Here is a 112,074-nt window from a genome sequence, read left to right as displayed (position 1 = left end):
CTAAAACCCAGATTAGGAAAATCAAATAAAAAGAGAGAGAGATTGAGGAACAAATCTTTAAAACTTTAATCAACCGATCCTAGTCGTTTACTTTCCGAGGATGAGAATGTGATGGGAAAGTGGGCTCGAATCATGACCATGAAGAGGAGATGCTGTTGGGAAAAATGTGCTGAAAAGCATCTTTTTGGAAAAATATTAGCAAAAAAGTATGTGGAGGAAACATTTTAGTTAGTTAGACTTTTTTTTTTTTTTTTTTTTTAAATGGAACTCGAGTTTCTGAAACTCGAGTTCCAAGTTTTTTCACACGGAACTCGAGTTTGAGAAACTCGAGTTCTGTACAAATGGAACTCAAGTTTCTTAGACTCAAGTTCTACCTCTTTTTTTTTCTTTTTTTTTTTTGGTCCATGTCAGACTTTATCTAAAAGGAAATGGGTTGGAAATCGAGTTTGTTAAACTAGATTTTCAAAAATAGTCCAACTAACTAAAATGTTTAATTCGCATGCTCTGTAGCAAAAAATTTTCTAAAATTCTATCATTTGGCAAATTTTGCCGATGTTGTTGGGTTGTTTGAAGAGAGAGTTTAAAAAAAAAAAAGACAGACGGGAGCAAATAAAAGTCAGATTAGGGTTGGATTGGCAAGGCTTGAAATCAGTTTGAATTTTGGGAAGAAATTTTCATTTAGGCAGGTCTAAAAAATTCAAGTCTCTCTTTCAAATTTGTCACCAAAAGTAAGAATAGTGCTACAATCACATGAAGTTTCATAATTTTTGCCACAATTCGCCATGTGACAAGTTGTGAGTAGTAGATATGTGTCCTCATTTAGACTTATCATCACACTTTTACCACTCACAACTCATCACATGAGGAATTATGACAAAAATTGTGTAATTTTATGTGATCCTAGCATTACTCCTAAAAGTAAACTATACAAGACATGGCTCGGCTACCAACTTTTAGCATTTTAAATAGATGGCAAAATCTTATTAGATGGGAGGATTATATCACATCATCACCTAATAATTTCTCAAAAGAGTGGATTCTAATTAGCTTAATTGCTAAAGTTTTTGATAGTTGAATAAGAGATTTAGAGTTCAATTCCCGCATATACTAAAAACTAATTGATGTTTTGGTCTGATGATAAAGAGTTATTATTAGGAGTGTGCATAATAGGTTGAAACTCTCAAAAAATAAAAATAAAAATAAATCTAAAAAGTGTGACCTTACATGATGGTCGTGGCGCTTTATCGCCGCTTATTATGATTTCATGGTAGGTAATTAATAATGGCTTCTTAGTTCTTACAAGTAGTTTTATTGACACCTAGTTGTTTTTATTTTTTATGAAAAAGATATAAGCGTCTAATCAAATTAATGACACTTTAGAATTAAATTGGAATTGCATTGAAAGATTTTAGACTAATTAAGGACATGATTGTCACCCTTTAAACTCTAAGTTAGGGTTGGCAATGGGGCAGGGCAGGGTCGAAGTTGAAGGATGGGGTCTTTGTCCTCACTCCACATAGTTTTGTCTTACCCTATTCTCGCCCCATCTCACATGATGAGAAAAACTTTCTCACCCCATTCCCGTCCCTTGGGGCCTCACGAAACTCTGCCCTACCCTGTAAAACTCTATTTTTTGTTAATTTGCCCTACAATTAGTACCATTTTTTTTTTAATGAAACCTATTTCATTAATAAAAATATACTTGAAATTACAACTAAATTTATCCCATCAAATCAAATCAATTTTCAGAAAAAAAAAATTTGAATAATATATCCAAGTGTTTAACAAGACAATCACAAAAAAAATAAAAAAAAATCTCATAGTATAACACATAACAAAATAAAGGCAGAGAACTACATTGGGTAGAACAAAATAAGCTAATAATGATATATTGGTTTAAATAGTAGAGTTTTAGGGTATGAAAAATTTACAATTATAACCCCTTAGCAACACAGGGCGGGGTGGGGACGGGGAGGGACAGGATGAGGTGGGGTGGGTCTAAAAAGTCTAAACTCATCCCCGCCCCCGCCCCTAAAATCTTGCCTCATCTCCGCCCCACCACCTTTGTAGGGCAGGGAAAACCCGCATGGGGCGAAGCGGGGAGGGATAGATTAAGCAGGGCGAGGCAAAATTGTCATCCCTACTCTCTAAGTATCAATTTAAAATATAAAATAAAAGGGTAATTACAATAAACCTACATATGGTTAAGTTTATTTTCACTTTGCCTACTCGTGGTTCAAAACTTGACACTTTATTTATGTGAGGTCATTTTTGTTAGGGGCTCCGTAACCCACCTCTTTAAAAACAAGAGTAAATATATATTTTTACTTTCCTTTTATGTCTCTCTTCTACTAAAATTATAACAAAAGAAAAAACGAAAAAATAAGATCTAAAAGTTAGTATTTTTTAAAAATTAACAACAAACATAATCTCTTCTCCCCACAACCCATTTATCACCATAATGCCCCTTACATACAACCGCATTTGCTTTAAAAAAATTGGAGCTAATGGTGGTTTGCATCCCCCTTCATCTCGATCATTTGAATGCATTCTTCTCTAGAAACATCTATAAAATATTAAAATATGTTACTAAACCACTAGTCGCCTACAAAGATCTCTCGGTCCTATTTGAATATCCATACTATTTAATTGTTGGAAAAATGGTTTATTAACGTCGTGGACACTTTCTTAAAACCATTATGGTTTGAATGAAAAATTGATTTTGTAAGTCGGTCCAAGTGAGGTGGGCTTAGTTTAAACACTAGCCTTGATCAGTTTTGTATCAACTATTCTGCATTCATTTGGTCAGTGAGTTTTACTCTATTTTTCTTGTACATTCTCACACACAAATTTATGCATATATTATTTATTAATCTTGTTCACAAAATCACAAAATAAATTATTTGCGAATAATTTCCAACAATCTTAAGAAATTTTTTTTGTTTTCTTAATTTGTTTTTGTGATTTTCGTTAAATGAATTTTGTGGTTTTATAGTTAGTAGTTACTGTCACAGAACAGTTTTTGTGAACAAACCTAGTAGTGTGAAATCGCATTGATTCTCACTGTTACCGTTTTGCGAATTGCATGTTGTAGAAAGGGAAAATTCACGACCTATCACAAGCTGACACGTCACATTATCAAGTCCACAAAATACAGCCAATTACAGAGCACCATGTATTGCTGCTAGGTTTTCCTCTCACTATTCAGAAGCCAATAGAAATTTGCCAAGTGTCATGCAAGAACCAATCACGCATCAGCGCACGTGTAAGCGATGACTCAAGCAGCCTCGCACGTGTAAGCGATGACTCAAACAGTCCAGCACGTGTAAGCGATGACACAAGCGAACCAATCAGACTGTGACATGTGTCACCAATCAAGTTACGCCACGTGTCGCTCACCCACCCCAAAACTCCTATAAATAAAAGCCTTCCTGAGACATTTAGGAGGACCAAAATTCAGAAGTGAAAAAAAGCTCTGCGAAGATCAAGCCCCAAAGCCTTCGAGAACTTCAAGAACTTCAACCCCAAAATCGAAGAACATTCGAAGCAGAATCATCCAGATCATCTGCCTAGATCCTAAAGTTCACGGGAATCAAGCCAAAAGTGTCCGAAAACATCAACAAATCACAAATCATTGAAGCTCAACGGATTCAAACCTCTAAAGTTTCGAAGAACTTCCACCACAAACCTTCGAAGACGAAGAACGCACGAAGAACACGAAGAACGCGAAGAACAAAGAATTTCTAAACAAGCTCATAGCCAGAGATTCATTGTAATTCCGTTTCGGTAGTCTTCGATTCATCCCTCAACCAAATTGAAGGGTATTTTGTGTTCAAGTCAAAACCACGTTACCACAAATCTAATCAATAAGTTTTGCAAGGATTGTACCACACTCTTTTGTAATTTTAGAGAATTGTACCACACAATCATCAATACAAATTCGCATTTGTGAAACTATTTTACTTGTTTGATTTATTTCAAACTAGAAATTTAGTCGCTTACAAATTCTGGCACGCCCAGTGGGACCTCTCTGCCTCTCATCTCTTCCTCCTTCAAAAGAAAAGAAATTCGACATCATTTTGCTACTAGCTTCAATGGCCTTTAGCAAGAATGTCCGAAAATTAGTGGTTGATGATTCCAGTGCTGATGAGTATGTTGGCCCAATCACTCGCAGTCGGTCCAAAGCTCTTGATCGACTCCAACCTCAACCAACCCAAGAAAGCCAACCTCCTGCTGTCACCTCTCTGGACTTTCTTGCAAATAGGAAAGCTACCACTAAAGATTCATCTGCCTCGAAAGATTTGGAGACCAGTAATGAATCATCCCCAACAAAGACCTTTTCTATCAACTCTACACCCGTGATGAGAAACTTAAGGAGTGAAGTACCATTGACTTATCCTGTTTCATCATTTTCCCCGTCATCTATAGAGGTCATGCCAGTAATGATGACTAACACCTCTACCATGGAAGAAAAGATGGCTGAAATGGAACAAAGGGTCATCCTTCTCACAAAGGCACTTGAAGAAAATGATGTCAAAATTGCAACCCTAATGAACAAGCTGGAGGTACAAGATTCGGGTGAATCAAGTCTTGGCCCTGAGCAGCCACCTGGCTTTACCTTCAAAGGAGAAAACGCCAAGGGTGATAAAGGAAAAGGAGGTGAAGGCACTTCTCAACATGGACATTCCACCTCAATGGCCTCGATATCTGTCCAACAACTGTAGGATATGATTACAAATACCATTTGAGCACAATATAGAGGTTCTTCCACAGGTTCTCTCATATATTCCAAACCCTATACAAAGCGCATTGATAACATGAGAATGCCAAATGGGTATCAACCTTCCAAGTTCTTGCAATTCGATGGCAAAGGAAACCCTAAGCAACACATTGCTCACTTTGTAGAAACTTGCGAGAATGCAGGCCTCAAGGAGGTCTCTTTGTAAAGTAGTTTGTCCGTTCACTAAAGGGGAATGCCTTTGATTGGTATACAGACTTAGAGCCTGAATCAATCGATAGCTGGGAACAACTTGAAAGGGAGTTTCTCAACCGATTTTACAGCACACGACGCACAGTAAGCACGATGGAGCTTACCAATACTAAACAGTGGAAGGATGAGCCCGTCGTTGATTATATCAATCGGTGGCGTTCTTTGAGTCTAGACTGCAAGGATAGACTTACTGAAATATTTGCTATAGAGATGTGCATCCAAGGCATGCATTGGGGACTTCTTTACATCCTTCAAGGAGTAAAGCCTCGAACATTTGAAGAGTTGGCAACTCATGCGCATGACATGGAATTAAGTATTTCCAGCCATGGAAATACGAAACCTCCCGTACCTGAAGAAAGGAAAGAAAGACGAGAAATAAGGAAAAATGACAGGAATGCAAAAAGTAATATCAAAGACTCAATGAATGTCAATCCTGCCCCAATCAAAATTTCAACAAAAAATGTGAAGGCCAATGAAAAGAGGCCTGAAGGAGGTCAACAACGTGAGACGCGTCGCTCATCACTTAAGGAATGGGAACAAAAGGTCTATCCTTTCCTAGACGCCGATATGCCTAAAATGCTAGAACAACTGCTCAAGTTGAAATTAATTGAATTGTCAGAATGCAAACGACCGGAAGAGATGAGAAAAGTTGATGACTCGAACTATTGTAGGTATCATCGCATCATAAGTCATCCAATCCAAAAATGCTTTGTTCTTAAAGAACTCATCATGAAGCTAGCCAAGGAAAGGAAAATCGACTTGGATTTTAATGATGTTGCTCAGTCAAACCTGGTCACATTTTCTTGTGGGTTACCTAGTTCCCTGTCTCCAAATACTAAGCAAGGGGCAAATACCACGCTCATCCATTTTGGTTCTCTAGAACTGGTTCAAGTTCAGCTCTCACAAAAAGCACCTCATTATAATTCAAACGATGATAAAAGGTCAACGACGGATGAGGAAGAAGGTTGGACAATGGTTGTTCGCAAGAGATGGAAAAAGAAACGAGCATTCCCTCTTCATTTGATCACCCAAGAGTCCAAAAGAGCACAAAACCAGATTCAGCCTTGGTAAAAAAGAATGAGTGATAAAAGGCAAAGGAGACTGGGAACAAAAGTATATGAAGATTCAGCACAAACCCGAAAATCTCGAAAGCTCATCACATTGGAAGAATTCTTCCCCAGAAAATTCTTTCAAAATGACTCAGCCGAGGCCGTCCACACAGTCTCTCGTTGTGAAATTCAGGACGAAAAGAAGGATGTTGACCATGGTGATTCAAAAGAGACTTTGTCATCTTTGGAGGAACTCCAATCTCAGGACAATGAAGTTGAACCCTTGCAATCCTCCACATTACCAAAAGAAGTGCTCACCCAAGCTCTTGAAAAGCCAGAGATATACGCCCCTCATACCAATACGCTTCAACAAACACCAGGATGTTACGTATGCTCTCCAGACTTAACCTTCACTGATGAGGATCTATTGTTAGGCTCTAAGCCCCACAATCGCCCACTTTATGTCTCTGGTTATGCTCGTAAACAAAGGATTGAGCGTATCCTTGTTGATGGAGGTTCAGCCGTTAACATACTTCCAAAAATGACCATGAAACGACTGGGTTTTACTATGGAAGAATTATCACACAGTCGTTTGGTCATCCAAGGTTTTAATCAAGGAGGACAACGTGCAATCGGCCTAATCCACCTAGAATTATCCATTGGAGAATTGAAAAGCAACGTCTTGTTCCACGTCATCGACGCTAAGACGACCTACAACATGTTGTTAGGACGTCCTTGGATCCATGAAAATGGAATAGTGCCATCGACCTTGCATCAATGCTTCAAGTTCTTTCAAAATGGAATAAAAAAGGTCGATGCCGATTTAAAGCCTTTTGCAGAAACCGAAGCTCATTTTGCTGATGCAAAATTTTATGCAAAAGAAGACATTTCTAGCGAGGTTCTTCCAGTTGAGATCCCGTCTATGGAAGGTAAACAAGATGAAAAGGAGCATGTTAAATTCATCGCCAAAAAGGACATCTCTTCCCCAAAGAAAGGTCCAGAACCATTCCTCTGGTATATACAATTATCACATCACAAGAATGGACAATCACCATTCGTGGAATGCCTTCAACCTACAAAAGACATGGCGAGACCTGCAAAGCTCACGATGGAGGATGTAGCCATATTGAAAGAAAATCATGTCATGCCTTTAACTTCATCCACAAATCCTTTGCCCTCGAAGCCGTTAAATGGATTCATGAGGTCTTCGCAAAGTCCGATAGAGCATAGTATTCTACCAAGTGAGCGGACGAAAGAATGGTTCGACCCAAAGGCATATAGGCTGTTAGCCAAAGCAGGCTACGATTTCTCAAAACAAGAAGACTTAGGGAAGCTAATTCCAGAAGCCACCGGGGAAAAGATGCATGGCCTTAGCAAAACACAAAGGAAAATGCGGCTTGAAGGGAATGAAATTCATATCCCAAAGACCGGATTAGGTTATACTCCCGAACAACCAGTTCAGATATGGATCAAGAAAAGAAGCGATCCTTCGAATTCCCAATACATAACGGTGGAGGTTGGCGAAAGTTCAAATCAAAGAAAAGACCATTCTTCACCCCATGTCTCAGTGTTTGATCGCATCGAGGTCTCGTCATCACGAATCACAGTGTTCGACAGGTTAAATACAACTTGTTTAACACCAAATCGGGACACTCTTGCTTGTAAATCAGTCTTTGATCAACTGGGGGCAACGAAAAGGCCTATTGATAGTCATTCTCAAAGTTCAATAAACTTTGACGTTCAAGGGGAGAAGAAAGCCAATGATAAGATTCGCAGTAGCATTCCTTCACGCATGAAACGTAACTTTACCTTGGAGATCAACACTGAAGGATCGCTCAAAGTCAAAAGACGAACGATTGTACATACAAGTCAGTCACCTGTCCATGATGAGGAAATTGAAGAGGTATCATCCTCGTTTCATATTACAATAGAAGAGGGTACATTGTCAGATGCTGAAGCAACCAATGAAGAGGTCGATGAAGCTCCTCCAGCCTTGGAAGATGGAGGACAAGCTACAGTTGATGAACTTAAAGAGATCAATTTAGGAACTGTTGAAGAACCCCGACCAACTTTCATCAGTGCGCTTCTTACCCTTGAAGAAGAAGAAGGATACCTCAAGCTCCTAGTAGAGTACAAAGATGTGTTCGCTTGGACTTACAAGGAAATGCCTGGGCTCAATCCGAGTATTGCTCTACACCATTTGGCAGTAAAGAAGGGCGTGCGCCCAGTCAAACAAGCTCAAAGACGCTTTCGGCCAGAGCTTATCCCTCAAATAGAAATCGAGGTCAATAAGCTCATTGAAGTAGGCTTCATTCGTGAAGTACAGTACCCGGAATGGATCGCTAACATCGTCCCTGTCAAAAAGAAGAATGGACAAATCCGAGTGTGCGTTGACTTTCGTGATTTGAACAATGCATGTCCCAAGGATGATTTTCCATTACCCATCACTGAGGTTATGGTTGATGCCACTACTGGTCATGAAGCTTTATCTTTCATGGATGGATCTTCGGGTTACAACCAAATTCGAATGAATCCTAAGGATGAGCAGCTTACAGCTTTCCGTACCCCTAAGGGAATTTACTGTTACAAAGTGATGCCCTTTGGACTAAAGAATGCTAGTGCTACTTATCAACGGGCCATGCAGAAGATCTTTGATAATGTACTTCATAAATACGTGGAGTGTTATGTCGATGATTTGGTGGTGAAAACAAAAAGGAGGGAAGACCATCTGGCAGATCTACGATCTGTGTTCACCCGATTGAGAAAGTATCAGCTTAAAATGAACCCCCGCAAATGCGCTTTTGGCGTAACATCTGAAAAATTTCTTGGTTTCATTGTGAGGCACCGCGGTATTGAAATTGACCAGTCCAAATTGAAACTATCCAGAAAATGCCAGAGCCCAAGAATCTACGAGAACTTAGAGGCTTGCAGGGAAAACTGGCCTACATACGACAATTTATCTCGAATTTGGCCGGTCGATGTCAACCTTTCAATAGATTGATGAAAAAGGATGTGCACTTTGAATGGGATGAGGCTTGCAGCAATGCTTTTGCACGCATCAAAACATACTTACTTAATCCTCCAGTTTTATGTGCTCCTATCCCAGGAAAGCCTTTGGTGCTGTATAATGCGGCCCAAGAAAGGTCTCTAGGTGCTCTTATGGCGCAAGAAAATAAAGAAGGGAAAGAAAGAGCCCTTTATTATCTAAATCGAACTCTCAATGGGGCTGAATTAAATTATTCTCCTATTGAAAAGATATGCCTCGCTCTTTTCTTTGCCATAGACAAACTGGAGCACTACATGCAAACATATATGGTCCGTTTGATAGCAAAGGCAGACCCAATCAAATATGTCCTCTCCAGGCCAGTGATTTCGGGTCGTATAGCTCGATGGGCAGTCTTGCTTCAGCAATATGACCTTGCATATGTTCCACAAAAAGCTGTCAAAGGACAAGTATTGGCAAATTTCTTAGCTGATCACCCAGTTCCGTCTGATTGGGAGTTCTCTGATGATTTCCCGGATGAAGATGTGTTTTACATTGAAGTAATGCCACCATGGGTGATGTTTTTTGATGGGGCTGCACGTCAAGAAGGAGCGGGGGCAGGTGTAGTGTTTGTTTCTCCACAACGGTAAATACTTCTTTACTCGTTCTCATTAAGCGAACTCTGCTCTAACAACGTGGCCGAATATCAAGCATTGATCATTGGTCTACAAAGGGCTATTGAGATGGGCATATCGCAACTTGAGATCTTGGGAGACTCCAAATTAGTTATCAACCAAATCTTGGAGTAATATGACGTCAAGAAAAAAGACCTCATCCCCTATTACAAATATGCGAAGAAGTTGCTAGCAAATTTTGAAGCCATCACATTGGAGCATATACCAAGGAAGGAGAATAGACAGGCCGATGCTTTAGCTAATTTGGCTACTGCCTTAGCATTATCCCAACAAGAAACAACCAAAGTCGCTATTTCCCAAAGGTGGGTGGTACCTCTTGTGGTTGAAGAAGAAGAGGAAGAGCAAGCCAACATCATTTCTGTATGCCTTGTCGAAAAAGAAGATTGGCGACAAGTGATCATTGAATACCTTCAACATGGAAGACTCCCGGATGATAAACGCCACAAGACCGAAATTCGGCGGAGGGCTGCTCGATTCATTTACTATAAAGACACTCTCTTCCGCCGTTCATTTGATGGATTGTTTCTCCGTTACTTAGGAGAGGAGGAGGCTAAACAAGCCTTAGAGGAGGCTCATTCTGGAATATGCGGCGCACATCAGTCAGGTCCTAAGTTACATTATAGGATCAAACGAATGAGTTACTATTGGCCTACAATGGTGCAAGATTCTATGGAATGCGCTAAGAAGTGCGAAACTTGTCAGTATCACGCAAACTTCATCCATCAACCGCCAGAACCTCTACACCTAACTGTAGCTTCTTGGCCTTTTGATGCATGGGGGCTTGATGCAATAGGGCCATTACCAAAGTCATCCGGTGGCCACTTGTACATCTTGGCCACAACTGACTACTTCTCGAAATGGGCGGAAGCTGTACCCTTTAGGGAAGTGAAGAAAGAAACGGTGGTCAATTTCATTCGAACTCACTTGATCTATCGGTATGGTGTCCCTCGGTATATCATAACTGATAATGGCAAACCATTCTACAATAGGCTGATGACAGAGCTATGTGAGAAGTTTGAATTTAAACAATAAAACTCCTCCATGTACAATGCCCCGGCAAATGGACTAGCTGAAGCGTTTAACAAAACATTTGGCAGTTTGTTGAAAAAAGTGGTATCCAAGACAAAGCGAGACTGGCATGAAAGAATCGGAGAAGCATTATAGGCATATCGAACAACATTTCGATCGCCCATTCAAGCAACACCATATTCTCTTGTCTACGGAGTGGAAGCCGTCCTTTCTTTAGAATGCCAAATCCCATCATTACGGATTGTCATTCAAGAAGGATTGACTGGAGAAGAAAATGCCAAGCTCAGGTTACAAGAATTAGAGGCACTTGATGAAAAAAGGCTCGAGGCCCAACAACGCCTTGAATGCTATCAAGCTCGTCTTTCAAGCGCATTCAATAAAAGAGTCAAACCACGATCATTCCAAGTTGGTGACTTAGTCCTCGCCATTCGAAGACCTATCATCACAACTCATCGTACAGGCAATAAGTTCACTTCAAAATGGGATGGACCTTATGTTGTGCAAGAAGTCTACACCAATGGAGCTTATAAGTTGATTGACAATGATGGTGTAAGGATCGGCCCCATCAATGGGAAGTTCCTCAAACGCTTCTATGCTTGAAAATCGAGGATTGCTCCTCGGTAAGAGCTTAAACTACCCACCATAACACTACAAGGATACATGATGTCTTCCCATTACCTTTGAAAGCGTACAAATAAAGAAAAATGAATCCCACTCTATGTCACCATTTGCGAGTGTGGCGTAGTGGTTGGATGCCTATGTCGCCCTTGAGGCCAAGGTCTCGGGTTCGATTAGTGGTGATACCCACTATGCGTAATTGGTACCCATAAAACACTGTGAGGCGTAGGGTGAGGATTACACACGTGAGTCCTCCTTTTTTGCCAAAGAAAACAAGATTGATCTAGACTTCAATGAAGTTGTCGGGTCAAACCATGTGACCGTTGCTTATGATGTACTTCCAACTCTTAAGCAGGGGGCAAACACTAACCAAGTTCACAAGTTGATCAACAATGACGATGCAAGGATCGGCCCCATCAATGGGAAGTTCCTCAAATGCTTCTATGCTTGAAAGTGTACCAATAAGGAGAAATTAATCCCACTACATGTCAATAATTGCGAGTGTGGCGTAGCGATTGGACACCCATTTCTCCCTTGAGGCCGAGGTCTCGGGTTCGATCATTGGTGATACCCACTATTACACACTGCGCCCCCTTTTTGCAAAAAACACATAAGAAAAAAAAAAATCTTTTGAACTACGTGATGACTTGATCCCTCTCAAGGGTACGTAGGCAACTTAGTATTCTTTGCTAAGTTCAATCTCGAAAAAAAAATGAAGGAACAGAAAATAAAGTCTTCTTTATTGATTAACGAAAGGAAAATAGTACAAGAGGAAAGCATGTTGACATATATGAAGGGAATTAAAACAAAAGAAATTACGACTTCCATTTCAAATCTTTCAAGCTAGAACGATTATCTTCCAGAAGGGCTCGTATCTTCTCTAAAGCCTCCATATCCTGGTCTTCAAGAACGGGGGTAGATTTGACTTCTTCAAGTTGTTCTTCTAAGTCTTGCACAACATTGTCTTGTTCAACTTGATGAGTCTTAATTTGAGACAATAATTGCTCTAACTGGATAAGCTCGTTTTCAAGTCAACCATCCTCAATCTAACAGCATCAAATTCAGTCTTCAAAGACGCTTTCTTCTGCGATGCTTCAGAAAAAAGGGATTCAACTTCAGCCTAGCGTTGAGACAAGATGACAGGACTTGGTCGTTGGTTCAGAAATTCCTTCATCTTCAAATAGTTTGCAATACCCTCGCAATATTTGTCAACATTCTCGCGCAAGTGTTGAGGGTCCACTCCAAGACTTTCAACCCCACTATAAATTTCTTGTACTTCAGCTTTTGGGAGGATGGTGTCTACGGAAAGATTCGAAAGCCTGTTTAGAAGAACATCTCCTAGCATAGAAGCCCCTTTCCTATGCACGGAAGAAATATGCGCCTTGGCTTGAAACACAAAGACTTCTGGAGGTTTAGCTGGTTGCAGGGATGGCAGAGGTGCCCTTTCTGTCTCAATCGGAAATTTGGATGACGTACCAACATCAGCAAACTCACACCTCTCGAGATCCGAACTCTTCGCAGATGGCTTTGAAATAGAAGACTTGCTATTTGAAAGAAGCTGCGCATGATTAATAGAAATCTCTACATCAACACCCTCCATTGGACTTTTCGATTGTTTCCAATTATAGCCCAGGTCGTTACCCACCTCCTCCTCAGAAATTTTACTGGCATCCTTAACTGGTACAACAAATAGACCTTTGGTGCCTTGACTGCAGGTGACTTCGATATGTCGAGATGAGTCTTTTGAATGACTATCATCTTCAAGACGACATCGTGCAAACTCTGACAAAGGCTGTGGAATGTATGGGTCTTGTAGTTCCCTCTTTCCCTTCTAAGGCTTGTTGGATGTTAGTGGCTTAACAGGGAAGGAGGCGATGTCAGCTAGGAGGTCTGTTCCTTTGGTAAAATCATTTCCGCAAACCCTTTCCCACCATTGTTTGTAGCTATGTCTGACTCGGCTTCCAAAGTCTGTGGCAAAAGCTAGAATGAATATCTTAGAATCTGTGTTGCAGCAAGTGAAGGATTGATAGAATTGGCAGAGGTCTTTTAAAGAACCGGTATGAATTTCTTCCTTCAAATCACCTGGGATGTCTTGATGAAATCCAAAGCGCCGACTGAATCTGTGAGGACTGTATGCTTCTACAATATGTTGGTCTTCACATCGAAGTGACAAGTACCCCGAGCGAAGGCTTATAAAGTAGTCGAACTTCTGAATGGATAAATGATCATTGTCAATAAAAGTCTGGTCATAGTTTTTCTTGAAAGTAGTTCGGTGCCAAAGAAAGTTGGTGGCGTTTCGTATATGTTTGTGTGTAGAGAATTCGTTGAACGAAGAGACATAGCCCACACCAGAATATTTAGTCATCAAAGCATCAGATAGTTTATCATGGGTGAGGCGATTGCTTCGGAAGAAATGACCTACCCAGGCATGAACATAATGGATGGCAAAGCTAGCTCCGGACTTGCTCGGGGTAGAAGAGGAAGAAATGGTATTAAGCCCACGATAAATGCTAGCCAATACTGGGGAAGCAAGGCCAAATGAACGACCATTAGCTATGGAACTAGCAATTTTGAAAGTGCCAGGACGGATGCTGTTCTGATCCTTGATAGGGAAGACAAATATGCACAGCCAACAGGAAAGAAGCGCCGATAAATAAGTCTCCTCCTTTAAATCACCTTCAACTTGAAGATCCACAAAGACCCCGTATTCTTTATCAAGCCATGGCCCATGCTCCTTTATCTCACCCGAGGGATTTTGACTATACTTGGGAATGGTTGTCCGTCTCGCTGGTTTTCTGGGAGTCAAATACTTGCTATTTCCTCTATACCAAAAAGTAATCCAGTCGCGAACACTTACTTTCCCTTGTTTCTTCAGCCGATTTTGAAGATGATGATACGCTAGGAAGAGGTAGCGACAGCTGTACGGCAGATAGGGTCGTCCTTGGTCATTGATTCCATCTAGCTCTTGTGCATTGGGTACTACTTCATCATAAAATGCACCGGTACAAGGAAGTCCACCGAGAATGGAAAGATCCCATAGTGTGATGGAAATTTCCCCAACGGAGGTATGGAGGGTATTAGTGGACGGACTCCAACACTCACAAAATGCTTTCATGAGGTTCTCATCATAATCATATGTGAACAAGGAAGCAAAGACCGCACTGTAGAGGTGGGTCACATCAAGGAGCTGTTTACACCGGCTGAGCACATCTTCTAGCCAATCCCAATAAAGGAAGAAGTAAGAAGATCCTCCATTCACGTTAAAGGAAAAATCCCAATCCGCACGTTTGGCAATTATCTCTCGTCCCAAAGTATTGTACGGCTTTGATTTAGCAACATTTTTGTGATGCGAGGCAAGAAGGATAGTTGTTTCCAAGTTAGAGCCGCCATTAGAAGGAACAACCTGTGACCATTTTGGCAAATTGAGAGGATAAGAGTTACGACCCCATTTCTCTGAAAATTTTCCAATTGTGGGCGGACGAACAATCAAGGTCGTAGGCTTCGCATCCTTGTCACCTTTCTTCTTATAAATAAACAAGGCTGGTTCTTCACCAATTTTCGAATCCTTAAAAAAGAGCATCATGATAGCTGTGTACTAAAAAAAAAAAAAAATCAAATAATAGAAAATAAATTAATTAATTAAAAAAAAGGGGGGGGGGTGGGCATGGTTTCTCCATACAGAGTATTATGTTACTATAGAGTATTCTGTTATTAGAGATTACGTTTGTACGAGTTAGTGCATGTCCTGAGTGGCTTTATATAGAGATCCATAGAAGCTAGCAGACAAAACGAAAAACACATGTAAAAAAAGTTAAAAGTGCCATATTTTCAAAGGGTGACGTACCCATTTGAAAAATCAAAAATGTAAAAGCCCATAAATGTATCATGCTGTCAGAAAGAAAAAAATTACACTAGACCTCGGAAATTATGACACTAGACTGTGAATGAAGTCCTAGACCGACAAAGGGAAGCTTCTTGTTCTACTGTGTCACCAACTCCTTTGTGAACAGAAGAGACACTCAGTGGTTACTCTAGAACCACTCCCTGCTTGGATTGTCAAACGTTGTCAGAACGGCCACCATCAATGTAGACCAAGGTGCCAACAAGTCCAGCAATGCTTGCAGTCTCCCATCCTAGACCGACGAAGGGAAGCTTCTTGTTCTACTGTGTCACCAACTCCTTGAGGACAACAGAGACACTCAGTGGTTACTCTGGAACCACTCCCTGCCTGGATTGTCAAGCGTTGTCAGAATGGCCCCCGCCAAAGTAGACCAAGGTGGTAACAAATCCAACAATGTGTGCGGACTCCATTTTGGATTTCTAAAGTTTCTGACAAGATTTCACAAAGAAATCAACCCACAGAAATCTTCTAAGGACTTTGGTGTACAAAACCCAGAAAAATCTTCAGCAGCGGAGCCACCACGAACCGCCACAAACTCCCAAACGTTTCGCGAAGTTTTTCGTTCAAATCTGCACAAATCTGAGAAAATCTTCACAAAACAGGTGTCACCACTAGATCCATCGGCCCACGATCTACAGAACCCAAAAATTTCAAGCCCAGAAACGGCCGCATCCGCCTCCATGCGCCGCCACAAACTCACAACGACCCGTGGCCTAATCCTTCAAATCTGTGCAAATCTGCCCATGATTTTGGAAATTTGACTGAACCATGGTCTTTTACGGCTTTAGATCAACAAAGCCCGAAAATTTCAGGCCCAAAAGCCCAAGCACGCGCCGCCAAAAGATTCGGCGGGCGGCCTTCAGTCCCACGCGCTGATGAGGACCTCTAGAGCTCGCACGTGCCACACGTGTCGCATGTGCCACACGCGTCCTAGCACTGTGACGTCATGGATGACGTCATCCACTTCTGACCCGTTTGTCCAGATTCGACCTGGACCGACCCGAAAATTTGACCCGGTCCGAACCGCCTCAAAAAAAAAAAAAAAGTGCTTTGACCAAGTAGACTTTTGACCTTGACCAAAAAATCAAAATTTTCAAAACGGACCTGTCCCACTCGATTTTTCGAGTATATTCCGATTTTGGGACCTGTTTCTTCATTCGAAGCTGCAAACGTCCAATTTCCAAAAAAGGTTGACTTTTGTGCAAATGTTGACCAGAAAGTCAAAATTTGAAATACGGACCTGTCCCACTCAATTTTTCAAGTACATTCCGATTTTGGGACCCGTTTCTTCATTCGAAGCTCAAAAATTGTGCAAACGTTCAATTTCCAAAAAACAAAAGAGTTGACTTTTGTGCAAATGTTGACCAAATGTCAAAATCTTTGAGATGGACCTATCTTGCTCAATTTTTCGAGTACATTCTGATTTTGGAGTCCGTTCCGTCATTTGAGACTTGAAAATTGCAAAACTGACTCAATTCCAAGTGTTCAAAACTTAGGCCTTCAAGATCAAAATTTGAGATTCATCCATTTAATTGGGATCCCCGTAGGGTTATTCTCCAGATTTCATCAAGACTTGCCTTTCAAAGTACAAATGAACTCTCACAAGTGTGTCTTAAAATTACACTAGGTCATTAGTTCAATCTGCTATTCCTGTTCAGTGCCTACCAGTCTCCAATTTACCATTCCTGTTCGGTGCCTACCATTCCCACCTACCATTTCCACCTACCGTTCCCACCTACCATTCTCACCAAAAATTCTCAACTACCATTCTTAACTACCTACCTACCATTCTTCATCTCTCTACTATAAATAGGAGGGCCGGGTTCATCAAAAATTCATCCAAAAAAAAAAAAACACTGAATCATGAAATGAAGATTTGCCTCTTTCAGATTTTCAAATCCTCATTTTCACAACCATTTCTCATTATGACCTCATCATTCTCAACACCTAGCAACCGATTTTGCTTCATAATCGGTTTGAGATCAACCCTCCCATGGGTTGGTCGAAACCCTATTTACAACATCATTGCAGTTTTGAGATCCAAACAAATTTTGTTTCTCCACTTAACAACCACCTTTGTCCATAAAATTACTCGTAACAAGGCCTGCATCGCCCTCCCATGCTTCTGTGGACTTGGTTGGCCAGGAAATCCAAGTCCAGCGGACACACCTGTTCCTAACCTCAGGGCTCCTGTAGTCTCTTTCCAATTGCTTGGTCTTCCAGCAGAAGCAGTGGTTCGGAACAAACAGCAACTTGTCTGGTTTCCAAACCAGGTTCACAAGTTAGCTCCATCTTTCATTTTTTCTGTGCTTTTCCAACAAGTGGCAGTAGATGAAGATGGTAAAAAGTGTTGGGGTATCCTACAAATTGTTTTCCATCCAACACTTAAAACAACCTCCAAGGCGCCAGCTCATCAGAATTCAGCCTTTGGTGCCGGTAAATGGTCATCAAAACTTTATTCCATGTCCCCACTACTACGGGATCCAAAGGTCATCGTTGCTAGTACCTCAAAACTCATTTTCTGAAATTACTCCAACTTAAAATCAGCTTGAAGAATTTCAGAAAGTACTCTTCTGAAATTATTTCAACTTAACGTCCGTCAGCATGGTCCCATTACACAGGCACATTCAATTACTTGCTGTCGGACCTCATTCAGCATACAATCAGTCCCATATCCAAAGTTGTACTTCCCATAAACATCTACACCAGAAGGGTCCCAGCATACAGGGCCAGCACCATGGTGGTGTATGCTTTGCTCATTTGCTTTGCTCCATCTCCATCTTCTTCGTTGCCACTACCAACATACCCAGAATACATAAGCTTCTGAAATTGCTTCAACTTAACTTGAGTGATACAATTACGCAGGCGCATTCAACCACTTTCCCACCTGTCCTCGTTGTAATCCAAAGCGTGATCTTCTGAAATAACTTCACCAGAAGTTCTTAAGAAAACGAGGCTAGCTCCATGACCCTGCATGCTGTATCCAGCCACCATTCTCTCATCTTCCCCATCTTCAACATCTTGTGATCGCCACCAACGATCCAAAATACTCTTTTGAAAGTACTTCAACTTAATCTCTGCTAAGAAGGCTCCATCACACAAGTACGTTCAAATACTTGCAGACCCCTTTTCCGGTCTCATCAAAGCCTTTCATATGGGTGGGTCTACTCTTCGGAAATTATCTCATCCTTCTGAAAGCTCCACCACCTTCAACGGCTCCACTACCTTCAACTACTTCACTTAAAGAGTCAAGTACCAAAAATCCATTTTTTCGAAACTCATTCCCACACCACACTCCAAGACTGTGTGCGTGAACGAGTCTCGAGGGGGCATTTGTAGAAAGGAAAAATTCCCGACCTATCACAAGCTGACACGTCACATTATCAAGTCCACAAAATACAGCCAATTACAGAGCACCATGTATTGCTGCTAGGTTTTGCTCTCACTATTCAGAAGCCAATAGAAATTTGCCAAGTGTCATGCAAGAACCAATCACGCATCAGCGCACGTGTAAGCGATGACTCAAGCAGCCTCGCACGTGTAAGCGATGACTCAAGCAGTCCAGCACGTGTAAGCGATGACACAAGCGAACCAATCAGACTGTGACATGTGTCACCAATCAAGTTCTGCCACGTGTCGCTCACCCACCCCAAAACTCCTATAAATAGAAGCCTTCCTGAGACATTTAGGAGGACCACAATTCAGAAGTGAAAAAAAGCTCTGCGAAGATCAAGCCCCAAAGCCTTCGAGAACTTTAAGAACTTCAACCCCAAAATCGAAGAACATTCGAAGCAGAATCATCCAGATTATCTGCCTAGATCCTAAAGTTCACGGGAATCAAGCCAAAAGTGTCCGAAAACATCAACAAATCACAAATCATTGAAGCTCAACGGATTCAAGCCTCTAAAGCTCCGAAAAACTTCCACCACAAACCTTCGAAGACGAAGAACACACGAAGAACGCGAAGAACAAAGAATTTCTAAACAAGCTCATACCCAGAGATTCATTGTAATTCCGTTTCGGTAGTCTTCGATTCATCCCTCAACCAAATTGAAGGGTATTTTGTGTTCAAGTCAAAACCATGTTACCACAAATCTAATCAATAAGTTTTGCAAGGAGATCGAATCAGAGGATCACTCTTTTGTAATTTCAGAGAATTGTACCACACAATCATTAATACAAATTCGCATTTGTGAAACTATTTTACTTGTTTGATTTATTTCAAACTAGAAATTTAGTCGCTTACACGTGTTGGTTGACTTTCTGTAAGGGTTTTCATTTATCTTTTGCTTCAATTCATTGATATTTATTATCGTGTTTTATATTTTATATATATATATATATATATATATATATTATTACCGTGGAAAGTTTTTGTGTGTGCACTATATTAATTTTGAGAAGTTATTTTGTGATTGAATTGGGATAATTTTTTTAAGTTCTAATACTAGTTGTTCGCGATGCGCATAAGTAAAATTGCGTAAAGGGAAATTTGTTTCAGACGATAATACTTTCAAAAATTAACTGCTTGCATATATCATTTGGAATACATGAAGAAATAGCTATAACTGTTTGCACCGTTTGATATTCTTTTTCAAAGTTCTCTTTTAGTTTTAGATTACTTGTTTTTAGTTGAAAATAGGAAATTAGTTTGGTGTGTTCTATAAACTTCGGTTTCTATGTGTTTAAAATTTGTTGAATTTTGAGGATTTATTTTAACAGATCGAAATGTCTACCGAAGGTGTTAATGTGGTGAATCCCGTTGCAGCGCTAGTCGCTATTCCTGTTTCTGTTCCCATTAAACATGGAGAAAAGTCAGAAAGATTCAATGGAAATGAGTTTAAAAGATGGCAACAAAATATGCAATTTTATCTATCAATAGTGAATTGCCCTAGGGGAAAAAGCATAACTCTTGAAAGATAGATAAATACCCTTTAAACAACATTTGTTAACTTTCACTTTTTAAAATCCTAAAAATAACTCTTGAAAGATAGAGAGTGGTGCTTTCTTACTTTTTAACTAAAAAAAGATTAGTAATTATTAGTGATAAGGAGTATAGCATCTAGGTCAAATCTTCTGGATAATTTTTGTATCCTCATACTTTTTTTCTCTGAAGGAAGTTTCTTTATGAGGCCTTGTGCTGTCAAATGTGGACTAACGTAGACATACTTGCTTACACAGCAGTTCGAAAACCAACAACCAGGGACGGAGCCACTCATTGGCCCCCTAATTCTAAGTCCTTGCTCCGTTTCTGCTTGTAGTTGTCAGTGGGTGGCAGAGGCAGAGCTAGAAATTTTCCTTTGGATGGGCTGGCCAAGACTGAATGATCATGTGTGTGTGTAACCCACTCATCGCTACACAAATGAATTTTCAAACATCAACTTCAACATTTGCTTCTCCAAATGTCAAACACAAAGACAAATTTGTTAATTTTGGCATGTGTATGAGATTTTTCAAATAAGATTAGTGGTATCATGTATTGGACAACGAAGATTTATGCATCTAATCTAGCACTAAATGATCTAGCACTAAATGTGTTTGTCATACCAAATCTTACTTAAATATGGTTGTTTTAGTACGTTAGTATGAAATACTAAATAAAAATAATGAATATAGACTATCGATTGGATTAATAAATAAAAGGAAGAAAAAAAATCGCCATCCATAATATAAATAAATAGAAATGGAGGTAAAATAGAAATGAAAAAGGAAAATAAGAAATGGAGGAGTTGAGAGATTAAGGAACACTTTCACTGTGAGTGATGAGGTAGATGAAAAATACAAATTGAAAAGGTAAAGTAAGTTACAGCCCAATAGTAGAACTTATGAAAGTTGGGCTTGTGTAATAACGTGACGTGTATGGGAGGAGAGATGGAGCGAGAGACTAATAAAAGGTCAACATAGTTGAATAAATTTAACGCTCTGTTTATTTCAGCTTTAACGTTTTCTGGAAAATGGTTCATTTTCCAAAAAGCATTTTCTAGAAAACAGTCTTATTTTCCAGTGTTTGGTAACGACCTTGAAAATACGCTTGAGAATGTTTTCTGGTATTTGGTATGCAATTTTTTTTTAAAAATATTTCTTGTATAATTTAAAATATGTATATTATGTAAACTAACTAATGTAATCATTATAAATAAAAAACCAAGAATGAATTTGGTTTTCATACTAATTAATCTAAAATTTTGACAATAGATACAATCAAAATTAATTAGTTGTCAAATTTCATGATCTCTATCACTCATCTTGCTCATATATATAGAAAGTAACGTACGTACACACACACACACATATCAACCATTTGTCTACTATGGTCAACCACAAGTCTTCAATATTACTCTAAATTATGTATTTACATAATGTACTACATAATATATCATTACTACAGAGTATCTGCCAACAAAAAATGTATTTTCCAACAAATGCAATTCTCTTAAACAATTATCATTCATTATATAACAATATTATTAGTCCACGGTAAAGATTGTCCCATGTAAAAGCAATTTAGAGCAATATAGGTACTATGTTTAAAATTTTCATTTTTTACTTCTTTCATTCTTTCTTCTTCTTCTTCTATTATTATTATTATTTTTTTTTTTTGCACTTTATGTACAAAAAAAAAAGTAACTTCTGCCTGGAATCCATCAAATCGAAAATTTCTTAGAGAAAAAAGAAAATCGAGCTTGAAATTCAAAGCAAAGAATTGGGATTTTGGTAGAGAGGAATAAAATAATTACCGCTGAAAATTTGTTCTCCTTTGCAAGTTGGAGCTATTGATCGATCAGTGAAGTAAAGAAAAATCTAATTAGAGAATTGTGTTACAGAGGGGAAGAGAAACATGGAGAAAAGAGATAAGATAGACAGTTAAAGAGAGAGATCTATGGGAAGAGGAGAGACCAGAGTTAGTGACTGTGAGGGTGTGAGGAAAGAAAAAGTAAAGGGAAGAGAGAAAAAGTGAGAAAACTTACCATGAGTGAGAGAAGGCGCCAAAAAATTATGTTTCCCACGGATATAGACGAAAATAATATTTATAGGAGTTGCAACGCATGAGAGAAAGATTGTTTTCCAAAAAAAAAAATTGGAAAACAGCTTATAAAAAATAAGTCTTATTTTTATTAGAGTTTTTCATTGACCAAAAATAGTTTTCCATTGACCAAATTTTTTTTTGTGCTATCAAACACTAAAAAATATAAAAAACTATCTTTATAGAAGGTTTTCAGCGAAACAAACATAGCGTTAAATGAAACAAGGAGACCAAAATTCATTTATTGCGCATAAAAAAAAAAGTTTCATTTATTGAAGGGGACAACTCTGACTAAAATTCTTTAGGGCCTATTGGCGGATAGTTAAAGACTTGTAGTATTGTACTGTTTCAGCGACTGCTTTTTCAATAATGCAGACTCAGTCTACCAGGAGAGCACAGCTCTCTTCTACTTCTTTATATATTCGGACCACAACCAAGTGTATTTCAATTACTGAACTTGGTTTATGCAAGTGGTAGTACGTAGTAGCTATTGCCTATTTGTTGAAGAAAGAAATTAATGGCAGTAAGTGTGAAGAGGATAAAGCTGGGTTCACAGGGACTGGAGGTTTCAGCACAGGGTCTGGGCTGCATGGGAATGTCCACCTATGGTCCTCCAAAGCCCGATGATTGATGAAGACACGATCACTCTCATCCACCTCGCCGTTGACAATGGAGTCACCTTCCTTGACACCTCCGACATCTACGGCCCCTTCACCAATGAAATACTCCTCGGAAAGGTAGTACTACTCTACTACTCACAAATGGGTCACTCTGTCTTTGGTATTCCTAGTTTTCATTTTCAATTAGTCACAAAAAATTTTACAATTGCCGAAGTAATAAGTTGATATTAGTAAATAAAAAAGAATGTTAATCGTGAGTTTAGATGAGAACTAATAAAAATTAACCAACTCAACCCTTTATTAAAAATGTTGTGAAAATGGTTGTATACATAATAGTATTATGAATTTTGTTAATGTGTACTATGAGGACATACAATAATTAGCATTTTTAATTTCTGAGAAAATATTTTCAAAAATAGATGACAATCATTTTTGGAAAAATAATTTATCGGAAATTGAAAAAGTATTAACAGTTTTTTCAATTTCTAAGAAAATATTTTCAAAAATAGATGACTTAATGTGTGCTCGGGCATACATTAACCGAACCCTAGTAATATTACTCTTTTGTTTTATATGATAGGGTGGTTGCACTTGCAGGCTTTGAAGGGAGGGGTAAGAGAGAGGGTGCAATTGGCTACTAAGTTCGGCATTAGATTTGCGGATGGGAAGTATGAAGTCTGTGGCGATCCAGCATATGTGAGAGCAGCTTGTGAAGACAGCTTGAAGCGCCTTGATATCAATTGTATTGATCTATAGTACCAGCACCGTATTGACAACCGCGTTCCCATTGAAGTCACGGTTAGTATAGCTTAATATATACACAACATGCTTGCAATATAAATTTAACTCCCACAACTATATCTAAGCTTTGTTGTCATATGAATATAATTGCAATTACCTTGAGAGCTAAAAGCTAACCAATTTAGGAGCTCCTCATTTGTTTTTTTTTTTGCTAAAATCCTCATTTGCTTTTTGGTTGTACTTCAATCAGTGCAATAGAGGGAGTCAATGTAATGAGTTTTATTTGTTTTAATGAATTGATCTTGTTAAATCATTGTCTTTATGGACTTAATTTCATGACAAATTTTATGTTTTTTTATTATCTCTTTATTATGTATTCTTTGAGATTAATTATATTTAGGGTAAAATGTACTTAAGCATAGTCAAACCTTGGTCAAAGTTGCATTCTGCAACTTGTTCATGACCTGCACAACTTGCGAGTTACGTGTGGCAGCCAAAGTTGGAAGCTTTGTTAAAATGTTTATCGCAACCAGTTCGTGACCTAGACAAGTCATGAACAACATGTCGATAGAACTTCTTAACATGCTGTCTTGTCTTCCAACTTTATCAAATAAGCTAAGAAACACACCCTACACATGCTAGACGTGGGAATCAGTTGTTGCTAAGTATATGATTATGTGCTAAAATCGTCAGTGAGTTATAAGCTTTAAGTTGCTTCAATGGGTACCTGTGGAATAAAAACAAATGGACCAAACAGAAAGTATCGGTGTGATACCAGCCAAAAACTCTCCGAAAGTCAAATTACCGAATAAGAAATTTCTAAGAACTGTATAGTGAGAGAACTAGAGAGTTTCTGCGTACCTGAGAAAAGAGGAGGTCTGGTGTTTATATAGTGATGAGTGGCGAATCAGGATCCCTTCCTAGTAGGGGAGATTTGATACCTAGTGTTTCCAAGATTTTAGGGTATATTTCCTTATGAGGGAGATACGGATCAGTAGTGGGCTTTTGTGTGTGTTACGCAAGATATTTCCTTATATGAGTAATCGTGAGGATCATGACGCTGGATCCGTCGGCTTTCTCTTCCATTAGTCTAGGGTCGTCTACTACTTCAATAAGGGCTTTGTTAGTTAGTGCAAGGGTCGCACCCATCAGTCCTTGGAGAGAGAGAGAGAGAGACCTGTCACTTAAAGAGTCCGTTCGTTTCTGTAGAGCCAACAACTCTACAGGGTCGTCAGCTTACGTAGGCGTTTGTTTGATTAAAAACATCCCTATCAGTGTGTGTATATATATATATATATATATATATATATATTGAGAGTAATTTTAAAAATCACATCCATTCGTTGCGTTGAGAAGAGAGATAGAGCCTTAGAGTCATCCTTCACTCTTCTTCTCCATTTCTCTCACTATTGTTACAATAACCTTGAGAGAAATTTATAACCTTCACCTCCTTCATCAAATAGAGAGTGTTGTGCGTTGTTTAAGGGAATGTAAACCATTGGAGCTTAGTTCAAATCCAAATCTTCTTGGTGCAGGGCTTTTTGCTGGTGGTTCAACGGTGGCATTTTGAAGAAAGAGCTCAGTCAAGTCGGTTACTAGCAGAAGCTTGGAGGACTTGTGTACTTAGGAGGATATGGGCCTGGAGAGTTCATAGTCTTTTATGTACTAAAACTATTCTTACCAGTGGAGATTACAACTGCAGAGCCGGCGGAGAAGTTTTTCATCGGATGCTTTGGTTTCCTTTTCGAAAACACTTCTTGATACATTCGTGTGGTTTGCCATTTATCATTCTGCTTATTTCGTGTTGCTTATATTTATGCCTTAGCTTGATTATAAGCATGCAATATGAAATTCGGCTATTCATGTAAACTTGGCTTTAATCCTAGATTCCTAGTTTAGGACTAATTAAGTATTTAGTCGTAAAAATAGATTATGGGTTCTAAATAAGTGCTAGGTTGTTAGCATCTAGAGAATTTCAAAACCAAATGAAGGATATGATGGCTAATAGATTTAGCTTCATGCTTGACTCTAAGTGATAACCATTATTCAATTCTTTATAGTAATTAGTTACAGGGTGATTGAATAAAAAACAGGAAACTAGTACCTATCATTTATATTATTATTTAACCATGATCCCAAGATGTCATGCTTGTGAGGCTTTTGAGATAATGATATGCAAGTGTTAAAATTCGGCATATATTGTAATTTAATTAGTCTAATTACATATCAAATATACTGTTATTGCTACTTGATTATTTTGCACCTATCCTTCGTAGCGAGCTTAGTTGCCACGTACATTTGTTGCCACTATTGTTTTGTTGCTTTATGTGACCCAATCTGCATGTTTTATAATCTTGCTACTGAGCATCCTCTAATTGTTTTCTCCTATATATTAAAAAGATTGGAGAACTCAAGAAACTAGTTGAAGAGGGCAAAATCAAGTACATAGGTCTATCCGAGGCCTCTGCTTCGACAATCAGAAGGGCACACGTGGTTCATCCCATAACAGCTGTGCAGCTAGAGTGGTCTTTGTGGGCTAGAGACGTGGAGGAAGAAATAATTCCCACTTGCAGGTGAGGTTTCAATTACAGCTGCTTTAATTTTAAGTAAAGAATAATTGAGAACCAAAAATTTAATTTGTCCAACTAATTGTGCAGGGAACTAGGCATTGGGATTGTAGCATACAGTCCTCTAGGACGAGGGTTCTCTTCATCTGGATCTAAGTTTGTTGAAAATCTGTCGGATAATGACTACTGAAAGGTTTGTAATTGTAGCTCCACAACCCAAATGTTAATTTTCAAAAAGAGATGCACAAATGCATTGAGATTAACAGTTTTATAGCATCATCATTGCATTTATGAATATTGCGAGCTCACTTGGCTCATAGGGTGATTGACCTTGCAAAGGTCAATCTATACTATACGCTTTCCATATTTCTTATAATGAACTAATATAGTAGTCAACATTCTATTCAAAAGTTGACTTGTGCCCAACATTTTCTTTAATAGATGCAGTGTGTATCCGAGTAATCTAATTTATCTGATCAAATGATTTTTGTAGCCAAAATGTTTTGCTGAAATTTTCACAATACTGCAGACTTCAAGTATTCATTGTAAATTTGTTAGTGTAGCCCAGCTACCTCATTTTTCATACAGCCAATCAGAACATTTGGTTCCTTTCAATAATGGTTTTTTTTTTTTTAATCGCTTTGTAGATCAGTTTTTCTGAAATAGAAGAAATTTCTGGCTGCTGATTTTCCCATCAACTCCTTTTCGTTTTACAGGAAACTATTTTTATGTAATGGTTATGGTCTAATTTGTTTGCTGCTATTTTGTTGTTGCTCAAAAGAGTGTAGAATTATGTTAAACTGTATATTCATCATTGCCTTTATGATTTTCACTACCTTAAGATTAATTATAGTGATTTAAGTCTTGGTGCTATAAGTATTTTATAGTGTACGATTATCATCAGCTCTATGAATGAGTGACTCTGTCTCCATGAAATTTTCCTCGGTTTAATGATTTCAATCTTAATGCTGATTTATGTATTCCCACTGCTTGCAGTCCCTACCCAGGTTCCAACCCGAAAATTTGGAGCATAACAAAATCATATTTGAGCGTGTTAATGAAATGGCAACAAGGAAGGGCTGCACCCCATCGCAGCTAGCGCTGGCCTGGGTTCATCACCAAGGGAAGGACGTGTGTCCCATACCTGGAACCACCAAGATTGAAAACTTCAACCAAAACATTGGAGCTCTCTGTCAAACTGACACCAGAAGAAATGGCTGAACTTGAATTGTTTGCTTCGGAGGATATTGTGAAGGGTGAAAGATATAATAATGACATTACAACTTGGAAGGATTCTGAATCTCCGCCACTTTCTTCATAGAAAGCTGCATAAACACAAGTCTTTTGCTTTGTATCAATAAGGACAGTGAGTTTCATGGACTACTGTTAATTGAAGTGTGTTGAGTTTAGTCGAGTTCTTGAATCTTGATTGCTTAAAGAAACAGTGGGTTCTGCTGACAATATAGGACAGAATCTCCAATTTAAATATTGTAATATATTAATTTTGGTATTTAATTTGTAATTTTCATTATTTTAGGTTTAAGGTTATTATTTTCTTGTTTTTAGGTGCTTTTAATAATTTTTTAGATCAAATTTGGTTCTTGTTAGGGTTAAATATCAATTAGGAGTTATTTTAGAATATATTCTCTTGTCTGTCAAGTTTTACAGGACCTTTAATAGGCTCCTAAGTCTGTACACGTTTTTTAACAATTATTCAATCAATAAAATTTAAACTATTGCCTTTCTATTTTTTGGTGGATTCCATAACTTTTCTCCTTTTGGATTCAAGGAACCCTCATGGATTCGAGATTATTTTCAGAAGCAAACGTACTTCGTTTCTTATATTCTAGAGGTAGGCTTTGCTTCTTGACTTTTCCGCATCCTGCATCAGTTGGTATCAGAGCCTTGACTTATCCTGGTTTGGTGTCTGACGTATGAGACGGTAGCAATTCCGGTGACAGACAACTTAGCAAGTATTACGTGACGTATAGCTATCACTCACAAATATCTTTGCTAAGATGCCGTCGTTGGAGCATGGAAACAATAGGCATAACTATTGCGGAGACATAACTCATGAGCAACTTATTGATAAGAAAATTTCATATAGACCTTATAAAAGAATTGCAAGTTTTAATGGTTATTTTTATAAAGAAGATTTTCTTGATTAGTTACTTAGGGTCTATTTGGATATAACTTATTTTTGCTGAAACTGAAAACTGAAACTGAAAACACTGTAGCGAAATAATTTTTAAATATGTAAATAGTACTGTGGGACCCATTTTTAATAAAAAAAGTTGCTGAAAAGTGTAATTTGTGGGACCCGTGAACAGTGCATGGGTACACTGTTCACAGTTGACTTGTCAACAATTGTGGGCTGAACAACAAAAAAAAAAAAAAAAGAGAGAGAGAGAAAAACGCAGATTACAAAACACAAACACCAAATTAATTTGAATCCAAACGGGTACTTAATCTAGAGGACCTATTTGACTTTAAGAGTATTTATTATGAGAGAAAAGTTGGACTTGTTTTGTATAAACTTAGTGAGCATGCTTTATGTTGGTGGGAACGAGTACAATTTGATAGAATCCAACAAGGTAAAGACAAAATCCGTTCATGGACAAGGATGAAAAGATGTTTGCTATCAAATTTTATCCTTTGGATTGCAAAGAAATCTTGTTGTATACAATACAAGATTATTATTGGCCAAGAAGTTCACACTTGAATTATTTTAAAGAGCCATATATTCCACCACTAAGAGAAGAATTACATGTTGAAGAAAATACTTTTCTTGAAGAATATGTAGAAGTCAAAGAAGAAAATATAGATATTTTTGAGGAAATTAGTGAAGGCCTTGTTATGGAAGAAGAACCTAAAATCAAGATTGTGGAGGAGATTAATGAAGACCCTATTATAGAGAAAAAAAAATTAGGTCGAGATAATAAAAACCATTAAAGAAGAAATTATAAAGGAAGTTGTCAACGATCTCGATGAAGTCAAGTTAGATGATTGCAATGTTCAAGCTCCTATTATGTTGGTGGGAGACATCGAAATAAAGTTTATTGATTTTATTAGGGTGGAAAGATTTGATTTGATTATTGACTATTATTTGGTGAATATTGTTAATTGCATGAAGATCAAGGGACAAGAAGTTCAAGTTGCTCAATTGATGGCTTTCAAGTTTGGCAAAAAGACAAAGAAGATAAAGTATTTAAAGTATTTGTTCTCTTGGCATGGAAGATTTCAGATTTTAAAGATGAACTCGAGAACGAGTTTGTTTCAAGTGGAAGGGTTTGACGTAGGACAAAATCTACAATTTATATATTATAATTTATTAATTTTGGTATTTAATTTGTAATTTTCGTTATTTTAGGTTTAGGATTATTATTTCCTCGTTTTTAGGTGCTTTTAATACTTTTTAAGTCAAATTTGGTTCATGTTATGATTGAGTATCAATTAAGAGTTATTTTAGAATATATTTTTTTATCTGTCAAGTTTTACAAAGCCCTTTTGTCTTTCTATTTTTTGGTGGATTCCAAACTCTTTCTTCTTGTGGATTCAAATAACTTCCGTGGATTTGAGGTTATTTTCAGAAGTAAACGTGTTTTGTTTCTTGTTTTTTAGAGGTAGACGTGTTCTGCTTCTTGATGGTTCTACATCCCGCATCAGCTGAAAAGTTTTATTTTATTTTATTTTGGTCAGTAAAGTCGAAATGTTATAAAATCAGAACCTAAAATGTCTTTGCATAAACACGCAATATGGCTAAATTTAGACCCACCTCACCTCCAGCAAACACTTGCAAAGTTGGCAGATCGACCTTACCAAGTGCCAAACTGCCAAACAATATAGCCTATGGTGCCTTGGTTTGAATCAAGTTGGCTTTTGCGCAAGCTTTTTGAACTTTTATAACACATGGAGGTTGTTTATTATGGAACCGTTGTACTGATCATTTGTGGCATCTATAGCCCTCAAACTGGCTGACAAATGTTAGTGATGATATACTAAGATATAACAAAATCACACAAAATTAAAAATTGAAGCAAAACAAAAATTGGATATACATAATATAGAAAAAATTACACGACATAAATTGGACTGAGGCATGACACTTGCTCTCTTTAAGGAGATTCAAGCCCTCGATTGACAAAGCTTTTTATCTATGCAAACCTTCTCTAACTTGTCTTCTCCTGGATACAACATCCCAACAATATTGTATGACCTGAACAACTTCTGCACAAGGTGTTGAAATGTTGAGTCTATAAACAAATTTTCAAATTCATATTCAATTTAATATAAGTTTAGACTTTTGTCTCTTTATTTTTTGGTAGATTCCAAACTATCTTTTCTTGTGGATTTAAGTAACCCTTGTGAATTCAAAAAACTCTTGTAGATTGGAGGTTATTTTTTAAAAGTAAACGTATTTTATTTTTTATTATTTTCTAGACATAGACATATTCAGTTTCTTGATGCTTTTGTACCCTACATCAGTTGAGAGTTGAGTTTAGGTTTTGAAGTAAAAGATCCTCTAGATTGTGCTCTATATTGTGTGCATGGGATGGATGCTAAAGAGGAAAAGAAAAGGTCTTTCTCTAGGTTTTTATTTTTTATTTTTTTATTTTATTTGGTTTTTTTATTCAATAATATGGTTTAGGGTTTTTATTTGATGGTTATGATAGGAAGAAAATATTTGATTGCTGATGTTTTTGTTGAAAACTCCAAAAAAAACAACCAATTGAATAGGAAAAAGCTAATAGGTAAAAATTCTCCATTTTTCTTTGGTTTGCCGCGCGGTAGTTGGAATAGCAAATCCACATGATTTCCTGACATGGCCCTTACCTGATGTGATCTTTGGGGCCCAAGATCTTGGTATCCTGCCACGTGGAAAGCAGCTGTCATATTCCAAATGTTTGATGAGTATCTATTTTTATTTTAGTATCTATTTGGCATCAACTCTTTTTTTTTTTTTTTTTGTTTTAATTGAAATTGTATTGATATATACTTATACTTTTAAAAAGGGTTTAAAAAAACAGTAAGCTTTTAAAAAGATGTACTAAAAGGTAAAAGCCATACAAAAGGTTGTGGGCAAAGGGACTAACTCGAGCCCAGCACTAGGGAGGAGAGGGCTCTTGTGTGGGGTCCAATTGTCCCTATTTTCACATTACTAGTTTTGATAAACGTGCAAGGCACGTGAAAAACACTAGAACACTATCAAAGAATGCTCATAGTAATTCTATCATGGGTTGCTTTAATTAAAAGCAAAATTGATCTTAAACATTTACAATGAGAAACAAAAATCTATTAGCAACAATTATTTTAAAGAGCATTCTATTATGCAATGCTAAAAGCAAAATCTTGAGTCTACAATTTGTATTTTTAGATGAGAGCCATCCATTATATCTCTACCAGCACAAAGTGTTCAGCCACTACATTTCAAAGAAATATAAACAAATATAAGTTAATTATCCATAAATGTAAGACGTAAAAGGAACCTAAATGACAATGACATTTTGCCTTTGTCTTATTTATTAAAAAAATATATTTTACCATCATCTCATAAAAGTAATATATGACCATTTTCTCAATATTCACATGGAATATGCAATATAAAAATCTACAACAATAACAAAGCCTTAATTCCAAATTTTGGAATCAGTTATGGATCCTCAAAAAATTAGTTAGGGTTAGCTATGAAGATAAACTATCAAACAATGTTCATATTGCTAAACAAAAATTAAAGGTAGATGTGTCATCCTGATCAAGATCAATTAAGGTAGTGTCTAATTTTATGAAGAAACCTAAGAGTTTCTCCAACACATCCTCAATGAGCATCCATTTTTACATGCACAAAGTCCAAATTTTTAGCACAAGAGAACCATTTTCACAAATAAAATAAATTAGCGTCCCAAAAAAAAAGTTTCAAAATATTCAGATCTATTACCAAATCCATGGTTACCTTCAACATAGCCACCAATACTTCAGCCTTGTCCCCATCACTTCCTCCCCAAAGCTCTCTATCACACTCTAATTAAGTTTCTATCAACACAGAATTACTCATAGATCAGAATCCACTAAAGAGCTTAAAGATTACTTATCCAAGTTAATTTTTGAGTATAACATTTTATTGAATTTTGGGGTCTTGGGGAAAAAGAATTGAACCATGTTGTGCTTGGCATTGAGCTCTTTGGTAACACTCGTATTCAATATTTATAATCAGCTCAACTTCTAAAGACCAAACTATTAAAAATAATAATAATTCATATTATTCTCAAGATTCAGTAAAACATGAAGGCATATTTTTTTATATAAGTAACGTGAAGGCATATTTTTATTCATGAATCATGCGCACAAAATTTAAATAACAATAGCAAGATTAAAATTTGAAAAATCAACTCAAAGATACATAAATCACAAAGATTCGGAGAGAGCGAAACCATGAAAAGAAAACCCAAAATTATAGTATGGAGAATGCTATCTCCTAAAAATCAATACCCAAATAGTAATGTTAACCTTCAAAGATCTTTCAATACCCAACACATTCTTGAAAAAGGCATCAACCATAGATTCATAGGGATAATGACACAAATATTCAAAAATATTGTAAGAGAACCAACAAAAAAAAAATCCATGCAAGAGAAATATTTGAAACAAGAATTACCTAGATTGTGAGGAATTTTGGAGGCTTTTGATGTTTTCTTTGAAACTGTAAAGCAACAACAACAGAGTATAGAGACTAAGAATCAATACCCATAAAGCAATGAAACTTTAAATCACGAAAAGGAAAAAAAAAAAAAAAAAGATTTAAGCCCCAAATAAGCTACAAAATTTCAAACTTTTCCCTTTCTCTATAAATATATACATTTCTCAGCTACCAATCAAATCTCATAAACTAAAAATCAACAATCCAATGTAATTTTAAGCAAAAGAAGTGTGGCTGCTTGAGTTGAGAGCAGGGATGGAGCCAGAAATTTTGATTTGGAGGGGCCAAGTTGTGATGCTAATATATTAGTTGAGACAAACATCTACACACACACACGTATATATAAATTAATTTACTAAAAGAATTTATCATCTTCTAAATTTTAATGAGTATATAAAAGTCATGTATTTCTTCTATTAGATATGTACAAAAATTTATTATTTTCTACATAGTTTAATTTGTTAAACCTCTTAAATTATATGATTTTAATATAATTTTTCTTTCTCTTAATAGCACCATTAAAATAACTCAAAATTTGGGAGGGCCAACTTCAATTTTTACATGTTACATTTTTTAAAATGTAAATAATATACATACTATAAATTAATTTTTTAAAATTTTGGGGGGCCACCTTTGTGTGTGGCTCCGCCACTGGTTGAGAGCCCATGTAAACCTTATCTCGAGAGCTCTTCATCTGTAAACAAAATATAGTCCCTCTCTCACTCTATATCTCTATCTTCACCAGCAAATCATGCTTTTAGCTCCGATTGAAATCAAAATCAAGCAAAACCAACTTGCTCATTCACAACATATCCACAAACACAAAACAGATCTAACCGAATCAAACCAAAAAAAAATCACACTAAACAAAATTAACATAAGCAAGAAATTATATATACCCCTCTTATACAAAACAACTCACATATTTTGTTGCACGTACAATTAAAAATAACAAAAAAGCTTATTTGAACATTTATACAAACACTTCATAGACACTCGTTAATGACCTTGAATTTTCAAATCACAGGCAAGAGGAGTTGGTCTAAACAGTTTTCCCTTCTTCATTAACTTTTTCCTTCATCTTCAATCTAAAAATCAGAAGATTCATAATTTCCAAATACTCATATTTTTACAAAATCCATAAAACTCTGAACTGTAGAGGGCAGTCAAATTACAATTTTTTAAGAGAGAGTTCAGTAAAAAATTGAGAAGAAGGTGCTTAGCTCAAAAATCAAAATGATGTAAGATAAGCAAAGCCCAAAATCCATCAGCAGTCCACAATTTAAAGTTTAGCTCTTTTAACTGCAAAACCAAAAGGAAAAAGCATGCAAGCCCAAGAGAACGTCACGAACAAAGAAAAAAATAAATTAACTTAAAAAATAAAAACTCATTCAAACATTTTCACAAACAATACATATACACTCATTGAGAAGAAATATAAATTTAATATAGTCGAAATTCAGAAATGTAGATTTGTAAGGAATTAATTAAATTAAAGATTCATGGAGAGATATTACTAAGAAATTGAACATTGTAGATATTAATTAAGTCATTCTTTTGAATTAATGCTGTTTTTTTTTTTTTTTCCAAAAAAAAAAAATTGTAGCTAATAGGTGTAGTAATATAACTTAAATGAAAAGAAAAAAAAAAGATTAGATGAAGATGAAGATTTTGGATTTGTGATCAAATTAAGAAGAAATAGATTAAGAAAAGAATTTGGATTGTAATTAAATTAATATTTTTATCAACTTAGAAATTATAGGAGAAGAAGATAAGAAAAAAAAATTATATCTATTTTTTTGTGTAGTAATTTGGTATTTTTTTTATTGATTGATTTTAGCATTCTTAAATAGTTTTAGTTTAACTCAAATTCTCTTGTATTTAAACTTAATTTGTGGAGGTGTGAAAAATAATCACCTTAATTCAATCATATATCATGTTGCTTTTTTTTTTCTTTTTCTTTTTTAATCCAGAAGAAGATATGAAAAAAAATCTATAAATATTGCTGCAATTTAAGATGTATTAGACCTCTTTAATTGCAAGTTGAAACCTTATACATTGTTTTTCTGGGAAACAAACATCTCAATGCCCAATCCATAAAAGCAAGTGTTTGGATTACACTACATTGCAACCTTTGACAAAAAGTCTAAAGTTAATCTAATTTTATTTCATTTCAAATAAATAATCCTTAAAGGAAACTGCACGAAGACATATTAAGAACAGCAAATGTAATTCAATTGTAATCAAATTAAGATTTGTATCATGTGAAGCAACTTTATCTCCAACATATTTAATTATATCTTTCCCAATTCTAAAACCTCTCACAACTCCACGTTAACAAAAAAAGAAAAAGTAAAAATTACATGAATTATAAAAGAAGTAGTTGATATGAAAACACAACTGCTACTTTATTCCAAAAAAAAAAAAAAAAAGTTGATAAGAACGAAATTTAAGATATATTTTATCAACTTAGAAATTATATGAGAAGAAAAATTTTATATATTTTTAAAATCTAAAAATCTAAAAAATTTCTGCAATATAGTGAAGCCACTTAGAACAACCACGGAGTCTAAGCCCAACTTTTATTATATAGTATATAATATGATATATATATATATATATATATGGAGTTTAAATCCTAAAATATATTCCCCTATGTATGCCACTGACTAAAAGAGATTAGCCGGTAGCTTTAAAGTTGAATGGACACCACCTTATACACAAAGTTCTCAAGTGTATGTAGGGAAAAAGGTTTCAAGTCGAGAGATTATCCAAACGAATTAATACACCCTTATAGACCCAATCTCTCGAAGCTTATTACCACAATAACAATACCACTACAGCACTAGTTTATGTCTATCAGTACTTGTACTAGTGCCGTGCCATCCCACACCGTTGCTCAGCACTTAGGGTTGGCAATTTTTGCCCGACCTGCGGATACCTGGCCCGACCCAACCCTAATGGGCCGGGTTTTACCCAGTCCGATTAGAAATAAGGTCGGGTATGGGTTTTTTTTTTAAAAAAAAACCCGAAACGGGTTCGGGTTTTATTAAAAAACTTAGACCCGACCCGAGACCCGACTCGTATAAAAACCCGGTACCCAAAATTACAAAAATTCCCTAATATATATATACCTATAATCTAACCCTAACTAATTCCTCATTTCTTCACTCTTCAATCTTCAGTTGCCTCCCTCCCTCACCTCAGTCCGATCCGCAGTCCCTCTCCCTCATTTCTGCACTTTGCAATTGTAGTCCGATCAGCTCAATCCAATCACGCCTCCCTCCGACAGTCCCTCAGTCCGATCACGCCTCACGCCTCACGCCTCAAAAAAAGGACCGACCCTCCCTCTCCCTCAGTTCAGTCACTCTGACCCTCCCTCTCCCTCAGCGCAGTCCCTCACTCCCACACTCCGACAGGACCGACACTCCCTCATGCCTCCCTCCCTCAGTCCGACCCTCCCTCACTCACACACTCCCTCAGTCAGTTAATCACTGAGTCTATGACTTGAACAACAAAAATAAATCTGGGCTTAAACGTAGGAAAAAATAAATCTGGGCTTAAATTTTTTTTTTTTGGTTGGACCACGAATTGGGCCCAATCCCTAAACGGGGCTCGCAAGCCCCGCGAGGCTCGGCTAGGGCAGATCCGGGCCCTGGGAAAAAACCCAGTACCCTAAACGGGTCAAGTCCGGGCCACGGATCTTACCTCGTGGGTCGGGTTCGAGTATGAAAAAACCCGGCCCGAACTCGACCCGTTGCCATTCCTATCAACACCAAACAACAAACTCCCAAAGGGCCACCCATTTGATAAGATACCCTACTTGTTTACGAAATCAACGTTTTTTCCAAAGATGAAGTGCAACCACAGGTTAAAGTCACTCTCATTTCTTGGCCTCATCAGATTGCCGTCAATAGATCTTATATTTGCTGTGGGGAATTGCCCACAGCGAAACCCAAAATCTCAAACGAGAAGAATTTACCCACACCACAACTTAAAAAATAAATAAATAAATAAATAAATAAATAGGGATGTGAAGATTGATTAATTAAATAGAATAGTGCTTCTTCAGTTCTTTGTGGAGAAAAAGTGAGCAAAGGGAAAGTTGTCAGTGACAGTGACTTGAGGCATTAACTTTGATTAAGGTTAGGCTTTCTTTTTCCGTTAGTTTGTTTGAGAAAAAAAAAATAGACGCGTTTAGTGGTACATGGAGATGGAGTGGAGCATATTTATTTTGTGGATTTGGACTCCACTGTTTAGTCCATGTCCATATTCAAGTACTAGTGAGTGAATCTGGGTTCACTTCTTAGCTACTAGTGTAGTGTGTCTAACCCAAAATCATCAACTCTCGAATGGCCCTTTTGAGTTTTGACTGTGTTAGTTATTGTTTTACTATTTTCTTTTCTTTTTTTGCTCTAAAAATTTCAACTAACGTTCGTCCTACTCGATAATTACCACAGTGGTCAGCGTCCTAAATTTGGCTGAGATCAGGTATTTGTAAATTGTAATGTACTAATGTTGTTGTCACAAGTCATAACATTCTTAAATTAGCATGTCAAAATCGAAGATTGTTGTGGGTTCAGGTGTGAGTAAACATGCTAATTTAAGATTGTAAAAATTTTTAATGAGAGATAGCTAGCATGCTAATTTTAAAAAATATTGTGAAATTGTTGTGAGAGTTTGTATTTGATTGCTGGTCAACTAGTAGTAGTTGTTGAAGAAAAAGCAAAGCAAAGCAAAGCAAAACAAAAAAAAATGGCTGAAAGAGTGGAGAGGATAAAGCTGGGTTCACAGGGACTGGAGGTTTCGGCACAAGGTCTGGGCTGCATGGGCATGTCCTCTTTGTATGGTCCTCCAAAGCCCGAACAAGACATGATCCGTCTCATCCATCATGCCATCGACAGTGGTGTCACCTTTCTCGATACTTCCGATGTCTACGGCCCTTTCACCAACGAAATCCTCATTGGAAAGGTACCACTCGATCATGAGTCATGAGTCATGAGTCATGAATAATGGCTATCTCTCTGTCGTTACTTTATTTATTGAGTGGTGCAGGCTATGAAGGGAGGGGTAAGAGAGAAGGTGGAATTGGCAACAAAGTTTGGTATTAGCTTTCCGGATGAGAAGATGGAAATCCGTGGCGATCCAGCGTATGTGAGAGCAGCTTGTGAGGCTAGTTTGAAGCGCCTTGATATCGATTGTATTGATCTCTACTACCAGCACCGTATCGACAACAGCCTTCCCATTGAAGTCACGGTTAGTTAAATTTTTTTCTTAAACCCCTTTTCTATTAAGTATTAGTTATCAGACTCATAATCATATCAGATTAAGCCATTCAGTTGATTTCCAATGATTATTAAGTATAAATTTTATAAGGTACTTGATTGGGGTTGCATAGAATCACTTGCTCTTTATTTATTTATGATGAAGTTGCTCTTGTGCTAGGCATTCTTGACTCAAAATTAAGAACAGTGTATATGTGTTTAAAATGCTTCACATTCCATACATCAAATGAAATGCCAAGGAGGGTTGCCATTGGCTCACCCATCACAGATATGTGATGGCTATAACATGAATATACAAGTGACTCCCACAACTATATACATCTTAATGTATTGTGACTTCCACACAAAACCTTGAGAAGAGACTAGGCCTTTTTTTTTTTGAAAGGGAATATAGATTTCATTGCAACAGAGAATGAAATTACAAGAGAGTAGAACCTGCTGTGCAGGAATTTTAGAGCAGCAAGTCTGCTTGTACAATTGATTCTAAAAAAGAGGGAGTAACCCCTTTCCACAACTGATGAGAACCATTCCTACGGGCAAAGTGAGCAAGCTCATGAGCTGCATAACCACTTCCATTGATTTTGTATAACCAATTCTATAAATAGGGGAGGGACTATTTAGTTCAAATTATCTAATTGTTTGTAAGCGTTATTGTTCAATCTTTGTTCCCAAATTCTTGTGTTCGTTGTTCCTTTTGAAGTTCTTTCTAGCTTATGAGGGTCACTCCATTTCAAGATAAGTTAATGTAATCAAGCGACTCAAGCCTAAGGTGAGTCAATTGTTTATGGCATCAGATAAGGCTTGGCTTATTAGTTGCAATGTCATGATTTGTCACTATCAATATCCTTATTTTAGACTGTTTATGTTTCTCTTATTGGATCCAGCTCATGATCTTTACTAGCATATATTTCATTAATTATAGTGTGGTTTTTTTTTTTTGGACTTGCTCTTTTGGTATGTGAATTTTTGTAGTTTGGATTTTAATGGACAAGTGTTGGTTGAAATAGAGTTTATGCATTCAATTCAGGAATAGAACCAAAAAATTTTGGATGTAGGTAATTTGCCTTTTATCATGCATTTTTATATGAAATTTAGCCTATTATCTTTTATATTGTTTATTATCCTATAATTAATGAACAACACGATGAGAAGAATATGTTTAAATTCCATTTAAAGTCAGAGTTGATTTTGTCTTCTGATTTTAATAAACCCCCTTTAGAGTCATATCCTGCTACATTGAAATGCCATATAAAGATGTGACTAATGATACAAGTTGTAAAGAACGTCTTTCAGGAAAAGAGTGGGATATTTAGCCACACTTGGTCACATTCTCCTTTTTGTAGTCTACTCTCTCAAGAACACTACTGTAAGCCTTTTTACTTTCTTATTTCTAAACATGAAACTCGTGTGGAATTCCTTCCCTATTCTAACTTGTGCCAAAAAATTAGAAGTTTGTTCTCACAAGCCTCTTTGCTAACTTCGTTTCAGAAGAAATAAAAAATTCTTTCTCTTCCATGATAGTTTAGAATATTGGATGAAATTCTAGGAATAACTTTTTTGTCATATGGATGACAACAATACAAACCAAGTTATGAACTCCTCATTTCTCCTTGATTATACTTCAATCAATTCAACTGAGTGAGGGAATCAAACTAATGAGTTTTATTTGTTCTAATTGATTGAACCGAATAAAGGATCAAATTAATGCGGGGAATCAACTAACTCTTGGATGTTTTGATGAACTCATTTTCACTTTTCTATAAAATAGCTTTCAAACAACTTCACCCCATTCCCCCATTTTTATCAATGTCTCCACATGCCTAAGGTTTTGAACTGCATCCCTGGCAAATTCGAAAAAACAATATTCCAAATTCATTTTTAAATTTAATATATATTTTGAAACTTTACTTTCCTTTGGGGGAGAGAGAGAGACGAAGTCATCTTGTTTTACTTGTGCCCCCTTTGAAGGAGAAATGAGCATTGTTTGAAGGCGTCATATTTTAACACATGATGACTATCAATATGCATATTTAAATTAAGCTTCATGCTTTACTGTAGGTGATCACCATTGTTCAATTATTTTGTAATTATTTATGAGATTATTGAATTAAGGAAACTACCATTTCCGTAAGATAATGTAACCATGAACCTATTCTATCATGACTGTCAGATAATGATTAGCAAATATGGTAATTTGGCATTTATTGTGTTCTGAGTATTCTAATTACATATCAATATACTGTTGCTGCAGCTTGGTTATCTTGAAGCTATCTTTTTCTTACATTTGCTGTTACATTTGAGTAGTTGTTACATTTGCTGCCACTATTGTTTCTTCATGTGTCCCATTATGCATCTTTTGAAATCTTGCTGTTGAGCATTCTCTTATTCTTTTCTCCTTTATATTATAAGATTGGAGAACTCAAGAAATTAGTTGAAGAGGGTAAAATCAAGTACATTGGTCTATCTGAGGCCTCTGCTTCAACAATCAGAAGGGCACATGCAGTTCATCCCATAACAGCTGTGCAGTTAGAGTGGTCTTTGTGGTCTAGAGATGTGGAGGAAGAAATAATTCCTACTTGCAGGTGAGGTATTAATTACAGTTGCATTTTAAGGTATAGAAGAGTTGAGGTATAAAATTTAATTTTGTTCTCCTAATTGTTCAGGGAACTAGGCATTGGGATTGTGGCATACAGTCCTCTAGGACGAGGGTTCTTTTCGTCTGGGTCTAAGGTTCTTGAAAATTCTACAGAAAATGACTTCCGGAAGGTTTGTAGATCCACCACTTAATTGTTGAGCTTCAAAATGAGATAAACATGCATTTAGATTCACAGTTTTATTGCTTCATCAGTGCATTCATCAATAGGTTCTTGAAAATTTTAGGAATAATGACTTCCGAAAGGTTTGCAGATCTACCACTCAAATTTTGAGCTTTGAAATGAGATAAACATGCATTTAGATTCACAGTTTTATTGCATCATCAGTGCATTCATCAATATTGAAGATTTTATCTCCTCAGTTGGCTTGGTGATTGACCTTGCAGAGACCTATATGCTTTCCCTTATTCTCTTTAATGAACTAACACCGCATGTAAAAGTTGACTTGTGGTCAACATTTTCTTTAATGGTTATATACAGGTAATCTAATTTATCTAAGCAAATATCTTCAATGCCTAAATATTTTGCTGATATCTTCACGGTTCAAATGTCAAGTGTTCATTGCATATTGGTTAGTGTAGCTTACATCGTTGCTCATATAGCCAAATCAGAATATTTGGTTCCTCTCTATTATAGGTTTTTTTAACCTCTTTCTAGATTAGTTTTCTTGAAATAGAAAAAAATGTTAGGTGTTGATTTTCCCGTCAACTCAGAAAACTGTTTTTATGTAATGATTAAGGACTAATTGTTAGCTGCTGTTTTGTTAATGCTCCAAAGAACTTGATTAATCTTTTTTAGAATCTATGTAACTCATCCATGAAAGAAGTAATACACTTTTTGGAGGCTGTAACACTAGAAAGATGCTGATTTTAATATAAGCCAATACTTCTATGACACATCTTACTGACTGAACTGATTAAAGCATGACATATCTAGATTTCTATTGTTATTTGCCTACCTCAGTTTATGTAATCTGTACTGTCTTCTGGTATCTTTTATTATCATGAAAATTAAGCTAGGGAATAGCATTTGCGGATGCCTACAGACCTGAATAGCTGTCTTATCGAATTATGTTAAACTGTATTTTCATCATTGCCTTTATAAATTGTATACTTTTTAAAAATTATTTTTATTGATACGAATCTTGTTGCTGATAAGTATTTTATAATGTATGTCTATCATTGGCTTTATGAATGAGTAGGGGCCCTAATTTCATGAAACTATCCTTTTTTGTTGACTAATTCGGTCGTGATGCTAATATTTTTAGTCACTGCTTGCAGTTCCTACCCAGGTTCCAACCTGAAAATCTGGAGCATAACAAAACCATATTTGAGCGTGTTAATGAAATGGCAGCAAGGAAGGGCTGCACCCCATCGCAGCTAGCTCTGGCTTGGGTTCATCACCATGGGAAGGATGTGTGTCCCATACCTGGAACCACCAAGATTGAAAACTTCAACCAAAATATTGGAGCTTTATCTGTGAAACTGACGCCAGAAGAAATGGCTGAACTTGAATCATTTGCTTCTGAGGATGTTGTGAAGGGTGAAAGATATCATAATGACGTTCCAACTTGGAAGGATTCTGAAACTCCGCCACTTTCTTCATGGAAAGCTGCATAAACACAATTCTTTTGCTGTGTGTCAATAAGTACGGTGAGTTTCATGGAGTTCTGTCAATTGAAGTGTGTTTGAGTTTGTGTTGAGTTCTTGACAGCTTGAAGAATAAGTCCGTTCTCCTGGGGGTGGGACTAAACGCAAGTCTTTTGCTGTGTGCCACTGGGCATCTTATCATGTTTGATCTTGTGAAAATCAGAACCTAAAATGTGTCAATAATTTTTAGAAGGGTGTCCCACCATCACCCCTCTACCCACCACAACTCGCCACATGGGCAAATTGTGGCACAAGTAGTGACTTTTGGTGTGGCTCCAAACTTTTTCCTGTCTAATTAGATCAGTAGAGATTGATGCAATGTCAGATAGATTGATGCGATGGTGAGATTCCAACCCTTCAGTATAGCTCTATCATTGCCCATCAACAAAGCTTTGAATCCCTTCCATCACCGCCGTTCAGGAGCTCTGTTACCATCGTAAAACCTGGATTTATTATTATTATTATTTAAAAATTTTGCAAGCAATTTGTTATGTTTTTGTACTTCATTTCTGTTGAGGAATTTGAGTTTGGGTTGTTAAAATTTCTGAGTTCTGTAAAAGAGGAAAAAATTTTACAAAAACCCAACCGAATAAGAAAAATTCAAATGTTTGCATTTGAAAATTGAAACTAACGGAGCCTTGCTTTCCTACCATTTTCTTTTTTGTTTTTGTGACATCTAAATAATTGTACACTGGAAAAATGGGTAAAAAATGTTTCATTCATGCCACAAGTGTGACCTTACATGTGTGACCTTACATGGTGGCCACATGGCATTAAATGTTTGTTTGGATACCGCTTATTTTATTGAAATTGAAAATTTATTGCTGAAAATACTGTAGATAAAGGTAAAAGTTAGTTGAAATAATACAGTAGGGTTCATGAATAGTATTAAAAAGTGCAGTGGGGTCTATAAATAGTAGTAAAAATAAGTTAAATAGTAAAATAATTTATAATTTTCATTGTTTCCCAAACGGACACTAAGTGCTCGTTTGGATAGCACTGAACTTTGCTGCGTCTGCGTTTTCACTCTTTTTTTTTTTTTTTTTTTTTTTTTTTACATTTCACGCGTTTTGCAGAAAAGGGGGACAAACAACACTGTAGTGGTACTGTAGCAGTATTGTTTATGGGACCCACAGCCACTTTATTCATTAAAAAATATTAAAAATGGGTCCCACGGTACTATTTACACATTTAAAAATTATTTTACTACAGTGTTTTCAGTTTTCAGTTTTCAGTTTCAGCAACAATAAGTTCAATCCAAACACACCCTAAGTGTGATTGTGTGGTAGGTAGTAATGACTTAAGTTGCTTAAGTAGTTTTAATGACACCTAAATTTTATTTATATATTTTTTTTTAATGATAAACATGTCCAATCAAACCACACATTAGCATCCAAATTAGGATTAGTATTAAATGGAAAGATTTCAGATTAATTAAGGACACAATTGACTTTTCAAACTGTAAGTATGAAATTGGAATCACTCACATGTTAGGCCGTAGGCAGATGATACCTCCCAAGCCTCAGGTTTTGTTTTGTTAAAGAAATGAAAAAGTAGGAGGATAGAAAATGGGGAAATAATAGAAAAGTTAAGGGATAAAAAAAAATTTAGTTTTTTTTTCATGGTGTTTGGTTTGAGGGGGTGGAAAAATTGTGAGATTAAAAACTCTTTTATTTGGTTGAGAAGAAATGAGATGATAGAAAATATTGTTTGTAGAAATTTACTCTCAAGCGGTCGTGCCCCTATTATTATTATTATTATTTTTATAAATATTTTACTAGGAAAAAATGGAGTTCAAGTATAAAAATGTAAAATGCATGCCCAATGTTAACTGAAAAGTAGGGGGAAAAATGAAGGAAAAAAGAGAAATGATGTAGAAAATAGTGAGAGGGGGGGGGGGGTGAAATTTGGTGGGTTAGGAGAGAATGCTGTTGGGCCATTTCATTTTCTCCCCACTTTTCCCTTTCCAACCAAACACTCATCTCCCCCTTTTTTTTCTCCCTCTTGTTTTCCACTCAACCAAATGGATTGTTAGATATTGGTGCTTAATATTTCTAAACCTGTGCACAAAAAAAGAAAAAAAAAGAAGAAGAAAAAGGGGAAGGATATGAAATTGGAAAATAAGGTATGCTTTAGGGAGGGAGAAATTGTAGTTTTTGGCTCTTTGCCCTTTTTTTCTTTTTATTTTTTTATTTTTTTTTTTACATTGCTTATTTTAACATAGAAAATTAAAACCTGTCTATTTTTAAATAGTACTATAATTTTTTTTGGGAATAAATTAGATAGTTATAATAGGGGAGAAGGAATTTGAACCTTTGATGTCCTTTATTGAAACATCAAACAAATATTACTATCATCTAATTAACAACAACAACAACAATGACATACAAAGTCTTAATCCCAAAATTTTGGAGTCGGCTATGGATCATCAACATATTAGTTAGGGTTGACCATATGTATTATTTACCTCTATTTTGCTCTATCTAAAGTTATATTTTCTGTTATTCTCTTAATTGGCATATTATTTCTTTTTTTACTTCTACTAATATGATTGTTGGTCTTTCTCTACCTCTTTTTTGTTCCCCCAACTTAGATAAATTCACTCTTTCTTAATTCTTACTAATGCATTAGTTGCTCTCTCTACACATGACCGAAGGCTTAAGCAACCTACTCTCATCTAATTAAAATAAAAGAAATTAAATTATCTAATTTCAATATTTCCATCAATACAAGGGAAAATGTTAAAAAAAAAAAAAAATTATTTTGGTAAATGTAGAGTGGTGAATATATTTTGGTAAATTTTAAAATATTAGAATTTTAAGCTAACTTCAAGGATAAGTTTTTATTTTGCTGATTAAGAAATATAGGATTTCGAGTGTCGACTTACCGACCCTATGTCACGTAATGATAAAGATAATGTTGTGTGTACAACTCTAAGGATGGTTGTGATTGAGGTCATGAGTTTTTGATATTCTGATGATGATGATGACGATGATGATGATTATTATTATTATTATTATTATTATTATTATTATTATATAAAAGATGATGATGATGAGGACGTGTAGCATTAGGGTCAGATCTTTTAGGTGACTTTTTTAATTAAGTTATTAACGCTGTGTTTATTTTGAATTAAAATATTTTACATGTTAAAAATTTTATATGCCAAACATTTTCAAATGTTTAATATGATAAATAAAATATTTTATTGTTTTACTTTTGCTGTTAACCAACTAATGTCCTTAGGCTGTCAAATCTCAGCTAACGTATGTCCTTACGCCAGCCGTTTGATAATTGTCACCCCGCTCCTCGAATTCTAGTCCTTTTGGCTAAGATCAATTAGTTGTATTGTCAAGTCTAATAGTGGAAAAGAAAAAAAAATGGGACCATCCTCTAATAGGGATTAGCATCTGGTGCAATTACATTTAGCAATTGCTCCATGCAATTCACTCCAATTCTCTCACAACTTTTTTTACTTTTATTTATTTATTTTTTATATTTAGGTGCGTTTCGATTCATGTTTTGTGAGTTCACGTTTTGCATTTTCCATTTTTTTTTAGCCGTAATTGTTGACTTTTTTTCTGTTCACAATATAAGTGAGTTCTATATACTATTTATAGGACTCACAAACTTCACTTTTCAATAATTTTTCCTTTAAAAATGGATTCTAATACTATTCAGACATTTAAAAATTATTTTCTTACAATATTATTAGTTTTCAGTCAAATAAGTTGTATCCAAATGGACCTTTAGGATCCGTTTGGAATCTGCTTATTTTGTTGAAATTGAAATTTTTTTGCTAAAAGTACTGTAGATAAAGGTAAAAGTTAACTGAAATAGTACAGAAAGACCTATAAATAATACAAAAAAATATATTAAGCCCTATAAATAATAACAAAAATAAATTAAACAGTAAAATAAATTGACAAAAATAATTTTTGGAAAATGAACCGTGAGAGTGGGAGCGGGGGGAATAGTTACCCAAAGAAAACGTATGTCCTTACGCCAGCATTTTGATGATTACGAAAGAGGACAGTTTGTATTTGTAGGAGTAGGTGTAGGAGTAGAAGGACCATATGATTATTTCTATCTTCTTCTTCTTCTTCTTTTACCGCTTGGCTAAAACGCAGCAACGGCAACAAGTAGTAGTAGTAGTAGCAGCAGTAGAATAAGTTGAGCAAAGAAATAATAATGGGTGGAAGAGTAGAGAGAATAAAGCTGGGTTCACAGGGACTGGAGGTGTCTGCACAAGGTTTAGGGTGCATGGGAATGTCCGCTTTCTATGGTCCTCCAAAGCCTGATGAAGACACGATCTCTCTCATCCATCATGCCATCCACACCGGTGTCACCTTCCTCGACACCTCCGACATCTATGGCCCCTTCACCAATGAAATCCTCCTTGGAAAGGTACTGATTTAAAATGTTGTCCATATGATATGCATTACTCACTCTTAATTTTGCGTGGGTGGGTGGTTGCTACAGGCTTTGAAGGGAGGGGTAAGAGAGAAGGTGGAATTGGCAACAAAGTTTGGTATTAGCTTTGCGGATGGGAAGAGGGAAATCCGTGGCGATCCAGCGTATGTGAGAGCAGCTTGTGAGGCCAGTTTGAAGCGCCTCAATATTGATTGTATTGATCTCTACTATCAGCATCGTGTTGACACCCGCGTTCCCATTGAAGTCACGGTTAGTTTATTCATATCTGATTCAGATATATCAACTCTTACTCTTTCTGCTTTTTTCTTTTCAATGTCCCCTGAAATTTATTTCTATCGACAATTCCGCACATATATATAGTACCATCTCCATTTGTCTTTTCATTATTATATCAAAAATTATTCTTTGCATATATATATGTGTGATGGCTGGAACTGGAGTTTACATTTTTTAACTCTGACAACCTTATCTTAATGTATTTGTAACTAACCTCCACACAATAAAGACCATTGTATTTCTATAAAAATAAAAATAGGGGAGGGACTATTTAGTTCTAACTGTTTGTAAGCATTATTATATTATTATGCAATCTTTGTTCCCAAATTCTCTAGTCTAGTGTGCTTTGTTCCTTTCAAAGTTCTTTCTAGCTTACAAGGGTCACTCCATTTTTAGATAAAAGTAATGTAGTAAAGCCTAAGTTGAGGCAAATGTCTATGGCGATAGGGTTGGCTTATTAGTTGCAATGTCATGGCATGTCGCAATCGATCTTCTTATTTTATCCTGTTTATATTCTCTTCTTGGTTTCAACTCATGATCTTTGTTAGCATGTATTTCTTCAATTTTAAGTGTTAATCTAACTCTTTTGCTTTGTAAATTTTTGTTCAATTGGATTTTTCCAAACAATAGCTGGTGGAAATAGAGTGTATGCATTCAATTCAGAAATAGAACCAGAAATGTTGGCAGTAGAGAAATTCCCTTTTACAGAAATTTGGCCTATTATCTTTTCTTTTTTTTTCATTGTCTATTTCCTGATAATTATTTGAACAACATGAGCAGAATCTGTTCGGATTCCATTTAGAGTTGAGCTGACTTTGTCTTCTGATTTTAAAAGTCCCCGTTCGAGTCATATCCTGTCCCAGTGAAATGCCATATTAAGATTTGACTGAAGATCCAAGATTTAAAGAATGTCATTCAGAAAAAAGAGTGCAGGATATTTAGCCACACTTTGTTACACTCTCCTTTTTGTAGTTTCCTCTCTTAGGAACACTATTAGAAGCCTTTTTACTTTCATATTTTTTAAACATGAACATTGTGTGGACTTCCTTCTCCATTCTATACTTGTGGTGCCAAAAAAGTTGAAGTTTGTTCTCACTTGCCTCTTTTGCTCATTCGTATTGGAAGAACTGAAACCTTCTTTCACATTTCCATTATAGTTTTGAGTATTGGAAGAAGATCATGTGTATGAATGACAACAAAAGCAAACCAAAGTAGGAACTCCTCATTTTCTCCTTTATTCTACTTCAATCAATTCAACTGAGTGAGGGAATCAAACTAATGATTTTTATGTTTTTCTAATTGATTGAACTGAATATTGAATTAATGCGGGAATCAACTAACACTTTTGTTTTGATAAACTCATTTTCACTTTTCTATATAATGTATTTCATACAACTTCACCCCATCCCCCCATTCTTATCTGTATCTCCACATCCCTAATATTTTGGACTGCGTCCTAGGCAAATTCAAGAAATCAATATTCTGAATTCATTTTTATGTTTAATATATATTTTTAGTGACTTCACATTTCCTTTTGGGGAGAGAGAGAGTCAAAGGAACCATGTTTTACTTGTGCCCCTTTTGAAGGATTAATGAGCATTGTTGCGAAGGCGTCATATTTTGACATATGATGACTATCAATATGCATATTTAAATTTAGCTTCATGCTTCACTGTAATTGATCATCATCGTTAAATTATTTTGTAATTATTTATGAGATCTTTGAATAAAGGAAACTACCATTTGCCTAAGAACATGTAACCATGAACCTATCCTATCAAGACTGTCAGATAATGATCAGCAAGCATTATAATTTGGCATTATAATATTCTAAGTAGTCTAATTACATATCAATATACTATTGTTACAATGATTATCTTGCAGTTATCTCTTTGTTAGCTAGCTTAGTTGTTACATTTGTTGCCACTATTTTCTCTTAATGTGTCCCATTATGCATCTTTTAAAATCTTGTTGTTGAGCATCCTCTAATTCTATTTTCTCTTAATATGTCCCATTATGCATCTTTTAAAATCTTGCTGTTGAGCGTCCTCCAATTCTAATCTCCTTTGTATTTTAAGATTGGAGAACTCAAGAAACTAGTTCAAGAGGGTAAAATGAAGTATATAGGTCTATCTGAGGCCTCTGCTTCTACAATCAGAAGGGCACATGCAGTTCATCCCATAACTGCTGTGCAGCTAGAGTGGTCTTTGTGGTCTAGAGATGTGGAGGAAGAAATAATTCCTACTTGCAGGTGAGGTGTCAATTGCAACTGCATTTTAAGCTATATAATAATTATGGTTCAAAATTTAAATTTACTCTCCTATTTGTTCAGGGAACTAGGGATTGGGATTGTGGCATACAGTCCTCTAGGACGAGGGTTCTTTTCGTCTGGGTCTAAGGTTCTTGAAAATTTGACGGACGATGATTTCCGAAAGGTTTGTAGGTCCATCCCTCAAATGTTGTGCTTCGAAATGAGATATACATGCATTTAGTTTCATAGTTTATAGCATCATTAGTGCATTATTAGAGATTTTATCTCCTCAGTTGGCTCACATGGTGATTGACCTTGCAAATATCTAATATCTATATGCTTTGCCTGATTCTCTTAATGAACTAATACAGCATATAAAGTTTAACTTGTTACCAACTTCGTTAGTGGTTATAGTATACAGGTAATCTAATAATCTGAACAAGTGATTTCCAATGTCTAAATGTTTTGCTGATAACTTCACAGTGCAGATGTCAAGTGTCTATTGTATATTTGTTATCGTATCCTACCTCATTTCTCATTTAGCCATTCAGAATATTTGGTTCTTCTCTATAATAAGATTTTTAAACCACTTTCTAGATCAGTTTTCTTGAAATAGAATATTTTCCCATTTAACTCCTTTTCATTTTACAGAAAACTATTTTTATGTAATGGTTATGGACTAATTGTTTGTTGCTATTTTGTCATTGCTCCAAAGAATTTTAATAATCAATTCTAGAATCTATGTAAGTCATCTGTGAGAGAAGTTTTTGACTTTTTGGATGTGTACTACTTGAAAGATACTGATTTTAATATATGCCAATACTTCAATGGCACATCATACTGATTGAACTGAATAAATTAAGCATGGCATACCTAGATTACAATTGTTATTTTCCTACCTCGGTTTATGTCATCTGTACTGCCTTCTGGAATCTTTTAGAGTCATGAAAATTAAGTGATGCAGGACAATTAAGAGAAAATAAAAGAACAAGAAAACTAAAAGATAAACCCTAAGAATCAGCACCTAGGGGTCTCTTGGAATTGGCACTAAGCAAGAGAACTTAGCCATCAACACCTAAGGTGTTAGGAATCAACACCCAATGAATTAGAAAATCTCCCATATGAATTTCATTAATAAATAGAGTTGTTAGAGGGACACATGGCTGTGGGTTGTGGAAGAACATTAGGAAAGGTGCAGTCATGTGGTGTATGCAGTGGGAGAGGGTATTCGCCTTCGGTTCTAGCATGACTCTTGGAGCGGTCCTATTTCTTTGAAAGAGTTTATATCAGGAATTTTTTGTCAGTGCTGTGGTTCAAGATGCTCTGATTTCTAATCTGATTTTATATGCACCAGATGGGGGAGGCAGGAGTTGGAACTTACTTTTTCGTTGTGAGTTTAATGACTGGGAAATAGGGAGATTTTACTCTTTTCTTTGAGCATGTTTCTGCCAGAATTCCAAGGGGGGTGGGTGATAATGTTATGATTTGGCAGTTGAATCGTTTATGGTATTTTTTATGTGCACTCCTTTTATAATTCTTTATTGAAAGCAACTTCTGTTTCTATCCCTTGGCAGAGCATTTGGTGTGTTAAGATACCTAAAAGGTTGTCTTTCTTTTTATGGACTGCTACTAGGGGTGGGATTCTTACAATAGATAACCTTGTTAAAAAGAACTTGTCTCTTGTTAATTGGTGTGGCCTATGTTGGTGTGATGAGGAAACTGTGGATTAACTTTTACTCCATTGTAGTTTTGCTCATGCTTTGTGGAGTGAGGTTTTTCTTTTGTTTGGGGTTTAGTGGGTGATGCCGAGTAGCGAATACTGTTGTCTCTCTTTCTTTCGCTTGGAGGAATTGATTGGGGAATTATTCTTCAAATGTTTGGAATATGGTACTAGTGGTGAGTATCGAAGGAATGCAATACTTGAACTTTTGAGGACATTGAGAGACCCATTTATTTGTTGAAGAATTTGCTAGCTAGGACCTTGTTTGAGTGGTCTCGTATTTGGGGTCTTACACATTGTATTTCCTTGTCTTTTTTCCTTATTTCTATTAGAGTTTCTATTTGATTTTTTTTTTTTTTTGGGTATTATTTTCTTTGCTGTGAGTTTACAATCGTAAACACATTGCACTTTTGCTATCAATAAAACTTTTATTACCTATAAAAAAAAAAAAAAAAAAAAGAGTCTAATAAAACATAAACCACTTAAATCCATTATATAGAGCTTGCAAGAATAAAAGTTCATAAACCATAAAACTCTAAACTGATAGTAATCTAAAGGCCAATCCTTATCTAATCGTCTAATCCTTATTTGAACTCAAAATAAAATGGAATCCTAAACTAATCCAACTACACAAGAAATCCAATCTAATAAGGTGTGTTGTCCTCATCAACCCTCCTGGGGTGGGGAAGACTCGGCCCCATCAAGTATAACTCTGAGTAGTACTCTAGTAAATCCAGATCAAGTTGCTGCAGTTCATCTTGTGTGATCCAAGTGCAGTCTGATATTGGTCGTCCCTTCTAGCGAACTAGGTACCACTGAATTTCTCCATCCCTTGTAGAAATAACCTGTTCATCTAAAATAGCATCAATATTTTATTTACGTGCAGGTATAGGGATTTGGACAAAATCATGAGGTTGGTAATAAACTGCTGGGCCTTTATAAATAGCCAAATTCTCACTATTAAAGATGGAGTCATTTTTATAATTAGTTTGAAAATCAACAATATATGCATTTGGTCCAACATGTTTCAACATCTTGACTGATGCAGTACTACAAGCTTGCAATTGCTTACTTGGAACCATGATGAAATCCCATGCTTGAAATTTCATGTAATCTGAACTAGCATGAATTTTATAGGGATTATCATTTTCTGGAAATTGTTTACTTACCTCATGATGCTTATATGTTCCTATTGACTCAAGTGCCCTATCATGGGGTGAAATGGGAGAGTACCTAAAGGCTTCCTAGACTTTACTTCAAGTGGAATCATGCTTTCAGTTTTGGGACTTTCACATGCATATTGGTTGACATGGGAAATGGAATCCTCACTCTGTCTTTTCTAGATCACCCTCATGGGTTGTGAGTTGGTATCATTTGAATGCAACCAAGTTTAAGGTTTTCCTTGCATTAATCATCTCTAACATTGATTTCAGCCATGTTGGGTTCAGACACTTCTTCTATATCATCCTCTTTATTCTCTTTCTCCTCTTCATAAAGGATAAGGGCCTTAGTTGGGCATTTGGCAGCAATATGACCAAAGCCTTGCCATTTAAAGCATTGTAGGTGGGAATCTTTGATGATTCACTCATCACTCCTTTTCCTTTATCATCCCTAGCTAATGGTGCACTAATTGTGTTGGGCATAGGAGGGGGTAAGGTGAGTTGAGGCCTAGAGGGTAAGGTGTATTGAGGCTTGCTACTTGAAGATAGAGGACTGGTGGTGACACTACGGATTTCAGGAAACCTCACAAACAAGGATCTAGAAGCTAACTCACATTTGGTAGCAGTTCATAGGCATGATCTATGAACTAATCCAACTACATAAGAAATCCAATCTAATAAGGTGTGCTGTCCTCATCATTAAGCCAGGGAACAACAGCTATGGATGCCTACAGACCTAAATAGATATGTTATGGAATTTTTTAAAACTTTATATTCATCATTGCCTTTATAAATTGTGCTACCTCAAAAATATTTTTAGTGATGAAGTCTTGATGCTGATAACAATAAGTATTTTAATGTGTAATTATCATTGGCTTTATGAATGACAGAATGAGTAGTGACCCTGCCTCCATGAAAGTCTCCGTTGTTTCGTGATTCAGTCCTGATGCTAGCTAATATATGTAGTTGCTACTTGCAGTTCCTACCCAGGTTCCAACCTGAAAATCTGGAGCATAACAAAACCATATTTGAGCGTGTTAATGAAATGGCAGCAAGGAAGGGATGCACCCCATCACAGCTAGCACTGGCTTGGGTTCATCACCAAGGAAAGGATGTGTGTCCCATACCTGGAACCACCAAGATTGAAAACTTTAACCAAAACATTGGAGCTCTGTCTGTGAAATTGACACCAGAAGAAATGGTTGAACTTGAATCATTTGCTGCTGAGGATGTCGTGAAGGGTGACAGATATATGAATGAGTTTGCAACTTGGAAGGATTCTGAAACCCCACCACTTTCTTCATGGAAAGCTACATAAGCACAAGTCTATTTCTATGTATCAATATGTACGTGAGTTTCTTGAGCTTTTGTCATGCGTCATGTATCAACAAGTACGTTGAGTTTAGGTTTCTTGACTGCTTAAAGAATAAGTACATTATGTTGAAAATAATGTATGCTTATAAATTATAATCATACCAGCTTCAACGACCTCGATTATAAACATAGAATACAAATTATCTATTCCATTTTTTATATTCTACTTTATGCTATGAATGCTTGCACACGTAGTAAACCTTACCAAAACAACATGGTCCCAAGTACTAGACGATTTAGTCTATGGTGCCTGGGGGGTCAATCAAGTTTGGGTTGTATTCAACCTTATGATCGTTATCTTTATTTCACCGTGGAACTGGTTTCCTGATCATTTGTGGCCTCTAGCCCTCAAACTGAGTACAGGTGAGGCATCTAATCTAATACATGAAAGACAAAAAGATTCCCACTCTTGTTAATATATAGTATCTTCACATCCTTCTTAGTAGTATCATGCAAACCAAAATGTTAAATGTTGAACATCCAAAAATCCATGACACAACTGTTACGAATTATTTCAAAGCAAAAAATTAGTATCCATCACCATAAAAAAAGTTGAGAAATGGCCTTGGCTTGTACCTCAATCTTGCAAAAATTTTGTTAGTGTTAATGACTTGAAGCCTTTAAAACTTGGCCACCAGATAAGCTTTCAGCAGATCCCAAATTGAATTGGGTAATGTGAGGATCATGTTTGAGCTCCTTCAAAATTTAAGCTCTCGTTTCTTTTGTTCTGAGGTAAGGGAATTTTTAAAATCTATATAAAAAAAATAAATAAAAAAAAGCCCGGAAGGTCATTACATGATTTAAAAGCTGATAGTGCTCTAACTTGCTTTAATAAGAATATTATAAACGGTTAGTCCTGTTTTATGCAAAAAAACTTGTGGATATGCAATATTACATTTAAACCAAGGGTGGAGCTAGGGGGGTCGAGCGGGGGGCAACTGTAACACCCCGACCTAATTTTATAGTTAACATATGTGTTCAATTGATTAATTATTATCTTGAGTCACTTATTTCCTAAAATTAATATAAGAGTATTTAATAAGCCTATTATTTTATTATACCATTGAATAAAAATTGTAAAGATTATAAATAATTGAATGATTATTTGTATTATATATATATATATATATACTAAGTATGTACAAAATTATATTAAGTGATTTGAGTTATTAAATACATAGTTGGTGTTTTAATTAAGTATGATGCATGAGATGTTATAGTAGATTTCCATCCACACATGCAACCAATGGAAATTCAACAAATAATGCCAAAGTTTTATGTATGTTGACAAACCCAAAGACCAACACTTGGCCGGTCAAAGAAAAGATTAGGTGGAGCTTGCTCATTGCTTAGATTCTCCTCTTAAGATTTTGACATGTAGCTACTTAACTTAAAAAATACATTTCATTCATGAGAAAAAAATCATATAACAAAATCTTAAGAGAGAACTTAACAGACAGCATCATGCTCTTTTCTAAAAAGATTACTAATTCAGAAACATACAAACAATGCCAGCTTTTTGGTTAATTGTAAATTGTCGGTCCAGAAGGTTTGAAACAAATGTTGTAGTTTCAAACAACTGCCTAGTGGTGATGTAAATCATTGACCAACTTTACTTTCAGACTTTTTTTTTTTTTTTTTTTTTGGGCTCAACATCAATACCCAGATGTAATTGTAAGTTTGTAACAACTAGGCCGAAAAACGATTTCTTTAGTCTCTGCACATAAATTACTTTAAATTGTTTTGTTTCATCTTGCTTTGGGACTTGAATAAAACTAGTTCTTGATTTGGTGTTACCTGTAGTGTTCAATAAATTAAAGCATTGGAAAAGATTAAGCAATGCATGTTAATAATTGAATATTAAATATTTCTTAAAATGAGCTTTTTTTTTTTTTTTTTTTTTTGGGCTCAGCATCAATACCCAGATGTAATTGTAAGTTTGTAACAACTAGGCCGAAAAACGATTTCTTTAGTCTCTGCACATAAATTACTTTAAATTGTTTTGTTTCATCTTGCTTTGGGACTTGAATAAAACTAGTTCTTGATTTGGTGTTACCTGTAGTGTTCAATAAATTAAAGCATTGGAAAAGATTAAGCAATGCATGTTAATAATTGAATATTAAATATTTCTTAAAATGAGCTTAGGGTATCTATCAACAACATCCTTAAAAAAATGCAAATGAGATGACGAAGAATGACCAAAAGGTGATTAGTGAAAGTAAAGGGGTGATTGGCTTAGAGGTTTAAAGAGCCTTGTGCGATCTATGAGGTCTTGGATTTTAAACCTCTAGCCAAGTAACTCGGAACTATTCTTAATATATTTATTCTTGTAATTTTCTAATGTGTGGTACATAATGACGATAAAAGACCCCCTCCAATTTCCTCCCATTTTTAATTGAATGGGCACTACATGTGACAATTATTTAATTTTATTAGATTCCACATATCTTACATTTAAATAAAAATTGGAGAAAATTGGAAGATTCAATGAGAGGGTAAAAATTAAATATTAAAGCAATGATTAGTGAATGTTAATAGGTTAAAGACGGCCAAATTTATTCTTATTGAGTTATTATCCAAGAGATTAGAGACACAATCCTGCTTACTATATAAAAGAGTAGGCCTTTTTTTTTTTTTTTTTTTTTTTTTTTTTGCATAAACGGGGAATATATTAGAGTACGCTTTAAAGGCAAGAGAACAAAACTAGTCTCATTTAGCTCAAGAGCCCAACGTATGTAAGTGAACAAGAGCATATTGAAACAAACAAATGTATGCACAAAACCTTCATTTCCTTTTTCCCCTAGAGAGAGATTGTACCCCCATGCATCCTAGATAATTCGTGCAAAACTAGTAGATAGTGAGATATGCACAAGTTTTGCACATGCTATTTGTGCACATACAGATTTCACACTATAACAATGAGCTGTTTGTAGCAAAGAAGACAGAGTGATGGCAATTGACAAAGCTCACTTTCTTTTTCAAATGAGTAGGCAGCATCTGACACTAATTCTACTCACACAACCCACTTTAGTTCATCTAATTCAGGAACTGCAACATCTTCTCTCATGACACCCGCATAATGATCACCCACATATGCCCCAGCTTGAGCAAATAGTTCCACCACTGCAGGCAACATACCATAGTACCTCTTCAAACCATTTACAAGTGGCTCACCACTATGCCTATCTCGAACATGCCACACATACACTGGAGGAATTAAATCATCAACTGTTGCCTCCTGCCAAGCATGTTGCCCATCCCTCATCTGGTGTTTAAAAGCTTGGCAATTCCTTACCTTGTGACCCTTGGGCCCCACTTGCATCTCTGAACAATATCCACAAGTTTGGACAGCATACTTCTTCATAAGTTTTGATGCTCCTGAACGCATTCTTTCCCATGCCTCCATGCCGTGAACGGCAATAGCTGCATAATGCTAGAGCATTAGATGCTTTTGTAAAAAAGTGGTTTAGAACTTTTAACTTTTTTTCCCCAATAATGGTTAAAATATAGTAAGTAAATGCTAATCAGGTCCTGGAGAAAATAATCTTCAAGAATTATAAAAATGATAAAAATGAGAACTGGAATAATGATCCATGACACCCAAGACACCAATGGCAATTGAAGGTTGCTTAGGAGTAATCTTCTGATGAAAAGAGTCATAGATTTTTTCAACTTGGAAAAGAGTAGCTAGAAGAAAACAGACCTTGTACATCATCGGAATGCAAGTCAAAAAACTTGTTTTCTTCACTTGACTTCTTTTTCTTATCCCAAAACCCATATGTGTTAATATCTTTGCCAGGTGTGTCCTCTTTGGGAAATCTCCGCTCAAAATCTATAACTTTACCAGCAAGACTGTAAATAGGGAAGGTCCTTCTCCTTGTAGGGTACTCGGGTATGTCGAAACCTGCTTGAACACACAATTCTACAATTGCTGGAATTTGATCCACTTGGAGCTGCTCATTATGAGAAACAGCTCTCCCTACCCGGTCATATAGATGAAATGATTCTACAAGAGGCAAAATATGCTCCACACCTCCTCTTTCCCAAGTGTGCTCTTTGTTTTTCAGGCTACCAGCAACATCGCATGTCCTAATTCTGTGTGGTGGATCACCAACATGAACCTCTCCACACAAGCTGCATGCAATAGACAGCCATTTCACAAGACAGGTTTTTCCCCCCAAAAAAAAAAAAAAAATAAAATAAAAAAGATAACCATTGCAAAATAAAATACTTACCCATAGGTGTTGAACTTTTTTTTACTCCATATCTAGTTTAATTAATTAAGGACTTAACATAACCAGATTTTCTGGATTAATGTTCACATGTAATGCCGATTGTTGTTGTTTTTTTCAAGGCAAATAAATTCATCAATGCCTACTGTTTCTTAGAATTGTGATTTTCTGAAAATTGTGTCATCTATCTTTTAAAAATGTTATATCAAGTTAAACCAACATTACAACATTACATATGTGAAAAAAAAAAAATCCTAGTAATGGAGTGAATATAAAAATGTTTTAATATCAGATTCTTTGTTTCATGATTCATGAATCTAGATATAAGCCATTTCAATTTAACTAAAACCCTCAAAATATACTTTTTTCCCTAACCCACTAAGAGCAGAATAACACACATTAATTGTTCTTTTCAATAAGTGCCATTTTCTTTAACTATAACTTCAAGGATGTTTTTGTGGGAATCCCATCTATTTGAAGGCCACACATCACTAGAAATTCGACCAACAGCCTTACATGGTTACATAACTGGTTGCTCAAAAAAATTTTTAAAAAATGCCATTATGGGTTTACCTGCAAGAAAAAATAGCAATGCTCTTAACAATCCTCGAGACACAAGCATTAAGCTTGACCCTGGCAGCATACACTTCATGAGCAACTGGAACTAATCCCTCGACCAACAGTCCATTTTCGGGAGGACGCAGAGTGTTCTCCTGCACCATCTGCTTCTCTTTCCTCCTCAACCTAGCTTCACGCTTGAGTTCATTAACACTTGTCACCAATGGCTTCCTCTCAGACTTCTTACGCATAATTGGTAGCTCCACATGAGAAGAGCCAGTTGAATACCAACCACAGAAATGCCTGTTTATCCCAATAAAGTTTTCAGCAGATCTTTCTGTGATCATATCAAGCAAATTTACCACGTTTCTAATACGCCCACGCAACATTTCTGCTCATGACAATTTACCCGTCTCTGCAATAAAAAATAGCACAAGATTTACATGTGTAATGCATCAAAAAAACCATCACTCTTCAAACAATTCACATTAATAAAAATCAGTTTAGAACTTTGGCTACTTGCATTGCTTCAGTTATTGTGATAGTAACATTGAACTAGCAGTATAAAATCACTGTTTAGGGACTCATTTTAACATCTTGGAATGAAAATATGATATGGTAAGTGAATTTGTCTGAAATAAAAATTGCAGTACTAATTTCCAAGTTCCAACTGCCAAAAAGAGCAGGTGACATTGATATCAGCATCTCTGAAGCAAGGCATGTTTCCATGGCCATCAACTGTGAAACTATAAACATATCACGAAAGGACCAAAGCACTTTCCCAGTCCTTTTACCATACAATCAAATATCATGGCTAAAAAAAAAAAACAAAAAATCTCAGATTTTGACAGATGGACAAATCTATACCGTTGATTTTGTGACATACCCTAAAACAAGAAAGCTTGAGTCTGAGAAAACATTACCGTGAAAGTTGAAACCCACAGGACAGCCCCACCTTCTCTTCAGTCTTCTCCCTCTGTCCCTTCCGATCTCTCTCGGCGCGGACAGGTTTTTCTCTTCTCTCTCTCTGTTTCGCGATTTCTCATTTCTCCCTTTTTTTTTTTTTTTTTTTTTTTTTTTTTTTTTTTTTTTTTTTTTTTTTTTAATGACTTTATCTGCTTTGGGCGTGTTACTTATGGGGTCCGTTTGGATTGAGCTTATTTTTACTGAAAACTGAAAACTGAAACTGAAAACACTGTAGCGAAATATTTTTTAAATATGTGAATAGTATCGTAGGACCCATTTTTAATAAAAAAATTGTGAAAAGTGAAATTTGTGGGTCTGTAAACAGTGCACAAATACACTGTTCACAGTGAAAAAGTCAACATATATGGCTGCACAGTAACTGATCACTCTTGAAACACGAGAAAAAAAAAAAAAAGGAGAGGCGTTTACTATGTTACTGTAATGTGGGTCCCATGCCCAAAATGCAGACGCGCTTCAACAGCAAAACGTCCAAAGCAAACGCTCACATAATTTATAAGTAACACGCCATAGGCCCGCACTACACCACTACACCTTTTTTTTTTTTTTTTTTTTAATCCCACTCTCACATAACAGACTCACTGCTTTGGACGTGTTTGGGGTATATTTTTAACTAGTCGCTAACCCGTGTGATGCATGAGAATAGCTACAAGATGAGTTTCAGAGGTAAAATAGCAACGTTGTTTTATTTACTAGTTTTTGTGGGAATAAATAAGAGATATAATATTGAGTCTTTAGTTTAGTTTGTGTTGTATATATAGATATATACAAGATAAATTGTAAAATATATACTAAAAGGTGCCTATTAAAAGGTTATAACTATTCAAATTGGATTACCAAAAGGTGTCTATTAAACGAAAATGTGTTTATTGACCGAAAAGGTACCCTATTGAATGAAAATGTTCCTATTAACCGAAAAGAAGTATGTTGAAAGGTTATAATCCTTTGGGTATAAATAGTGGTAATTTCTTCTCAACTTCTTCTTTTTCATTTTTCTTAAAAACACAAAAAACTTGTAGGTATTTTCCAAAATTGCTATTTGTAAGTTGGGTTTTTTTTTTTTTTTTTTTGGTTAGAAAAAGTGAAAAGGTCCAGGAATCAAACCACACCAACAGACAAGAGTAACAACAATAACGCTAAACAATTTTTTTATTTGGTAACTTCTTTTCAACTTTCTCTCTTTCACCTTTTTTAACTTCTTCATTTGGCAATTGCCCCCTGACCCGCCTAAATAGTGACAAATAATTTTGTAAGTATGAATAAAGACCAACGGATAACATCAAAGATATTAAATTGTATTAAACGTAATCAGTACCTACTGAAAAAGAATTATAAAAATTGCTTCTTTGTATTCCATAATCGATAGAAAAGCTTTTTTTTTTTATTGAAAAAAAAAAAAAATCAAGCCACATGCCCCCATTCACTTAACCCTTGGAACCTGCCACTATAACCGCAATTTCCTATTCAAGCGTGATATTGATATATCATTCACTTCTTTCTTTTTACTTCAGTTTTCTTTTACAATTTTTACGTATTTTTCTTCTCAAGGAAAATTTTTTATTTTAATATATGCATCTTATGTATAACAATGAATAGAGACTGAAACTTAATGGAAAAATTTAAAAAGAAAAAAGAAAAAAGAAGCACAATACTGAAACTTAACGGGAAAAAGAAAAATCACAACTGTGCTGAATTTTAAAGCGTATATGTGGCATTAATTTATATAGCCAATAAACAATATATGTACTAATCCTTGTGTGAATGTATAAAAGAAATAAAGTAAAACTTACAGACTAAATGAATACAGAATAATTGAAATAAAATTGACCAAGATAAAATAATGAACAACATGTAGAAGAAGCACTACAATCTCCATGCACAACGAATAGAACTGTGTCTCTCTCTGTCTGAAGACTCTTATGAATGAATTAAAAAAACTAACTTTTAAAAATGAAATGAGGGATGCCTATTTATAGGCACACTGGCACCAGTTCAGAATAGGTATAAATGTGAATAGGCATATTGAAAAGGCACAACTGGTCAATGTTTTAAAACGTAAATGTGGCTGCAATTTATGTAGCCACATGGCACAATGAGGAGCGGTCAACAAAAAGTCAAACGTTTCGGCTATTAGTGTTATTATTATTATTATATAGATTTCCTTTGTTTTTTTACTCTGCCTTTTGCCTTAAAGATTATAATGTTTATCATGAAATTAGAGACTTTTGTTTTTGAGTGTTTTCCTATAGTTTTATTTATTTATTAAAGTTAAATATTATAGGTGATTTTACTAAAATGAGATTTTACTTTATAATTTATAAAGTTATATTATAATATTTTACTAAAAATATTAAAAAATATGTCTAAATATAAAATTTAATTAATTATTTAATTGTCGTACCCACGCCATGTTGTACTCTTATTTTTCAAAAATTGCCATACTCTCGTATTCGTACCTGTGTCGTATCCGTACCCGTATTCGTATCGGTGCAACTTAGCATAGCTCGTCTACATAATGTGGGCATTCACACCAAATTCAAACAAATTAGCTTCTTAGAAAACATATAGCTAAACTCAACTAAAACTGTCATGCGTCACAATTTGTCAAAAAAGACAATGTTCATCAACACACAATTTTATATTATTCTCTCTCTCTCTCTCTCTCTCTCTGTGGACCTCTATGGTTGAGCTCCTTCTTGAACTCATTCACCTTCTTGAACACATCTTCCCCTCTCTCTTTAGATTAGCTCAGGTGGTTGTTTCTCCATTTTCAAAATTGGATCAAGTGGCTGTGGTTGGGTTGTGTTTACTCTAGATAACTGGGTTTGTGTTGGTTTATGCCTTTATGGTTTGATTTGGGTTTAATATGTGTTGGTTTATGGGTTTGATCTCTGTGTTTGGTTTGATCTGGTTTATGGGTTTGATTTGTGTTTTGTTGTTTTAGATAAGAAATTAAAACCAATTATGGAGAACAAAGTTATCAGCTTAAAAAATTTAGACGCCATTACTTACAATTTTCTCCATTCATTCTCATAAAAATTCTTTAAGAGTTGCATGAGATTAAAAAGAATTTTGTATTTAATAGAATAAGTGGAAAGTTGTATTGCTTCTAAAACTATTGTAGGACTTGTTAAGGCGACTTTTGATAGAAATCAATGGCGCCTTGAAAAAAAAAAAAAACCTTTTTAACGGCATCTAGATAAATTGTTACGCTGGGAACTGTTAAAGTTGACACAAGTTTATCCTCTCACCAGCCCACATTAACTTCTTAAGTTCTTTGAAAAAATTACAAGTTTTTAATTATGCATTTTCCAAGGCAGCCCAAAGAAAAAACCAAATCTCCATTTGTGGATTTTGTTAAAATCACAAGCTAAAACAAGAAGCCTCAAATCAAGAAAGAAAATCACAGAAAGTTCAAGAAAGCTCTAGAAAATAGAGAGAAAATTTTGAGTGAAAGAGAGAAAATTTTATTGCTAAATTCTGTGAATTACAAAGACTAACTAATTTAAACACATTAACCTCTATTTATACTAGCAGTTATAGATCAAAAAGAGGAGCAAAAGCACCGGAAAAACTCTAACAGAATTCCCTAAAACTCTCCTCCAATAAGATTAGGACAAGTGTCACTCTACATCTAACTAACTAACTAACTACTCTCTCACACGTGTAACTCATATGCTTTTGCATAACTCTTCAACATTGCAATTAATTTCTTCAACCACACCTTAAGCCTCTTTTGGTTTCTGCTTTGATCACATTGCCTTGTTTGTGCAACTGTTTTCTTCAAACTGCACTTGCTTCCATTCTTCAATTTTGTTTTACCCTTCTTCAATTCAATTGCACCCTTAATATTCTTCTTAACAGCCCCCCTCAAGACCAAAGCTACTCCTGCTATAGAAATAAGTTTTGTGTCTTGTAATGACTTTGGATAAGTAATGCTGGTACTAAAAATGTTGATCAAGCCTAGCTTACTTATTAGGTCCATGAAGGTAGGTACACCAAGTGCTTTAGTGAATACATCAGCCAATTGCAAATTAGTTCTCACATGAAAAGTTTTGATCATACCTGCCTGTATCTTCTCCCTAATCAAGTGGCAATCCACTTCAATATGTTTAGTCCTCTCATGGAACACAGGATTTACAGCTATGTGTAAAGCTACCTTGTTCTCACAATGGACAAGTGTAGCTTTTGAATGCTCAATTCTAAAATCTTCAAGCAAGTAGCCAAGTAATTTCACAGCAAGTGGAAGCCATTGACCTGTTTTCAGCCTCAGCTGAAGGTCTAGACACAGTATTTTGTTTTCTTGATCTCCAAGAAATCAAATTTTCTCCAAGAAATACATAATACCATGTCAATGACTTTCTAGTATTAAGGCAGCCAACCCAATCTGCATCACAAAATGCTTTCAACTGGAAATTTGATTTTGCTGAGAAAAACAAACCTTGTCCTGGAGTACCCTTAATGTATTGCAAAACCCTAAGTGCTGCCAACATGTGAGGCTACCTAGGCTTGTTCAAGAATTGACTCAATCTATTCACAACATAACAGATGTCAGGTCTGGTCAAGGTCAGGTACATCAACCTTCCAATTAACCTCCTATATTGTGAAGGATCATCAATTAACTCACCCTCATCCTTGGACAATCTAAAATGCTATTCCATAGGTGTTCTCATGGGCTTACAGCCTAACATTCCTGAATTTAACAGCACTTCTAATGCATACTTTCTTTTATTAAGACTTATACCCTTCTCATTTATGGCCACTTCTAAACCCAAGAAATACTTCAAGGCTCCTAAGTCTTTTATCCCAAACTTAGTATCCAAAAGCTTCTTCAAATTAGCTACACATTATGAATCATTTCCAATGATCAATATGTCATCAACATACACTAAAAGAGCTATGAAACAAGAACCCTTTGAGTGTACAAAAAGAACATACTCAGATTTGGACTACACAAATCCTAACTTAGTGATTGTTGTTGACAATTTGGCATGCCATTGCCTGCTGGCTTGCTTCAAGCCATAAAGAGACTTCCTCAACCTGCATACAAGAGGTCTAGCAGTAGCATTAGAGTAGCCCCCTTTGTTGTGAAATCCCTGGGATAAAGACATATACACTTCCTAATCGAAATCACCATGAAGGAAGGCATTGTTAACATCTAACTGATGCAAAGGCCAACCTTTGATAGCAGCAATGCATAACAACACCCTAACTGAGACTGATTTAGCAACTGGTGAAAAAGTTTCGGAGTAATCCAGCCTTTCTTGCTGAGTATACCCTTTAGCCACTAATCTAGCTTTGTACCTCTCCACTAAACCATCTGGGTTATATTTTATCCTATAAACCCATTTACACCCAATTGGAGCCTTACCAGGGGGTAAAGGAATAACATCCCAAGCATGAATGAGCTCTAAAGCAGAAATCTCCTTATCCATTGCTTCTTGCCAAGCCTTTGAAAGCACAGCCTAATGGTAAAACTCAAGTTCAACTTCAACACTAGCAGCAAGAGCAAAAGCTTGATGGGAAGTGCTAAGGTTAGCATAAGAAAGGTGCTGTGCATAAGGACTACCTGAAGGTGGTTTATTGGTAAGCAAAGAACAAGAATAGTCCTGCAAGTAAGAAGGCAGTTTATGGACCCTAGTGGATTTTCTAAGTTGAGTGGAAGGTATAGTAGTAATTGGAAGAGGTGGATCAATGGGTGAATCAAGTGCAAGAGATGGTGAAGTAACATCATTAACAGAAGCATCTAGAGGAACACATTCTGTAGTAGCTGTAGTATCTACTGCAAAATCACTAACAGTAATGGGAAGATGATCATTAGAAAAAGTAGGTGAGGAAATAAAATCTAAGGAGATAGGTGTGATAAAATAAGGATTAGTTTCAGAGGAAGGAAGCACATTTGTCAAAGGATTAGAATCAAAAGGATCAAGGTTCTGAGGAAGAACACAAGGTTAAAAAGGGAATATGGACTCATAAAAGTGCACATCTCTTGAGATGAATACTGAATGTGTAGCAAGATCCATTAGTTTATAACCTTTAACACTAAAAGGATAACCTAGAAACACACATTTAGTGGCTTTAGGTAAAATTTTGTGCCTGTTGTGTGCAAGTGTAGATGCATAACAAAGACATCCAAACACCCTAAGGTGTGAAAAACAAGGTAACTGTCCAAAAAGAACTTCAAAGGGTGTCTTATTTGCAAGAACAGAAGAAGGTAACCTGTTGATAAGGTAAACAGCTGTGAGCACACAATCTCCCCAAATTTCTAAAGGAATATTTGATTGGAATTTAAGTGCTCTAGCCACATTTAAAATGTGTTGATGCTTTCTCTCCACAATTGAATTTTGTTAAGGGGTTTCAACACAACTTAAGTGGTGCATTATGCCCTTGGATTTAAAAAAAAAAAAAAATCTTTTAGCAGAAACTCAGTGTCATTGTCTATTCTTATGCACTTTATTTTCCTATTAAACCGAGTTTCAACAAAAGCATAAAACTGTGGCAAACTGGCAATAGAACCTGAGTTTCTGATTTAGTTTTCATCAAATAAATCCAAGTACATCTAGAGAAATCATCAACAATAGTAAAAAAATACTTGTATCCATCAACAGTAAGAGTAGAAAAAGGACCCCACAAATCACAATGAATTAGATCAAAAGGTAAATTAGAAACGTGAGTGCTAGAAGAGAAAGACAATCTCTTTTGCTTTGCTATTGGACAAATGTCACAATGAGCAGTCTTATTACACTGTACAAAAGACACAATCTTATTTACAAGCTCAAGTTTACCACTTGAAGGGTGCCCTAGTCTAAAATGCCAAAGATCAGAATGAGTAGAAACTAAATGATAGTGAGTAGAGGCTGGGATAAAAGACAAATCCTTGTACTTGTTATCTAGCAGATACAATCCATTTTTCTCTCTACTCAGATCAATCGTGCTCCAGAGAGCAAGATCCTGAATGAAGCAAAATGATCCAAGAAAAATAAGGTAAAAATATTGTGATTTGTTCAATTTACTAATAGACATGAGGTTAAAGATAAAAGAAGGAACACACAACACATCAGTAAGAATTAAGGTTTTAGTGAGATGTACTGTGCCAATATGAGTCACTAAGACCTTTTCACCATTAGGTAAGTAAACAAAAGAATTAGAAACCCAAGTGATGGAACTAAAAACTAAGACAGAATGGATCATATGATCAGTAGCCCTTATGTCAATGATCCAATCTGTTTTATCAAAAGCTGATCTATTTACTACTTTAGCAATGAAAATAGTTGAATTTGGAACTGTAATGGATGAAGAACAAAAGGCTTTACTTGAGAAATTGTTGAGATAATTGGAAGTGGAAGCACTTAATGCCAAAGGCTGTGAAGTACTTGCTCCTGTAGCTATTAAGCTAGTTGGTTGCTGTGAAGCTGAAGCTAAATGCTGAGTAATTTCACCAACTGATTGTGAATTCAAGAAGGCTAAAAGCTGTTCACATTGTGACTTGGAGATTGGACACTGTGGAGTTGAAAAAACAGATTCTTCACCAGTTTGACCAGGATTGATAGTCCCAAATCCTGCTATCTGATTGCAAGAGACTTGGTTTGCCATGGATTCGTTTTTGAACTTAAATCCTAGTGGAAAACCATGTAGCCTATAGCACTTGTCTGCTATATGCCCTGATTTCCCATAGTGGGTGCAAATAGGTCCTTCCTTCTTGGAATTTTCTTTGCCACTGTGACTGTGTTTTGAACCAAAACTTGCATTGGAATACAATGCTGTGGCTTCAATAGGATGAGCTATGACAGGACCAATGAATTCACCATTCTTGAAGCTTCTTTGTTTCTCCTCTTGCAAGATCAAGGAAAGAACCTTATTAATATCAGGTAGAGGCTCATACAACAGAATCTAACCTCTAATAGCTGAATAGGAATCATTTAATCCCATCAAGAATCTCATTACTTGATCATGATCATAAAGATCTGAAGTGATTCTTTGAGCTCCACAAGCGCAAGGACACTTACAAAGAGGAATAGATTGGTAGTTAGCCAATTCATCAACCAAAGCCTTGAACTTTGTATAATAATCCTCCACAAAGAATTGACCTTGTACAAGATAGGCAGATTCCTTTTGAAGCTCAAAGATTCTAGGTCCACTTTTTTGAGAAAACCTGTGATGCAAATCAAGCCAAATTGCTCTAGCATTATCTATATACATGATGATAGAACCAATGCCAACTGAGACTGAATTAATGATCCAACTCAGAACTATCATGTTGCATCGTGTCCATAAGATGAATTGAGGTGAATTTGGATCTGGTTCTGGTATTGTGCCATCGATAAAACCAATCTTGTGTTTAGCAGTGAGTGAAATGATCATTGATTTAGCCCTTGGAAAATAGTTCTTTCCTCCAATCAACTTCTGAGACACTAGTTGAACTGTGTTGTTATCATTGCGACTAAGAAAGAATGGATTGACAGAATCTTCATTCACAGTAAAAGAAGATTGATTGTTTGAAGCTTCTTCAATGGACGCCATTAATGGAGCTTCAAAGCTTGAAGAAGAACAAGATGAAATTCAGAGAATTCAAGCAAAAGAAAAAAAAAATCTGATCTGATTTGATCTTGTTTAACGCTCTAATACCATGTTAAAATCACAAGCTAAAACAAGAAGCCTCAAATCAAGAAAGAAAATCACAGAAAGTTCAAGAAAGCTCTAGAACATAGAGAGAAAATTTTGAGTGAAAGAGAGAAACTTTTATTGCTAAATTTTGTGAATTACAAAGACTAACTAATTTACACACATTAACCTCTATTTATACTAGCAGTTACAGATCAAAAAAAGGAGCAAAAGCACGGGAAAAACTCTAACAAACTCTAACAGAATTCCCTAAAACTCTCCTCCAATAAGATTAGAACAAGTGTCACTCTACATCTAACTAACTAACTGACTACTCTCTCACACGTGTAACTCACATGCTTTTACTTAACTCTTCAACATTGCAAGTAATTTCTTCAACCACATCTTAAGCCTCTTCTGGTTTCTACTTTGATCACACTGCCTTGTTTGTGCAACTAGTTTCTTCAAACCACACTTGCTTCCATTCTTCAATTCTATTTTACCCTTCTTCAATTCAATTGCACCCTTAATCTTCTTCTTAACAGATTTATAACTCCTTTGTAATATTTTTCTTTGAAAGTTTGTGTTCATTATGTTTAGAGTTTATACCATTTTTACAATGAATTTTGTGTTGATGAATTGTTGAGTCCATTGGATTATATTAGCAAGTCATGATAAAATGTATTCATGTTTTATGTGTTTAGTGAGTCTTGAGTGTGTTTGAAGTTTGGTTCAAGTCCAAGACAAGACCGAGGATTCAAGCCCAAGAAGAATTGAAGTTTCTTGAATTTTGATAACAACTCAGATTGATCAAAAGTCACTAATCTATAGAAGAGTCTGTGAATTTGGAGCTGTTTTGGGTAATGTCAATAAGTTTTACATGAAGTATCAAATTAGAATATAATTATTCTATTTGTAAACTTTGATTTTTTTTATAGTGGATTTGTTTTTCTTGGAGTTGGTGGTTAAGCCGCCCTCATGACTTGTAGTAATTTTTACTTAGAAATAGTTGTTCCATTGGTTTTCCCTACATCATCATATTGTATGTTCATGTGTTTCAGCTATTTTTTATTTTATGAAATATTATGCGTGATTACATTGACCAAGCCTTGAACATTTATAGTTGGACTAATTAATATGCTTGGCTTATTAATTGGTTAATTAGCACAACTAGGGCCTAAATCCCCTAACATGAACAGTTCTATTTCAATATTGTGGGGGGAAGGAACATCTACACCAAGTGGATGGCATAGCGAGGGCATTCTACACCTTCGTCTTCACTGAAAAGTGGTACTTCTCCATATAGTGGAGGTTGAATAGTTATATAAACTTGAAAAGAGGGAAAAAAATTGCCTCAAGCAATTAATTAAGTGTAAAATTTTGACCTTTTTAAAGTTTAGATGCATTCAACTATTTTCTTCTCCACCCATCCTTCTACAATTATTAATTTTTTATTTTGAAGGTGACATTTTTATTTCTCGTTTAATTCCTACTTTCGAGAGTGGCTTTGATAATGATACCCTTTTTTTCACCTTCATGTCATTTTTATTGGATATGATCAATTGTGAATATTATTACATGCATATAATACACATGGTAATGACTAATGAGCCAACAGATTTGATCAATCATAATTACAAAAATTTAAAAAAAAAACACTTGCTCTTTTTATATTTAAGTTACATCCGATATCAATTATATATACTTCATTTGGAGTGTCTGACAGTGTTTTTTAGTGTCATTCTAGTTTGAGAAAAAAAAAAATTATTTTATATATATAAAGACCTTAAGCATACAATTAAAAAAAAAAAAAAAGGACCTTAAGCATGCTTTAAAGGAGATAGAGAAAAGGGTTTGAACATTGTATCATTTAATAGCCCTCATGGTGTATCAATGCTAATACTTAACATGTGGAAAAGGGTATCTTAAATATCTTGAAATTGTCATAAGTGCATTTTAAGAAAACAATATTCAAAATGTGTACTAGTTGTAGTACTTTAATGGTGGCTTCATTTTTTTAAAGAAAGTGCAAATTGTGGGGTTCTGCAACTTCTGCTACTATGTAGGAAATCAGATATGCCATTTGCATGGTTATTTTATATAATACTTGGCAAGAAAGTAGCAAACTAAAGTGCAATTTCTTGATTTTTTATTTTTAGATTCAATAGAAGCTATGTTAATTGTTTTTTACCATCAGCTTAAAAAGCCAATATGATAATAAGTTTTGTTTGGGTAAGGTGAGATTCGTACCCAAATTCTCTACAATTATTGCACCCTTGAATGACATGTCATGTGGATGATGTGTATAACTTAAACAAATTGAAACTTGCCACATAGCATTATTAGTCCATATCACCCTAATTTATTGAGGATTTTGCTACATGTCAATGTTAATTAAATGCTTTAGTAAATGTACATGTGGCATGATTATGTGCATCCACTAGATTGGAATCCAACTTTTATAATATATTATAGATTGGACTTTTATGGTACCTTTTACTAATATGCATTATATCTGGAGTCCTTTTTTTTTTTTTTTTTTTTTCCTTTTTAATTAGTATTTTAGTCTCTACAATTATTGTACCCTTGAATAACATATCATGTGGTTGATGCAATTAAACTTAAACAAATTGAAAATTGTCACATAGCATTATTAGTCCATATCACCCTAATTTATTGAGGATTTTGCTACATGTCAATATTATATGCTTTAGTAAATGTACATGTGACATGATTGTGTGTATCCACCAAGTTGGAATCCAACTTTTATAATATATTATAAATTATAGACAGGTTTCCTAATAAGAAGTTCAAAAGTTTTATTTAGTGTCGTAAAAAATACACAAAACAATAAAAGAACAAGTACAACATGTTTTCATACAAAATTTAATGCTGCGGATAAAATAGAAAATATAATAAAATAATTAAAATATGATTAATGCTATAATTACAAACTATATATTTTATAAGAGATCTAATGGTTGTATAAGAGATCTGGGGTTTAATCTCCGCCTACACCAAAAAACTGATTGGTGTCTTAGTCTGATGATAAAGAGCTTTTATTAGGAACAGACGTCATAGGTTAATACTCTCTCAAAAAAAAAAAAAAAACTATATATTTTATAACATTTTTACAAACTATTGATGTGGCAAATTTTTATTAGTTATAATTTAAGTCCACCACTAACATCATATTTTTATTTACCAATAACTATTTAGAAAATGTTAAAACCACATTAACAATTTGTAAAAATATTTTAAAATAGTTTGTGTCTGTAGCATTATTCTTGGTCAATGACTTTCTCCAAAAACAAAATCCACCTAATCAATGAGAGGAAAAATTATTAGATCTACCGGGAGGATTGCTAACTTGATCCTCATGGTCATTCTAACCAATAAAACACTATTATCTATACAAATGTGACATCACCTAGTAGTTTTTTATTTTTAATTCTTGTGCTAATTAGGAATCGGACTCACACATTTGCATAAATGACATTATATAATTGATTGGAAGGACCACATTAGCAATCCTCCCAATAGGCCTAATAATTTCTCCAATGAGAAGTGCATCCCAGTTAATTCAATTGGTTAAGTTTTAAATGTTCAAATAGAGAATTAACTTCTTCTTTTTTAGGGGTATAAAAAACAATCAAATTAATATGGACTGGACCACTAAGGTATTTCAATGTTACATATGTAACTGATTGCAATAAGCCTAGAACCCAGTGGCGACACCACGTTGAGGCCAGGGTGTTCCCAGGAACACCCTGACTCGAAAATAAATTTTTTTTATATATAATAATTTAAATTTTCTTATTTGTTTACCCTTAAAAAAGAAGAAGAAGAAGGAACACCCTTAAGCGCAAAATTAGGAACACCCTCAAATAATAATAAAAAAATTATCTATTCTACTTTCAAGCAAAATAAAAAAAAAAAAGCCCAAAAAAAAATTTTGAACTAAAATCTAAAAAAAAAAAATTGTAACAAAGCAAGCCCATTGCCCAAAGCCCAACATCAATCTTAAACAACAGATGAGAAACCAAACCCAATCTAAAGAAAAAAACAACATACGGCAACCCATGGATTCTCAAAAAAAAAAAAAAAAAAAAAAAAAAAACCAAAACCCAACCTAAAGACAGATTGTAGTAAAAACTGAAATCAGAAACAGAGAAACCTAACCTAAAGAAAAAACCTCATCAGTCATCAACGACCAACAGACAACGCCTCCGCCTCAAACTCGACCAACAGAGTTCATCGCCATCGGTCATCGTCAGTTGGATCGGAGATCAGTCATCGCCTCGGCCTTGCCAATCGGATCGGAGATTGGAATAGCACAAATCGAAACAAAGATTCCTTCCTCGCCAGTCGCCTCGAAGTGTTGCCTAACCTGATGGCGCCGCCCCTCAACCTTAGGCCTCCCTACTCCCTCAACCTCAAGGTATTTCATCTTTACTTTACACTTTTCTTCTCTCTTACTTCTCTTTGTCTCTCTCTCTCTTTTATCTAAAGACTAAAAGTATGAAAGTGAAATAAGAGTCTCTCTCTTTAAGATTAAAGACTTAATCTGATTGGCTGAATCTTTTTTTTTTTTTTTTGGTGAAATTGCTTTAGCTTTATTTAACTGTAATTGCTTAGCTTTATTGTAACTTTATTAATATTTGTGATTGGCTGATTCTCTTTTTTGTCTTTTAGTGTATTGTCTATTATGATTTGTGACTGTGAATTTTTTATTGGCTCTTGTGATTGGGGCTTGTTTGAGTTTTGGGGGGGGGGGGGGTGAATGGGGCATGGGGTCGGGTGGGAAGTAAAGGCAAGTAGTGGGTTGGCAGTGGATAATGCATACGGGGTGTGTGCTAATAGTTTGTAACGACAAATAATGAAGCAACTAATAAATAATAATTAATAATTTAATTAACCAATACATTATAAAAGATAAACAAATTAAATTATGTTAGGCTAAACAACAATTAATAATTTTATAATTAATGAAACAACAATGTAACAAATTATAATTTATAAAAGACAAACAAATTAATGAAATAGCTAAACAACAATAATTAATAATTTTATTAATATTTCAAATGAACTTATAGTTTATTTTTTATTCTTTTGCTAGAATTATGGACAAATATTTGATAAGAAAACCACGTACCCAAGATTCATCTTCTGTGCAATATTCATCTTCATCTTCTAAGCGAATTCGTGTTGACTTTATTTGCATGTTTTTTTATTATTGTTGTTGTTAATATATAAAATTTTCTTTTTATTAGATTATGTAATTTATGCTTGTTGAGGAATACCCTGTAAAAAATTCCTGGAATCGCCGCTTCTAGAACCTCCTTCTTCTCTTCTTTTTTATTTTTTTATTTTTTTATTTTTTATTTTTTTATTTTATTGCTAGACAGAAAATTGTAAACGGTAAACAACAAAATAGTATTATTGGTTGACAACAAAACAATTACTACGTAAAAAAATATTATAGATGCAGCAGTGCTAAGTGCTAACTATGCGAGAAAAGAAAGTCAATATTTTCTAACGTATGTACTTACGCAATGGATGTGATAGAAAGTCAATATTATCTAACGTATGTACTTATGCAATGGATAGAAAGTCAATATTATCTAACGTATGTCCTTACGCATACAGTTTTATTTTGGCACTATAAACTCTTAGAACAGACACCACTGCTCAGCAGCTACTCTAGTCTTTTTTCTTCTAAATTAACTCTTAGAAGTTAGAACAGACACTACTGCTCATTGTTTCTTCTAAATTAACTCTTAGAACAGACACTACTGCTCAGCAGCTACTCTAGTCTTGTTTCTTCTAACTACCGGCCAAGAGCTTTTCAATTGCTTTCTGAAAGCAACTAGCAAGTAGTGTTTGAAAACTTAAAAGAAGAAATGGCGTCAAGAATTGGGAAGATAAAGCTGGGTTCACAAGGACTGGAGGTGTCAGCACAAGGTCTGGGCTGCATGGGCATGTCCGCCTTCTATGGGCCTTTAAAACCCGAACAAGACATGATCACTCTCATTCACCATGCCATTCACAATGGCGTCACCTTTCTTGACACTGCCGATATCTATGGTCCTTTCACCAACGAAATCCTCCTCGGAAAGGTACGTACTTGCAGCTGCTAGCTAACTAATTAAGCAAGGTCCTCCCCTTCGCTTCGGTTTCCCTCTTTCTTAATTATTTTGGCTGTAATTAATTCATTACAGGCTTTGAAGGGAGGGATAAGAGAGAAGGTGCAACTAGCAACCAAGTTCGCTAATAGTTTTGAGGATGGGAAGTGGGTGATCCGTGGCAATCCAGCATACGTGAGAGCAGCTTGTGAGGCCAGCTTGAAGCGCCTTGATGTCGATTGTATTGAACTCTACTACCAGCACCGCATCGACACCAGTGTTCCTATTGAAGTCACAGTTCGTTAATTCTTCCCTTTTGCCTATAATTTCTTTTTCTCCTCTAAATACAGTGTGACCTCTACTAGCATTTTTAGTTGCATAACTTAATTCTGTCAACTTGTTATCTACTTTTAAATGTAAGCCAAAGAATTCTCTTCTCGTGTTAATTTTCATTGTTGACTAAGCCTTTTAAACGATTCCTATATAATAATGAAACCACCATCTACCACTTGATTGTTGTTGCAGGAATCACTAGGTGTTTAATATATATATAGTAGTACCATTTCCATTTTTCACTTCACCCTAGGCAAGTTCAAGATTAATTCTGAATATATATGTCTATCTCCACGTCTTAAATGTTTTGTACTACATCTTAGGCTAATTCCTTTTGGATTTCTGAGGCAAATATATGTTTTCATCTTCATTTTCATTCCTTTTGCCAAAGATCATGTACTCATAAACCTATATTGTCATGCTGCTTTTGCTATTAAACCCATAGATACATGCTTTTTGTTAACATGTATTAGGGTATGTGGGCTTTAGGCCCACCTTGTTTACTTGTATAGCACACTTACTTGTACTACACACTCTGCCTCCTATATAAAGGCACTTATGTATATTTTGTTACTTGAGAAATACAATACAATCATTCAGTATTTCTAACACTTTTCATCAGGAAGAAGCCTTATAATCAGGCATACATTGTATTATAATTAGTCTAAATACATATCAATATACTGCTTTCTTTCAGCATAATTATCTTTCAGTTGTCTTGTTTTTAGATAGCTCAGTCGCTACATTTTTTGCAACTCGTCTTTCTTAATGTTTATCATTATATATGCATCTTTTAAGAATATTTCCATTTAGCATCCTCTAATTCTTTTCTTTTGTGGATTACAAGATTGGGGAACTCAAAAAACTAGTTAAAGAGGGTAAAATCAAGTACATTGGTCTATCTGAGGCCTCAGCTTCAACAATCAGAAGGGCACATGCCGTTCATCCCATAACTGCTGTGCAGCTAGAGTGGTCTTTGTGGTCCAGAGATGTGGAGGAAGAAATAATTCCTACTTGCAGGTGATGCATCAATAATTACTATTGCTTTCTAAGTTATAAAATAAGGAAAATTATTAGTTTTTATTTAATTATCGATTCCTGTAAAATTTACTAAACAAATGTATATAATAATTTTACACTTTTATGCAAATATGTACAATATTATACACATTTGTTTAGTCTACAATGTCATTCTTACTTTAATTAAACAATATAAACCAATAATTGTCCATAAAATAATTAAGAACCAAATTTTATTTTCGTCCGGATTCTGCAGGGAACTTGGCATTGGGATTGTTGCATACAGTCCTCTAGGACGAGGATTCTTTTCGACAGGGCCTAAGTTAGTTGAAACTTTGTCGAATGATGATGTTCGAAAGGTTTGTAGATCTATCTACCACACAAATGATGAGCTTCAAATTAACTGTGTTACAGATGCATTTAGAATAATAAATTTATAGCATCATCATTGCATCTATGAATATCTCGAGATTTAACGAATGCTTTTCCGGTTTCTCTCATTCATACAGTACTCAATATTTTATAATAAAAACAACTTGATTAGCAGTCAAAATTTCTTTTTTATAGGAAGAATTGTAGTAAACCAACATATGATTTGGTCTAAAATCACTTTGCTTATTTACAGTTTAAAAAATGTTACTTCATCTACTTGAAATTTACTCCGTTTGTCTCATGTAACTCACCTCTATTAAAAATATAAGTAAATATATATTTTTGCTTCCCTTTCATATCTCTCTCTTCTTAAAAAAAATGAAAAAACAAGATCAAAAAGTGCTTTTAAGTAAGAAATTGAAAAGGAACGAAAAATTCATCCAATATTTCTATCGAAATCTAAAAATTTTCAAACACATGCATTCAACCAAATATTTAGATTTTTAAGTACATATTCGAGTACATCTACAACCCAGAATTCTAAATCAAAACACAAACACTTTCAGCAGATGATACATTCAAAACCATAAATCTACAAACTTCTTGCCCACCAAATCAACCAAAAACTAAACCCAAAAATTAGAATACTCAGAATAAAGAGCATCCGCAGACTTTGACACTATATTGCTCTTCATGTTGGCAGAAAGTTCAATCGTTTCTTCACTAGCCACTTTTACCACTCTATCATCTCCCCTATTTTCATCAATAGGACCACATGAATTATAACCCACCTCCCTTACAAAACCATCATCGCCATCATCATCATCAAGAAAAGGCATACTGTTTATAGCGACAGATCTGCCACACACAAACCATGCATAAATACATTAACCAATATGTATAAAAATATAAACCAAAATTAACTACTCACTTTTTTTTAAATCTCCAGCTTAATTTCTTTGACGAATCTTCTCCAAAACTGAGTTTAGGATTTCAATAGTGCAGCAAACCAATTACTATTATTCTGATTATTCTGCAACAGCAAATTATGGTAATATTGCCATTGTGTCAAAGTGTGGATACTTTTTATTATGATTATTATGATTTTTGGGTTTAGTTTTTAGTTTTTGGTTGATTAGGTGGGTAAGAAGTTTTGTAGATTCATGGTTGTGGTTGGCCTTTTTATGTCCTGGGCTAGATTGCTCCTGCTGTATTGTGGCCCAATAATTCAGGGGTAGGAGAGTCAAGACTGGCCTAATTGAAACTTACCTTAGCCCAGCTTATGCGCAAGTTAAAACCTCTGGCAGAAATCTTGAACGTGTTGAATGCCCACAGTAGGAAATACTATTACGAAAACGTTACAACATAATATATATATATATATATATATATATATATAGTAGGATAGCTAAAATACTTTAACTACAATATTTCTATTGATAACAGTGATACTTAAACAGTTTCATAAAGAGAAAGAAGTGTGATGATGTGATTACAACTGAAATAAATTAATAACAAAAAGAAGTCATTTAGTTTTCAATCAATCCTGGCAAAAGAAAAGAAAATAAATATGTTAGAGGGAGAGACTTGATTCCTTGATAGATTCAAGTCTAGGATGGGAACCACCATCCAATGTAGGTAACCTTAGAAAGCATCCTGTTGCAGAGATTACTCACTTTGGAAAATGGGCCTAAATGGCTTAATCTCAGATTCTCGATTTGCTAGAAAGTGGGCTATTAAGAGGGAGAGAAGTGATTGTCTATTGGTGCATGCTCTTACTCCTATCACTCATATTTTTCTTCCTTACTCTTTGTTTCCTTGTTTTCGTTGTTTCCTTACTTCTCTTGTTTTCTTTCTTTTCCTTTTGGTATTCTCCCTATGTTATTCCATGTTGTTGTTTACTATGCACATCTATGGCTTTTTATATTGCCTGCTGTGGCAAGGTTTACCATTTTTACCCCTCAACTACTTTTGGTCTGTTGTGGGTGTTGTTCCAAGACTGCCCCCCGGGTCTGCTAGCTGCTCAGCCACCACCACTATCCTATGTTAGCCTTGCCACACTTCATTCCCAGACAAAAGTAGTTTTTGTTTTGTTTTCTTTCTTCCTTTGGCACTCTCATCTAAATAAGGGCTGTGTTTCTCCCTTACCAACCTCTATAGCATGCACCTAGTGATTCTAGCTTACGTTTGCTTTTTTTGGATGATACGTCATCCCAGCAGGACATTTCCCCCAAAATAGGCTCCCCATTTTCCCCACTACCAGACCACACCCTTTCTTACCTCAGACCCATGGCCCACCTCCCCTGTATTGGTTGGGTACAGGTAAGTGGTGCTTGAGCTTTATGCGTGCTCCACTTCCATGAGTCCATTGCTTTTTTGGTATTTATGCATTTGTCATTGCCTACAAATTTGTCTAACTCTATTGCATGTTTTGGTGCTTGTTTAGCTCTTATGGCGTGGATGAGTCCTCATTCTTTGCATCTCATTTCTTCTTTGGGCTGAGCATTACTTGGGTGTGGGCTTTCTCTTCTTTAATTCGGCCCATGTCTCCTTTCACTTCTGGTCCATGGGCTAACTAGTGCTTCTACCATGTCATTGCATTATTCTTGCTATGATGTTGTTTACCCTTGTTTACTGTATAATTTCTAGGTTTACGGGCTGAAGTGTCTGTCATGCCAATTTCATATGTTATTCCTTCATTTAGTTTACACTGCCTAGTATTCCTGCTAGGTCAATCCATATAACATCTTGGGCTTCCTCGTCCCATTTTATTTCTTGGGCATCCTCAGCCCGTGTCATTCTTTGAGGCATCCTTGGCCCATTTCATTCTTTCCTACTTCTTACATTTCCATGAGTTTTTGCTAAATCTTTTGGGCTTCTCTGGCCCAATTATCACATCTTTACCTTTCGGTTTATTGGCCTTCAAACCAATCTCATTTACTAATTCCTTTCTTTGGCCTCTTCCAGTTCATTTTTTCTTTTTTTCTATTTCTTATGATTCTCATGGACTTACTGCTTCATTCTTTGGGGCTCCCTTGGGCCCATTTACTTTTTTTTTGGGCTATTTTACTATTTTATAGGCTCATGGACCATTATTTTTGCCTTTCTGGCCCAATGGTCTTTACTTTGTTGTTTTCTTTCTCCATCTGTTCATATTGTTGGGCTCCTTTTACAATTGGGCCCTTTTGCCAAAAAATGGGCATCAACAATGGTTTTGAATGTATCATCTGTTGAAAGTGTTTGTGTTTTGATTTAAAATTTGGGATGGAAGATGTGTTGGAATGAATATGTAGTTTTAAATTTAAATATTTGGTTGCATGTGTTTGAAATTTTTACTATTTTGATAGGAATTTTGGATAAATTTTTCGTTCCTCATCAATTTCTTAATAAAAACACTTTTTTATCTTGTTTTCTCTTAGTCTTTATATATATATATATATATATATATTTTTTTTTTTAGAGAGAGAGAGAGTTTCAACCTATGGCATTTACTCCTGATAATAGTTCTTTATTATCAAGCTAAGACACCAATCAGTTTTGATGTAGGTCGAACCACATGCAGATTTACAGCCATTAACCCTAAATTATAATGTCATTACCACTAAATTATAATAACCAAGTAGACTTATTTTGACTTTACTAACGATTCTTGAAGCCAAAAGAATTTGGTTTAAATATCAAGTTTCATTGTATATGTATTAGCGTTGACCACCTCAATTTCTCAAACAGCGAATCAGAACATTTGGTTGGTTCCTTTCTCTTATAGTTTCCACCTTCTTCTATCTCTTTATGCTTTGAATAAATGAAATTTCCAGTTGTTGAATTTCCAATCAACTCCTTTTTGGTTTTCGTAAACTAGAGAGGGTGTTCGATCAGTACATATAGTAAAAGTCAATTACAGACTCGTTAGGGAATAATCTAGTGCTAAAAAAGATTTGAACACCGTCGTTAGAGGGAAACAAAAGTTATGTAGGTAGAAACCTTAGACTGTCTTCAATTTATCCCACCTTTTTAGTTAATGTACAATAAGCGAAAAAGATAAGTGGAGGGTCAAAAACTAGGTAATTTAAATTAGAGGGTTAATCAATAAGAACAATCTCACCCATATACTTATCTCTAATTCTCGTTTACTATTTACCAAATATATATGCTCGAGATTCGGAATACATAAAGTAACTTATGAGAAAGCTCCTTTGATAATCATGGTTGAGCTAAACCCAACCCAAATCCCACCTGGTTTTTATGTAATGATTCTGGAGTAATGCTGCAATTATCTTCTAGTGTGATGAACAATATTAAGCTAGGTCTTAAGTCTTAACAACTTTGGATGCCTAGAAACCTGAATATAAATTATGTTACATAATTTAATTTATTGTACGTACGTAGTTTATCATTGTTTTTCTTGAGTACACTACCTCCTTGAAATTATTATACTAATAAACATTTTAGTGATTTCACTCTTAATTAGTAGTACTGATATTTGAATTCACCGCTTATTGCAGTATCTACCCAGATTCCAACCTGAAAACCTGAAACATAATAAAACATTATTTGAGCGTGTTAATGAAATGGCAACAAGGAAGGGATGCACCCCATCACAGCTAGCATTGGCCTGGGTTCATCACCAAGGGAATGACGTGTGCCCCATACCTGGAACTACAAAGATTGAAAACTTTAACCAGAACATTGGAGCACTGTCTGTGAAACTAACACCAGAAGAAATGGATGAACATGAGTCATTTGCTACTGAGGATTCCGTAAAGGGTGAGAGATATACTAATTCCATTAAAACTTGGAAGGATTCTGAAACTCCACCACTTTCTTCATGGAAAGATGCATAAACAAAAGTCTTTCTTTTTCTGTGTCTCAATGCCACCCGCTAGAAATATTATATTCTCATTGAAGGGTGTAGACTTTTCGTTTAGTTCTTGACTTGACTACTCAGAAATAAGTATGTCTTGGAAAGTTATCATGTATGACTTCATGAAGTTTAGAGAACAAATATTTTGTTCACTTATAAGATCATGAATTGGTTCAATTCCTTTCCATTTGTATATATTCTCTTTGTTGAAAATTCCAATTCAAATATACAATTCAACTTTGCATTGACGGCAAACTGATCCCTGAATTTTAAGTTAAAAAGTACCCACTCCGTCCCAAATTAGTCTTCTATTCCAATGTCCAAAACTGAAATTCTTTTTGAAAGTAAAAAAATAAATAAATCCTAACAAAGTAACATATCATATGCTTTATTAAAAAGGTCTATACCTTAATTTCTTTCACCAAGTTTTAATAAAAAAGATCAACCATGGAGTGGCGCATTGGAGCACTAGTGCTCCGAACGTAACTAATAAAATTCTGTCAATAGGGTTGTAGTATGATTCGCACCTACCAACATGTCCACAATTCTCATGACACGAGTTGGACCCAACCCCCCTCCCCCTCCTTCAACTCCAAAAAAAAAAAAAAAAACTGAACTAAACTAATGTAATTTTGTGTCAGACAGGATCTATTTTGTTATCACATTTCCATTCTCTAATAAATTAATGGAATTTTGGTTGTTTAGTAAAATCTATTTTGTTTTTCCATCAATTTAATGATTACTTACTTGGACTAATGTCAAGCTATGGTTGAACCTGGATGAAAGAGAATGCTTACATCCAATGGCAGAGTCGAGAATTTTTAGGAGCTGAACTATAGTATTCATAAATCATTCTAGACAACTTCAAAACACTCATGAGTACAAAATTTTAAATACACACCTGCGAGCACACACATACACACACACACATATATATATATATATATAGAGAGAGAGAGAGAGAGAGAGAGAGAGAGAGAGAGAGAGATTTTAATTTTCAAATATTAGAGTAAGTCATAATACATACAAAAAATAGGTATTTTTTTATAATAAAAAGAAATGTTGAATTAACTCAAAGTTTGCAGGGCCAATTCACATTTTTATAATATATTTTTTTAATTCAAAATTCCCCCCCCCCCCCCCAAAAACCCACATAGTTTGGCTCTACCATTGCTTACAACCCCTCGTGATCGAGATACTGGTGTTGAAAACTCTCGAAAGAGGATTCGTGGAATTTTCTTTGGGTTTTTAATAATTGTGGAGTCATCACTTATTTTTTATTTGCAAAAAATAAGAAAAATGAATTAAAATTTGAATTCCATTAAATATCTCATTTTACATCAAATTTACAATTGGTAGAAATTTTACATCACATTGGTCCTAGCTAGTTACAATCTAAGTAAAAAGTTACAAAGCTTTGGTTCTAATACAATCCACCACAAAAATTATAAAACACTAATCTTGAACCAAAAATACTAGATTCGAGGGTTAGGTTACAAAGTGGGAAGGTGTTAGGCACCAGCCACTCTGCCGAAATAGAGTTTGGTTTTCTAGACTTAAAATGACATTTTATATACCCACATATAACGACAAAGTTTAGTTATAAAATTATTTGTAGTCTAAGGGTATAATCTTACTCAATATCTTTTTGTTAAATGTGAATTTTGACAAATCCACTATTAGTTTTGTGGGGTCCAATAATTTGTGGCCTTGGCCTATTTTTACATTGGGGCCCAAGGCCCGAGCCGAGGAAGGTCATAGCCGAGAATAGGTAACAAAAGTTCAAATAGTCTTGAGATGCAGCCGAGGATGATTCTGTCCTCGGCATATCCGAGGTATCCTTGGAAGGAAGGGTAAAAACGGTATAGGAACAGTTTGGGAAAAAATCTAAAATATCTAGGTCAATAGAGAAGGGTACGCTGGATAGAATAACGACCAAGGACAAAGGGAAAGCTATCCTTATTGCCATTCAATACTCTGCACCTGACAGAGCCATACTCTTTAGCTTTTACAACCACTCCCAGCCACTCTGGGTATGGGCTGATGGGACAAGTATCAGTCCTGGAAAATCGAACCCACACGTGGACGTTGGATAAGGGATACAGGCTAGTATAAAAGGAAAAGTAAGCAATCCGGGGAAAGGGACTAGGAAAAATGGCCAAAAACCAGAGCCTCCCAGCCCGCCTCTAGGAAAAAGACTCCTAGGGCGATCACGATTTAATTATGTATGAACACCACGGAAAACCACCGTCTTGTGACCAAGGCCTAGCCTTTCAAACCCACGCTCTATAAATGATATTGTTTGGGCCTTTTTACGTGCGAACCCAATATTATTATGGGTCGTTACAAATCGTGTCCTTACAATTGGCGCCATCTGTGGGGAAGGCTTGTGTCTTGGCACAGGTGATGGGTTGAGACAATTACTCACATCATTTCAAACAGCTGGGTGTAGTGTTTTAGCACAAAGTTCCACTAAGGGCTACGTTTCTTCACTAGGTGCTGCGCTTCGTAGCGTCAACAACACGGAGGGTTCTAGGGGCTTGGCCGAGGAGCTAATCCCCCTAAACCAAGTCCCGTGCCATAGTCGAGGGGTTAATTCCCCCAACTACTTAGAAATCAAGTTTTGGATAGAACCAAGGTATTGCATGGTCCTCGAACTCAAACCTATGGGGAAACCAACTACTTAAAAATCAAGTTTTGGATAAAACCAAGGTATTGCATGGTCCTCGGACTCAAACCTATGGGGAAACCAATTACTTAAAAATCAAGTTTTGGACAGAACCAAGGTATTGCATGGTCCTCGGACTCAAACCTATGGGGAAACCAACTACTTAGAAATCAAGTTTTGGACAGAACCAAGGTATTGCATGGTCCTCAGACTCAAACCTATGGAGAAACCAACTACTTAGAAATCAAGTTTTGGACAGAACCAAGGTATTGCATAGTCCTCGGACTCAAACGGATGTATTGGGGACTCAAACTATACTTAAAAATTAAGTTTTAGACAGAACCAAGGTATTGCATGGTCCTCGGACTCAAACCTATGGGGAAACCAACTACTTAAAAATCAAGTTTTTGACAGAACCAAGGTATTGCATGGTCCTCAGACTCAAACCTATGGGGAAACCAACTACTTAAATATCAAGTTTTGGACAGAACCAAGGTATTGCATGGTCCTCGGACTCAAACCTATGGAGAAGTCAGCTACTTAAAAAGAATTCTAAGTCGCTTAGTTCTCGGACCAAATACCAGAAAAGGTTAAGGCTATGAAAGTTATTAGGAAGATGGCGAAACGCCTTATTACTCAGCAACCTACAGGGGTAGTAAATTTTTGGGTTATATATCCTCGGATGATTACTTGCTACATGGCATCGAGCATTCAGCCATCACCTCGTTCAAATTTGGGGTATACAACCCATTTTCAGGTCGGTCTTATTGTACACGATACCTCTAATAAGTTCATAATAACATCTTTTTTCTTAGTAAGGGATTTTGGCCCTAAATATTGTTTTCTCAGGTCGGCGTCATTATGCCATACAGCTCTAATAAGCTCATCATAATGTCTTTTTCTTTCCTTCTTAGTAAGGATTTCTGCCCAAAGCATCATTTGTTCAAATCGGCATCATTATGCCGGATAGTTTCAATAAGCACAGAGCAAGGTCTTTTTATTAACTGGGATCTCGGCCCTAAGCATCATTCATAGTATAAAAATAAAAAAGAAGTCACAGGATAGTACGTCTATTCACGGCATAACCATTTCAAAAAGAAAAGATAGAATATACGAAATAAAGTAAAGACGACTTTCATTGATATAAAGAGGTATTACATCGTACAATGAAGGGCTTAAACAAGCCTATATAGAAAAAGAGTTACAAAAACAATAAAAAAAAAAATTAAAAAAAAAAAGCAACAAAACAAGCAAACAGCCAGGAATCTTTTTAAACTCTGCTCCCAAGTCTTTCCAAAATCTGCCCCAGTAGCGCCCATATTGAGAGAAGGACCTTCCTTGGGGGGAGAGAAGAAGAAGAGGAAGAAGGAAAAGCACCAGGATGGATTTGGTGATGGGAAAGAGGAAGAAGGAAAAGCACCAGGATGGATCTGGTGATGAGAAAGAAGAAGAAGGAGAGGCAAAAGGAGGCACCGGTGAAGGAAGAGAGGAAGAAGTAAGGATATTTTGTCCCTGCGTCAGTCCTGACTCCTAACACGCTGGTGTCATGTTAGCTATGCTCATAAGAGAGCGGCTAGTACTGATAATGGGTGACCCCAGCTCAGTCGCACCAAAAGTTTGACGCGACGAGCCCCTGCTTCGGATTTTGGCTGAAGGAAGGATGTGAAGTATCTTGAGTCTCTGCCATCCCTGCCCTGACCGAGCCATTTTGAGTTTCAAAAGAGCATGGAATTTCTGGGAAGGATATGGTCCCTTCATTTCCGCTCCTATCTCGAACGTATCACAATTCAAAGTGTAAACTAGCGGATAAAGGAAACTCTGGGGGAGGCTAAGGGTTTCAGACTTTAAAGAGATTAAAAGGGTCTCTGTGTAAGAGGAGTAACCTCTTGCATTTCTTCTTATATGAAGGGCAAAACAGGAGGCATTTAATCTATCCAAATTTTCAAGACAATCTGTAATCGAGAATATACCCGCTCCACTTCCCCGCGCCGTCAATAACCGTCGAATTTAAATGGTCTCGTAAAGGGAAATCATTAAAAGCGCGTTTCGGATAATGAAACGACAAGAACGCATCATAAATGAATTCAGAGGAATATCTCGTAGCCCGGTATGTTTCCTGGATAGATGAAGAGACACCCACATTAATGAAGGCTAGATCTAAGCAGACCGCAATAAAAGCGTGGCATTACCAAAACCCTCATCTCCGACCAAGAGGTCGGATAGCAGGATTTTGAGGGGCTATTGTGGGGTCCAATAATTTGTGGCCTTGGCCCATTTTTATATTGGGACCCAAGGCCCGAGTCGAGGAAGGTTATAGTCGAGGATAGGTAACAAAAGTCCATATAGTCTTGAAACGCAGCCGAGGATGATTCTGTCCTCGGCATATCCGAGATATCCTTGGAAGGAAGGGTAAAAACGGTATATGAACAGTTTGGGAAAAAATCTAAAATATCTAGATCAATAGAGAAGGGTATGCTGGATAGAATAACGACCAAGGACAAAGAGAAAGCTGTCCTTATTGCCATTCAATACTCTGCACCTGACAGAACCATACTCTTCAGCTTTTACAACCACCCCCAACCACTTTGGGTATGGGCTGATGAGACAAGTATCAGTCCTGGAAAATCGAACCCACACGTGGACGTTGGATAAGGGATACAGGCTAGTATAAAAGGAAAAGTAAGCAATCCGAGGAAAGGGGATGGGAAAAATGGCCAAAAATCAGAGCCTCCCAACCCACCTCCAGGAGAAAGACTCCTAGGATGATCACGATTTAATTATGTATGAACACCACGGAAAACCACTGTCTTGTGACCAAGGCCTAGCCTTTCAAACCCACGCTCTATAAATGATATTGTTTGGGCCTTTTTACGTGTGAACCCAATATTATTATGGGTCGTTATAAATCGTGTCCTTACAAGTTTACATTTTCTTCTTATATCTTCCATACTTGCAAAATTTCTAGAAAATTAAAGATCAATAGTTATATCATCAATAAATTGTTTAAATTGCAAGTTTTTGAAGTTTAAAATTATGCATAAAATATAAGCTTATAGATAATATAGTAAATAATATTCGATTGACACAAAATTTGACAGGTGTATTAAGAACATAAAGAACATACAATTTAATAATTAGATTTTTAAAATATGTAGTAATATTTATTTTATTGAGTACAGTTGTAACCTTAGGCTACAACCAATTTTATAGCTAAACTCTGTCCTGCATTCAATATGCAATATGCCAATTTTTGAAATGCCAAAATATAAATGTTAGACGTTCTAGATCTAAGATTAGATCTAAGCCTAGATTTATAGATCTATTTGTTAAAAAAATTATTTTATAAATTAAATAAATAACAACTTGGATTTAAAAGACAAAGTAAGAGATTGAATATAAAAATATTAAATCTAGTTTTTTTTTTTTTTTTAATTATTGAAAAGGAATCATTTTATAAAAATAAATTTCAGACCTATTCCTTTAATATTAAGAATGCAACATTTTATAAAATATTTAGATCTGATTTTTGGTATGAAAAATAAATAGATTTTTGAAGAGAATTTTAGATCTAACTTCAAATGTAAAACAATAAATAGGGACAAAATGGCCTTATGCCCTTTTCATCCAAATTATATAGCTTTATGCCCCCCTTCCCAAACTAATTAGAAAAATGTCCCTCTTTTGTAACTCAATTTTCTCAAAATCGAGTTAAAAAAAAAAATCAGGAGCCCTATAGTGACGTTTTATAACTTGATATCCATGAAATCGAGTTATAGGCAATTTTATTGCCTATAACTCGATTTCATGGATATCAAGTTACGAAACGCCACTATAGGTCCTTAAAAATGTCATTATAGATCCTTGAAAACGTCACTGCAGGGCTTAATTCGATTTTGAAAAAGTCGAGTTTCAAAAGAGGGGCATTTCCCTAATAAGTTTGGGAAGCGAGGCAAAAGGCTATATAATTTGGGTGAAAAGGGCATAAGGCAATTTTGTCCCAATAAATAGATTTTGAAAACAAATTTCAGATCTAGTTGTAAATATGAAAAATAAAATATTTTTTTATAAAGAAATTTCAGATATGTTTTTTTAGCAAAAAAAAAAAAAAAAAAAAAAAAAGGGAGAATAGAATATATCGTTTTTTACAAAGATAGAATGGTTTTTTTTTTAAATGGATAGGTATTGTTATGATCGGGTCGACTAGTCACCCTTCACACCATCCATTTCTAGTTAAAAACAATATTAGTTTATGTGTTGTATAATTAAAGGTGAGAAGAATTATAAATAAATAAATATTTTTCAAGTATATTAAAGATTTTTAATTTTTAGAACTCTTCATTTCATGAATGATTAGTGTGATGTTACTTTCTTTAAGTGCATGCTCTTTGACGTAGTATATTACAATGCTTGACGTATGTAATTTGTATTTGGGAACCTACGTTTGAACTCCTTTAAGTTTGGGCTCTCCTTTCTTCCACTTTAAGGAAAGGGAACTTCTTTTAAAAAAAACGGAAGGTCATTACATGATTTAAAATCTCCCATTGCTTTAACTTGCTTTAATAATAATAACGTTATATACGTGGTTATGTTTGGTTGCGCTGAAATGCTGCAATCCATTTCATGAAAATTGTTAACATGTATTTCTTCAATTTTAAAAGTGGGGGTTTTTTTTTTTTTTTAATCTAAATATTTTGATTTGTATAATTAGTTGTATTGGATTTACCAAACAAGACCTAGTGAAAATAGAGAGTAAGCATTCCATTTAGGAATTGACCTCACATGAACAGGAGTAGAGAAATTCGCTCTTATCTTGCCTTTCAATGAACTTTAGTGTATCTTCTTTTTATATTATTTAAATAATTTATAATTCTTGCTTTTAGAGTTTGTCTTTTATGTTTGATGGTGCGTAAAAAATCATCAATAAGCCATGTTGATGCCCATTTTTGACAAAGGGTCCAACAGCAGAAGAAGCCCAACATTATAGAGAAGGTAGGAAGGGAAAAAGGGTAAAGAGATGAGAAAACAAACCCAGTAGACTGAAATGGCAAGATTGATGGCTAGCAGACCCACAAGAATAAAAAAGAGGTAAAGAAGTAGTAAATGGGCCAAAGAAGCCCAAAAAATGTAGTAAACCTATGGAAATAAAAAGAGGTGAAGAAGAGGTAAATGGGCCGAAGAAGACTGGAAAATAAATTAGTAAACTCAATGGGTCGACATAAAGGCCAATAAGCCCAAAAAGTAATAAGAGGTAAAGATGTGGTAATTGGACCAAGGAAGCCCAAAGGATCTAGCAAAAAGCCCATGGGAGTAAAAGAGGTAAAGAGGAAGTAAACAAGTCGAGGAAGCCCGAGGAATGAAATAATGAAATGGGCTGGCACAGCAAGAATGTTGGCCAACAAAGCCCAAAAGAGGTAAAGATGTGGAAAGTGGGCCTAGGAAGCCCTAAGCAAAAGATTGATGAAGAAGTGGGCTAGCATGACAAGAACATCAGCCCACAAGTCCACAAGGTATTACGAAGTAAAAGGAAATGTAAAGTTATAGCAGGCACGATAAAGTGATATGGTAAAATCAATAGCCGAGAGGCCCACGAACGCAAGAAAGGAAAACATTTTCTCAGTAGGAAGATGAGGGCCTTTGCCCAAGCAACGCCCAGTCTAAGAAGGGATAAAAGGCAGAGAACATGAGCTCAAAAGCCCACAAATCTTTCACGCCACAAAAGATAAACACCAACCAGCACGTATAGTAGAATCAAACAAAATCGAAGGCAACAAAAATGGTGTGAAGGCCAGAAAGAAATAAATTCAGACGGAGTGGAGCATGCACAAAGAGTCAGGGCACCACCTACTTGTACCTAGCCAATACATGGGAGGTGGGCCATGGGTCAAGGTGTTCAGAGGGTGTGGTTTGGTGGTAGGGAGAAAAAGGGGTCTATTTTGGGATTCCTGCTCAAGCTTATTTAGGGAGAGATGTCCTATTGGGATGACATCTCACCTAAAAGAAGTAAGTATGGGCTAGGACCACTAGATGTATGCCATAGAGGTAGGTGATGAGAGAGAGAGAAAGTTGGATCTTTATTAAAAAGAGTAAAATGAAAGCAGAGGGAGGTAAAAACGAGACAAGCAATTTTGTTTGGGAATGTAGAGTGATGCAACCAACACACTCTAAGCAAAGGTAGTTGCTGGGCAGCCTGCAGGCTAGTGCGCAGTCTTAGAAGGACACCTATAAAGAGCCAAAAGCACTTAAGGGATAAAAATGGAAAATCCCACCACGACAGATGATATAAAAAGGGGTAACTATGAATAGTTTGGGGAGGAGGAACAAGAGACGAAAGGAAGAAGAGGTAGAAAAAGAAAGAAGAGAAAAAATAGAAAAAGAGAAGAATATACAAAAAATCAGAGAGACATAAGTGGTAGGAATAGAGGCATGCATCAATAGACTACCTTTTTCTCTCCCTATCGATAGACCCACTCTTTGAGAGATTGAGGATTGAAGCTTAAACCTTTTAGGCCATTTTTTCCAAAGTGCGTAACTTCTATGGCAGGAGCATTCCTTGAGGTTACTCACGTTGGGGATTGGTTCCCTTCTTGGACTCGCTTCTGCTGAGAAGCTAAGCCTACTTTTCTATCAGACAAGTTTTCTTTTTTGTTATTAATGTTTATTGGGTAATTAGTTTACGTTTAGTTATTAAACTGTCTGCTATAACGTTATTTCCGTTTGTATCATTTTGCCATAACCTTGTTAAGCTACCTTCTATCTTGGCATTAGTATCATTTGTTTCATTTAGTATTATAGTTATTCTGTAGTACTATATTCCTGCTATAACATCTATAACAGTTGTTCCTGCTATGGACACACCATACATTCAGCCTGCAATGTCTTTGCCAGAACACATCTATATTGGGACGGCTCGACTTGTGCACAAATTGGCCTAAAGTGTAACCCGTTTAGGCCAGCCCTAACTCTCTTACCTTATACCGCGAGCCATAGTACAGCAGGAGGGATCGAAGCCCAACAACACAAAAAGACCCACCATATTTTAATTGGCGACTTCAATGGGGAGTTGGGAGAAAGATAGGCAAAGTAAGCAGATCCCTCGCAAGTTATGCCTCTGAGATCAAAGACGATGCAAAATATGAGTGTCGTGCCATCGCAGGCAGAACCAAGGCCAACCACGCCGCATCAGCCCAATCAAGCAAAGGGTGCTAATAGAGCGAGGGCAGGACCACAATAGCAGTAGAGGAATCTCGCCAACAATACTAGCTTCTTCATTGAAGTATTGCAGTCCGTATAACATTCCCAACAACAATTGATGGAGGAAATGCGCTAGCTGAAGGCGGACAAGACTAAGGAAAAGGGGAGCCCATATGACCTCGAGCATGTAACAGACAAGGAAGAAACCCTTGTGGGCGTTGGCCCGTAGAACATAGAGTAGTGTTTCATCACAATGGCTAACGTCACAGCACTATTAGAGCAAGAAAGGGCCAAGGCACCCAAGGAAAGATTCTATGCATGAAGACCTCCTAATCCACTAAGGATACTCAGCAAGCTGTATCCCAAAAGATATGAGCCATGAACCTTCGCACAGTATGATGGTAGAAGGGGAAGCACTGTTGAGCATGTAAGTAAGTTTATTGACACCCTTGGTCCCTAGGCAGGAGACGAGGACCTTTGCCTCCAAGAGTTTTCAAAGTCCTTATATGATCGATCATAAACCTGGTACACTGGCTTGAAGCCAAGATCAATCCCAACATGAGATGATATGGTAGATGTATTCTGCACCAAGTATTTCCACGAAGAAGAAACGGTGACGCTCGCTACCTTGTAAGGCACAAAGCAAAAAAGCGGCGAAGACCTAATAGAGTACATCAAAAGGTTTAGGGACATAGCCCTCAATTGCTATAACCGCTGTGAAAAGAAGATGTTGGTGGAAATGTGCATAGGCAATATGATCATGGAGTATAGAGCTGTCCTGGAAAACTTAGAAATTTTCTAGTTTGCGCAGCTATTGCAAAAGGCTAGTAAGATGACCCAATCAATCAGGCATAGCTCTGACAAGCCCAAGGAGTAGAGATCCACACCATAGGCCATGATAATGTCCATCGACAAGAAGAAAAGGAAGTCAGAAGGAAGGGAGTATGAGAGCCCTCCGCCAATACCAAGCACACCAAAGGTGTTGGATGTGCTTCTCGACAAATGGATTGCAAATGGAGTTTTTAAACCCAATTAAGTCTCTAAAGAGCCCACTAAAGAAGAATGGAGAGACACACATTTCTGCTATTTGCATAACTATGTGCAACACGCAACCATAGAATGTTGGATACTCTGCAGACTAGTGCATAGCAAAATCGGAGAATGAAACCTTGAGTTTTCCTAACCAGAGGTGCAAAGAATCCCATTCCCCAGTCATAAAGGGAAGGGGGTAGCAGCAGCTGTCATTTACGCAGACTCAAGAGAGGAAGAAGAGGAAAGGCCGGCTCTGCCTACTATAGCCATTACTACCTTATAGAAAAGCTCCCAGTTCAAGAACTTATTGACCAATTAGAGCTCACAACAAATGAACGAAGGATGGCCATAGAGGCTTTACCAGCATTGCCTCAAGAACGGGAGTAGAATGTCTGGCTGCAGAAACTAGGGCTGACAAAGCTTTCTTGCAAGACAACAATGAGATTACTTTCAGCAATAAAGACATGGAGGTAGAGTACTCAGACCACAAAAGGCCCCTCTACGTAACAGCCTCCATAAACCAAATTCTCATTAACAGAGCTCTGGTTGACATGGGCGCTTTAGTAAATCTTATCCCACTCAGTACACTACAAGCAACAGGAATACCAAAAAGCAAGATTCAAGGATGCCCAATAGAAGTGACGGGATTTGGAGGAAGAGGCAAATATACTGCAGAGCACATACAGCTATGGCTAAAGGTGGGCCCCATAGACTCCTTGGCCCGATTCCATGTGGTAAAGACAGAAGTTTCCTATCATATACTGTTAGGAAGGCCATGGCTGCACAAGCATCGCTTAATTCCATCCACCTATCACTAGTGTGTGAAAGGGAGATTGAATGGCAAGATGATATGGATAGCAGCAAACCCATCCCCATTCGAGCAAGCAGAAGCCAATTTGGTCGAGACCATGTTCTACGACAAATGGGTGCCATCTAGAGAGAATTTGGTATCTAAGCCGCAAGGCACTTTGAACCCAAATGGGAGGATATCCAAGACAAACCAAAGCCTGACTTGAGAGAGTTGTTGATGTAGAAGAGGAAAAGGAAAGAAGCATTAACTTCAGAGCTAGGTAGTACGCCACGATGTGTCAGGGTCCGAACACCTAACTGTAAGATAATATATAAATTATGAAGGTGTATGGGGCCCACCTGTAGTATGCAAGGGGGTCCCAGAGGAGAGCCACAGCATAAAACCCTAATATGCTGTATGGCCCAAGATGGTTCAGGGGAAGAAAGTGACACGGAAAGTGAAAAGGAGATTGTGGCAGAAAAAGATGCGCAAGTAATGGCAGAAGAAAAGCTGAAAGAGATTGACCTGGGCACAGACCCACAAAAATTGAGACCAATTTCAATAAGCTCAAATTTGTCAGAAGAAAAAAATGCAGAATTGATCTTGCTACTAAAGGAGTTCAGAGAAGTTTTTGCTTGGGATTACAGCAAGATGTCTGGGTTAGACCCAGGGCTAGTAGTGCATACACTCAATGTGGATCTTGGGGCAAAGCCAGTGGTCCAACCTGCTAGGGTGTTCCACATGGAAATAAAGAAGCAAATAGTGAAGGACGTGAAAAAATTATTAGCTATTGGGTTCATCAAACTGATTCGGCACCCACGGTGACTGCCCAACATTGTACCTGTGAAAAAGAAAAACGAGCAAATACGATGTTATGTCGATTTTAGAAATCTTAATCGAGTTTGTCCCAAAGACGAGTTCCCATTGCCTAACATGGACCTGCTAATAGATTCTACAGTAGGAAATGCCATGTTTTCCTTTATGGACGGGTTCAGTGGGTACAATCAGATTCGGGTGGCATCGAAGGATGCAAAAAAGACCGCTTTCAAGATTCCTATCGGGAATTTTTATCACATAGTGATGCCATTCAGGCTAAAAAATGTAGGTGTAACCTATTAGCGCACAATGACTGCCATATTTCATGACATGATGCACCGAGAACTAAAGAACTATGTGGACGACATACTAGTGAAATCGAGAAGGCAAGAAGATCATGTCAAGGTGTTAAGAAAGGTATTCGAAAGATGTAGACTTTTCATGCTAAGAATGAACCCATTGAAATGCGCCTTTGGAGTGTCTGTTGGGAAATTTTTGGGATTTCTGGTCCACAACAGAGGGATAGGCATGGACCCAGCCAAGGCAGTGGCAATAGCAACCATAAAGCCACCAGCCATAGTCAAAGGGTTGAAAATTTTCCTAGGAAAAGTCTCCCATATTAGGAGGTTTATCCCTGGTTTAGCATCAATCACTTCGGCTTTAATGAAGTTACTAAAGAAATGACAAGGCTTTAAGTGGGGAGAAACACAGCAGACATCTTTTCAAAAGCTATAGCAAATTATGATGAACCTCCCCACAGTGCAAGCCCTAGTCCGCAGGAAGCCATTGTTGCTTTACCTAGCCTCAAGCCCATTTGCCATCGAGGCTTTGATAGCCCAAGAAGATGAAGGCGGCATCGAGCCAATCTACTACTTAAGTCACATCCTAAGGGACGCTGAGACCCATTATCCCTAGGTGGAAAAGGTATGCTTAGCAATCGTCTATGCGTCGCAAAGACTATGGCATTACTTCTTGGCTTACGAGGTACATTTGATGACGAAATCCCACGCGATCAAAGTGCATCTCCGACAACTTATTCTGTTCGGCAGAATATCTCAATGGCTATTACAGCTATCATAATATGACTTGAAGGCGGGAACACCCAAGGCGGTGAAAAGCTAGGTCATAATAGACTTGTTGGCTCAATTTTTAGGAGAAAAGGAGTTCCCGCTAGACGATGAGGTACTAGGAGAAGTAGCTATGGCAGAAGTGACCAAAGAACAGTGGATCATGAAGTTTGATGGTTCCTCTACGACAAACTCAGGAGGCACGGGAGTGGTCCTTTATCACAATGGTGAAGAGATCGTGGAACTCTCATTCAAGTTGGAATTTCCATGTTCAAACAATATAGTGGAATATGAGACCTACTTAACAGGGTTGGCAACAGCCCTCGAAATGGGAATCAAACACCTAAAGGTGATAGGCAACTCCAATTTGGTAGTCTGCCAGGCTAAGGGGAGTTTTTCTTTAAAGGAGCCAAGTCTAGCCACGTATAGGACACTAGCCCAAAGGATGGAGGAAAATTTTTGTACATTTGAAATAGAGCACACTTATAGGAGTGAGAATCGATATGCGGATGCATTGGCCGCAATGGGCTCATAAATAGCCTTTAAAAGGAGCAGTACCAGAGTTGAGATTAATAAACGAAGGGAATTCATAATTGAAAAACTCTAGGAAAGGTTTCAGGAGAAGTAAGGATGCAAGGAGGATTGGAAGGCTCCCATCAGGGAAGCCCTGTTAAAAGAAGAAGACATGGCAGAATTGAACACACTAAATGACTATGTCCTAATGAAGGGAGAACTATACCATAGAATGCTAGAAGGAATTCTGTCAAGATGTGTAGGGCACGAGGAGACCCAAAGAAAGCAGGAGGATGTCCATAGTAGAACTTATGGGTTCTATGGCGAAATCAGCCTATATCGAAGTTTGCAAAGAGCGGGTTTCTATTGGTCAAGTATGGGCAAGGACGCAAACTTGACCTAAACCTAGTGTGAAGCCTGCCACCTGGCTGTAGACAGGAAAAATAACTATGTCGTGTTTACCACTGAGGATTGGAGAAGCCTATTCATAGAATACTTGATAGAAGGCTTTCTACCACAAAGACATAGAGAAAGGTATAAGCTTAGGAAGCTAGCAACCCGTTACTTCCTACATGAGGGAATTCTTTTTAAGAAGAGATACGATGGGGACCCACTATGGTATTTGGGTTTAGAGGAAGCTAGTGAAATGTTGAAAGAAGTGCACGGAGGAGAATGCAGGGAGCAATAGGGAAATGTTGTATCGGTGCATATTGCAAATGGGCTACTTTTGGCCCACTATGAAGAGGGATGCAGCAGAATTTGTAAAGAAGTGCCACGGTTGCCAAGTGCAAGCCAATTTGATCCATACTCAGCCACAAAACTTGTAGAGCATGGTCCCTTCATGCCCTTCCACACTTGGGGGCTCAACTTGGTAGGACTAGTCAATCCACCTTCTCATAGGTACATATGGATCCTCGTGGTTACAAAATATTTCACCAAGTAGGCAGAGGTCATACCACTTTGCAAAGCCACCAGAGGAGTTGTGGCAAATTTCATTAAAGAAAACATAATTGTATGATTTTGGGTACCTCACAAAATCATAAGCGACAATGGTACCCCCTTTGTCAATAAAAAAGGGAGGAAGACGCTAGAATTCTACGAGGTGAAGCATCACCAGTCGTCACCTTATTACTCGCCAAAAAAAAAAAAAAAAAACCCTCATTACGATCATTAGCAAGATAAGCCAGGAATATTGCAGAGGTTAGGCAACGCATCTGCCAGACGCATTATGGGCTTACCGAAGCTCACCTAAATCTACCACAGGATTTTCTCCTTTCTTTTTAGTATATGGGACAGAATTGGTAAGCCCAACGGAAGTAATGATACCATCTTTAAGGGTTATGCAGATGCAAAAATAAATAAATAAATAAATAAAAATAAAATAAAATAAAATAAAGGAGAAAAAAAGTCTTTATGGCAGAAAGGGGTGAGGATATGGAAGGGTTGGATAAGAAGAGGGAGGAAGCCCAAGAGCGTAGCCGCAGATACAAGCAAAGGATGACCGAAGCTTATGGTAGGATGATTAAAGAAAGAATGTTTATAGAAAGACAACTCGTGTTGAGAACAACAGACCATGTCAGGCAAGGTATGGCAGGACCATCTAAATTCTCACCAAAATGGGAAGAACCCTTCGTGGTAAGGGAAGCACATGCAAGTGGCTATTATCGTTTAGCCCAGATGGATGAAAAAGATTTAATGGACCCTATTAATGGTAAGTGGTTGAAATACTATTATGCAAAGGAAATATTATGTAATCATTCATTTTCTTTCTTGTTTTCTTGTTTTTGTTTCTTTCCTCCAAGTGACCTTGCAAGGGATAGTGTCACAAGAAAGCATTGTAGCATGTTTTACTTATAACTCATGATTAAAGGCAAAAGCAGAAAGTAATGAAGATCATGCATGAAGTATTAGCAAAATATCCTATATCCTATATCATAAAGCATAATAGTAGTTGTAGCAGATGTAGCATAATAGATTACAAACCCAAAATGTATAAGTCATATCAGGCTTATCAAAATAAGTCATAAGTGCTAGAAAAATCAAGTGTACTCTATAGAGAAAAGGGGGAAAGAAGTAAACACAAGGGAAGGAAATAAAGCTACATAAGGGATAAATGTCTAATCAAAGGCATGAAATAAGGGTCTAATCCTTGAAGCGGCCGAAGCCAGTAACACCAGAAAGAAGGCGCTCATGACGTGCCTCTAAGTCTGCCATCTCCTTCTTTAAACTCTCAATGTGAGTTTCAATAGCATCCATAGCAAATCCAACCCTGATCAACTCCTGAAGAGGGCTCGGGCAATCTCCAGCAGAAACTCCACAGCAAATGCAACCCTAATCAACTCCTAAATTGCAACCCTCCACTGTAAGATTCTCTCCACAGATACTGTGTCAATTAAGTTATGCTTGATGTCGTTCATCACACTTCTCAACAGCTTGAGTAAGTGCTCCCTCATAGAACGACCAAAGGGGAAACCCTGCATGAAGTCTCTGCAGCTGCTATAAACCACCTCCAGATGAGTAACGCACTCCTCAGGTACCTGAAAGCCATGGAAATCAACATAAGGAGATCTGGCACCCCAAAAGTCCGATGGGTCAAGATCAAAAGCAAGTGAAGAAGGTAGCGGCCTCACTCACAGGATCAGGAACGGTGGCAGAATTGCTACCAATCTTAAACCAAGAGGTCAAAGCCACCTCAACAAGAGACGGACCTAAAGGAGAACACAAGGCACAACATAAGCCCGTAAAGAGTAAACGAAGGAAAGAGATGAATGCAATGACAAAAGTTTTAATTAAAGATAGTGTGAGGGTAAGGAAATTATTAGGACCTCCAAGAGTGGGAGCTGCAGATGCTGCAAAAATAGGGGTTGTAGGCATTATGGGGTCTGCTACAATCTTAGGCTCCTTAGGTATGTCCATAACTATAAGGCAAGAATAACATATGAAGTAGATAAAGGGATATGTTGAGAAATAATAGGAAGAGAAGAAAAAGAAGACTTAGTAAGAACAAAGGACACATACCCATGGCCTTGGCCTCCTGCTTATCACCATCACTACCCTCATCAGAATCAAAAACCCGTGTCTACGCGATGGGTTCATTCTCGGAGTCCTCAAAGACCTCCTCTAACCTCTCATCGGAAGACAAATCTGTATCAAGCCCTCGGGTGGTAGAACTAAGGATAGAAGACGGGGTGACCACCAAGGAAGCGTCATCCTTCACGGCCTAACAGAGGGCGATGAAAAGATTGCTGACAAATATGACAAGAGGAGTAGCAAGAGAAATGCTCTCAATCTGGGATGCTTCTGCAGGAGTAACTCCCTTTTGAGGAGTGGGGATCTTAGCAGGAATAAGAGGGGACTCCCCAGTAACAACTTTCTCGACCTGGGTACTCTCCTCGACAGAAATGAGCTCAAATAGAGGGACTAGAGTTTTGGCAGGAGCTCCCTGTGCAGTAGCAGCAGAGGCAGAAGCCATGGCCTCAGCTATGGTATCCGCCCCATCAAAGAAACCCTCTATAGGTATGCTAGCAGTAGTAGGAATCTCTTCACTCGCGGGGTGATAAACAAAGATGGGCTCGGGAGCAACCTAAGGAAAGAACATCAAGGCAGGAAAAGAGATAAACAAGCATGCAAAAAAAAAAAAAAAAAAGGAGAGACAGTATATGATAACATGTGACAATGACAAAGAATGAGGATGCATGCACAAATAAAGAAAGGGAAAGGAGTGCACCTCAAACTCGGGCTCCTCAAGCAATATAGGGTTAGTGGTTGAAGTATCCTCCTTGTACTTGGACTGCCAATGGAGGAGAAAAAACACATGTACAAAGTTAGCTGCAAGAAAGCCTAATAGTCAACTAAAGTAAAGAAAAAATAAAATTTAGATATAACATACTCTGCTCTCGATAGTTGCTATTAAGACTGGTGGAGATGTCTTTCTCTTGCTGCCACAGGTCCTGCTAGAAGGAGGAGCATCCACGGATGGCTTTGGAGTGGAAGGCTTAGGCTTGCCTACAGTAGAACACTTGCTGGAACGGGTACAAGCAAAAGGAGGAGGAGAGCCCTCAAGAACTATATTGCCGATGGGAGGGAAGCCTCCCTTATATAGGACGAGATCAGAGCAAGCCTTGGAAGAGTCATTACCTCTCTTAGCAGACTTAGGCTTAATGGTCCAAGACACCGAGCCCTTCTTCGTAGGCGCAAGAAGGTTCATCACCTTCACTCTCTTTTCCCAACCCGGAAGGAACTCATCAACATACAAGTACCACCCCCTCTCTTTCTCTTTCCACTCAAATATAATAGATCTACTCTGCTTCCTAGCATACGGCAGCACAAACTTGGTGGGGAGCAACAACCATAGTTTAGTGAAAATAATGGCATGAAGACCCTCAGAAGGGATAATAGAAAACCCACGGCCACCCAACAACTCCTAGCCAAAAGAGATCATCATGGTCTGCCACTACCAGTGCATCTGAGCAGTGCAAAGGCCCTCTCTCTGGGAACTCGGAATAGTGACCACTGTAAAGTGCCTGCTCGAAAACTCAAAGGCACTAAGGCACAAGAAAGGGCTGACCGAAGTAGTAGACTTCAAGATAGCAGTGATCCTAATCAAGTCCAAACTGCCTACTTACTTTGTTAGTAGAATAATGAACATAGCAGATGCCCTTAACAGCCAGATAAGGCAACCACCTCGCATTGTTGGCTACCAAGTATGCAATCCCCCTTTCATCAAAAGCAGTCAACAGGGTGGTGGTCCCAACAATGGCCATAAAAGGGCCCATGGCTGAATCCGGACAAGTAAATCCACTGCTCAAATCTCTATAAGCTCTCCAGGAAAAGCCCACCCCTTATCAAAGAACTCTACGGTAGGGTTCCCAAATGGCTTTAGCCCAACCCAACGATAAACTAATGGAAAATCAAAGACAAAAAGACCACAGAAATCGGTAATCACCTTCGAAAAAGACTGGTATTTCTTCTTGGCGAAGCGGACTAACTTGCACTTAGCCAAATGCCTGGCACAATGCTCCCATAACAGATGCTGCAATATGGTATTGTGGGCAGAAGTAGTAACTATGTGGCAAGAACCTGCTTGCCTTTCATCACTCTGTAAGATATCCAGCTATACGTACAAATGACCCAGAAACATAAGGGCCAATGGCAAACTCACCCCAGCAGAAATCTTTATGGCTAACTGAAAGTAAAGAGATTTTACAGCATAATGAGGATGTAAATCAAAGATGAGATTACAAAGCCAAAATGCGACAAAGGTGGCATGGCGAACAGCTGTGGAAGCCTTGGAGAAATCCCCAACCCAACAAGACAACTTCGCATTCCCGCTCATCCCTTTCTTCAACTCAGCCTCCACAGCTTCCTCCTCGACGGAAAGCTCAATATGATTTGGGTCTATATCACCGAGAATGGGTAGCAATAGTTGATTTGCCACATCCTCTAAGGTCACGATGATCTCACTGCAAGAAAGGAAGAAGGTATGGATGGCGTTACACCACCAATGGACTAAATGACTGAGGTTGAACAAATCCTAATAGTTGGACAAACACCAGAAAGAAACAATGGCCTTCAACACACCGGCCTGCTGCAACGCTGCCATAAAATCCACATCGGACAACTCCATGTCCACCCATTCTTTCAAACCCAAAGACATACCCGACCTAAATTCAAAAAGAATGGGCACGGGTAGTGAGGTCCCTTGGTGGATGTCGAGGTCAAGAATGAAGGAAGCCAAGGGAGCCCAAGAGACTTCAGAGTCATAGCAGAAGATAGAAAGCCACGCGCGGCCCGATGAAGGAGGCAAGTAATCACTGGGTACTACAGGGAAGTGAATGTGGGTGTCGTACCATGGGTCAATAAGAGGATGGCACTCACTACCCAGATCGCAACCCCCTTCTTCCTCCTCGAAACGGTTCGATTTGGAATAGGGAGCCTCTCCACATAAGGTTTTGGTAGGCGGATCATCAGTGGCATCCTCCTCCCCTTTACGGTGAGAAGAACTATCACCTTTCGCCAACGACATTATAGACAGATTAAAAGGAGAAGGTAATGGGCAAGGAAGTTTTGGGAAGATGAGACGTTGAAGGGAAAGGAAAAGTAAAGGTTATGAGAGAATGATGAGGAAAAGAAAAATGAAAATGCTAAGGCCAATAAAAGTGACATGAAGGGAAGCAACGGGTCAGCTGTCAAAAGAAACATCGTATTAATGAAGCAGAGGTTGTGTTCCAGAATAACTGTTACACTGGAAAATTTAAAGAGACAAGTCTATTCATGGCAGAAAAGGAAACAAGGCGAGGTCCACTATTTAAAAAACTCAAAAAAAAAAAATAATGATGATGAATAAATTTGCATGAGCAATCGGATATGAATTGCATAGGCAATCCATATGCTCAAGGGGCTAAATGTTGATGCCCGTTTTTAACAAAGGGCCAACAGCAGAAAAAGCCCAACAATATAGAGAAGGTAGGAAGGGGAAAACGGTAAGGGGATAAGGAAACAAGCCTGGCAGGCTGGAATGGCAAGATTGATGGCTAGTAGGCCCACAAGAATAAAAAATAGGTAAAGAAGAAGTAGATGGGCCATGGAAGTCCAAAGAATGAAGTAGTATGCCCATGAGAATAAAAAGAGGCAAAGAAGAGGTAAATGGGTCGAGGAAGCCCGGTAAATGAATTAGTAAACTCAATGGGCCGGCTTAAAGGCCAATAAGCCCAAAAAGTAATAAGTGGCAAAGATGTGGTAATTGGGCTGAAGAAGTTCAAAAGATCTAGCAAAAAGCCCATGGGAGTAAAAGAGGTAAAAAGGAAGTAAACGGGCCGAGGAAGCCCGAGGAATGAAATAATGAAACGAGCTGGCACAGCAGGAATGTTGGCCAACAAAACCCAAAAAAGGTAAAGATGTGAAAATTAGGCCTAGGAAGCCCTAAGCAAAAGATTGATCAAAAAGTGGGCTAGCACGGTAGGAACATCAACCCACAAGTCCACAGGGTAACATAAAGTAAAAGGAAATGTAAAGCTATAGCAGGCACGATGAAGTGATATGGTAGAATCAATAGCCGAGAGGCCCATAGACGCAAGAAAGGAAAACATGGGCTCAGTAGGAAGATAAGGTCCTTTGTCCAAGCTATGGCCAGTCCAAGAACGGATAAAAGGTAGAGAACATGAGCTTAAAATCCCACACATCCTTTACGCCACAAAAGATAAACACCAACCAATATATACGGCAAAATCAAACAAACACGGAGGCAGCAGAAATGGTGTGAAAGCCAGAAAGAAACAAATTCAGACGGAGTGGAGCATGCACAAAGGGTCAGGGCACCATCTACTTGTACCTAGCCAATACATGGGGGTGGGCCTTGGGTCAAGGTATTCAAAGGATATGGTTTGGCGGTAGGGAGAAAATAGGGTCTATTATGGGGTTCCCGCTCAAGCTTCTTTAGGGAGAGATATCCTGCTAGGATGGCATCTCACCCAAAAGAGGTAAGTATGGGCTGGGACCACCAGATGCATGCCATAGAGGTAGGTGATGAGAGAGAGAGAGAGAGAGAGCTAGATCCTTATCAGGAGGAGTAAAACGAAAGCATAGAAAGGTAAAACGAGACAAGCAATTTTGTTTGGAAATGGAAAGTGGTGCAACCAACACTCTGAGCAGAAGTAGTGGCTGGGCAGCCGGCAAGCCAGTGGGTAGTCTTAGAGAACAACCATAAGAAGCCAAAAGCAGTTAAGGGGTAAAAATGGCAAATCCCACCATGGCAGATGATATAAAAGGGGGTAACTGTGAATAGTGGAGGGGGGGGGGAGAAGGAGCAAGAGACGGAAGGAAGAAGAGGTAAGAGGAAAAAAAAAAAGAACATACAAGAAATCAAGACACATAAATGGTAGGAATAGAGGCATGCATCAATAGACTACCTTTTTCTCTCCCTCTCGACAGAACCACTCTCTGAGAGATTGAGGATTGAAGCTTAAACCATTTAGGCCTTTTTTCGAAAGTGCGTAACTTCTATGGCAGGAGCCTTCCTTGAGATTACTCACATTAGGGATTGGTTCCCTTCTTGGACTTGCTTCTGCTGAGAAGTTAAGCCTACTTTTCTAGGAAGACAAGTTTTCTTTTTTGTTATTTATGTTTATTGGGTGATTAGTTTACCATTCAGTTATTAAACTATCTGCTATAGCATTATTTTCGTTTGTTGTATTATTCTACCATAACCTTGTTAAGCTACGTTCTATCTCAACTTTAGTATCATTTGTTTCGTTTAGTATTACAATTATTCTGTCATCCTGTATTCTAGCTGTAATAGTTGTTCCTACTGTGGACACGTCATACACTCAGCCCGCGATGCCTCTACCAGAACATGTTTGTATTGGGACGACTCAACTTATGCACAAACTGGCCTAAAGTGTAACCCATTTAAGCCAGCCCCAACTCTCTTACCTCAGACCCACGGGCCATAGTACAGTAGGAGTGATCGAAGCCCAACAACACAAAAAGGCCCACCACAAGCCAAATGTTCAAACGGAGGGCTTCAAAAGATTTGCCTAGATAAACATACTCTCAGAGAGCATCAATGTGGGTTCAATTTATCAGCTGATGACCCTCCTATGATTAAGTCAGTACCTCATATGAACATAATAAAACTCAAATGAAAGTAAAGCATAGAAGCATAAGAGCATACCAAGGCCCCCTAAAACCTCCCTTCGAATGGAGGAGGTTTGGTGTTTACATAGGGGTCTAAAGCTAACCACTTTGCCATGAATAAGAAAATCGGGCTTGGGCAAATCGAGCTTGTAGAAGTTTGTTGCTAAAACGATCATCAACAGATGTATAATTGTGAACTTTCGGGTTTTGTACTAATTATGATACTTTTTTTTATAGATCTAATTATGATACATTTAATTATTGACTCAAAATAAAAATCTTAAAAAAATGCCATATACACTATTTTGTCATATATAATTTTAATTTTTGTAGATATATATATACACACACACATACACATGGAATATTGTTTAATTTTCCTGATTAAACTATTATTATTAAAAATATGGTAGAATATTGTTTCAATTAATGGCGAACACATGGAAAATATATTTACATGTACAAACAATTGTTTTTTTTTTTTTTTAATGGAAACAAAACAATTGTTTGATAGGTGACATTGTTTGTCCATATAATACCAAATAAATCTAGGAAGTTGCTACATGTTATTGTATTATATTTCAAGAAAGGAACACGCGTCATTGTAGTACGCATCAACTAGTTTTAGAATCCAACTTTTATAATAGGTGAAACTACACTATTAGTCCTTGAAATATACCTACTAAACGTTTTTGGTCCCTCAAATTTTAAATGATCACAATCGGTCCCTAAAGTTTAAAAAATAAGTTATATTAGTCCTTCCATTAACATATGTTAGTTTTTTTGACCATGTGTCTAACGGAGTATTGATTTAGCATTTTTTTTAATGACATGGCAAATGTCATTGCTGTGCCACATCAATCATTTAATAACTAAATTTCCCCATAAGATTTAGTTTTATTAATCATTTTAGTTTTACAAAACTAAACTCCAATAAGAATTTAAAAATTGGGGAAAAAATAAAAAGAAAGAAGGGAAAAAAAACTAAAAAATAAGACAGCTATATCTAAATAAATAAATAATTAAAAAAAAAAAACCCAATCTCATCATTGATTCCAAATTTCTTCCATTTGAAACAAGTAACAGTAGGCAGCAATGGAGAGAGATTTGTGTGCAATGGCGGCTTGATGTATTTGGGGCCTAAGGAAAAAACTGATTATCTTATTTCAAAAGCAAAATTACTACTAATTAACATTAACCATGTAGGGTTTTTTTTTTTTTTTTGACAAAACTTTTCACACCTATTGATGTGGTGGATTGATAGCGATATGTTAAAGAATAATATTAGTGGTGGACCTAGATAAGAACTAATAAAAATTTATCAACTCAACTATTGTGAAAAGTGTTGTGAATTTTTTTGTGTATAGCTCTTTTTTTTAGAAGTGCTACATTCACATTATTTTTCACAACAAATTTAAGGTGTTAAATTGTTACTGGTTCTAATTTGAACCCACAAGTAAAATTATTTTTTTGCCGTTGTCGATGCCTATTTTTTATGAAAGGCCTAATAGTTGAAGAAGCCCAACAATAAGGGAATTGGAAAGAAAAAGAAATAGGAAAGCCTATGGGAAGAATAAGAGGTAAAGATGAAGTTAGTGAGCTGAGGAAGCCCAAGAAAAGAGGTAGCAAGCTCAATAGGCCAACATGGCAAGAAGAACAGCCAGCAAGCCCATGGGAAGAATAAGAGGTAAGGATGAGGTAAGTGGGCCGGGGAAGTCCAAGGAAAGAGGTAATAAGCCCAATGGGCCAACATAGCTAGCAAGCCCATGGGATGGAAGAGAAATGGCAGGAACAGGAACCCAATGGGCTATATGGGCAAAAGCCCTTGTCTGGACAATGCCTATTCCATGGAGGGACGAAAAATGGTAATGCAAGCCCAAAAACCCACGCATGCCTCACGCTATAGAAGAAAAACATTACCCAACACGCGTGGCAGAAGAATACAGCGTAGAAGCAGCAAGAATGGCATAGGAATGAAAGAAGACAAACCTAGATGGTAGTGGCACTCACATAAGGCCCAAGGCACCAACTACGTGTATCCAGCTAATACATGGGAGGTGGGTCTTCGGTCAAGGGATTCAAGAGGTGTGGTTTGGCGGTGGGGAGAAAAGAAATCTATTCTGGGGTTCCTGTTGAGACTCTTTTTGGGAAAATGCTTTGCTAAGATGGCATTTCTCCCAAAAGAGGTAAACAAAGGCTAGGACCACTTGATGCATACCATAGAGGTAGGTATAGAGAGCCCTCGACCCTTATCCGCTAAAAGGAGGCAAGGTAGTGAGCGAGAGAGAAACAAAACAAGAACTTTTGTCTAGAAAAGGAGAGTAGTGTGGCAAGCACCCTCTGAGCAGAGGTAATGGCTGAGCAATCAACAGATTAGTGGGTAGTCCTGGAAAGATACCAAAAGTGGTTGGCATAACCTTAGGGACAAAAGGGAGAAATCGCATAAATTTAAGCAAGTATAAAAGGGATAGAGGTAACCATAAACAGGGGACAAACTGAAGGAGGGAAGAGTGACAAGAGATAGACAGAAAACACCTAGAGAGAAAATAGAAAAGAAACTTAAAAGAAAATAAGAAAATCAAGTGGTAACGTAGAGAGAGTTATGGCAGAAATAGGGGCATACATCAACAGATCGACTTTTCTCTCCCCTTGACATTCTCACTCTCTTGGACCCATAATCCAAAACACGAAACCATTTAGGCCCTCTTCCCAACACAAGTGATTTCTATAGAAGAAACCTGCATTGAGATTACCTGCATTGGGGATTGGTTCCCTTTTTAGACTTGTTCTTGCAAAACAGCCCAACCCAAGGTTGGGGAAGATGAGGCTACCCTCGTTGCATCATTGGAAGTCCTATGACAGCCTCCTTTTAGTTTATATTAACAATATTAACATTACTAGTTTCGTTTTAGCATTACATGGCCTGCAGTAGCATTTTCTTTTATGTTTTATTTGTTGTATCAGTTGTTTTGCTGTAACTCTGTTTATTTTACTAACGGCGTTAGCTATCTACTGTGACTCCCTTTAACGTGTTTTACCATAACATTCTACCGTAGCATATTTTTGCTGTAACAGTCATCCAGCCATAACCACGCCTTGCATTTAGCCTGCGGTGTTCTCCACAGCTTGTCTCAACATTGGGTGAGCCTAACTCATGCACAAGCTGGCCTACGATGTAGCCCAAACTAGACCGGTCCTAACTCCCTTACCCTAGATTCACAAACCTTAGTACAACCAAAGAGCAAAGGCCCCCACAGCCACTAATAATAACTTGTTACTTAGGATTTGTTGTAAAAAAATGTTGTGGATGTAGCATTTCTCTATCCTTTTTGTTTGTATTTCATTTGATAAAAAAATATTATTTTATTTATTGACTAATATTTGGGCTTAATTAATACTATTACAATAATATAAATAACCCTATTGGTTAAAATTTAGGGGTCTTTTTTTTTTACTTAGGGTCTTAGGCGGCCGCATCAATTGCTTATACCATTGACCCAGTGGATATGCATAATTAGAATCTTGAATTTGAATCAACAAGTCAGAGGGGAAGGGCTAGTGAAATGCTCAGATGCATGTGTTTTGCTGGAGGTGCTAGTCAGGCAATAGGTCAAAGGGAGAATTTCAGTGTCAAGAAGTAGTTAGTTATAGGAGATGATGAAGCTGAATCCCCCTTTTTGGTGCAGTTCGAGATTGGTGCTTTTGTGAGGAAGAAGTATAGAGTCGACGATAAGATTAGGGATTTTTTAAGATTTGGACGTTTTAGTTTATTTATATATTTATTCTTATTGGTGTTTAATTTTTAAAAATAAAATGAATCAATAAAAATAATTTGTTTTTTGAGGAACGATAAATAAAATAAAACCAAATTTGATGTGGCAATTCAGTTTTTTAATAATTGACGTGGCACGTACAGTTATGAAATTTTCCATGTCATTGAAAAAATGTAACATCAATGTTCTATTATATTAGGTTTGGGCCAAGACTCAAGTCTCTAAGAAGGAATTTCATAGACATATACACTTAAATTAGATTAGAGTAGAATTTATATCTTGTATAAAAAATAAATTAATAAATAAATACACAGAAAAAATAAATTAATGACAAAACTAATAGTACTTATTTTTTAAACTTGAGAGACAAATTACGCTCATTCAAAACTTAAAAGACCAAAAATGCTCAATAGGTAAATTTTAGGGACTAACGTTGTAGTTTCCCTTTACAATATAATACAATGTATAATTAGATTTGACAGATTAAAAATTGATTGATATGTAATGGTGACACCTGATTTAGATGAGATGTTCTTGAACTGAAGAAGAGCAAACAATTTTTTCAATTAAATGATTTAGTTACTACGTACTAAGTTTGTCCTTCAGAGTTATTCTTTTATGTACCTTAGAGTATAGAACTACATGATTGAATCTCATTCTAAAACTTGATTCCTAATTGCAAAGAGTCCTCAATTAACACGCCACTAGTTCCAAAACTGCACTACTTTTATATGAATTGCGTGGAGTTGATTAACGATCTTTTTATAATTTTTTTTATTACATAATTATATATGATCAATTTTTTTTTATCAAAGTTTATTTTCAAGTGGCATTGTGGGATGAACATTGTATTTTTGACGACCTTATTATGAATTGCTGAATATTTATTTTGAACAAAATAGTCTATTTTCATTCATTCCAAGTAGTTGTATCTTCGAGCAAAATGAATATATATATATACACACACACACACTATTAATGAGAGGATTCTCATGTTTCATCTTCTATTTTTGGCATACCAAACTATCCTCATACAAATTTTGAAATAACATACCATTTAGTTTAATGTTTTTTCCTACAAAAAAGCAAAAAAGGTTAAAACAGTAATACTATCTCTTGTGCAAAATGAAAAAAAAAAAAAAAAAAAAAAAAACCCGTTATTCTCACCACCCATTTGTATTCAAATGTTTGATTCTTGTCTATACTTGTTGTCTATTTGAATTCAAATACTTCAATTAAGTTTATAAAAAAAAAATACAAAATTTCTTCCAAAAAAAAACTCATTATCTCATGTAAAAACTACTCATTCTTATCCCGAAATTTCTATGGTTTTTTTTTTTTAATTCTTTAAAACATTCCAAAAATTTTGTTATCCAAATTCTATACAGTTATCACAAATCCTCACCCATCCACAATAACGTGTATCATCTTTCTTGTGTTCAAATCTCAAATTTCTTTTACTTATCACAATTCTTATCCCAATCAATAAATTCAAATGTCCCATCAGATTTCAACTTCTTATGATCTTCTATCTCATTTTTAAACATTATTTCACGTTATCTTACCTCCTTCTTTAATTTTTTTTTTTTTTTAAAAAAAACACATGGTTATTTATATATCACTTTTAATCATTATAACACTAAACCAAAAAAATAAATAAATAAAAAAAGAGCATTATTGCATGCGCAAAACTCGTGTGATGAGTCTAGTACTATGTATAAGAGAATTCCTTTATTTCAACTGGACTTTGATTCAAAAATACCTTCATTAATGAAGGGTAACTTCATTTAAAAATAAGCTCATAAATATCAAATAACAAATTTCATTTTGAATTCAAAAAGAGAACTCCTAAGATTTAGGATTTTTTTCCTCAACGTTCATTTTCTTATTCCCTAAAATTTAGCTTTTTTTTAATTCATTTTTCATTCAAATAAAAGTAAAACACCCCCAATTTAAAAAATAAAAAATTAATAGAACTCCAAAAATTTAGGTTATGTTTGGTAACAGTTTTTGTTTTCTATTTTTAAAAACTTGTTTTTGGGAATATAAAGAAAAAAAACAATTTTCTTGTATTTTTTAAATAAAAAACATGTTTGGTTATTTGAAATTAAAAAGATTGTTTTTTGAAGAAAAAAATAGAAAATACTAAAATATGTTGTTACTAGGATTTGAAATCTAATACTAACCCATTGAATGAGATAAATTTATTAAATTAAATACATGTTTTCATTAATTTTTGAAAATTAGAAACTGAAAATAACATTTTGCATGTTTTCAATTTCCTTCACAAATTGAGTTTTGAAAACAATTTTTGTTTTCTGTCCATTTTGGGTTCCCAAACAAGTTTTTTAGTCTCAAAAATAGAAAATTGTTTTTAAAAACAGAAAATAAGGTTAAAAACAGCTACTAAACATACCCTTAATCTTCTTTCCCAACACGTTTATCTTATCTGTAAAGTTTATCATTTTTATTTGTTTGAAAAATAAAAATATATTTTTTCAAATTATAATAGACACAAATTATTAATCTTTACAAAAAAAAAAAAGCCTCTGAGCATGCGCAACGCGCGTGCTTAAAAGCTAGTATATTTTGAAACCCTTGTTAATTTATATTGTCCAACGGGGTTAAAGTCTAGGTGTGAATTGTGATTATGACATGTGTCTGATTCATTCATTACATAATACTTAATGCTATAGTCACAAACTATTTTATAATATTTTTACAAACTATTGATGAGTCAAATTTACACTGGTTCTCATTTAGACTCATCATTAATATCACTTTTTGAATTACTAATAACCACTCACACACAAGCTATTTGTTAAAAAAAATTGTAAAATATTTTGTGACTTTAACATTTTCTAAAGTATCATATTATTGTTCTACTAGCAAAACAATGAGAGAGAGAGAGAAATTAGCCTATTAGGTTTGCAATTCTGAAATTTGACTCCCAGTATCTAACAATTAGAATTTTGTAACATTGTATTCTGCAAAACCAATACTAGGATCCTTACCCTTCTTAATTCCCCTCCTTACTGCCTCTACTCTGTCAAGAACACCCTTAACTGCTATGTCAAATGCATCTTCAAGGCTCTCCAATCTATAACTGGGATCTGCATAAACTATTCTTGGAATTAGCTTAATAACTTCCTCTCTCATTGCCAAAACTTCTTTCTTTGGAACTTGAAGCAATGTCTCATTTATAAGAACCTTTCTGTCCTTCAAATCATTTCGTGGTATGAACACAGAATACTTGGTATGGTTCCTAGGCATATACCAAATGTATTGTGCATAAGCAGAACCAGGATGAAAGAAAACCGGAATACACCCCGCCAAAATGGAATCAAAAGTTGATCGTCTAGTTAATGAATCCCCAGTAGGCTGTAAGCAAAAAACTGAGCTCTGAAACGCCTTTAACACTTTTAAAGGGTCCTCACACTTTTTTGCTCCATGTAAACAAGAAACAAAGTTGCATGTGGATGAAGACTGACATTGATCAATAAGCTCACCTCGAATGGCACCTGCTGAATTGGGTCGTGGGGCACCAGTGAAAGTGAACAAGTACCGCCTTTCCATTCTTCTCATTTTTTTTTGCCACTTTCTTACCTGAACGTCCTTGGATGGATGGAAGTACGTAGGATATGGTATTGCAAAGTCATTGTTCCACAAGCTTGCTTCAACTGATAACAAAGTTATGTTGTTAGATTCGGGCAATAACATAAGCTTTGAACCCCAATCAGAATCGTCATCTGTTTGTCTCCTTAAATCCCAAGCTGGCCTCCCTCCTACCAAGAAGTGATCTCTACCCCACATTCTTTTCCATTCGGGTTTTTGTGTAAGCCACTTGACAAGAGCAAAAGAAGCTGCATCTCTCACTGAGATGTTAAAGCCCCAAAGGTAACGACTCACATCAAAGCCAGGATAAAATGGTACATATATTGCTGAAGCCAACAATGAATCATTGGTTAAGCACTTGTACTGCTTCATCCTGTTGTGGAATATGATTCCTAACGTAAATTGGTTTGTTGCAAACCAGCCCTTGCTCGATAAAACCCTTTCCGAATTTTCAATCTTAGGACCAAGCCCCAGGTTTGATATATACTGGCACATATCGAACCATTTGATAAGAGAATGGCAATCCTTGAGCAAGTCCTCGTTGAATTTCCTAGGAACATCATGCATATAAATATATCGACCAGAACATGAATCTAAACTTGGACTAATGTGTTCAATTGTCTCATTCTTTTCTTGTGACACTTGTCCACCAGAATTCCTATTCGTGGTCAATTCAAAAGTAGAATTATGATAATTGGTTGATAAAGTAATTGTTCGGTGGCTAGAATTTACAGCGAAATCAATAGATTTATTTTTACGGTCTTGGATTACATTCACAAAGTTGTTGACCAGAAAGGTGACCCCATTATTTTGATCCCCACCAGTTATAGCCGAATGATAAAAAAAAAGCAGTATCGAGCCTAAAAGAAAAGATATGAGTAAGACAAACCAGAGTTGAGAACGGAACTTTCCGACGAACAACGCCTCCATGTCTTCCTAATAGTCTCCATAACACACGCTTTGATCTATAAAAGGGAGACTTCTATCTGGAGGAGTTTATGTTCATTCTAATGGTATAAAATCTGGAACTCTCTTTCTAAATAGAAGATCAGAGTTTTATTGAATCAGAAAAATGAATTGATACAAAGAACTGATCCCAATACAGTAAGGCTATTCTATATATACACATCAAAGACTAAGTCCCTAAAAATTAGTAAATCAGTTACTAAGAGCAT

At 36.4% G+C, this 112,074-nt stretch overlaps 8 protein-coding genes, 1 long non-coding RNA gene and 1 pseudogene across 13 annotated transcripts; 6 read left to right on the top strand and 4 right to left on the bottom strand.

Moving 5' to 3' along the window:
• Positions 1–9,039: 9,039 nt before the first annotated feature.
• Positions 9,040–10,749, top strand: LOC115950063. Its single transcript, XM_031067313.1, has 2 exons — positions 9,040–9,668; positions 9,927–10,749. Exons 1-2 carry the CDS (start codon positions 9,040–9,042, stop codon positions 10,747–10,749), a joined length of 1,452 nt encoding a protein of 483 aa, XP_030923173.1.
• A 12,057-nt stretch (positions 10,750–22,806) lies between these two features.
• Positions 22,807–27,538, top strand: LOC115993685 (annotated as a pseudogene).
• Positions 27,539–31,994: 4,456 nt separating this feature from the next.
• On the bottom strand, positions 31,995–34,422 carry LOC115993686. Its single transcript, XR_004093046.1, has 3 exons — positions 33,919–34,422; positions 32,435–32,436; positions 31,995–32,235 (listed from the first exon to the last, which is right to left on the bottom strand). It is a non-coding gene; the product is annotated as an uncharacterized LOC115993686 (long non-coding RNA).
• Positions 34,423–37,101: 2,679 nt separating this feature from the next.
• LOC115993684 (probable aldo-keto reductase 2) lies at positions 37,102–43,005 on the top strand. 3 transcript variants are annotated; one of them, XM_031117634.1, is made up of 6 exons: positions 37,102–37,402; positions 37,620–37,882; positions 37,967–38,167; positions 40,606–40,778; positions 40,860–40,962; positions 42,131–43,005. In XM_031117634.1, exons 2-6 carry the CDS (start codon positions 37,667–37,669, stop codon positions 42,467–42,469), a joined length of 1,032 nt encoding a protein of 343 aa, XP_030973494.1. In that variant the 5' UTR covers positions 37,102–37,402; positions 37,620–37,666; the 3' UTR covers positions 42,470–43,005. The 3 variants fall into 3 exon arrangements, with proteins under 3 accessions (XP_030973494.1, XP_030973493.1, XP_030973492.1); XM_031117633.1 differs by having other exon boundaries at positions 37,617–37,882; XM_031117632.1 differs by having other exon boundaries at positions 37,102–37,882.
• Positions 43,006–46,552: 3,547 nt separating this feature from the next.
• LOC115993681 (IN2-2 protein-like) lies at positions 46,553–53,843 on the top strand. 2 transcript variants are annotated; one of them, XM_031117628.1, is made up of 5 exons: positions 46,553–46,906; positions 46,982–47,182; positions 49,288–49,460; positions 49,542–49,644; positions 53,320–53,843. In XM_031117628.1, the coding sequence occupies exons 1-5, from the start codon at positions 46,691–46,693 to the stop codon at positions 53,656–53,658; spliced, it is 1,032 nt and encodes a 343-aa protein (XP_030973488.1). In that variant the 5' UTR covers positions 46,553–46,690; the 3' UTR covers positions 53,659–53,843. The 2 variants fall into 2 exon arrangements, with proteins under 2 accessions (XP_030973488.1, XP_030973489.1); XM_031117629.1 differs by lacking the exon at positions 53,320–53,843 and adding an exon at positions 53,231–53,276.
• A 2,553-nt stretch (positions 53,844–56,396) lies between these two features.
• LOC115993680 (APO protein 3, mitochondrial-like) lies at positions 56,397–59,537 on the bottom strand. 2 transcript variants are annotated; one of them, XM_031117626.1, is made up of 4 exons: positions 59,428–59,537; positions 58,520–58,919; positions 57,418–57,848; positions 56,397–57,137 (listed from the first exon to the last, which is right to left on the bottom strand). In XM_031117626.1, exons 2-4 carry the CDS (start codon positions 58,891–58,893, stop codon positions 56,728–56,730), a joined length of 1,215 nt encoding a protein of 404 aa, XP_030973486.1. In that variant the 5' UTR covers positions 58,894–58,919; positions 59,428–59,537; the 3' UTR covers positions 56,397–56,727. The 2 variants fall into 2 exon arrangements, with proteins under 2 accessions (XP_030973486.1, XP_030973487.1); XM_031117627.1 differs by lacking the exon at positions 59,428–59,537 and adding an exon at positions 59,028–59,369.
• Positions 59,538–64,953: 5,416 nt separating this feature from the next.
• LOC115950062 lies at positions 64,954–68,008 on the bottom strand. The gene is made up of 4 exons (XM_031067312.1): positions 67,433–68,008; positions 66,578–67,342; positions 66,260–66,439; positions 64,954–65,421 (listed from the first exon to the last, which is right to left on the bottom strand). Exons 1-4 carry the CDS (start codon positions 68,006–68,008, stop codon positions 64,954–64,956), a joined length of 1,989 nt encoding a protein of 662 aa, XP_030923172.1.
• A 5,777-nt stretch (positions 68,009–73,785) lies between these two features.
• On the top strand, positions 73,786–81,043 carry LOC115993682 (probable aldo-keto reductase 2). Its single transcript, XM_031117630.1, has 5 exons — positions 73,786–74,208; positions 74,311–74,511; positions 75,395–75,567; positions 75,824–75,926; positions 80,442–81,043. The coding sequence occupies exons 1-5, from the start codon at positions 73,993–73,995 to the stop codon at positions 80,778–80,780; spliced, it is 1,032 nt and encodes a 343-aa protein (XP_030973490.1). The 5' UTR covers positions 73,786–73,992; the 3' UTR covers positions 80,781–81,043.
• Positions 81,044–93,606: 12,563 nt separating this feature from the next.
• On the top strand, positions 93,607–94,899 carry LOC115950061. The gene is made up of 2 exons (XM_031067311.1): positions 93,607–93,934; positions 94,451–94,899. Exons 1-2 carry the CDS (start codon positions 93,607–93,609, stop codon positions 94,897–94,899), a joined length of 777 nt encoding a protein of 258 aa, XP_030923171.1.
• A 15,349-nt stretch (positions 94,900–110,248) lies between these two features.
• On the bottom strand, positions 110,249–111,829 carry LOC115950060 (xyloglucan galactosyltransferase MUR3-like). The gene has a single exon (XM_031067310.1). It carries the CDS (start codon positions 111,827–111,829, stop codon positions 110,249–110,251), a length of 1,581 nt encoding a protein of 526 aa, XP_030923170.1.
• Positions 111,830–112,074: the final 245 nt, after the last annotated feature.

Source organism: Quercus lobata, chromosome 6 (genome assembly GCF_001633185.2).
Source record: "Quercus lobata isolate SW786 chromosome 6, ValleyOak3.0 Primary Assembly, whole genome shotgun sequence".
NCBI classification, from domain to species: Eukaryota; Viridiplantae; Streptophyta; class Magnoliopsida; order Fagales; family Fagaceae; genus Quercus; species Quercus lobata.
This window is presented reverse-complemented; position numbering and strand designations above follow the sequence as displayed.

What these genes read in the sequence shown, in the direction of transcription:
- LOC115950063 (XM_031067313.1), top strand. Translation starts at nt 9,040, where the DNA reads ATGAAAAAGGATGTGCACTTTGAATGGGATGAGGCTTGCAGCAATGCT. An exon ending in GTGTTTGTTTCTCCACAACG is followed by an intron (nt 9,669 to 9,926) that starts GTAAATACTTCT and finishes GCATATACCAAG; the next exon opens with GAAGGAGAATAGACAGGCCG.
- LOC115993684 (XM_031117634.1), top strand. Translation starts at nt 37,667, where the DNA reads ATGGCTGAAAGAGTGGAGAGGATAAAGCTGGGTTCACAGGGACTGGAG. An exon ending in GCCTTCCCATTGAAGTCACG is followed by an intron (nt 38,168 to 40,605) that starts GTTAGTTAAATT and finishes TTATATTATAAG; the next exon opens with ATTGGAGAACTCAAGAAATT. An exon ending in GAAATAATTCCTACTTGCAG is followed by an intron (nt 40,779 to 40,859) that starts GTGAGGTATTAA and finishes CTAATTGTTCAG; the next exon opens with GGAACTAGGCATTGGGATTG.
- LOC115993681 (XM_031117628.1), top strand. Translation starts at nt 46,691, where the DNA reads ATGGGTGGAAGAGTAGAGAGAATAAAGCTGGGTTCACAGGGACTGGAG. An exon ending in GAAATAATTCCTACTTGCAG is followed by an intron (nt 49,461 to 49,541) that starts GTGAGGTGTCAA and finishes CTATTTGTTCAG; the next exon opens with GGAACTAGGGATTGGGATTG. An exon ending in CGGACGATGATTTCCGAAAG is followed by an intron (nt 49,645 to 53,319) that starts GTTTGTAGGTCC and finishes TGCTACTTGCAG; the next exon opens with TTCCTACCCAGGTTCCAACC.
- LOC115993680 (XM_031117626.1), bottom strand. Translation starts at nt 58,893, where the DNA reads ATGTTGCGTGGGCGTATTAGAAACGTGGTAAATTTGCTTGATATGATC. An exon ending in ATTGCTATTTTTTCTTGCAG is followed by an intron (nt 57,849 to 58,519) that starts GTAAACCCATAA and finishes TATTGCATGCAG; the next exon opens with CTTGTGTGGAGAGGTTCATG. An exon ending in GCATTCCGATGATGTACAAG is followed by an intron (nt 57,138 to 57,417) that starts GTCTGTTTTCTT and finishes AGCATTATGCAG; the next exon opens with CTATTGCCGTTCACGGCATG.
- LOC115950062 (XM_031067312.1), bottom strand. Translation starts at nt 68,008, where the DNA reads ATGGCGTCCATTGAAGAAGCTTCAAACAATCAATCTTCTTTTACTGTG. An exon ending in TAGTGACTCATATTGGCACA is followed by an intron (nt 66,440 to 66,577) that starts GTACATCTCACT and finishes TGCTTCATTCAG; the next exon opens with GATCTTGCTCTCTGGAGCAC. An exon ending in CAAGTGGTAAACTTGAGCTT is followed by an intron (nt 65,422 to 66,259) that starts GTAAATAAGATT and finishes GTTCTTCCTCAG; the next exon opens with AACCTTGATCCTTTTGATTC.
- LOC115993682 (XM_031117630.1), top strand. Translation starts at nt 73,993, where the DNA reads ATGGCGTCAAGAATTGGGAAGATAAAGCTGGGTTCACAAGGACTGGAG. An exon ending in ACGAAATCCTCCTCGGAAAG is followed by an intron (nt 74,209 to 74,310) that starts GTACGTACTTGC and finishes AATTCATTACAG; the next exon opens with GCTTTGAAGGGAGGGATAAG. An exon ending in GAAATAATTCCTACTTGCAG is followed by an intron (nt 75,568 to 75,823) that starts GTGATGCATCAA and finishes CGGATTCTGCAG; the next exon opens with GGAACTTGGCATTGGGATTG.
- LOC115950061 (XM_031067311.1), top strand. Translation starts at nt 93,607, where the DNA reads ATGACTGCCATATTTCATGACATGATGCACCGAGAACTAAAGAACTAT. An exon ending in TATTAGGAGGTTTATCCCTG is followed by an intron (nt 93,935 to 94,450) that starts GTTTAGCATCAA and finishes CTCAATTTTTAG; the next exon opens with GAGAAAAGGAGTTCCCGCTA.
- LOC115950060 (XM_031067310.1), bottom strand. Translation starts at nt 111,829, where the DNA reads ATGGAGGCGTTGTTCGTCGGAAAGTTCCGTTCTCAACTCTGGTTTGTC.